The sequence below is a fragment of the Delphinapterus leucas genome, chromosome X (genome assembly GCF_059928025.1).
Source record: "Delphinapterus leucas isolate spDelLeu-1000000601 "Yukka" chromosome X, BTC_Dleu_Yukka2, whole genome shotgun sequence".
In the NCBI taxonomy this organism is placed as follows: Eukaryota; Metazoa; Chordata; class Mammalia; order Artiodactyla; family Monodontidae; genus Delphinapterus; species Delphinapterus leucas.
The window spans coordinates 38,151,674-38,287,816 of record NC_143150.1 but is presented as its reverse complement, the minus strand read 5'-3'; the positions used below and the strand labels follow the sequence as shown (position 1 = coordinate 38,287,816).

The 136,143-nt window shown below is 41.2% G+C and overlaps 2 protein-coding genes across 6 annotated transcripts; one reads left to right on the top strand and one right to left on the bottom strand.

The window, feature by feature from the left end:
- Window positions 1-15,100: 15,100 nt before the first annotated feature.
- Window positions 15,101-95,013, bottom strand: GUCY2F (guanylate cyclase 2F, retinal). Its single transcript, XM_089904899.1, has 19 exons — window positions 94,948-95,013; window positions 94,015-94,765; window positions 84,158-84,459; window positions 72,232-72,586; window positions 70,769-70,853; window positions 66,649-66,745; window positions 62,528-62,659; window positions 57,182-57,271; window positions 45,951-46,127; window positions 43,374-43,530; window positions 37,867-38,016; window positions 34,280-34,428; window positions 31,857-32,020; window positions 30,867-31,059; window positions 27,469-27,643; window positions 24,134-24,232; window positions 20,854-20,948; window positions 15,282-15,370; window positions 15,101-15,188 (listed from the first exon to the last, which is right to left on the bottom strand). The coding sequence occupies exons 1-19, from the start codon at window positions 95,011-95,013 to the stop codon at window positions 15,101-15,103; spliced, it is 3,414 nt and encodes a 1,137-aa protein (XP_089761025.1).
- A 30,439-nt stretch (window positions 95,014-125,452) lies between these two features.
- On the top strand, window positions 125,453-131,738 carry NXT2 (nuclear transport factor 2 like export factor 2). Of its 5 annotated transcripts, XM_089904189.1 has the most exons (5): window positions 125,453-125,625; window positions 125,748-125,826; window positions 126,802-126,888; window positions 128,474-128,618; window positions 129,513-131,738. In XM_089904189.1, the coding sequence occupies exons 2-5, from the start codon at window positions 125,812-125,814 to the stop codon at window positions 129,692-129,694; spliced, it is 429 nt and encodes a 142-aa protein (XP_089760315.1). In that variant the 5' UTR covers window positions 125,453-125,625; window positions 125,748-125,811; the 3' UTR covers window positions 129,695-131,738. The 5 variants fall into 5 exon arrangements, with proteins under 5 accessions (XP_089760315.1, XP_022412446.1, XP_022412449.1 ...); XM_022556738.3 differs by lacking the exon at window positions 125,453-125,625 and having other exon boundaries at window positions 125,668-125,826; XM_022556741.2 differs by lacking the exons at window positions 125,453-125,625; window positions 125,748-125,826 and adding an exon at window positions 125,966-126,093.
- Window positions 131,739-136,143: the final 4,405 nt, after the last annotated feature.

The following is a 136,143-nucleotide window of genomic DNA, read 5'->3' as shown; positions in this document are numbered from 1 at the left end:
GCCTCTCTCCCATGGGGGAGAAGAACACTGAATAAATACATTATTCACATAAGTATGATTTACTTCCTTGTAAGGTCTAAAGACTAAGTCCATTTAGAAAGTATAAGTCAGGAAATTCTTAAGAGTGCAGACTAAATAATCAAAAGTTGAGGCCTTTCCTTTCTACTGATGTGATATAACTAACCAACTGAGCTCGTCCAAAAAATAGTTTGTGTAGCTTTTTCAATCGGTGCCAAAGACGAAGGGAGAAAATGCAAGATCGTGGAGCAGGCTAGAAATGATAGTGCCATATGAAAACCTAATTAATCACTAATGATTCGTCTGCTTCATAATGGAAAGGGGTCAGAATATATTGAAGTGAAGTGCAGAAGTTATTGAGGACACTTGGTGCCTTTTCAATAGTGGATATTTCGCCGACAGCTAGTGTTTGAATTTAACAGTAACTATGCACCTGAAACAAAGAGAAAGGAAGTACTAGTCCCAGCTCTGCCACTAACCAGCTGTGCAAACTAAGAGAGGGTACTTTCTTCTCTGGGAATAGTTTACCAGTCTGTGAAATAAGAAGTTGAACTAAATGATCTTTGAGGTCCCTTCCACCTTTGAAGTTATATGAATCTATTTATTGGCACCATAAAAAAAAAAGGTATGAAAACTGAATATTGGGGGGTCTGTAGGCGAGATATTTGGGTAGATGATTAAGGATAGATATCATTTTCATCACCGTTAAGCTTGACCTGCTTTTTCATTAATACATGCCAGAGCCTTTGCTAAGTGCTTTAGACATTGTGCCAATACTGGTATGAAACCAGAATGCATATCCCATCTGGTATCAGCATCCCATGACTTACATGAAATAGCAAGGTTAGAGTGACTACTAAAGTGATTTACATTGTTAATCTGGGAAGAATCTTGAAGAAATCTACACATAGTGTATACTTCTTTACCTTTCTAAAATGTACAGAAGCTGGCGTTTCTTTAACTCTATAGCCAGTGTTTTAGAGCCATAAATGAGAGGATGAAGATGTTTTCTCCACATCTTTAAGGTGCTTTCAACTCAATTTTCTTTCTCTTAGCCAGAATCTTTACCAACAGGGAAGAATGACTGGTGCAATCAGTTACCAAAATATCTACATTTGGCTTTAGAATTTGGGGTTGGATTTTTGTTTGAAGAGGTGTTCCTAATGCTTGGGGATTTCATACCACAAGTCAAATATTGAAGCTGCACTACAAAGGGAAGACATAGGAAACACTGGGAAGTTTAGCCAACTCCTCCTTGCTCCTTCTACATGCTGAAGATGACATCTCTTAGAATGATGTATACAACCAGTCCAAGAGGAACCCCAGCCTTTCCACCAGGCTTGCTACCTTTTCTCACCTCATCCACAAGAAGGTTTTGTGATAATCAACTATTGTTTCCAAAGGTCTTTGTTTCCAACTCTTGTGGGAAAATCTATTCTATAAGTTGGAGTGAAAAACAAGAGAAATTGGGTTAATAACAAAAGAGAGTTAAAGTGAGTTATTCTGATGATCCATCTGTCCATAATGAAGAACAGACTAAATTTCCATGTCATGGTGTGATGGAGTGAAAAATTATGCATGTGTAGATGTTAACAATCTTCTGCCTCTCCCAGTGCATCAAGGAGAAGCTGAGTTGTATTTTCTCGGATTCTCGCCATTCCAACTTCTCCCTCCTATGTTTAGCAAAATTGATCTTTGGCCTTTTGCTATACACAATCAAGAAGAGAGAGCAAGAATACATGAGAGGCAGGGGGCAAGGATTTAGGCTGCATTCTAAACCAATATACATAATAAAGTGCTTGGAGAGAGGAAAATATTGAGAAAAGAGGATTGCTCTGCCTGGAGGTCCAGGGAAAGTTGGGAGTGGGGTGGATAAATTGAAGAGAAAGACACTGGAGACCTGTGGAATATGATGCAAGAAACAAACAACAACAACAAAAAAACCCACACGAGATAAAGGGGAATTTAACAAGCTGCTCTGAATCTCCTTCATGGTTTTTTATTAGCGCAAGAATTTGAATTGTTTTGAAATTACTTTTGGTTGCTAGACTGTCTTTGAATAAGACCTACTCTGATACTGGACAACGAGGGTCCTTACTCTATCAAAGCTTCATTAATTTCACAAAATCATCTTTCTGTGAGGTTGAATGCCTTGCCCCTGTCAATATGCAATGGCACTTCATAGCAGATCTCACAAATTGGCTTTTCCCAGTAGCTAACTACCAAAGCCCTGCCAGAGGCCTAGGCCCTAGTGAGATGCAGTCTGGTGGCAATAGCACTATCCCTCACCCCTGACATTTGGTTAGATATTGTAACTTTCCCCAGTGCTTCGACATCAATTTTCTCTTCTTCCATCCTCACGGCATCCCTACTGGGTAGGTAGGACCAGGATGCATATCTCTATTGTCCTTTGCCAGCAAGTAATTGGCAAAGACCACAAATCTTTAGGCTCCTAATCTCAATCCTCCTTGAGAGACCCCTCAGAGAATTCAACAATGAATTGTCTGTGATCGAAAGGATCACTTGATACAGGAGACACCTGAGAATAGATAAGGATCGTGTCAACTGTCCATTCTTCTAGGTTCTCTGTTCTGGGTCTCCATATTGAGGCAGATCAACAGAAAGCAACTTACCTTAACCATAATACCTTAGTGTTCTGACAGAAAAAGGCTCTTGCCGGCTTAAGATTTGACAGTTTACACACATCCCCTTTTTTTGAAGGGGAAGAAAAGACATTTCCATTTGAAGATTATATCTGTATCTTTTGTAAAACCACGTTGTCCATTATAATAAACACTACCTATTGTACAAGGAATTACATAATATATTCCTCTTAGAATTCAGTGGCAGGAAAAAAAATCTGGGCAGATGAACTCACAGGCATTTTTTTTTTTTCTCGACAGAGAACCATATGACTCAATTTTGTTGTTTTCTTCCATTTTTACCTTAACTGCCAAGAAACTCAGAGTAAAACTTAGTGGTCAAAGACAGTGATTTATCATAGGGCTGTCTGAACTTTCTAGTTCTACTTCCTGTAATGTTTTCTTCTGTTTTTAATTTGAATTGATCTGTTTTTATATGTTCTTAAAATTTGAAAACCACCTTAGTCTATTTTAAGTAGGCATGCTAGGGAATCATAGACCAAGAGACTCTCAAAGTAGGAAGAGATCTTCAAAGATCATTTATTGCAACCCCCCTACAAACCTAGAAATATCATCTACTCTATCCCCACCACATGGCCATTCAGCCTCTATCTGAATACCCCTAATAACAGAGAACTCACTGTCTTTGAGACCCACACATTCATTTTTGGACTGCTCTGTTTTCTAGGAAATTCTTCCTTATATTGACCTTATGTTTCTAGCTTCCATCATTTGATTCAGATTCTGTCTCCTGGGACCACCTAAAACAAAGTGAAATCCTGCTCTTCACTGTAGCCTTTCACATATATCAAGACAGCTATCATGCCCCACCCCTTAGTTCTTTAGTCTCCACTTATCTTGGCTAGGTATTATAATTCCTAAAATTGGTTCCTCTCAGTGCCTTAAGAGAAAACCATAGTAAACAATAATTGGATTCTTTTCAAAGCATGAATGGAGACCATTTTTGCTATCCAAAGACAGTGGCACCATCACCTTGATACCAAAACCAGACAAGGATGTCACAAAGAAAGAAAACTACAGGCCAATATCACTGATGAACATAGATGCAAAAATCCTCAACAAAATACTAGCAAACAGAATCCAACAGCACATTAAAAGGATCATACATCATGATCAAGTGGGGTTTATTCCAGGAATGCAAGGATTCTTCAATATACACAAATCAATCAACGTGATACACCATATTAACAAACTGACAGAGAAAAAACATATGATCATCTCAATAGATGCAGAGAAAGCTTTCGACAAAATTCAACCCCCATTTATGATAAAAACCCTGCAGAAAGTAGGCATAGAGGGAGCGTTCCTCAACATAATAAAGGCCATATATTGACAAACTCACAGCCAACATCATCCCCAATGGTGAAAAACTGAAAGCACTTCCACTAAGATCAGGAACAAGACAAGGTGGCCCACTCTCACCACTCTTATTCAACATAGTTTTGGAAGTTTTAGCCACAGCAATCAGAGAAGAAAAGGAAATAAAAGGAATCCAAATCGGAAAAGAAGAAATAAAGCTGTCACTGTTTGCAGATGACACGATACTATACATAGAGAATCCTAAAGATGCTACCAGAAAAATACTAGAACTAATCAATGAATTTGGTAAAGTATCAGGATACAAAATTAATGCACAGAAGTCTCTAGCATTCCTATACACTAATGATGAAAAATCTGAAAGGGAAATCAAGAAAACACTCCCATTAACCATTGCAACAAAAAGAATAAAATATCTAGGAATAAACCTACCTAAGGAGACAAAAGACCTGTATGCAGAAAATTATAAGACACTGATGAAAGAAATTAAAGATGATACAAATAGATGGAGAGCTATACCATGTTCTTGGATTGGAAGAATCAACATTGTGAAAATGACTCTACTACCCAAAGCAATCTACAGACTCAATGCAATCCCTATCAAACTACCACTGGCATTTTTCACAGAACTAGAACAAAAAATTTCACAATTTGTATGGAAACACAAAAGACCCCGAATAGCCAAAGCAATCTTGAGAACAAAAAACAGAGCTGGAGGAATCAGGCTCCCTGACTTCAGACTATACTACAAAGCTACAGTAATCAAGACACTATGTACTGGCACAAAAACAGAAAGATAGATCAATGGAACAGGATAGAAAGCCCAGAGATAAACCCACGCACATATGGTCACCTTATCTTTGATAAAGGAGGCAGGAATGTACAGTGGAGAAAGGACAGCCTCTTCAATAAGTGGTGCTGGGAAAACTGGACAGGTACATGTGAAAGTATGAGATTAGAACACTCCCTAACACCATACGCAAAAATAAGCTCAAAATGGATTAAAAACCTAAATGTAAGGCCAGAAACTATCAAACTCTTAGAGGAAAACATAGGCAGAACACTCTATGGCATAAATCACGGCAAGATCCTTTCTGACCCACCTCCTAGAGAAATGGAAATAAAACCAAAAATAAACAAATGGGACCTAATGAAACTTCAAAGCAAAGGAAACCATAAGAAGACCAAAATACAACCCTCAGAATGGGAGAAAATATTTGCAAATGAAGCAACTGACAAAGGATTAATCTCCAAAATTTATAAGCAGCTCATGCAGCTCAATAACAACAACAAAAAAAACCCAACCCAATCCAAAAATGGGCAGAAGACCTAAATAGACATTTCTCCAAAGAAGAGATACAGGCTGCCAACAAACACATGAAAGAATGCTCAACATCACTAATCATTAGACAAATGCAAATCAAAACTACAATGAGATATCATCTCACACCAGTCAGAATGGCCATCATCAAAAAATCTAGAAACAATAAATGCTGGAGAGGGTGTGGAGAAAAGGGAACACTCTTGCACTGCTGGTGGGAATGTAAATTGGTACAGCCACTATGGAGAACAGTATGGAGGTTCCTTAAAAAACTACAAATAGAACTACCATACGACCCAGCAATCCCACTACTGGGCATATACCCTGAGAAAACCATAATTCAAAAAGAGTAATGTACCAAAATGTTCACTGCAGCTCTATTTACGATAGTCCGCAGATGGAAACAACCTAAGTGTCCATCATCGGATGAATGGATAAAGAAGATGTGGCACATATATACAATGGAATATTACTCAGCCATAAAAAGAAATGAAATTGAGCTATTTGTAATGAGGTGGATAGACCTAGAGTCTGTCATACAGAGTGAAGTCAGAAAGAGAAAGACAAATACCGTATGCTAACACATATATATGGAATTTAAGAAAAAAAACTGTCATGAAGAACCTAAGGGTAAGACAGGAATAAAGACACAGACCTACTAGAGAATGGACTTGAGGATATGGGGAGGGGGAAGGGTAAGCTGTGACAAAGCGAGAGAGAGGCATGGACATATATACACTCCCAAATGTAAAACTGAGAGCTAGTGGGAAGCAGCCGCGTAGCACGGGGAGATCAGCTCGGTGCTTTGTGACCACCTAGAGGGGTGGGATAGGGAGGGTGGGAGGGAGGGAGACGCAAGAGGGAAGAGATATTGGAACGTATGTGTATGTATAACTGATTCACTTTGTTATAAAGCAAAAACTAACACACCATTGTAAAGCAATTATACTCCAATGAAGATGTTGAAAAAAAAAAGACAGTGGCTATCAAGATAAAAAAAGGTTAAGCAACAATGGCATAATAGAAATGTGACTTAATTTACCTCTTGGAAATTTTATGAGGGGGATATAAAAACACTACTGCTTTTCAAATGAAAAGCAAGATATTTAACCTCAACTTAATAAACACAACAAATACAAAATACATTTTTTATAATGGTTAACTAAATTATATATATATATATATAAATTTATATAGAGATACAGATAGAGAAGGGTGGTGAGAGGTAGACAGATGGATGGAAACACCGGAAAAACATTAAATAAGAAAGGAAAAGAGATGAAAATGCACAGAGGAAAGATATACAGAGAGGCATAGAAACATTCATTTATTCATTCACCAAATATTTATTGAGTGCCTTTTATATATGTCAGGCACTGTGCAGAGTACAAAGATGAATTGAACATGGTTCCTGCCATCAAGAAGCTTGTAACATTTTTTTTCTCTCTCTAGAATGAAGTATAGTAGAGACAACAAGACAAATATACAAATAGCTAGAAAACAAGTTAATATTATATAACTTTTAAAGAAGTATAGGTACAATTATTACAGGACTTCAGAAATAGGGACATATCACTAGTGGGAAAAAGGAAGGCTTTTTGGAGAAAGTGATATTTGACTAGACTTTGAAGGATTGGCCTCCTATGGTAGTATTCAGAGGGAATTTCAGGTAGAGGGAGAAGCATGAATAAAGGCATGGAATCAGAAAAGGTCAGGGGAAAGAGCAAGCGCTAGGTTTGGGCTAGAGCATAAACTGTAGAAAGAGGATAGAGAAGATTATAAGATCTGAGCTTTAATCCCAGAAAGGTACACAGAAATATAGATAGAGATATACACAGAGAGGGAAAAAATTTACTTCTCTGGAGTAACATAACCATCTTTTGACACCCTTTTGGAACACTGTCACTACAAACCATTAAAGTAGTGTTGCGCTTTATAGGCATAAATAAGGATATTTCATGTTAATATTTGTCCTTTGGGGACAAGAGACCAAGTCAACCCAAGTCTGACCTATGAGACAGGTTCTGCAGACTCACAACCATCCAAGTGAATTTAATCTGACCCTAGATTGCTCCTGGACCGAGGGATACCCAAAAGAACAAGCAGGTCTTGCTTCTTAGTCACATCAAATATGTCCCAATTAAGTTAATATACTGCCACGTATAAAGAACCTACCTCCATCAGCTAGTCCCCTAGAGGATTCTAAGCATTTGCTTGGAGCAATTGCTTTTCCTTTGATCTCTCATTCCAGAAAAGCATGGTCATGAGAAATTCACCTGGGACTACTTCCCATGCTGGGCTCAATCATCCTGAGGTAGCTGGAGCCAGTGAGTGCACGGGCAAAGTCCCTCCCTGGCCAGACTATTCCCACTGGGTACAGAACTGTACCCACAACTCAGATTTCATGGCTCTGGAGGAGAAAGGTGTTGTCAACAATAGTAATCAGAATTGGTTCTTATCTCGTTTTGAAGTTTGCAGGCTTGGTTCTCCTCTGACTTCCCTCCTCATTTACTGGAGCTCTTATTTGGATGATGGGCACAGTGAAAATGTTCCTAAGATGTCCTCTGAAGTCAGGCCTCTTCTCAGGTATTTCTGAGACCTTAATTCTATAAATAGGACTAAGACCATGTGCTTTCAACTAACAAATGAATCCATAAGGCTGGGCAGAACTGGAGGTTTGTTTTTCATCCACTCGGGCCAAATCAACTTAGGAACATGTATGGCTCTGGATGAGATCCTGTCTGCATGATAAAGGTGATATAGTGACCAAGGAATCTGCAATTTTTTTTCTCTCTCTCTCTCCCTCTGGACTGTGATGTCAATACAGTCACCTAGCTCAAAACACCCCAAACCAAAGTATTCCTGCCAAGCTTATGCCCATACGTACACTTAGGGGTCTTTCCCCAGGATCTCTAAGGAGTGTTCCTATGGGTCAAGGGTTGTCCTTGATAACTCAGATCTCTTTTTGACTTGGTAAGAGCAGTTCCTCTTTTGCTAACTAGATGGTGACTTTAGGAAGATAGCTTCTCCTCTCTGGACCCTAATATACTTTTCCACATTTCAACACGGTTGATGGTCTCCAGGGCCCTGCCAGGTCTATAACTCTATGTGCGCACGTTCATTTGCTTGGAATTGGGTCACCTTTGAAAAATCTTTAGTGGCATCTGGAGCCACTCTAATTTGCAGTGAGCCAAAGTTAGAATACAGATTAATAGTCACCTCTGCTCTCAGTGCCTCTTTGAAAGAGATCCACTATTGCTTGTCCTGCAGCAAATCCAAACTGGAAAGGAGGTAAGATAGCACAGTTTTTACAAACCACTCCAGAGAAACCCAAACAACATACAAATAACAGATGTATTGTAGGTTTTTAAAAGGTACCTTGTGTCTATGTCTGTGGTCTACCTATCAGTCATCTTGAGCTGAGAAGACGGCATGGACCAGAGAAGGGGTAAGAGAGAATCGTATTGCACAGATTCCATTATTTTAATGGGCTAGGAGAGTAACCAGCCAGGTGGGAAATGTGTTTGATTAAGTCGACTAGCTTTGGCTGAAGAGGAGGCTAAAATAAAAGGGCCAATCCATTGTGGCCTTTTGTCTAATTAATGCTTACTTGATTCAACTGAGTTTTCAAGTTACATCCAATTGTTTGATGTCACATAGATGTGACCACCCAGTGTACGAAGTATTACCATTTGGCTGTTTGCCACCTCCCACTCCTTGCAAGTTGATTCCACTTGGCTTAAGGACAAGAATGTGATGAGATGAGTAGCTTGGTAATAAAGTTGTTTATACTAAGTCTAAGACAAGGTAGGCAGAATGGGAGTCCTTGGAACAACACTTTTTGGTAGAGTAGTTTTGTGTAGTAAGCCAAGTTACAGATGAGGTAGATAGCCATCTGCTATCTCCTCCTGCTTAGCTACATCGAGTGAAATAAGGAATAAGTGGATCACTGAAAGCTGCCCACAATCTAAACAGATTCAGCCTCCGCCACCAGACATATGAGTAACACTGCCAGCAATAAAATAAAATAAAAGTAAAGTGGACTAATTTGAGAATCAGGCTGACTTCAGGTATTCTTTGGCTGGATGGATGTTATAATAACATGCAATAGTCTATGAAGTGAGCCCAAACAGGAAGGATAAAATAGAATAAATGATCTAAAGGGATTTTGAGCAATGTTAATTTCCTTTGTGCCTTTCTGTGTTTTCTACATTTTCTACAATGAACATGTATTGCTGTTGAGATCAGTAAGAAAAAAAATCTAAAGAGGTTTAAATAATCCCCCATGGGATGACCATTCTGTTACATTACATTTGTAGAGTACAGTCCAACCTCAAGTAAGCAGAACCCAACTTGAAGTTCGTCAGCATTTGGCTTTCTTTTTCCAATAATCCATTTTGAGTAGAGGCAAATCACAAGAAAACAAGCAGATATAAGGGATGTGGTGAAACTAATTTAAATAGCTATTTGAAAACCTTGTTTAAGTTGTTTCCTAAATATTTTGTTTTGCGCAAAGAATATAGTTTACTTAGGAAAACATCATTTTGAAAAAATTATTTTGGTCCCTCTTAACCACCAACTCAAGCTCCTGTGTTATTAGTGACAGATGAATAGAGAAATATAAGAATCAGGCTATACTCCACTAAATAAATCAAATGGTACATGAAAGTAGAGAGTGTTTTTCTTCTCCATAAATAATTAAAACACTAAGGCAAATTGAAGAAAGCTTAGTTTTGGTCAATGCAGAAGGCCTTAATGGAAAAGAATCCAAGAAAGGATGGATGATTTTAGATAGAGGTTCATGATAGAATCAAGCAAAGGAAGATGTGATCATGGCCAAGACAGAACTAGCAGGCTAGACAAGGTAGGCTTGGTTGGCATGCTGGACTAGAGAAATACCAAAGGGGGAACTAGAGGGTAGGATTCGATACAGAGCTAGCGATCACACTCAGTGGATCTTATGGCTCACTAAAAGACTTTGGCTAGTCAGTGCTCACTTTACAGGGCCAGCCCAGGGGCTAGACAGTCCCTGGGGCTAAAGCACTACACGATGTCTGGGAGAATCCTGATCCATGGCACCTACAGCTGCAGCCTCATTCCCCCTACCTTGCCCCCCAAAATCCTTCCATATTCATATAAGAAGGCAGTACCACCTCCTCTAGGAGAAGTAAAGTCATGTTTTAAGTTGGTACCTTTCTTTGAAACTTCCCTCAGGCTTTGCCTCTTTCTAGAAGTCTTAAAAGTTCAGCTTTTGACTGAACCTTGCCACCAGTAGAAGATGATATTTCATGTCTCCTCCTCCACTGCCATGTCTAGAAAAAGGGATTAGAAACTCAGTTCGAGGAGACTGAAAGGCAACTTGAGCCTTTTCTGCATCCTCTTGAACAGCGTTAGTACAGTAAATAGACCACCCTGAGGCTGAGAGAAGTGAGCTTCTGTGAAGAGAGTAGTAGTCCAAGGGCGCTTTGACTGAAGATTGAGGGGAAAATGCTGGGAAGAGCTTGTGACTCAGATTCAGGGTGAGCTGATAATGGAAAAATTAAATATTAGTGAGAAAGGTATCAAATTATACCTTAGGCATTTCTTTCTTTAAAAAGGCTTGTTCTAAAAGAATTAACTGCTTTACTGGCTGATATGTTTGGGTTCAGCTGTTTTAATAAAGAGATTATTTTTTATAATAAAAGAGAGGAAAAGCTTGCTTAACTATTTTAAACATGCCTGTGACTTAAGCCTTATTGCTTCGGTCCATGTGACTGTGGCAATCCACTGCCAATAACCCCTTGAAAGTAGGAAAACTAAAAGAATAAAGTAAAAGCAAATGTTCAAAGGGATTTAGTTTAAGGGCAGGGGTAGGGGCTTGAAAGGCAGGGTGGACAGGGGAAGGGAGGGAAAGTACCAAACTGTAAGGGAATTGCTCAACTCAATCTACGACCGCTATATCTTTTACCCTAACAATATCTCTTACATCTCTTCCGTCATGTTCAGAATGTGACCCTGAGGCCCAGTGAGATACTCACCTAGCAAGGACAATTCAATTGTGTTGCCTAGATTCTCCTTACTTAGACAAGAAAAGAGATCATGACAGTTTTGGAAAGATTTTGAGTAATAAGCAATCAGAAAACAAAGGAACTTCTTCTTAGCCCCCAGTTATCCAAACAACACAGTTAACCAGACTCTTCTCCCCCCCTCCTCTTCCCTATGCATTCCAGCCAACTGAGGTCACAGTGCACTGGGATTCAGATGTATGTTTGCTAGAAGATGTTTTTTCCTGGCACTAATCTCACAGTATCTGAGTTGTAAATTGTGCTCATTAAATACTTTCTAGAGATTCAAACGAAATGAAAAAGAAAACATAGTGCCTCCTACTTTTTTTCTGTGAAAACAGAGAGCTTCTTATCTTAGTCCAAGTAGGGTCTGCTCTTTTAGAATGACTAAACTTGGAGGTGGTTCTCTGCCCTTCCTTAGGGTTCACATCCATTGTAGTATACGTTGAAATGGCCTTTGGGTGATAGCTGTGTAGTGAGCGAAGCTTATTAAAGTTACTTCCCAGGGGCCCCCTTACAGTGGAATTAGGCTTGAATAACCCTAGACATTGGTCATCATCCTCAGAGGTATAGTCATTCACTAATTTCTTGCCCAGGCAGAACAATTTGTTGAACTGGAATGAGCTTTTCCATTGCCTCACCAAGAGAAGATGCCAATCTTGGAGCCATTTGCTCCTGGGTGGGAGAAAGAGAAAACAGTAAGTATACCTTCTCCATCCTAGGCCTTTCACAGGATTTCAATATGAATGATTCCAAGCTCTGCAACATCATGCTACTCCACCAGCAGTCTGCAAATTGCTAAACTTTCCTGGGTTGTTGAACAAATAAACATTATTACATTTGTCAGGATTCCATAATTACAATTGCATAATGTTGCTATTTACAAGGTTTTTACAGATTTAACAAAAAAAAAAAGAGGAGGCACATTAATACATAGGTAATTCTCAACTTCCTAATGAGATGTGTCCTAAACATTTATAAGTCAATGACTTGGAGTTTGGAATGCCTTGCTGCATAGAAACTGTGTTACATATGTGGTGGTCAGGTTTCTAGGCCAGTACACAAAGGCTGATTTAACCCACATGAAGCAGAGTTATACTAGCCCTCTGGCTGAGGTCCTAGGTCCTGAGAGCAGAAGGAAAAGCATTCTTTCTTCCCATTCTTTGGGTCCAAGGAAAACCCAAAGCAAAAGTTTTAAAGTAGAGGAATCTAAACTGACTTTTCCACCCTCATACTTGTTTCACCCTTCACACATCTCCTAGGGATCCACTGCTCGTGTCTTGTCCCAAGCCTTCCACTATAATCCTTCATTCTTCAAAACTGCCAACTTCGGGCTTCCCTGGTGGCACAGTGGTTGAGAGTCCGCCTGCCGATGCAGGGGACACGGGTTCGTGCCCTGGTCCGGGAAGATCCCACATGCCGCGGAGCGGCTGCGCCCGTGAGCCATGGCCACTGAGCCTGTGCGTCCGGAGCCTGTGCTCCACAGCGGGAGAGGCCACGGCAGGGAGAGGCCTGCGTACCGCAAAAAAAAACAAAAAAACAAAAAAAAACAAACACACCTGCCAACTTCTTCATTTCTCCTAGTCCTGATGAAAATGAAACTTCCCAGTCCTCCTGAGCATCTAGCTCAGTTCACCTTCATTATGATATTAGTGATGAATCCCCCCTTACCCTCCAAAATGTATATCTATGGTTGGAAGAGGAGGCTTATGAACCCCAGTTGGTGAAATTTAAGGGAAAGTAACAACCTCTAGGAAGTTTTAGGAAGTGGTAAATGTTGGAGGACAGGAGGAAAAAGCTATTAGGTAGGCAGCAGGGTGCAGCCTGAAAGGCAAGCCCTGCAGTCACTTCGCCAAAGCTATACCCCCTTTCACAGCATCTTTCCTTCCTCCCTGTCTGACACCACAATGCTCTCTCAAGGTTTCAAGTGTCTCCTCAATGGCTTCCATGGTAGTGGCAGTGCGTGTGAGGCATTCCTAGATCTTGTGGGTATTTTATAAGTTGAGTCTATCTCACTAAGAGTCAGCCTGAAACTTCATAGAAAGTTGGAAACATTCTGGAATAGGTGGTGTTAGTCGGTGGCATCAACATAGGACATTTAATGAAAGGTAAGTGAGATGTCTGGGAGCTCTTGGATTTAGGTCAAGCCTTCTGAAATTTGTTAAGGGGGCTCTTTTTTGAGGACTTTTGTGATTTGTACAGCCTGCCAACGCCATTGTGGTCAATTAACACGCTGGTTAAAGCACAAGTGCTGATGAGGCCAGGATCAGAGGTCAAATCAATCCACTTTGGGGCCAATTGGCTTCAATCCGTTCCACAGATGCACAGCCCACGGAATCTTGCCCTCTATCAAGGGGATCCAGATGAGTGAGTGTAAATGGCCTCAGCTACATCCATCTCCAGTGCTGGGAAAGCGCTACCAAGCACACAACCAATGATGGCGAGTCAGCTGCAGTGTGTTCTGCGGCAAACTCCAACACGTTCTTAGGAATGGATAGGTTCTTGTGCGGTACCTCCAATGCCTGTGCCACCCTGCCAGAGGGAAAACCCTTCAAGAGCTTCCAAACCCTTTCCTGCTGTGAGACAGAGACAGAGGCAGAGGCAGAGGCAGAGGCAGAGACTGACTGTGTGCTGTGTGTCTTGGGTGTTTCCTTCCCCACAGGAAAGAACAGAGCCGGGTCCCAGGTGGCAGGGGGCCACAGGGCAGCCACATGTTCAGTACAGAAGCTTTCTGAAGCATAAATGTTATGACACATAGAGGGTACCTGTGATAGTCACAGAAATGAGGATGCATTGGGTTTTCTTAGGAGAAAAGCAGTCATCGAGAGCTGACAAAGTCAACAAAGGCTAGTGGAAATATAGGAAGAATGTGGATGCCTTTGGTAGCTGCTGTTGGAATTGTGATTATTCTGGAACATGTTAAAAAGACAAGGGAGCAGGAGTGTGTGGAGATGCCCTAATGTTTACTTTAGAATCGTGTGATTTCCACGGATATGTGGAGAGAGCGATGGGTCTGAGGGTCAGTGTCTCCATGAAAGAGAGAATAAGAAAGCAAGATAAAGAAGAGAAAAGATACCGACAGGAGCCCAATAAAGCAATGGATTCCTCAGAAATAAATACATGGGGAGAATTCTTGATAATTAGGCTGTTGTTGCTGCTTCTAGTAGGGGAGGAGGGATGAGGGAAATTGTCCTGAATTCAAGCCAGGCAGTCAAGGAGTTGCCAGGCAGAAGCAATGGGGCAGGGCCTGCAGAGGAAATGGCATAAGCATCCCCTCGAAGATGATCTTGCCAATAAATCCTGGGAAAAGGGGGTCGTTGCAATATTGCTGTGTGGCTTAAATAGAGGTGAGTCTCTAAAGACCAGAGGTGGCCCACCGTGAGGCCCAAGTGCTCACAATGAGACAGATGGGTGCACCTGCCTGATAACTGGATAACAAGGCCAGCCTCATTAATATTCAATTATATTCATTAATATTCAATTAATATTGAATCAATATCAGTGAGGAGGTGAAGATGTCTCTAAGGCCGGGGCAGCTGACCTCCCTCAGATGCAGCTTGCTCTGCAATAGGCCTCCCCACAAGGTTTGTGCACAACTCAGTGGAGCTTGGAGATTCACCAACTCCATCACACTCGGCCAACAGAATGTAGGCTGAGACTGGCATCCATGCCAAAGGGAGCCCCAGCTTTGAATATCTGGCCAGTTCCTGGGCTCTGTTTTCCTGCTGGCCATTACCTTACGGCTTGTTTCTCACCAGCTGCTTTTCTGCTTTTCTTCTTTGGAAGGCTGCGATCTCCACTGGTTGCAGGCCATGGCCCACTTGCCTGCGGGGCAGGAGAGACACAGAAATAGTTAACGAAGAGAGTGTGGCAGAGAGGGGCATGGGACGATGCTAACTAAGTGTGATCTCCACTTACCCATCTTTGCCCACTGGTGGAGGCACGGGAAGGGGCTTCGTGAAGCCTTTTTTTCCAACCAGCCAGGAGGTCTCTTCTGTGCCTTTGCCCTTATTATAGAAAATACGGAAAATCTTAAACGTGCTATAACCAATTTTCCTAAAGAAGTCCTTCTGTTCAATAGGGTGCAAACATTCTGTTTGGCTCAGAAACTGCCTCTGCTTTCCCCTTATCACCACTCGCTGGAGTCTTCCTTCCTACACGGCTTCTTTGCCATATATACCTAAGGCTCAGACAAGCTCCATAGGCTGCCACAGAGGCCAGATGAAAAGCGAACAGCATTTCAAGCTGTCATCCAGATGTTTTGTCTACCCGCTGACACGCAGCTCCATCTTTGGGAATACGTGGATGTTCCGCTTCATAGCAACCAAACATCTGTACGTTCAATCAAAGATTCCGTTTGTCATATTTGCCATGATCTTTTGGAATTAGGCAACCCATTGTCTTTTGTATCTAGAGTACATACGTTCAGAGTCCACCTCCATCCCCAACACTCCACCATCCAATGGCTCTCACAAAACCCAAAAAGGGAATAGAAATGGAAAGCACACCATGCAACTTTGATCTTAAGCCCAGGGCATCCTGGCTGCTTTGAGAAGTCTGCATTTCTGCAATGTTCTTTTCTTCCTGCCAAGGGAGTCTTACAGAGAGAGACCCCAAGGAGGCCTCCACCTACAGCCCCGTTAGTTGACTGTCAAGAACCACAGGTCTGAGAAGAGGAAGGGAATGTAAACTCAAGTTCATTGCCCCAGAGCCTGAGTGATGACCTCAGAAGAGCCAAATTTTCTGCCTCTGCCCTGTCCTCCCCTCTTTCCAATCAACCCTCCTCAACAACATGGTTCTCTCTCCTCCTTTCAATTCTCTTTTCTCTGTCCTGTCATTTCCCCCAATCCGTAAGGAAAAACTGTGTTTACTAAGACTGAGAAAAGTAATGGGATGTGTTTCCAACTCATCTGAAATATGGTCTCACTCTTGGCAGACCTCATTTGGAACAGCTCTAAATAGTTTAACTTAGAGATTCCAGTTAGGTTTGCCCCCCTCTAAATATCACATCCGTTATTCTCTATTTTACATCACATGTATCCACCCCTTAACAATCACGACAACAACCATAATAATAATTAGCACATTTAACTGGAGACTCTCAAAGCGTTCGCAAATATGTGGTTCAAGGCTCTGAACGAGCCCTCCACGAGGCAAGTAGGAAGAGAATACCACAACAGCCCAACCTCCATGAACAGGCAGCCAACCCACCCTAAACCTAAACCTCAAATAATTGGACTGTTTGGGGCCACTCTGTTTTCAGAAGAAGTGAGCAACTTGAAAATATGCTCCCATCACTCATTCTTACATTTATTCCACCCTCGTTGTGTCAGGGCTGGGAATACAGAGATGGCTCTGTCCTTAAGGAGCTCACAGTGTAATTAAATAAAAACAATTATCACCGGCTTCCCTGGTGGCGCGGTGGTTGAGAGTCCGCCTGCCGATGCAGGGGACGTGGGTTCGTGCCCCGGTCTGGGAGGATCCCACATGCCGCGGAGCGGCTGGGCCCGTCAGCCATGGCTGCTGAGCCTGCGCGTCCGGAGCCTGTGCTCCACAACGGGAGAGGCCACAACAGTGAGAGGCCCGCGTACCGCAAAAACAAAAAACAAAAAAAACCCCAATTATCAGGCCATGTCTTGGGCCCTAAACAGAAGCCCAACTCTTCTGCTTCCTCAGCTCTTTATTTTCCTCACAGAACCTAGTACAGTGTCTCGTACAGAACAGGTGCTCAGTAAATAGACTGTTCCATTAACTGGCACTCTCATTCCTTGAGTACTTGGAATACTCAAGGTGTCGTTGGACCTCATTTTGGTAAAACATACTCTCAAAACTTGACCCCAACCCCCAACCACAGTTGACTGTTTTTCTTGAGCTCTAGGGGCTATCAGGACACTATGTCAATCCCCAAGGGAGATTTGCAGATGCCAGGATTGTCTAGATATTTGGGTGAGTCCTGGGACATACTGGCATGCCAAAACCAATGGTTGCAAAATAGGATGGAAGTGTTATGGACTCAGGCAAGCTTCCAAATCACAGAGTATGCTGGGGAGCTCCAGGGGCTCTCTGAGGTTTTGGAGCCCATCCAGGAGAATTCTTAGAATCCTAGCTCTCTGTTTACCCACCCTACTTTCAAAAGTCTGCTGAAGGGAGGTGGGGTGGGGGGAACAAGTATGCAACAACTGAAGCCTAAGGCGAACTCTCTGACTCAGTATCAATCCCTAGGCAGTCCCAGAGATCTCCCAAATAATAGCACCTTACTTTGGCCTGACACTTTTAAGATACTTTGGCACCTCCTGTCTTATTTAATCCTCACAAAAACTGTGGAAAGTAGGTTTATTATTAACCTCATTCTGCAAATGGGGTCCCTGAGGTTTATGGTGATAAAATGACTTGTCAATAAGCAGGCATAGCTGGGACTCGAACCCAACCCTAGTAGACTACAAATTTTATTTATTTATTTTTTACTATGACTTTGCTATATTTTATTGAGGTATAATTGACATACAACATTATATGAGTTTCATGTGTACAACATAATGATTCGATATTTGTATATATTGTGAAATGATCACAACAAGAAGTCTAGTCAACATCTTAGACTCCAAATTTTAAGTGTTCTTCCCTCTACACCATATAGCTTTTCCAACACACTGGAGTCAAGGGGCAGGTCTAGAGGCCAAAAAGCAACTGCAGGGAATTTTAAAGCTTGTGATTAATGATCTGCCTGATAATCACAGGTCAGAAGAGGCCTCCATGTTGAGAAATGGAAGCACAGAGAAGATGAAGTTACTTGTCCAATGTCACACATTGAGTCATTGATGGGACAAGAATTATGGACCAGACCTTCTGACCTTCATGACTCTGTCAATACAACCTCATTACTTCTTAGCTCAGTTGCTGGTGTGTAAATGTCCACCTCTGGCAAGGACAACAGAAACCAGCTAAGAACAACCATTTGGGGAAATCTTTTCAGAATGTAAAGCTACCTAAGAGGCCCTGGCAAATATATGTGATAAGCCTAGATATATACAAAGTCTCAGCAAGGAGCTTCAAACTTGTTGGGAAAACAGTAACTGAAACAGGACTCATTCATGTAAGAGAAGAGGTAATAAGATGACTTATCGCCAGGCCATTAGGAGAAAAATATTGAAAAAAGCAGAAATGGCCCGTTAAGCACTGATGATTCTGTGCCAGTATAGTACAAGAGGAGGTTGGAGTGGGCAGGGGAACAGATTCCCAGAGAGTATGAGCTTCTTGTCTCTAAATGTGTCCTCCTCTAAGCTTCCTCATTTTGGTCTCTTTCTTTGTACCCCCCTCCCACCCAATTACTCAACTTCTCTGTGTTCTCCTCTCTCAGCCAATCCAATCCACATCTTTGATCCCACTAAAAGAAACAACTTAAAGCGTCATCACTCCAGTGAAGGAAATGGGATGGGGGGTAGAGGGGGGAAGAGTGTTGTTGTTACTGGATCCAAGCCTTGAGCTGAAGAGAAGAGGCTCTGATGGAGGAATTTTAAGCATCAGCCAGCTGGAAGGAGAGGATGTTTTTGGCCATCAGCTTTGAAATCACACCTGGCTGGCCATCAAATGTAGTCCTTCTGACCCAGGCACTAGAGCGATTCTTGCTTTCCAGCAACACAGTGTGGATGGGGGAGGGGGGGGGCGGGTGGTGGTGGAAATGTTAAATCAGAATTTCTAAAGTGTGCTGGTGATGTCGTCTTATTGGGGATATTTGCATGCCCTCAAGGGACAAGGAATCTTCTGTCCCCAAGTCCCTACTAGGTAATAGCCAATACCTGCCTCTGGCGGGGAGGTAGAGGTACAGAGACAGAAAAGATCTCCCCTCCTCTCCCTTCCTTTCTGTGGGTCTTACTTCTTGTCCTTATCCTTCTTTTCATTGGCCCTTCCTTTCCCCTGGGGCACCCTCTTCTTCTTCTCTCTCAGTATCTCCCTCTCAATCTCTCTTCCTCAGGAGGTCTCTGCCACCCCAATAACCAAGGCCTGACATGGCCTTAGGGGAAGCCTCTCCCAGCCTCTTCCCCCAAATTCCCTGGGGTAGGGGAAACTGTGAAGTTGCAAAGGGCCCTTCTGAAGTAGTCCTGCTTTTGTACGTGAACCACCCAAAGATGTGATTGCTCCTGACTGGTATTTGGGGGGCAATAAAAACCATGGGGATGGGGGTATATTTTTCCTTTTCAGTTTCAAAAGTGGCACCTCTTCAGCTCTTAAATTCTCTCTTAAATGAGGGAATCTGTGTCTAGTAATACAGGCAGGCAAGTGCTTCAGGAAGCCAAGCCACCTTTGTCCTCTTCTGCTGAGAAATGTCCAAATATATAGAGGGATCACAAACGCCTTGGGTGATTTGATTCATTGCCTAAGTACTATCGTCCCCCACATCCTGTCTTTGCATTCTCTGCAGAGGTGGGAAAGAAACCTCTGTCCCCTAGTAAGTGACCCATCCCCCCTGCTAGAAGATATTAAGGATCTATTGGAAGGGACAATCTGGGACTAGCCATTAAGGGAATTAATTGATCAACTAGAACCAGGCCTTCCAATCTTTGACTTCTGAAATCCTCTTATATGTGAATTGCCACTATTTGGGGTAGGCATGCAAATGACAGAAACAAATTGTGCATCACTCAGTGCCCGGATTTTGCTTTGCCTAAGAATAATCACTGAGGAAATAATTTTCATGGACAATGGTATCATAGAAAGACTACTGAATGGGAAGTCAGGCTTCCTGGGTTATGGCTTGACTCTGCTATCAACTGACCATATGACCCTGATCAAATTACTTCACCTTTTTGGGCCTTGGCTCTTCATCTGAAAATGGAGTTAAATTATCAAATCTCTAGAGTCTCTTACAGTTGGGACGACCAGGGGCCCTGGGGTACCCAGAGGAAGATGAAAAGAATCCAGTGGAAATGGTGAAAAAAGAAAAAGGAATATTACTATAATCCTGAATCCCAGATCAAGTGATAGTTCTAACAGAGAAAAGGCACTATAAAATGTTTGTCTTTCATCAGAACTGACTGGTCCTTGGGGAAAGACATAAAGCCTCTCTGTAAACAGGGGGTCAATGTTGTGGATGAAAAATCAGAAAGGAGAGCCACCAAGCAGATGGACAGAAAACCCAAACTCCCCAATACTGTAGCACTGCCACATACTAAATGAAATGGAAGTTAGAAAATGTAAATAATAGTGCCGCTCACTGAAATGCCAAATTCTGGGCAATTTTTTAAGAGAGAAAAATGCAACTCCTAGTCAGAAAAATGCAGAGGGATTTTAACGATCCTTCTCACTGTAGCCATATTTTAAAGGAATGAAAGGTGAGGCAAAAAGGAACAATCTTTTGGGAACCAGAAATGGAGCTGGAAATTCTGCCCAAATTATAGTCAGACACCCAGGTAAACTCTTTCAGCAGACCATGACCTCTCCAGGAGCAGGTGTGTCCAAGTGGTTTGACTCAAAAAACAAAAGGACATTATACCTTGAGCTCTGTCCTTCCTCGAAGCTCCACTTCATAGCCTTCACTCAGGGTTCGAAGAATTGTCACCGTGCTGTGACTGACGTGAATGCGGTAAGCTGTAAAAGCAAGAGAGGCATGACTTTGGATCTTTTCAGGTAAAATCAGTGAGAAAAATATTAATGTAATAAATGCCCCCACTTCTAAATGAACTAGACCCTAAGCAAAGTCCCTGAGAGAGAGAGAGAGAGAGAGAGAGAGCGCTTTAGTTAGAGTTTCACAGGAGGAGGGGACGGAGATGGATGGCCTTTCTCACCAGGCCAAACACCAAATAAAACATTAGCTGTAGCACCTATCAGCCTCCTAGACACTATCTCAGATGAAAGACCATGCAATAGAAAGGTGTTCATTCAACTTGAGGTTTGAGATGAAGAAAAAAGCAACCACTACTTTGCTCTTAGCTGAAGCGTGACCTCCTCTGAGGGAAGTTAAGCTTCACCAGCTACTCTCACAGGCTGCTGCTGGATCTGAACCCCCAAGGTCTGCCCATCCTACTTAAGGGGCAAAAGGGTGTCTCTTCCATATACATCCATCCAACTGTCTTTCAGTATTGCTGAACTTAAAACATCAGTGAGAAATGTACCAAGACCTCTGCCAACATTCTGTGGTGACTACATCTATAGCTGTCCTTTGGGTGGGTGGCTCTAGCTGTGTACACACATGAATGGATTATTTTCCAACTAATAATCCCAAATTAGGATGAGAGCATTATATGAGGAACTATGACTAAAACTTCTTTTTAGAAATTAAGTGTAATTCTTTGGTGAAGAACAATCATTTAACTGAGGTAGGATCCTTAACTGTCCTGAAAACTGTCATCCTATGAAGTAAGACCTTGTTCAAGTTCTGTTCAATAAAAGTCCAAGACAGTCTCACACACACTTGAGAAAGTAATTCTTTTAGAATCTGAGTACAATCTGAGTAGCAAGTCACGGCTGAAAAGAACTGCAAGAAATTTATGCTGTGTTCTACAAATGACTTTCCTTCTCTTGACAGCTCAGTATTGTTTGTATCTTCCACACTACCTCATGGTCACCCAAAACCTCTGCTCCGAAAAGGTTGTCCCATCCTTAAAATTCAGCTAGTGTGTCCCGAGCCAGCCCTATGTGTGACATTCCACTAGCATCTTGTTGTGAGGGAACATTTCAGTAGAATAATCCTACTGATGGGGAGCACACAGCTCAATACAGAGAGATGGCTCATGCCAACCACCATCCAGTTGTGTGGCAAGGAAGGTCACTCCAGGGCTGGGTTACTAGTCACTTCCACTCCAGAATCAGTAGATTCAACTGAGCATAAAGGAGGTATTGATGAGATTGATTTTTTTAAAAAAATAGACCTATGACACGTCCTAGTCTCATATCCAACGTGAAGTTAGTCTACCTCTTTACAGATCTTCACTCAGGAGTGGCGCTTAACGTCCTATTTCAGTCACAGTCATTAGCTTCCAGAAAAGCACTCTAACCGGTTCCTGTAGTGCAGAGACCACATATGTATGCGTCTTTGTATCCCTCACAGTGCCTTCCTTGCATAGTCAGTGCTTAATACACACTGCTGTGCATGATTCACTCCATTTTCTCCTTCCTAGCTGATCACTGGACGAGGTGCTGCCTGAACCTGAAAATTCACTTTCTGCTCTCAACTCTGTATTTCCAACGTGAAATGTGTGGAGTGAGTTTCCCTGGTGCAGACCAGAACATGACTTCAGTGTTCTACAAGCTTACATCAGTCCAGAGTACTGTACCAAATCTGCACTGCGTTTCCATGATCAATTTCACTTCATCTTGGGTTGCACTTCCAGAGCAAAGTTATATGCGTGCGGCAGTTCCTGGATGACTCCTTCCATGGCCTCTGCCATATCTGTGGAGTTCGAAGACTTTCCCAGATGTCAGAAAATTTATTGTGACAACAGCTTCTAAGTTCCATGCTGCCTCCTTAATCATGGCTGCACAGACTAGATTGACTAAGACTGGACCCATTGTGCAAGGCTGTTTCCACACATGAGTGATGAGGAGTGGGGGTCACACAGGGCACCACCCACTGTGATATAGGCCACCATCATCAGGGACTTGTTTACGTGTATTGCTGAAGTTTGAGAAGAGCTTGTCTTGCTTAGTAGCTGCCAGAGCCAGGGCTGCTAAGGGCTTAAGTGGTTTTTTTAAAATGTAAAATCCATGAAAACTATATATAGAATCTATTGTGGTTCTTGATGCTTTTTTTATACTAGCTTGAACAAATCGCTTTGCTCAACCATAACATAGGTAAAGCACATTTTGATTCTGACATTGCCTTAATAGTAGCAGGAAATAACCAAGGAAGAGTTGCCAGCGGCGCACAAGTGACTTAATGGTTTGTACAGTTTTCTTCTCAGAGAAGTAGGGAGAAATGGTATCTTTGATACCATGCCTGTTTTGATAGAAAGAAGCTAAGAGTTTTATATACAGGCAAGTTGAAATTAATTATTTCAGAATTCCAAGCTCCTTAGATTGAGGGATTATTGCTAGCTAAATTTGAGGGCACTATTGGATGAAGCCAGAACTCCTGGGGTCGTAACGAGTTCAAAAAGAGGACTAGAGCAGCAAACAGAAGCTGGCTGAGAGACAGCTGGCTCTGGGTGTGTCTCCACAAACTAGCTGAAAAACTGAAAAATGTCAGTCCCTTACCTATTTCCTTTTTCAATATGACGCTCCCAAACCTACCGGGTTGGCCAATTTGTTCCTTTACCCAAAGGATTTTTTTGAGTTGTTTTGATCAAATTGTCTGGCTGTTTCAGCATCACCTAGCTACAGCTTCACGTCTAGAACAACATCATGTTCAATCCAACATCACCCCCTGCTGGTTTGTCATTAGAGACCAAAATAATGTGTGTTAAATCTTCCAACTTCTCAAGTTATCTTTGATTTTTCTTTGAAACAGTAAAACATCTCTCTGCTCTCTTTCCCCTCTCTTTTTTAAGAAAATATTTATTATTTTTTTTACTTGGCTGTGCCGGGTCTTAGTTGTGGCTTGGGCGGTTTTTAGTGGCGGCACGTGGGATCTTTAGTTGCGGCACGTGGGATCTTTAGTTGCGGCACGTGGGATCTAGTTTCCTGACCAGGGATCGAACCCGGGCCCCCTGCATTGGGAGCGCGGAGTCTTAATCACTGGACCACCAGGGAAGTCCCTCTTTCTCCTCTCTTGACGAAGAATCACTTTGTCAGTAGCAGGAGGTTACCATCCCATCCATCCCTCTAGAAGTACTCACGTAACCCTGTTGATTCCATCCGAGAAGCTGTGTTCACAGTGTCTCCAAATAAGCAGTATCTGGGCATGGTGAGGCCCACCACTCCAGCAGCAACCGGCCCTATAGAGTAGCAGGCAATTGGGAGTATAGTCAACAGGTATGCATCCAATGCTAATAGAGGAACACTGCCAAGGGAAGGAATGCAGCTGCATAAAAGAATAAAGTTGCCACTAAATAGCTCTGGGCATCTGAAGGAAGTCTTACAGTGAGTAATGAACTCTTTGCCCTACCAGAAAGCAAATTTATAATGATGAAGAAATGATTACCCTTCTGATTTATACCTTTGTTCCAAGTAACAGTTACACCCAAGATGCTTATATCTGTCAACAGGGACAAATAAGCATTAAACCCAATCAGAAAAGCCTGGGCAGGGATTCAGGATCCAAACGTGTTTGTTGCAAGGGAAAAAATGTGACTCTTTCTCGTGCCTTAGGGTTGGAAGGAGGGATCTCATAGGGCTGTCTCACAAATCGTGTCTATAAAGAGAATTATTGCTAAGACAGTTGGAAAATCTGAAAAGAAGTAGAGTTGACATTCAATCATTTGTGTTAGAGGCATGGAAGAGTAGTATATAAAGATAATCTGAGAATATCTTCTATTTGCCCTTAGAATGGGTTTTGTTCTTGCATTTTAGTACGATCATGTTAAGTGTCCAGAGAGTGAACATTACTTGAAAAAAATCTCAGCAACCATACTGAAAACCTAGTTCAAGATGATCTAGAAATTTCTCCACCTTCACCTTTCTGGTCTCTGTTCTGTTTCTATGTGAAAAGTGTTCAGCATTATCTTTTTGCTGTTTCCTGAATTAGAGAAAATAATTAAGTGTTTTTGCTTCAAAAAGTTCTTTCTGAACATTAATTTTTAAGAATAAAAGTTATGTTTCTCATTTTAATTCGTTTCTCACCCATTAAGCAGCATTCATTAAGCCCTGAGTTAGGCACCAAGGGGAATAAAAAAATGTAGCACATGGTCTCAGTTCTCCAGGAGTTTATAATCTAATTGAAGAAAAGAGACTACCAAACTGGAAGCAATTAAGCAACAACCCAAGACAATGTATGGCTGAGGCAAGATAAATGGCACAGGCAGAAGTGCTCTAATAGTTTAGAAAATGGGGGAGAGGTTGCTTATTAAGACCTGGTTCAGTCAAAAATGGCCCAGTGAAGAAGGCAAGGTAAGGTAAGGTTTGTGGTTGGGACTGAGCATGGAATTTTGGGAAGCTCTTAGAGAAAGCAGTCTGCTTAGTTCATGTGCCTAAGGAGAAACTAGAGACAAGGTTGGCTATTGGGTTGTACAAGATGGCAGACCTTGACTCATTAGAGAAGTTTGAGCAGGGAATTACATGATGAAAATCCTTTTTCTTTTTCTTTCTCAGGTCAGTGTATAGAATGCATCGAAAGGGGAGACAGGAAAACCAGGGAAAACCGTTAAGTGTAATAGCAGTAATTCAAGCACAAGGTTGTAAGTACTGGAAAGGAGGTGATGATGGACGGAGGGCAAAAAGGAGTGATAAAAGAGAGACACCATCAAAGGAGAAGTGTTGGCTGTCTGATTGACAACCGTGAGGAAATTGGCATGGGCTTATGAGCTTACACTGGTTTGTGGGAAAAGATGACTTGAAGCTTTAGATATGCAGAATTTGAAGTAATGGTGAATTATCCAAGAAGAGATGTGCTGAGGGGGGTTGTTGATATGAAACTGAAGCACAAATGGGAGATGAAGGCTTTTCTTTAAAAGAAAAATACTGAAAACCTGCTGTGTGCTAAGCATTCAGGATACAAAAATGAGTAAGATCTGGTTCCTGCCATCAAGGAGCTTACAGTCTAATGGAAGGACAGGCAAGCAAACACAGATGTGGTGATGACCATGAGAAGGACGGATGGAAAGAAGCAAGAGTGGAAGCAAGAAGATGCTATTGCAGTGATCCAGGCAAGAGATGCTGGCGGCCCAGACTTAAGACTTAGTAATTGGTTGAATGGTGAAGGTCAGGGTGAGGGAGGAGTCGAGGAGGATGACTCTCAAGACTAACTGGAATAACTAGGTGAATGGTGGTGACACCAACTGAAATAGAAAATAAGTACAGGAAGAGGAGGCTGTTTATGTGGGAAGAAAATCATTCTGTTTTGGATCTGTTGAGTCTGAGGTCTGTGTGGAACATTCAAGTGGAAATGTCAGTAGCAAGTCTGCTGTATAGGGCTGACGCTTAAGGGAGAAGACCGGTGCTGAAGTTGTAGAGTTGGAAGTCATCAGCACACGAGTGGTAGTTAAACTACAGACATGGATGAGATGACCCAGAAGAGCATATAAGGGGAGAGAAACAGTGGATGAAAGACAGAACCCTGAGGCATATCAATATTTAAGGGACAGATAAAGACAGAAGAGATTATCAGACAATGGTAGAAATGAAAGCCAGGTTGGAGTGGGTTGAGAAATGAATTCGAGGTCAGGACATACAGAGAGCAAGGAGATCACAGCTCAGAGCTTTGCAGAAAATGTGGGAGCAGTTAGAGAGCAGGGATTGCTAAGAGAGCCAGTAAATGAAATGGAGAAGAAGAATTCAGAGACTGAGGAGGAGGTCATAAAAGCCAATTGAGGGAGAATCGTCAAGAGTATCAAATGCTGCAGAGATAAGGGCAGACTAGGACCGGGAAAAGTGGTAGGGCTAAAGCCAGATTGCAAAGGGGTTAAAGAGGCAATGGATAGTGAAGAAATGGCATGATAAATGTCAATCATTCTTCTACAAAATTTGGTAGGAAAGGGATGAAAATGATGGGAGAAGAAAAAAAGGAACCTAGAAGAACAAAGCAAAGATAAAGAGGAGGGGAGTAAAGAGGGGAGCAAGAGGCTAGTAGGTGAGAGACCTGTGAAGATACCTATGAATGTGAAGATAGGTGGAAAGGGTACAATGAAGGGGAGTCCTGAAGGTGTTCAAGCAAGTGAAGAGGCGCGTGGGAGAAAAATACTCCAGGAGTTGAGATTTTAACGAATTAAAGCAATTATCCTAAATACCACATGTGCAGGTTGGTCTTGTATCATAGTCAAACATGGAACTGTTGGCTCTAACAGGAAAGGTAGCCTGGAAGGGTTTGGTACCTAGAACAAGGGTTGCTGCCCACTGGGGTAGGGCAGGTGCTGGGAAGAGAGTTAACTTAGAGAGACATAAAGGAATGATGTAGCACTAGACACCTGGATAATCCAGCTGCCAATAATCAGGGGAGAGCTACCCTCTTCCTCCCGTTTCTAGCCTTCCCTTGAGGTACATGGGAATGTCTTCTCTTGCTTTAGCTGCTGGTTGTTACCTGAGTGCAGGCCTATTCGAATCCGGACTGGCACCTCTGGCATGTGCCGCATCTTGAAGGTACCCACGGAGCTGAGGATATCTAGGGACATGTTTGCAATCTCGGCTGCATGCCTCATGCCATTCCTCTTTGGGAGGCCTGAGGCCACCATGTAAGCATCTCCAATGGTCTCTACCTGGAAATCAGGGGAGATAGAATTAGCAAGTAAATAATGTGTGTATGTGTGTGTGTGTGTGTGTGTGTGTGTGTGTGTGTGTGTGTGTGTGTGTTTTCACAGAGCTTAAAGGGTATGATGGAGGCCAAGTGTTCTTGTAAAGTGAGGAAGCCAGAGAGAGGCTGTCACTGCTTCACAGTCCTGCCTGTACATTAGAATCACTTAAGGAGCTTCACTTAAAAAAATACTGATGTCTAGGTCCCATACCTGTAGATTCTGCAGTTACTTCTCAGGTTCCTGTCTGACCCTAGAGAATTATCAGGCTCCAAATAATTCATCCTAGGAGAAGGTGCTTTCCCAGCAAGCATTTCTCTAGATGATTTCGGGTCAATAAGCTAGAACAGCCTTAAGGAAAGCATAGGGAAAAGGAAAGGAAGGAGGTGAAAGATTCTGTTCCTTCTGCTTTGCCTTGCTAATATGATGGAGTTAGTTTTGCAGTCTCCTTGGGTTCGTGAGAACTCAGTCTTTTCCCACCAGCTCCCTCCTCCTGTCCTACTGCCACCTCTCAAAGGAGCAGCAATAGTAGCCCTCAATTGCTTTGCAGGGGCAGTTAGAGCTGGACACCTGTAAATAAAGGCAAATGAACCCGTGCTCGTCTTCCCCACAGAAGTGTACTCACTCTTTTAGGTGATTAGTAAGGTGAGACTTTTCAGGTAAATCCGAAAGATAAGCAAGCTGAAGGGACTTCTATGAAATGTGCCTGTCAGACTCTGCTAGTACAAGTTTGGATCCAGTTAAAATCTATGTTCTCCTAGAGAACTGAACTCACAGATTGCCATAGTTAAGAGCATGAAATTCTGAAGTCACACAGCCTCGTTCAGAATTCCAGATGCACCATTTACAAACTGTGTGGCTTTAGTCACGTAATTTAACCTCTCTGCGCTTCAGTATCCTTACCTGTAAAACAGGGATAATGACAGCACCTACCTCCTAGAATTTTCTAAGTACTAAATGATATCAAAGCACTTAAAACCTGTCTGGTGGATAATAAGTGCAAGCCATTAGCACCACCGCCATCATTATCACATCATCATCGTCGTCAAACTGACGTGTCTTGAAACAAGTCACAGGATTGTGCCTATGACTCAGCTCCAGAGAAAATTTCGTAATTGGCAATAGGCCCCTCATCATGACTTCCCATGTAGCCAGTAACAGCGATCCTTTGCACCTATGGTACTTTGTACCTCAGGATGCTTCCATTCAGGGCCTCCTATACCTGGTGCAATTTGAGAAAAGGATCCCTGCTCTCAGATAAGCATGCCTGCCCGCACAGAGGAAGGCAACAGTTCAATGCAAATACTATATGGGAGGGAGAAACTCACTGGCTGGCCATCATCATTGACTGGTGGTTGACACTTCAGCTTTAATGAGTCAGTCGTCCAGGAGCCCCCAGGAATATGGATGAGAAAGTTAGAAAGGCAGGGAGCACGGGCACTGTTTGGCCTTGGTGTGAGACTGCTGTGGTGAACTGTGGGTTGCATAAACCAGCATAAGGACACAGAAAGGGAAGAGGAGGTATAGAAAGGGGTCTGGTTGAGACGGAGTGGTAGTAGGAGAACTGAAACTGAAAACAAATCACTAACTTCATAATTTTGCAGCAGCCTTCTTCCTTCCATTTCAGATTAGCAAGTGCCAGGGGAGGTGACTCCAATTTTACAGGTAAGGAAAATGAAAACACGAACGGTTTTGGTAACTCGCTGCTGGTTCAATTTTTATTTCCTTTGCACTGTGTTGTTTTTATTAAAAATGACTGAAAACTTAGATTCCATTTTTGGATTTATATAGCCCGACTCTGTCCTGAAAACAGCCCACTAGCTTCTTACTGCAGCCGTGAAGTATCAAAATACCTAACAATGTCATTCCCAAGACCCCCAACAATTGTCTGAACAGTATCAGCTGGATTGATTAAACCAGTGGCTGTGTTACTGCCCACACTGAGTCACCTCTGATTTTAGTTTCAACTGAATTAGCTTTCAGTGATTTGTTTTTCTCTTCAGGCTGCTTGAGTTCAACAAGTTAAGACAGGTAGTCTGATTCCATGGATTTTTCCTCCACCGTGGCTTCCATGTGTGCCTCTTGATTAGTTTGCAGCTCCTGCTGATTGACAGGTATGATGTCTATTTCTGAGCCCTATTTAGGCAGCTTGGCCTAGCCCCGAGGCTCTCTACTTGACCTGAAAGGGCCCTGTCTAATCTGAGATAAACACACTGCCCTGTGTGTGATTTGAGAGTTGGAACATTTCAGACTACTGTGAAGGATCCAATGAATGGAGCTACTCATTCTCCAGCTCTACCTGGGCTCCTGGGACAGAGGAGCTGTCTAAAGTGTGGGATGCCTGGGGCATCTTTCTCCATCAATAAAACAAGTAACCATGTTGCAGACGTGGAAATGTTCCTATGTAGCTATGAGATTTTTAGTCATTTTCTGCCTAGAGACAGGACCGCACATACAGTCAAGGGTAAAGAAGCATGGCACCGAAATGAGTGAATGTAGTCATCTGTTCTGCACTCATCTCCTGCAACCTTTGAAAGGAAGAGTGGAAATTGACAGGCTGGGGGGTGGGGGGAAGTGGAAGCAGTGGGTTGCAACCTCACACTTAATCACTTCCCAAGACCTCAGACCACTAGGTGGGCTTTAGGTTACCCTATAGCAATCCCAGAGAGCCTCAGGTCCAATAGCTCTTTGACATGTATAATGCCAGAGTTCCCTCCTGTATAAAAACGGTACCTAAAGGAGGAAACCAAGTTTTAACAGCACGTATTAGATGTACACAAACTTTACCAGGATGAACTCTGTCATAGTCATCAACTATGGGCCAGACACCAGTACTTTCTGTATCCCCTTCCGTGTCTGCACTGTGGGTACTTAGAAACTGAAGTGCAATTAATGCTTTTTGGCCCCAACCTCTTCTTAGTCCCAGTTCTAGAAAATAGCTCAAAAGAAATCTGACTGGCAGTCTCTTGCCGGGTTGAGATCGTTGTTTTGGAAAGTGTGAAATTCTATGCATCCTATTTGGCCTTCATTTCCAATGGGAGACCAATGGAAGTAGTGTACTATTTACATTTTAATTCCTAAATAACAGCATTCAATACAATTGCATCCTTCCTTCCATTTGGGAGTACACATAGGTGAGCCTCATATCAAAATTTCTCTCTGGAATATACTGCTCTGCTAAGTAACGTACCTTGTATACATCGTGACTGCCAATGATGGCATCAAAGAGTGTGTACAGGTCATTGAGAAGATCCACCACCTCGATGGGCTCACTCATGGCTGAGATGGTGGTGAAGCCCACAATGTCGCTGAAGTACAAGGTGACCAAGTCAAAGCCCTCAGGTTCAACCGTGCAGCCCTTTTTGAGGGATTCAGCAACTGACCTGAAAACAGACACAGCTATTCCTCAGAGGACACAGGTCTCCCTCCAGGCCACACAAAACATCTGCTAGAACACAACTTCTCCAAAAATCACCACCAAGTAAGTGATAGGGAAGAAAATGGCACCTGGATGCAAACACTCATTCTTTCATCTATTTTACAAATAGATATTGAGTGCTTACAGTGTGCCAGGCACTGTGACAGGTGCTGGGATGCAGCATTGAGCAGAGAGCCCTGATCTGTACCTTTGTGGAGTTTTTTTCAACTCTCTATCCTTCCTCAGTTCCCCCCACCCAACTCTACCCCACCTGAGGGGGAAATGTTCCCAGGCAGCTGCCTTTGCATGAGACTAGCTTCCCCAATTATCTCCTAGAAGATCACGTTACAACATGATAAGGTGCCTTGGAAAATTTGGAAATTGTAGCAACACATAAGGCTTTCACCTAAGGAAGGAAAAACATAGAGAAACAACCCTGCTACTTTCCTCTAGGAGCTAAAAAATCTGCCTCCTTTTAATTGGTCAACTTCCAGGCAAAGTCATGAAGTGACACATAGAAAAACCGAGGCATCAAAAACTTAAATGACTAGCATGATCCACAAGCAGTGGAAAATTAGGAAGTGTGCTCTGCTCCCTTGGCTTTCCAATTCTTCTTTGATTTGAAGGTGTGACTCAAAACTACTGGGAGTAGAGAGTGTACAGGACAGGGGGAGGGAGCAGTTAGTTGATGGGTAATTTTTTTCTATTTTTAATAGAACACATTGTTACAAGCATTCACACTCCTCAGGTGTTCACACATACGGTGGTAGCATCTGTGTTAGAAGCTTTTCCGTCTTCTGTTTTTCAATTTCCAGCTCTTCAGTCCGCTCCCGGATCAAATCTTCCAGGTTGCTAGAATATTGCTCCAGCATCCGAAGCATAGAGTCAATAATATTAGTCTTCTTCCCTTTATTGAAAGTTTTAAACTGGAAGTAAACAGAAAGAGGAGCCAGGGAATTCTTACTTCTTAAACTTAGAGATGATGGAACAGGACCCCCTTATCATAAACCCCTTCCTCTAAAATGAAAAGGCAGGAGAGGTGACCCCAAGTATAAATAGGAAAAGTCACTACCCACCCTTATTGTCACCCTGGCCCACTCACAGGGCTCTTTTTCCCTGAGTAGTTCTTCCCCTACCCTTCTGGTTCTTTCAAGTCTAAGCAAAGGTGCTCTCCAGGCAGGATCCTTCAGTTCTGAGATGCTAGCACATGAATAGTTAGCCATTTCAAAGGCACCAGGATTTGGTCTTGAGCTCAGGCCAGTTGTGAGTGGGGTCAGGGGAAGAGGGCAGGGAGTGTTCTTTTACTCTTCTAGATCATCAACCTATAAAATCATCCTTATCTTCTAATGCTACCATGTTGCCAGTTCTCGGACAGTGGGAGGTTCTTTGACCTCTTAAATATGACCCAAGCTCGACGTGGTAAGATCTACCCCTATTTCTTACCATGGGGTCCAAGAATAATGGTGTCTCCTAGCACTTGGCCTTCATGTCAGTCAGGGTCATGTAGAAATTCAACTGGTCTTGCCCCTGGTCCTTTAGAGGTGGCTGCATGCCACAGATTTTCAATATGCCCTCCTGGGACCCTGTTCATTTACAGAGACAAGGAGCTTGGCATAGCATTGGAATCACGAAGGGTAACCCCTCCTTATTGCTGTATTCAGCATGCAAAATGCTGGGTTGACAACAAGGGAAGACTGGTGGTAATTTTGCTCAGCGCATGCCTAGGAATCTGTCCCAACGAACCCTTTTATACAGCTGAGCCACACGTGCTCCATATAGCACTCAATGCCCCAAGGCTAACACTAGGGGTTTCCTTCTTAGCCTGGTCCAGATCTACGTGTCCACCAAGGTCCTACAGTGGCCAGCTCAGATGCTTTGGGCCCCCCCTATTGCCTAACCCAGGGAGCCTCCCTCTCTTCCTCTTCCCATTTCAGTTTTATTAGCGGCAGGGAGTTGGGAGGCTACCCTTGTCTTTCAGACAGTCCAAACTTCCACTGAAGCATTTCAGTGAGGGCAGCTCCAAGCAATCTTGTTTGAAGGTCGTATGATGTGCACTCCTTCTATCTATCACCGGCTTCTCTGCTGCCTTCTGAAATAACATCTCTAGCATCAACACCAGGGCAAATGCTTTTTCTCCTGCCTCATGGTAAGTTTTCAGAAATTTGACCTTCATGGTCCTTTGCCTTTTCCATACTATTGAATACCTGTTTGAGTGTCCTCAAAAAACTCAGCCGGGCTAATGGAGGCATTGTTACCTGGGGACACGGATGACTTCATATTCAGGGCCCCTCAGGCTTTCAATCCAAGTCTTTCTTTTTTCCGCCTCAGATACCTGCCACTCACAAAGCATCTCAGTGCTGTACCCTAGCCAGGCTCAAAAGCCTCTCCGCCAGAGCTGACACAGCACTCCCAGAGAACACCCTCAGCTTCGGTATCCTGTAGTTTGAACAAATCCCTCAACAGCATGCTCCAACAGAGGAACCACACCCTAGCAGGGCTCCCTTAGCAGGGCTCTCTCTGTCCGCTCTCCATTTCCCCCTTTTAATCCCCAACTCTAGGGAAAGCGTCAACCTCTTTAGAAACTCAGTATCTTAAGGAGAGAGCTTATCACTTTTCGTGCACTCCATTGCCTCAAGTCATTCCCTAGAAACCTAAGGAATCCCCTGCTTTTGTACTCCACATTTGCACTTCCTTCCATCTGGAACACTGTTTCAAACACCCCATATTTTCCCTGACCCTCCAAAAACAATCTGGCTTCACTTAAATGGGATACTCATCAGAGTTCTCTGGAATTTCCAAAGCAAAGGGGGCTCTACGAGGATCCCCATCTAGTCCAGGATATATCTATTCCATCTTCTGATGGTCTCAATGCCATTGTCTTGCAAGTGCCTAGTGGTTCAACTCCATCTTTGAAAGGTTAGTTAGATCGGATTGTGGATGGTCTGGAACAGAGGTTCAGATAAAGAGCACAAAAACCTATCCTTGTGCTCTTGGAGGATGTGCTGGGGATGCTCCAGCACCAAAGGCCTTCAAATAGCCAATTCCATGCTTCTTCCCCAAGACGAATGCCTTTTTCTCTTGCAAGAGGTTCCACAGTGTGATGACAACCCACGGAGTTCATTTTAGGTAGGCTGGTTTCAGTATGGCTTCTGGGCTGTGAGTGTTAAGATTCACGGAGTCCTTACCTGGTTAAATATTTCCTCGAAAGTTGGTCGCTGTTCTGCAGCCTCAGCCCAGCACTGCTTCATCAGCTGGAGACATTCAGGAGGGGCGTGCTCAGGAGGAACCACTGGTCTGTAGACAGGAGGAGGCTTCTTAAGTCTTTCTATGATTTCTGTCCAGAAGCAAGAAGAAAAAGGTCTACAGATTGTGGGGAAAGCACCAAGCTCTGGCAAAGATAATTGAGTTTTAGCCAAGAATAGGGTTGGTCGGGAGAAATTACAAAAAGGCAATGTCTTTTGCTTTCTCCTTAGGTGGCCTGAATATAAATTGTATCTGAACAAAGGCTACATCAATCAATTGAGGAAGGACTGAGAAACTAATCAATTGAGCTATTGGTATCATTTAAGCACAGCTTTATTCTGCTTCTGCTAGATACTATTTATGTTTTCATTGAAGTATAGTTGATTTACAATGTGTTAATTTCTGGTGTATGGCAAAATGATTCAGTTTATATATATATATGTATGTGTGTGTGTGTATATATATATATATACATATATACACATATATATATATTCTTTTTCATATTCTTTTTAATTATGGTTTATTACAGGATATTTAATATAGTTCCCGGTGCTATATATTAGGACCTTGTTGTTTATCCATTGTTTCAGTGATCTGGCTCCTTTCACCCACCCCCAAATCATCTAAGCCTCTCAATCTCTACAGTAGACCCAATTAGCCCCCGCTGAAGGCCCAGGCCCAGCCCAGTTCCAGGCTATGGGTCCTGCCTGGCCCCTAAGGTAAGGGAATTAAGAACTCCAGTAAAGGGACTTCCCTGGTGGTGCAGTGGTTAAGAATCCACCTGCCAACACAGGGCACATGGGTTCGATCCCTGGTCCGGGAAGATCCCACATTCCGTGGAGCAACTAAGCCCACGTGCCACAACTACTGAAGCCTGTGTGCCTAGAGTCCGTGCTCCGCAACAAGAGAAGCCACCGCAATGAGAAGCCCGCGCACCGCAACGAAGAGTAGCCCCCGCTCGCCGCAACTAGAGAAAGCCCCTGCACAGCAATGAGGACCCAACACAGCCAAAAATAAATAAATAAAAAATAAATTTAAAAAAAAAACTCCAGTAAATAGTTCAGGGCCTCAATGGGATCCTTCTGGCCGCTGGTACTTGAACCCCACTTTCAGTGGAACATTAACTGTGTATCAGACTATGGGCTGAGCACTTTGCATGGTCTCTCTGCTTCCAGCCTTGCCTTCAACAAACCATTCTGAAAACATGGATTTGGCCGTGTCACTTTTTTGCTTAACATCTCTTCGTGGATTTTTATTACCCACAGGATAAAATCCAAGCCCCGACTATCTCTTCGGCTTATTTCTTTTTTTTCTTTTTTTTTTTTTTTTTGGTTGAAGAAAGATTTTACTGCACATGGAAGTTGGAGCTTCCATTTTCAAATTTAATGTTCCACATTTCTCGGAATAGCTTTATTATTTATTATTTTTACAGGTGTATAGTTGCTTCAGCTCATTTCTTACCCCTAGTCCCCTCTCCACACCCCTGACTTTAACATCCTCATCATGAACCAAACCTTGCTTGCACCACCAGTGTGCCTTTCCCACCCCTGCCTTGGCTGTAACACTCCAACAGCACTGCTTTATACCGTTATAAGTGTCCCCTTGCCTCCATGAAAGAATTTCAGTCGTTGCCTCTGACTTCTCAGCTCCTTGTGACACCACACCTTCTGCTCTGTTAACCCAGGTTGGCCCATACCAGTAATGGTTTCCGCATCGCATCTCTCACCCTGCCCCCAGTGCAATAGATTCCATGGACGTCGACCCCTTGGAGTGCAACCGCCCCATCCAACTCTCTGGTAGACGGAGTCCCTTTCTGAGAACACCAACGAGTGAAATAGGTCACCTCTCTGCTTAGGCCCAGCATGATTTATGTCCTCGAGGAGCTCACAGTTCAATTGGGAGGACAGACAATGACCAGCAATATAAGTGCTCTAGCAGATATACGCACATGAGAGCACAGAGGGGACACCTGACCCACACTGAAAAGGTCAGAGAAGGTTTCCCAGTGGAGGTGACATGAGTTGGATGAGGCAAGGTGGGGAGAAGGTAGGGGCAACATGTGTGGAGGCACAGAGGTGGGAGGTAGTGATTTCAGGGCACTGCCAGTCACGTGGCTTAGCTGGAGTATGGGGAGTGACAGAAGATAAGCCTAGAGAAGTGGCTAGGGACCAGATTGTAAAGGGCCTTGTACCTCATGTGAGGAGACTGGGCTTCATTTAACTCGTGATGAGGAACTGTTGGGGGGTTCTAAGTAGAGGAGTGAACTAAAACTCCGAGTGGGGCAAGAGACAACTAAGTATTTTAGGTTTGGTTTGGTTTGATTTTGCAGCTTTTAAACCTTTTATTTTGAAATAAATTTAGACTTCCAGAAAAGTTGTAAAAATAGTACAATAATTGCCTATATATCCTTCACTCGGTTTCCCCCTAATGTTAGCAAATTTTTTTTTTCTTTTTTGGCCATGCCATGTGGCATGTGGGATCTTAATTCCCTGACCAGGGACTGAACCCGCGCCCCCCTGCAGTGGAAGCGTGGAGTCTTAACCACTGGACCACCAGGGATGTCCCCGAATGTTAGCAACTTATAAAACTGCAGTACAAAGGAAGTTAATATTGGTACAATACTATTACTAATCTAGAGTCTTTATTTGAATTTCATCAATTTCCCCCTAATGTCCTTTTTCTGTTTCACAATCCAATTCAAGATCCCATATCGTACTTAATTGTTATGTCTCAGTCTCCTCCAATCTGTGATGGTTCCTCATTCCTTCCCTGTCTTTCAGGACTTTGACACTTTTGATGAGTACTGGCCAGTTATTTTGCAGAATGCCTCTCAGCTGGGGTGTGTCTGATGTTTTCTCATGGTTAGATTGAGGTTATGCATTTTGCGGCAAGAATACCACGAGGGTGGTATTGAGCCCTTTTCAGTGCATCATGGCAGGGGTACATGAATGTTGATGTACCTTGATCACTTGGTTAAGGTGGTGTCTGCAGGATCCTCCGCTAATAAACTTACTCTTTTTCCATTTGTAATTAGTAAATATCTAGTGATTTCATACTTTTAGAATACGTAAACATCCTGCTTCCCCTCAAATTTTGCCTGGTAGCCGAAGATTCTGATGGGAGATAAGGATGAAAGACTATGGCATGTCACAGGGAAAGAATGGGAGGACTTTTGACATCCAGGAGCATCACTGAGGGGGCACTGAAATGTCTGGCAGGGGGTGTCTCAAAGGAGTAGTAGGGGGCTGCTAAAAAAGAGGACTAACGTAAGTCCTGTAGGCCCTTGGCTTATGTCACAGTTTGGAAAAGGACCAGCTTCTTGGGTGAGGGTTATTTCTTCCAAATGCCTAAAGCTGTCTGGCTCCAAGTCCCACCTACACACAACAAGGGCTGCTTGCAGACCAGTGGGCAGTTAGCACAAACACGGAATCGTGTTCACTCTTCTGGCAAATCGCAGCAGCCTGGGTTGGCCTGATGATCTGGGTCATGGTGGGCTCCTGGTACCCTTTTCTCACCTCCCGCTTACCTTTGGCAGGCAGATCCATCATGCAGAATGGGGCGCCCCGGACCATCACTTCTTGCATGATGATGGCAAAGCTATAGACGTCTCCTGCAAAAGAACGTAACCTGCTGCCCCTCGGGGCTCTCAACAGTTCAGGGGCCATCCACAGCAACTCTGAAAAGAAAGCATTGTGTGATGAATACAGGGCGGATTAGCTGACAGCATCTGCAGTGCCCTCGAGGGCTCCAAGGGTGCTGTTTCATTGACTGCTTTATATTGGTATTAAGACAGACTGGCATGCTAGTGCCTCCGCGCCCCCCCTCCCCCTGGAGTCTGCATTTATGAATCTAAGGAATTACTCTCAGAGAAAGCATTCTACTTTCCCCACACCAGGACCACGCAGGCAGACACAGCGGAGATGTGGGGAAGGGCAGAGAAGCTCGAAATAAAAAAACTATCTGGTGCTGACTTTCTTGCTCTCTTGAGCCTGCAAGTAGCAGTTGGCAGGCTTCCAGGGAAAGGCGAGTGCCCTGCCCGACTGGTTGCCATGGATTTGCTGTGTGCTGAGATCTATATGTGTCTGATAATTTGACTGTGCTGGGGCTCGAGGAGTCATAAGTTGCTCTCTCCAGGTCTTATCTAAGAGGATTAGAGGATCCCCAAGTCTCCTCTGTTCCTTGCAGAGCAAAAGGGTGCAGCAATTCCTTCAACTCAGTTCTGCAAATACTTATTGAGGATTTACTATGTACCAGGCACTGTGCTAGGGACAGGGGCAGTGCCAGAGATGAATTAGACCTTGCCTTTGCCCTTGCAGAGTTCACAGACCAGTGGGCAAGACACATACGTGTACCCCTAACTGCAATACAACAGAGATAGTGATGAGGGCCACTATATAGTGTAAGGAAATGAATCTATTAAAAGCCACTACTGAGAACCCACTGTGCGCTCTGCTGCATTTCAGACCCGGACAGAGAGTTATGGCAGAGACTCAGAAATTTGGGGCGAGGGCCCCTTAAGCAATATATAAAGAAATACCAGTTAATAATATAAATTGAGTAGTCAAAAAATTGGAGGGAATGCTTCATATTGAAACATATGAAATTCCATTTCTGTAGATCAAAAATGGTTCAATATTGGCAATTCCATGAGGTTCAAGCTAATAAAAAAACGGAGCTGATCAAATTAATCCAGGAAGGCTTCCCGGAAAAGTTAAAGGAGCTTGTTAAGAAGGTCAAGGATGCAGTTTCCTAGAGCCGACGACAGGGTAAGGGCTTTGCAGGGAGAAAGAACAGTATGTGCAAAAGAACAAGAGGTAGAAAGGAGCAAATTGCGGATGGGGGTGCTGGTAAGCAGATTAGCTTGGCTGAAGAGAAGGGCTCTGTTAAGGAATAATGAGAAATGAGAAATGGGGTTGATGAAGTGGGGGAGGGAGGGTGGCTGGAAGAATGAGGGCAGAAGGTGAGAGGCCCTGAGAGCCAAATGAAGGCATTTGGAGCGAATACAAAAGGCAGTAGGGGTGCTGGAGCTGGAGAGGGATTTGATGAAAGCCGTGTTCGGGAAGATTAATCTGGCAACCTGCACAAACTGGATTGAAGAAGGAGAGAGGCTGGAATCAGGGAGACCGGCTAGGAAGCTATTACAGTAAGAGCCAGAGGCGAGGTGAAAGGGGCCTGAATGGGGGCAGGGGCGACAGCAGCAGGATGGGGAACGAGATACATAGGTAGGCTACAATGGACAGGGAAGGGACAGGGCTGGGGATAGGCTCAATATGCTCTTCCGAGGGGAGAGAGGTGGAGTAAACAGCAGGTTGATGTCCAGATAGGGAGGCTGGAAAAGAGTGCCTCCTGAGGGTGAAGGTGGCATGGGGAAAGCGCTGGCTAACTTTTCATCTTGTCAAATTTGGGGTATTGGGAAGGCAGCCCAAAGGACAAGGTCCTATGAAGCAAGAAGGAGGATAAAAGGTCAGAGATGATTTTGGTTTGTTAGTGAAACCCAGGAAAGAGAAACTCGCCCTGGAAATTCTTACTTTGAGCCAACTCTGATCAAAATGGCGGAACAGGGAATTCTAGCCTCACCCCGAATCACATACTCATCTCTCTTTGCCCTCCAGGTGTCCCCAGCCTTTGTCCCCCAACTCGCCTGCCCCACCACCCCTGTGAGTCTCTGATACGCTCACTATAGTGGTTTTGCCCCTTCTATCTCCTTACCTAGGAGAACTGATATTTGCAAATAAAGCCAAAAAGACTGAATGACACTTTAGTCAAAGGAATACATTTCTGACCATGGGATTTCAGGCATACGGTTTTGGGGGGAGGGAAAATGGTATGCAGCTGCTTCTTCCTGGCATCCTCTCTCCCTGCACATTTAAAAGCACAAGAAGGAAAAAAAAGCACAAGAAGGGAAAAGAGGACATGACTCTCTGGTAAAAAGCTGGGTTATTAAATACAATCACTACCAAATAGTATTTTCAGAGAGCACTTACATGTATGTTGTTAATGGCTAAAATGAGGCTTTATCTGCACTATACTTATGTAACTGAGAGTGGGCAGTAATGAATACACTTACAACCTGCCCCCATTTCCCATTCCCACTCCAGAGCCAAGTAAGAGCCACTACCTACCATTAGACTTGAACTCTCAGGAAAAAAAAAAAAAACTAGAAAAATCACTTTGGCTTGTTTTGTGTTTGCTGGAGCTACTACTAACTCTTGAGCCCTGCTATGGTGATAAAATCAACCTTGGAGAGCCAGTGTGGTGTGGTACAAGAGAACACATGGCGGAAGTCAAGAGACCTGGGTTCACAATCTCAACCTGGTCACTAATCAGCTCACCTTTCTGAACCTCAGTTTCCCCATCCATAAAATGGAAATTGAGCCAGATGATCTCCAAGGGCCTTCCAATCATAAGATTCTATTAGCCCTGTCGTCTAAGGTAGGGAGCCTCAAATTTCTTTATTTTATTTTACTTCATCCATTCATTGATTCAACAAACATTTTCTCCACCAAGTATTGTGAAAGGCACCGAGGGAGGCAAACCTGTTTCTCACCTTCACAAAACTTACAGTTTGGGGAGGGAGAGAAGACAGCTAATTAAGCATGTAATACCAACAAAATGTGGTATTACAACAAAGTTCAAAGCCTTAAAGGATCATAAAGAGGAGAATTTAGCCAAGCCTAAGGGGTCATGGAAAGTCTCTTGAATCAGTGGTATTTAAGTTGAGCCCTGTGCGAGGAGGAGAATCTAGCCAGGCTCAGATGAGTGGGTAACAGGGTAGGAAGGGAAGAGTGTCCCAAGCAATGGGCACAGCATGTGTGAAGTTCTGGAAGTAAGAGAGAGCCTGGTGCAAATAAACAACTGGAAGGCAGTCAGCATTGCTGGAGCATAGAGACAGAGGAGGGAGTGGTTAAGCACAAGAGGTCCTCACGGCCCAGACCATGAAGGGCTTTGTAAGCCACGTAAGAGAGTTTGAACTTTATCCTGAGAGCAATGGGAAGCCATTCAATGAATTTTGGCACCGTTGTAACATGATCAGATTTGCAGTTTAGGAAACTCCCTCTGGCTGCAGTGTGCAAGGAATGGATTGAGCATCCAGATTGCCCTTGCAATTTGGAGAATGGAACGAAACGTTAAGAGGGAGAAACAGGGAAAGAGACAGACATAGTCCACCAAAAATAAAATAAAATAAAATAAAAATAAAAATAGGGCTTCCCTGGTGGCGCAGTGGTTGAGAGTCCGCCTGCCGATGCAGGGGACACGGGTTCGTGCCCCGGTCCAGGAAGATCCCACATAGCACGGAGTGGCTAGGCCCGTGAGCCATGGCCGTTGAGCCTGCACGTCCGGAGCCTGTGCTCCGCAACGGGAGAGGCCACAACAGTGAGAGGCCCACATACCGCAAAAAAATAATAATAAAAAAAATAAATAAATAAAAATAAAAAACACCCACTGCAGCTAGCTTTCCTCACTCTAAAACCAGAGTTTCTTAAGTTTGAAAGAAGCCAACCTGTGAATTCAATGGAATTCTGGGAAGCTGGACATTGTGTTTTATCTTTTATAGATGAGTAATTTTGACAGGAAGCTAAGTACTTCCCACTCTACAGCGGTCGTCCCAACATCCTAGCACTAACACCAGGCAACTACTCCAAGCTTTCAAATTGGGATTAGCCAAATAATAACCATACCACTAAGTCGTCAACAAGAACAGGCCCACAGAGAGAAACAGACGAAGAGAGAGACAGAGACAAACAGAGACACAGAGGAAGACAATAGCACATGTTGCTATTGTGATTACCAGGAGCTTCAAGTCCTTCAAAGCATGGATGGGCAGAGAAAGAGGAAATTGTTATTAAATGTTTTAATTTAGCTGGGTGTAGGAGCTAGTCTTCAGAAGATCTGAACTGAATTCCTGGAACTGCTTGCTGCTAAGTGGCTGCACGATTTGGGCAAATCTTGAGACTCAGGTGTCTCATCTGTTAAATGAGCAAGTTGGACCGGATGACTCCCTAAAATTTCGTATTCCACTAGCTTTGTAAAGCTCAAAGATGATGCCACTGATGACTGGACTGTGTCTCTATCCGTGCGTGTGTCTCTCTGTGTCCTGCATTCTTCATTTCTCCTATAAAGTCAGCAATTTTAAAGCTTATAACACCAAAGATCATTTTAAGAATATGAGTATATGTTGTCATTTTGCATCTCTCCCTCTCTGTGTCTCTCCTGGGTTGTCTGTTTCTCTGTGTTTTTGTGTCATTATTTCTCTTCTTCCCCCTTGCAATACCAGTTAAAACTTTTAATGTGCAAATTTCCTATATGTATTTAACCCTATTCATTTTCTCTCCTTACTCTTTCTCTTTCTTCCTCCCTCCCTTCCATCAATTCATTCCCTCATAGTTCTCAATCACCCACTCCCAAGCCCCATCTCAGGTTTCTATTTCTTTGATCTGTTATGACCTCTACAGGCATTGTTTGGTGTTGCCACACGTGCACTAAACAGAAGACAAAAACACAAAGTGGACATTACAGGCATGCCTACTGATTTACTAGAAGGCCATAGTTCGGTCTGAAGCCATCCCACACAACCCACAGAGCATTTACTTGCGGCCGACCCCCCCACCTTGCTTCTTTCTCTCTGACAGAGACAGTGAGGGTAGGCTCTAGTGACATCCCATTCCAGAATGGGCTTTGTGGGAGTCCAGCTACCAAATTACCTTCCATTCAATCTGACAAGTATTTATTGAGCACCTACTGTGTGCCTAGCGCTCAGCAAGTTCCTCCAGGGACACCTGGGGTCTCCACACAATATAACCTAATCCTGCCACAGCAGGAACTCAACATTATTGCACTGGCTTTGTTCAGAAGGCTTGGCTGCGCTGAGATTACAGCCTGCAGACTTCATTCAACTCCTTTGGCTTGGAAATGAGGCTGCTTTTCAACAAAAGTGGGGAGTTGAATCAGCCTGAGGCTTTAATTCAGGGCATGTTCTCATTTGAACTTTGGAGTTACCTTGTGTGCATCAGAAGGGTACAATACATCGCTTACCTTCCGCAGAAGGTTCCTCTTGGGAGAGTCTTAGCGTTTCCAAGATGTCATTAAAGCCATAATCTGTCACTTTGAGTACAAAACGCCCATCTACCACACAGTTCCGAGACTTCAGCCTCCCATGAGCAAACTCTCTGTGATGTAAGTACTTCATGCCCTGCAGATGATACAAACAGGATTTATTTAGCAACTTACTTAACTATTTGGGGCTTTTAGAGCCACTTTCTGAGACTGTTAATGGCATGAGCTATTATGATCTAGAATTCAGCCTTTTTCTCTTACACGCAGGCAAAGCAAAACTTTGACAACAAGAATCGTTTCCAGGTCCCTTCTAGCGCTAAAATTTTACGTTTTGATGAAGAATCATATCTTGTGGGCATAAAGAACCGTGTGTTATTGGAAGATTTATTGACATTTCAAACACAGATCTATACATATATAATTGCCAAGAATTTGAAGATTCTGATTTTCCCCCAAAGGGTCTAGCCAAACTCTCATCTACTACTGGCAGGAATGGAAATTGGTACAGCCTTTTGGGTGGGTAATTTGGAAATAGCTATCAAAATTGAAAGTATGCGTACCCTGTGACCTAGGGATTCTACTTCTCCAAAGAAATGCTTGCACATGTGCACATACACAAGAATGCTCCTTGCAGCTCTGCTTTATATTATATAATTGGATGTATAATAAATATCAAGAAGGGACGTCCAAATTGTGGTACATCCAACCTATGGAATATTCTGCAACAATTAAAAATAATAAGATCTTGTTATAAAGCAGAAACTAACACACCATTGTAAAGCAATTATACCCCAATAAAGATGTTTAAAAAAATTAAAAAAATAAATAAAAAATAAATAAAAAAAAATAGTAAGATCAATTTGTATGTACTGATAGGGGACCATATCTAAGCCATAAAGTAAGTGAAAAGGAGTAAGTTGCAGAACTATGTGACAGTATGTATTTTAAACAACAAACAAAATCTATAATGTATGTAAATACACGAAAAATGAATTGCAAGGCTAATCACCAAATTGTCAACAGTGATTAATTTGGGGGGAAGATATGAAGGAGGATTGAGTAATTGTCAGTATTTTCCCAATATATTTATATCACTTGATTTCTAAATTTAATTGAATGCATTATTTTTATAATTAGAAATGTCTTATTTTTATAATTTATATAAAATATATTAAAATTATATAAAATATATACAATTTATTTTTTATATATTTTTAATTAAAAATAGACAATAAAAAAGAAAGCTGAAAGCAAGAAAGCTGATACTGACTGCTACAGTTTGCTTGGTAACCTTATATGACATTCAAATGTGGTCTACCAGGACTTTACCAGATGGGTTTAATCATTCACATATAAATACATCCATTTTCTAGTGCAGTCATCTTGGGACTGTTTATGCTGAGTCCTTTTAAGTATCTGGCTCTATTTTGCCACCTGACACCCCTTTGTATTTGTATGCTTTACATCTTGCACCCTAGGAAATTCTGTAGTCCCCAGTACTTCCAAGCAGAGTCTATAGTGGGGGAGATTTCTCCCTAGGTGTCTAATGCTTGGGTTTCATTCATCACGGGTCTGAGAGGACTCATTTAGAGGACTCTCCCTTAACTCACGGGACTTTGCTTACAGAGTGAGTGGAAAGAGTATTAGAATAGGAATTAAGAGATTTAGATTCTATTATTAGCTCTGCCACTTAATAGACAGCTGGTAAATGTTTATTGAGTATCTACTATGCGTGGTAGACACTATATAACAAAAACCTCATTTAGTTTCTCTGAGCCTCTGTCAAAGGAGGATAATCACACTTCTTTTATAGAAAATTGGAATGAGATAATGTCTATAAAGCTACCTTGAAAAGAGTTAGGCCACAATACAAGGGTCAAGATTGTGATTAATATACAGGAAGCTCAATGACTATTGGCTATCCAAATCAGCCCACTACAAGTGCACACAGACACAATTTTCATATCACTCTAGGGAGTTCATAGACTCCACTGAAGCCCATCCATGGACCCATCTGTGAACCCCGTTGGCTGTAAATAGTCCTTGCCTCTGAGAATGGAGGTGCTGCCTGGTAGAACCGATGGTCTTTTGGCTTTCTGGTCATGCTGAGTTCCACATCTATACCTATAGTATAGACCTATGCAAAGACCCATCACCTAGTTCTAGACTGAACCACCTTTTAGAACGTGAAAGCCAGGAGATGGGGCTAAGCAGAACCAAAGAGCCTGGGAATGAGCACTTTCCCACATCCAGAAGGCAGAGAAATGGGATGGAAGAAAGGATTGCTTAAGGCAGAAGAGTGCTCAATAGCTATAGGAAGTAAAGACAAATCTGGCCCTCAAACAGGGGAGCAGGAGAGGAGCAAGCAAATTCTTTCTGTATCAGGACCTTATAACAGATATGGACAAAAGGGCTATGAGAAGAAGTGAGGGCAGGCACAGGGAAGGAAGGTGGAGGAGTGACAGCATCACAATGATCCAAGGAAAGTGAAACATCCGAAAATATTGAAGTTCTAATCTACAGAGAAAATCCTGGATTTTCAGTCTTTCCATTAACCTTGATGAGATCCAGCAGGAGTGATGATTTAAACATCCAATCTAGTTTCACATCCTGATTTGTCAGTATGTCTTCCAGGCTCCTTCGGGAACAGAATTCTGTCACAATGGCAAACATCCCCAAATCATAGAAGAAGCCCACTAAAGGGTTAATATTCTCATGACGTAGGTCCTTCATCTGGAAACAGAGGGAGAGAAGAGAGTCACAGCTGTTCTGTCTCAATTGGAGCTGGGGCCTTCTTCCTGATTCTTTAGGGACACTGTGGAGTGGAGCTCAGTGACCCAGGAATACTAAAGAGGTTAGTACAGTAAGAGGTGGAATAGATTGTCTTTCCGTGAATATTCATCTATGCAGCATCTATTAAAATAAATAGCTTACATAAACATCAGGCCAAAGCTTACAAAATTTGTTTCAGAAGAAACACTTCGAATTTTGACTACATTTTACCTTTGTGTCCATTCATTTTTTTCCACTAATGTGAGAAGCATTTAGTGTGTCTCAACAATGTCCAAGGCATTGGACTGCATGCTAGTGATATAGAGATAAACAAAATGAAATCAATATCCTGAAAGAGCTCACATTTAAAGAAGGGTGATAGACAAACAAACTGACAGCTGTATTTCCCTGTGAAGTGGTTTCTTATGGGAGAACGGGATGCTGGTAGAGTTCAGATGGTAAGTATCTAATTCAGTCTGGGCGATCTGGCTTCCCTGAGGAGCTAATGTCTAGACCATCATGAAGCGCAAGTAAGAGCTGACCATGTGAAGGTGACATGGTGGGAGGGGTTGAGAGTGAGAGCATGTTATGCTGAGGAAATTGCAGCAGGTTTAGGGTGGCCAGAACACAGTGCAAAGGAAAGAATATGAGACACAAGGCTGGAGAGATAGGCTTCCCTGGTGGCGCAGTGGTTAAGAATCTGCCTGCCAATGCAGGAGACAAGGGTTCGAGACCTGGTCCGGGAAGATTCCACATGCCACGGAGCAACTAAGCCCGTGAGCCACAACTACTAAGCCTGCACTCTAGAGCCCATGTACCACAACTATTGAGCCCACGTGCCACAACTACTGACACCCGTGCACCTAGAGGCTGTGCTCTGCAACAAGAGAAGCCACCACAATGAGAAGTCTGCACACCACAACAAAGAGTAGCCCCCACTCAACACAACTAAAGAAAGCCCGTGTGCGGCAACGAAGACCCAACGCAGCCAAAAATAAATAAATAAATTTATAAAAGGCTGGAGAGTTAGACAGGAGCCACATCCTGTGCAGCTTTGAGAACCGTGCTATAGAATTCGAAATTAATATTACGGTCACTCAATAATTGTTATCTATTATTATTACTTTTTAATGGGGGATGAGAGAGAAAAGGGCTCCATTATTGCTTCTAGATTTCTACTTGGATTCCTGGATAGATGGCAGTGATATACATCAATATAAGAAATTCAGGGATGTTTTAGTAGTGGATATGTTGGTGCCCCACCTATATCCCCTTTACAGTGCATCCTGTAGCTGCTGTAAATGTTGGCTGGTAACTCACAGTTGCTCCATTCTCTGGAAAATTGTCCTAGAGGCTAAGCCAAAGGGGAGCTATCTTACTTGAAAGGTTAGGGCCCACCCACAGACCTCAGCTAATGATTGACTGACTGGGAAAGGTACAAAAGTTCAACTCTCTCGCCTCAAAGTGGAACTCATGGTATAACTTGTGCTCCAGTATTTCTCCCATAAAATCATACTGAAGCTAGTCTCAAGCTGAGATCACATACTTGCTGAGCTTTTACTTCTGCCTTATCCTGCATCCTCACTCCTTTTCTCTTGAGAGCATTCTCTCAATGAGTAATTTGAACGAGAATCTCCATCTCAGGCTCAGCTTTTAGAGAATCTGACCTAAGACAGTGGGAAAGCAAATTTTGGGTGATGGGGACAGCTGATTAATTCAGTTTGAGACACATTAAGAATGAGGTGCCCGTGGAACATCAAGGTGGAACTATTCCAAGGAGATAGTGTGTTCCAGATAAATAGACTTGGGAATTGTAAACATGTAAATGGTAGATGAAATTAATGGGAGTGAATGAGATAACCCAAGGGAAGCATATAAAAGAAAAAGAAAAGCGGGGGGTGAATATCAACATTTAAAAGATGGGAAAAGGAAGAACATCCTGCATAAAGACTTAGAAATGAGGCTAGAGAAGTGGAGAAAGGCTTATTTAGAACAACATTATGAACACCACAGGAAGAGTTTCAGGGAATTGAGGTAAATGCCAGAAGGAATTTCAGGAAAATGTGATAAATACTAGAGAGGTCAGGTAAGATGAAGACAGCTACACCTAGACACATCATAATTAAACTCCTAAAATCTAAACTTATGCAGGCAGTCAGAGAATATACAAAAACCTCTTGATGATTAAAAAAAAATTCACAGAAAATCAGAAGTCAAAGGGACATGTGTGAAAAAACCTTCAGGTAACATCAAACCCAAGAGTAAAACATTAAATTCTTTTCCTCTAGAGTCAAGAGCAAGACAAGGATGTCTTCCTTCACCATTTCTACTCAATATTGTATAATAGCATCAAAACATTGATGAGAAAAGTTAAAGAAAACTTAAATAAATGAAGATCTATACTACATTAATGGACTGGAAGGTTCAGTATTGTTAAGATGTCCATTTTCCCTAAATTGATTTATAAATTCATATAACCCCCTATGAAAAATTCCAGAAGGCTTTATTGAAGTAATGAACAAGTTTATTCAAGAACTTATTGAAAATTAAAATAAACTACCCTATCCAAAACAATCTTGAAAAAGAACAATTTACAGGAGCTTATACCACTTAACTATAGGAGTTACTCTGGAGCTGTGATAATCAAGATAGTGTGATATTGGCAGTAGGGTACACTAATGAGTTAGTGAAATAGAGTACAGAGTCTAAAAATATACCCACACATATATAGTCAGTCAACTTTTCACCAAGTTGAAAAGTTAATTAAGTGGAGAAAGGAAAGGCTTTTTAAAATAATTGTTACTGGAACACTGGATATCGCTATGGAAAAAAAAAATAACCACGACCGCTATCTCAGTCCATACACAAAAACTAATTCAAAATGGATCATAATCCTAAATCTAAAATCTTGGAATTGGCAAAGATTTTCAAGCCGCAAAATAAAATCATAAATTGGATTTCCTCAAAATTAAAAATTTTGCTCATCAAAACCATTAAACAAACAATCCACAGACTGAGAAAAAATATTGTAAAACATATATCTGACCAAAGGAAGGTTATATAAAGAACGTCTACATTTCAACAATTAAAAGGCAAAACTCTCAATTTTTTTAAATGGGAAAAAATGTGAACAGACAATTCACAAAAGAAGATATACAAATGAATTATTAACACATGAAAAGATGCTCAATAACATTAGTCATCAAGAAAATGCAAATTAAAACCACAATAACATTTTATACGCCGTAGAAAGGCAAATATCAAAAAGACAAATGTTGCTGAGAATTTAAAGCAACTGGAACTTTTGTACATTTCTGACAGGAGTGTAAAATATTGTAACCAATTTGGAGACCTGTTTGGATGTTTCATATAAAGCTATACGTACATCTACTCCATGACTCAGTGTCTATTCTTAAGCATTTACCGAAGAGAAGTGAAAATATATGTTCACAAAAATATCAATACTTGGACAAAAATGTTTATAGTTGCCTATGAAGAAATACTCAACATACTAATCATCAGAGAAGTGCAAATCAAAATTACAATATGATATCATCTCCCACCCATTAGGGTGGTTACTATAAATTAAAAAAAAATAACCAGATAATAACAAGTGTTGACAAGGATGTGGAGAAATTAGAACTCTTGTGTACTGTTGGTAGGATTGTAAAATGATGCAACTGCTGTGGAAAACAGTATGGAGGTTCCTCAAAAAATTAAAAATAGAACTACAATATGATCCAGAAATTCCACTCCTGGGTATATAGCCAAAGAATTGAAAGCAGGATCTCAGAGAGATATTTGCACACCCATATTCACAGCAACCCAAATGTCCATCAAGAAATGAATGAATAACATAAAATGGAATATTGGTCAGCCTTTAAAAGGAAAGAAATCTATTCACACTTTACCACATGGATGAACCTTGAAGACATTATGCTAGGTGAAATATGCCAGTCACAAAAAGACAAATACTATATTATTCCATTTATATAAGGTGTCTAAAGTAGTCATATTCATGGAAACAGAAAGTAGAATGGTGGTTAACCCAGAATAGGGGGAGGGGGAAAAAGTGAGCTGCTATTTAATGGGTACAGAGTTTTATATTTGCAAATTGAAAAAGTTCTGGCGATGTGTTTAACAACAATGCAAGTATATTTAACACTGCTGAATTGTACATTTAAAAATAAAGATGGTAAATTTTATGTTGTGTGTTTTTTCTTAATTAAACAAATATTTATAGTTGTCTTATTCGTAACTCCAAAAAACTGGAAACCCAGCCAAATGTTCATCAACAGGAAAATTATAAACAAATTGTGATATATTCATAAAATGAAATACTACTCAGAAATTTAAAAAAATGAACTGCTACTGATACCTGCAAAAACGTGGATTTAATCTTAAAAATACTATGTTGAGAGAAGAAAGTCAGGCACAAAAGAGTATATAGTCTATCATTCCACTTATACGAAATCCAAGAACAGAAAAAATATTAATTCATGATGATAGATATCAGAACAATGATTGCCTCTGGGATAAAAGAAATGACTGAGAAGGGAAACAAGAGAACTTTCTGGGGTGATAGACATATTCTGTATCTTGTTTTGGGGAGTGGTTACACAGATATATGCAATATATGCAATTATCAAAATTCACTGAACAGATAATTCATTCATCAAATTATACGTAAATAAAAAAATGTCTTTTTGAAACACAATGAGACATTATACTATGTGAAATAAGCCAGTGACAAAAAGAGGTATCTGAAGTAGTCAAATTCATAGAAGCAGAAAATAGAATGGTGGTTATCAAGCGCTGAGGGTGAGTGGGGAAAAGGAGAGTTTTGTTTAATAGGTACAGAGTTTCAGCTTTGCAAGAGAAAAGCTGTGACAATCTGTTGCCAAAAAATGTGAATATACTCAAAACTTAGAGATGGTAATTTCTGTCATTTTATCATAATTTAAAATTTAAAAAACACAATGAGATACCCATAGAAACCCACTAGAATACTAAAACCAAAAAGACTGACAAGACTACATCATTGGTGATGATGTAAAGGGAGCTCTCATAACTTGCGTGTAGGAAATTAAACTAGGAAAGGTTTGATACTGTCTTATAAAGTTAAACATATACTATATTTCAACATAGAAATTCCACTCTTAGGTATTTACCCAAGAGAAATTAAAATATGTGTCCATAAAAAGACATAAAAAGCATATTCGTATCAGTTTTATTCACAATAGCCAAAATTGGAACCAGCCTAAATGCCCATCAGCAGGAAAATAGATAATTACATTGTGCTATATTCATGCAATTGACTACTACTCAGCAATGAAAAGAGCAAGCTATTTATACACATGATAACACGAATGAATCAGTCAGTGTGCTGTATGATTCCACTTATATGAGGTTATAGGATAAGCAAAATTAATGCAAGATAGACCCAAAACCCAGAACAGTGGTTTTCTTTGGTTGGGGGGGGGGGACGCAATAATTTACTAATGAACACAAGGGAACTTTCTTGAGAGAAAGAAATGTTTTATATCAGGGGTCAGCAATCCTCTTCTGTACCTCTAGTAAATATTTTAGGCTTTGCTGATCATGTATAGTTTCTGTTGCATAATCTTTGTTTTCTTTTTTTACAACCCTTAAAAAATGTAAAAAACATTCTTAGCTCCCAGGATGTAAAAAACAGGCCAGGATGTAAAAACTTTGCCGACCCCTATTCTATATCATAATAGAAGTCTAGATTATATGGGCATATCTCTTCATCAAAATTATATATCTATGATATGAGCATTTCAATGCATGTAATTGTACCTCAGAAACACAGAACTGCAAAATAACAACAATAATAACCAAGTTAGAGATGTGAGAAGTGGGTGGAGGTAGAGATGAAATAATAATGGTAGAATGTTGATAATTGTTGAAGTTGGGTGACGGGCATATGGAGTTTGTTTATATCATTCTGTTTATTTTGTGTGTGTTTGTTATTTTCTATAATAAAAGTTTTTTAAAAGAAAAGAAAAACTTCCAGGATGTAGCTGAAGCAGTACTTAAAGGAAGTTTTCTAGCTTTAAGTGACTGTATTGCAAACTAAGAACGGTTAAAATCAACTATAAAAACTTCCAGCTCAAAAAACTAGAAAAAGAACAACAAATTAAAAGCAAAGAAACTAGAAGGAAAGAAATAACCAGAATACAAATCAATGAAATAGAAAGCAGGCATACAATAGAGAAAAATCAACAAAGCCAAAAGTTGATTTCTGGAAAGGATTAATAAAATTGATAATCTTCCAGCAAAACTGATCAAGAAAGAGAAAACACATATTGTCATTATCAGAAGTGAAAATGGGAGCATCACTACAGATCCTAAGGCTACTTAAAAGATTGCATGAGCATATTATGTACAACCTTATGCCAGTAAGTTCGACAACATATATGGAATGGACAACTTCCTTTTAAGACATAACTTACTGAAACAGGTATAAGAAGAAATAGAAAGTTTGAATAGTCCAATATCTATTCAAGAAACTGAATCTGTAATTTAAAATCTCCACACAAAGAGAAGAACAATAGGAATCTAATTAAAGAGATTCAAGCAGAGAACTGACAAGATCAGGTTTGATTTTGATTCAGATTGCAATGTGGAGAAAAGATTTGACAATGATAAAAGTGGATATGTGTAAAGACAATTGCCAGTGGTTGCCAGGGTTTATGGGGAGGAAGGTGTGAATAGGCAGAGCACAGAGGATTTTTAGGGCATTGAAACTATTCTGTATGTTACTATAATGGTAGATACATCATTATGCATTTGTCAAAATGCATAGGATGTACTACCCTCTGAACCCTAATGTAAGCTATGGACTTTGAGTGATAATGATGTGTCAATGTGTGCTCATGGATTATAACAAATGTACCGCTCTGGGTCAGGATGTTGATAGTGGGGGAGGCTCAATTTTTCTGTGAACCTAAAACTGCTCTAAAAACTAAACTGTCTCTTTAAAAAAAAAAAAACCAAAACAGACAATTGCCGTAGCTCTTGTGGGTGATGATGGTGGCTTGGACCAGGATGGTAACAGTAAAAATAGAGGAAGAGAACATTGGACTTTTAAGGAAAATGGAGAAGCTCTGAAATACAGGTTGTAGAAAGTGAATTAACTAATGAAGTATTATAATGGACTTAAAGGATAATTTTAAGGGACATTTTAAGATGGAAACAATATACCTTGTTGCATGACTTTCTGCCATAATACTCAGCTGTTCAGATGCAGGCACAAAGAAAGTTAAGAGTTAGGGTCATCCTGAATATGAGTTTTATGTGTGTCCAAAAAGACAGAAATAAGAATGTGTTCAAACGGTCAACTATGAAATCTAAGGTGGGCATGAAAGAAGATAAAAGAAGGGCTTGTGGGATGGGAGAAAGTAGAGGTCAGTAGACAGGAAGACCCAATGTAAAATATAGGCACAGTTGAAAGAAGAGAAGGCTATAGTCAGAGAGTGTGATGTTTGAATCTATGATTTTGGAAGTGAAGCATTTTCAGTAGCAATTATAGATAACGACAAACCCCAAGGTATAATGATAGTAGTGGATGGCCAAAGTGAAATGGAAGAGAAGATGATTAGAGATTATATGGCAAGGAACTAAATAGCCAAGGTATTAGAAGGTACAAGGAGTATGCCACTCAGTTCCAGATGATGGGAAAGAACATGAGACTGGGAGATAGATACAGCCTGATTTTCCTGCATACGTCTTTGGAGAAGTTGGGACCCTAAAAGATGTTGGAAGTCATCAGTCCTTTGGCCTTCTGACTCCAGCTGTTTCCCTTTAAGGAATATCTATCCGACTGTACACGACTCCCTTCTATAGCTGGCTCACCAAGATGTGTTCTCCAGTCTGGCCCCTGATACTCAGTCCCAAAATTTTAAAATCATGAAGGCACATAGTAGTCAAAGCAGTGCTAGACTCACAGTGATAGCATCGTCAGATCCACTTCCTGCTTCATAAAAGTACTAGAAAGGAATTAGGGCCTTTCACATGGTAAATTCTGGAAAATTGGCCTTCACCCTAGAATTGAGTTACTATCTGCACCTGACATAGTAACACAAGTTAGTAAGGGGACACAAAAAGATGTCATGAGGATAATGCGAGCCAGTTTTCTAACTGTTGGAGAAAGGAGTTACAAATACGGAAAGGGAAAGGATAGAAGGAACTCTGTGGCATTCAATTACAATTGGAGGTATTAGATGGATGATTGATAGATGATAGATAGATATAACTGATAGATAATTGAATAAAATTAAAACCACTGGTATAAATGTATGAATAAATAAATAAACGGTAGAGAAGGTAAGGCTCCTTCTTACAATACAGAGCCAACAAATAAACATAGAAAGAATGCTAGAGTTAGAGAATCATCAATGGATGCTAAAATTAGTAGGTAAAAATTTGATCAAAAAAACAGGCTATTTATACAGACTCAAATTATCTCTCTACAAATTATGTATTAATTACAATGAGGAAAAAAATAACAGTAGCTCTACGGTGGCAAAATCTGGTAGACACCACCTAAACCAAGCAATAAGAGTTAATATCACTAATAATGGGACAATTAACATTATGTGTTTCCTAATACAAAGCACTGAAAAGAACACTGCATCACTTCTGTAGCATTCTGGCTGAAGATGCATAACCTAAATCTAACCATGAAGAACATGGAAAAAACCCAAATTGAGGGACCATCTACAAAATAACTCAGCTGAATTCTTCCAAAAATATCAAGATAAAGAAAAACAACAACAGCAAAAAGCTGAGACTCTGTTTCAGATTAAAGGCAACTAAAAAGACATGACAACCAACTACAATGTGTAAACTCTGATTGGAAACTGGCCCAGGGAAAAATTAGCTATAATGTATTATGACTAATGATAAAATTAAAATATGAGCAGTAGTTTAGATAATATTACTGTATCAATGCTAAATTTTCTGATTTTGATGATTATACCATAGTTATATACAAGAATGTCTTTGTTTTTAGGAAATAAACACTGAAGTATTTAGAGGTAAAATGGCATGATGTCTACACCTTACTCTCAAATGGTTGAGAAGAAAAGAATATATAGTCAACCCTCAGTGTCCACTGGGGATTGATTCCAAACCCAGGAGGATACCAAACTCCATGGACGTTGAAGTCCCTTATAAAAAATGATACAGCAGTACTTTGAATTCTGCCTTGAAGTGGTTGTAATATCTTCCTGATTCCCTTATATATTTAATGATTTAAACAAAACCTTTGACATGTATTCATTTTGTATTTGTGCGAGAATCATGATTTTATCCTTTAAAAAAATAATAGTTAACACATAATATTGGTTGTTATCAAACAATGTAATAAATACTTGTCAACTTAAAAAAAACAAAAATAAAATAAAATAGTACAGTGGGCCCTCCGTATCCGTGGGTTCTGCAGCTGCAGATTCAACCAATCTGAAGTTGGTCAAATCAAGGGGTGCAGAACACATGGACTCTGAAGGCCGACTGTACATAAATTTATAAATAGAGAATGAAAAGCACTAGGAAAAATGTAAACAATTGCTGAATCTGGGTAGGATATACAGTAGTTCCTTGAATTATTCTTGCAGCTTTGCTGCAAGTTTGAAATTATGTCAAAATTTTAAATTACCCAAAAAAAGGTATCATGGACACACTCTACCTTGGGTCTTCTTATTTCCATACTTCTAGTTTATCAGCTCCCCCAGGTTTGGCATTGTTTGGCTCCATACTTTGGATCTAGCTCTCTGTTTAGCATCCCAGATCATCAAACCAGTGTGGGACTGCTTATTCTAGCTCTGACCTTAGTCACTCCTTCTGGATTCATCTCTCATTATTTTTCCTTCAGCTCCAGGCATCAAAACCACATGTAAGGGAAATACCAAATCATAACATCTCATTCTGATCCATGAGGCACATTGGGTCCCTCATGGGCTGCACCTCTTCCATTTCCCCATTTCCCTTGTTTTCTCACTTGCACACTTGTACAGTCTGGATGTAGCAGGTGTCTCATTCAAACCTATTGGATTGATCTGAACTTGCCTGATTCATAAATGTGAAGAAATATATCATTATCTTCTAGAAATCCCACTTTCATGAGTCTGAAGGAACCAGACAGTTCCGTAAATCTTTTATGAACTCAAAGTTCAAGGAGGAGTCAATTTTAAATGGTTTGAGAGGAAGCATCATCATCTCTGCCTTATGTACAGACTGCTTCCTTAAACAAACTATCCAAGGACTTTTTTTTTTCTTTTTTTTTTGCGGTACGCGGGCCTCTCACTGTCGTGGCCTCTCCCGTTGCGGAGCACAGGCTCCGGACGCGCAGGCTCAGCAGCCATGGCTCATGGGCCCAGCCGCTCCGCGGCACGTGGGATCTTCCCAGACTGGGGCACGAACCCGTGTCCCCTCCATCGGCAGGCGGACTCTCAACCACTGCGCCACCAGGGAAGCCCCCAAGGACTTTTTCAATATAATTGGTGGGATTGGGAAATCACCATTTTTCTTATGTAAATAGAAATTACCAGATGACTTTTCCAGGCCTGGCAAACGGAGATTTTGAATGATTATGGGATATGTACTTAATAATAATCAGATACCATTTTACGAAGAAGCTATATGTCAGGAAATGTGCAAGATGCTTTACGTGTATTATCTCAGCCCTGGGAAGTAGACATTAATATACTCCTTTTACAAATAAGGAAAGTAAAGCTCAGGGAGTTTAGGTGACTTTTCCAAGTTAATATATCTCTTAAGTGGTAGAGCTGAGAAGTGAATCCTTCATGTCTTTCTGACTCCGGAGCCCATACTTTTGCCATTGCATCACACGGTCGTAATGAGTCAGTAGCTACCCTATAGTTTCCCTGCACTGATCTGTTAAAGGATCTTCCTAACAGCTGGTATTAGTTACTTTGGAGAAACGATTGGTGGTTTCAGTGGGAATATATATAAGAGAGGGTTTCTCATACCATTTCAAACATATCACTTGCACTTGATTTGATGGATTTAATGTCTCCAAAATCTCCAGAGGGGAACTTTTTCAGCCACACCCAATCACCCTAGAAAGAAAAGGTAAAGATTGTTGGTGAGCCTTAGTTGCCAGCAGCTTTAGAGCAATGTCCCTTCCACATGAAGAGTCTATAGTTAGACCATCAGCCTAAACAAGCGTTGTTCCTCCTCTCTCACCCTCCGCCCCATGGACATTCTGTATTCAGAGCTAAAAAGGAGGTCACACAGAGAAGTTAAAGTTTAAAATTCCAATTAACTAAAGCAGGGAAACAATTGCAGGGATGCAGATGTCATCAAAGGAATGATACTGCTCTCTGCAACGACTTCCTTAACTAACTGCAGAAAGTCCCGGGTCATTTCACTCATTCATAGCTAAGTGATGTAGCACCAGGTTTCCTGCGATTAATGGTGATGGTTAGTGGCTGCAATTCTCACTGCCTTGAGGCGTCTATGTCGAGAGGTGTAGGGCAGGAGATGTAGTGCAGCAAATGTTTCCTGCATTTACCTTGATCCATTTTTCTCTTGTGGGACAGGTCATTTTGGGGGCCTGTTATGCTTTAATCATAAGCTGATTGGCTTAAACATCGATTAAACATTTTTTATTTGGATGTACAAATGTACTACCATAGTAATAGAGTAATCTAGACTCTTTCAGAAGTCTATTTCTGACTTTTTAAGCACAAAACAGCTATTTCTAAGGCTGCTGTCAAGTCAAAGACAACAATTATTTTACTGTCTTCACTTTAACACCAGTGCCTGATAGATAATTTTCTTCTACGTGCATAGCCTCAAGGATTCATCAGTCACCAAGCCCTATTTAGTTTCTGTCCAGCCCAAATCTGAAAAAAGCAATACACAGATTCCTTTTTCTCTGTAATAATAATAATAATAATGCCTTACATTTGCACAGCGCTCTCTCCTCTTCAAAGTGCTTTCACATCTATTACCTATAGCCTGGAGATTCCATTTCAGGCTGCACCAATTTGTCATCAAGTAGAGATAATAAAGCAGAGAGCCCTGTACAGTCAAATTCCGAGAATAAGAGAGTGTAGCCACTCTCTTATTATGGAATATATCCAGCTGTGGCACTACATCTGGAGACCAGCCGGAGGCAAAGGCTAATAATGGGAGCTGCAGGCATCTGAGTTACTCGCCGTACTGTGTGTTAGAGGGTATCTTCTGGCCAAAGAGCTCAAAACCCTTTAACTAGGAAATGGCTTCTAGAGACCTTCAGCAGCTGAACAAAACTGTGTCAGCCAGGCTCACGCCCACAAAATTCAGACAGGTAGTCCAGGACCAGTGCCTGTCTGTAGCAGATTGGTCAAAGTACCAAAGGCAGCTTTCCTGGTCTCTTGCCCAGCAGTTCCCTGAGTGTGGCCCTAGACCAATTACATCATAGTCACTTAGGAACTGGTTAGAAAGGCCCATTGTAAGGCCCCACAAAATCTAAAGGATTTTGCCCTTTAGAGGGATCAAAGGCTGAGGTTTAATCTGAAAGTTTACAAAGTCAGCCCATGTGTGGGTTATACACTGATGTGTATATAGTAAAGCCTTCCCAGCACGTTTGCCATTATATTACATGGACCATGGTCACCGCTAGCTTCTATGGCACCTTTGTGCTAATTAGCAAAGGGTGCTTTCCCTCAAGTAAAAAAATAATGTGAGAATATTATTTTGCAGCCTGTGGCAGCCCTGTGATGTTGGGCAGCAGCCCCAGCTGTATATATCTGTGCATGTACCACACTCTCGTTGACTCATACATCCTTCAGACACCAGGGAAAACACTCCACTAGCAGCTTCAGTATTCTGCGTACCACCAAGCCCTGCCTGCCAGGTAAGGCCTCTTTGTCAGGTCCGCTACCTCATTCCAGAACTAGGCTGAGAGGCCAGAATCTCTTTGCTCACTCCTGCACCACTCTCATATACGTTACTATATGTCTACAATGTGAATAGTACCCTCTTAGAAGTGGTTCCCTTGTGCAGTGTACAGCCTGAATATCAGTGCTGGCAGCCCTGACTCTGCCTATAGCCAGTGCCTAATACCTTCTTCCTGGAGTCCACCCTATTGCAGATATGGGTCCGCTTTCTCTCTTGCTTATTAACTTTTACAAGTAGTTAAGCAGAACTTTTTTTCCTCCCAAATCACCGAATTTGAGGGCTTCATGTTTAAAGTAATTGAAGCCTGAAGAGATTAAATGACTTGCCCAAGGTCAGAAGGTTAGGTAGTAACAGAACCAAGATCTTCCATCTCCCACTTTGTTGCTCTTTCCTCCCATGGGCTTTCTTTGGTTTGGGGGATTTGTGTGTGTTTGTTTCAAGATTTAAACAATTCTCATGAACTTTATAAGCAAATGTTTATTAAGTCTGTGTGTATCCTACTTTATGAGTAATGAGGAAAAGGGAGGATATGGGCCGGTGTTATCTTTACCGTGCATGCACTATTTGTTTTGTTTTTTCTTTTAAGAGAAAGAATGATAAAATACTTCACTCATCATTCACTTTTTAATTAAGAGGAAGAAACATCAAACTCTATCTACTAAAGTTTTTAGAAGTAATTTAAAGTCCATCAGTTTTGCACTAGGGCCCTGTTGTATTAACTAAGAGTCAAGAGAATTAAGTTCTAGACCTGGCTTTGCCTCAAATTCAGGGGTGGTCTTAGGGTAGCTACCTCATTGGCCTGAGCCTCAGTTTCCTCACTGATAGAGCTGGACGACTTAGATGATTTCTAAGGTCCTTTTCAGCTTTGATGATCCAATTCTGTGATGAGAGAGAAAAGATGGTTGGTGCAAAGGAGAGGAGTGGAGAGAGAGCTATATGGGATATAGAAGGTGGGAAGATAGAAAAAAAGGCTCTGGAAAAGAGAGATGAATGGGGAGGGTGTACGGGGGAGAGACAGAAATGGGACAAAGAGAAAAACACAGGGACAGGTTGAGGGACAGAAGGAGTCAGAGAATAAAAAGGGAGGATCAGTTCAGTGGGTTCTCTCTGAGTGTGTCAGGGCTGCACTACTGCCCACCTCACCCCCTCTCCCCTAGACTGTGGCTATCAGAACAGATCCTGACACGTCCCCATTGCATCGGCCAGTCATTGCTCTTTCCCCAGCAGTCTGCTCAGCTGGCTTTCCTTTTACATCTCACAGAGTATCTCTGAGATAAGGGCTGATTTTCCTGTACAGTTCCGAAGGCTATGCATCTGTGTGTCCCATCAAAGTGTGAATCTGTGTCAGTGTATTACAATGTTATGGCATGTCCTAAAGAAGCCTGTCCTCTGTTATTAGGTATCTGCTACTCCAGGCACATTGTCTGGAACTTCCACACCTTCCAGTAAAAATTCTTATGAAAATTCGGTTTATTCTAAACAGAAACTAGATAATGAATCTTTAAAACACTCCTAATAGAGGGCTGTTTCAGAAGGCACACTGGACCTCTTTCTTTGGTCTGTTGATTCGATTGACTACCGCTCTCTCCCGGAGTCCTCTTTAGCTCTAGCTAGGCAGTTTTCTAGCTTCAACTGTCTTCCTTTACACCCTGCCATCAGCCTAATCTTGACCTCATGGTGTGGTATTATTCTCACTAACACCTTCCTTTTGTGCAGATAAAGTCCTCCTTTGGCCTACACAGTTCAGAAACACCCATGATCTGACTGACCAACAACAGGCATTATGGGAACTAACTCAACTGACTGCTTCCTTCCAAAGTGAGGAAATATCTGACAAATTCTTAAAGGCCAATTACATACAGATGTTTATTTTCTCCCTTCTTAATTCTACACTATCACCTTCCAGCTCCACCAAATAAAACATACCACAATTAAACACATAAATTCTTCCACAGAATCAGAGATTCATAGCATATCTGGGCCAGAAGAGGCCTTACTCTTAGTTCAGCAATTCTCAACCCTGGCTGCACATATAGGGGAACTTTTAAAAGAAATACCAATGCCTGGGCCCACCCCATACCAAATGAATCAGAGTTACTATGCCTGGGCATAGGTATTTTTTTAAGTTTCCCACAGAGATTCTAATGAACAGCCAAGATTAAGAATTTAGTTCAACGCCTCAATTTACAGATGAAAAACCAAGAGACTGCCATAGGTATTGAGATTTACTTCAGAATCTTAGAGATGTCAATATATTTGTAAAGCCATCAGCCCCATTCCATTTGACATCCTGAAGATTATCTTGAGATTATCTTGCCTTTGGTCTTTGAGAGAGTAGAACTGTCAATTCCCCAATACCTCAAGTTTACATTTGAATCAAATCTCCTCTTTGATTAAATTAAGTTCAAGGCAAGATCCAGAGGTTTCCTGCTCCAAATGTAAGTCAACACACTTCAGGTACAATGAGAAAATATATGCCATGCTAATCTTGGTGTTTTTATGTAGCTATAAATTATTTATCCAATGAAGGAGAGCATTCACTTGGAAAATCCAATGGTGGACAACCTAAAAACTCATTCTGGCCTGTTTTGGACTTTCTTTGTAGTTACTATTGAAGTTGAGAGTGCTTGCTGCTTTTGGGAGTATCTTCAAACAAAACAAGGAAACCATACTGGGAAGGCCTTACTTAGGAGGGACAGAAAGGCAGTCTAGTTTCCCTTTTACCCCCTGCTTAACTCTTTCCTGCTGAGAAGAAACAGTTCGTCTCTCTAACTGATGCAAGATTTGTTCTGGTTGCCAAATTCCAGTATCTTAGAACAAGGGGTTGGGGGTGGTCTCTTAAAGCATGAAAGACAGAAATTTAAGTGAAATAAAAAGGATTTCTATTTTAGACATCAGAAGGTAACCTTTTACTGCAAGAGGAAGTACAGGCTGAGGAAAGGAAAGAAATGAATAATTTTTTAAAGATTTCAGTAATATCAGAGAATAACAGGTAAAGGAAGAACAAGCAGTATTTGAAGGGAAGAGCTTGCCCCAAGCCTTACTCTATATAAGCACGTCTCTAGACATCCCATCACAAACAGTTCACTCAGGAAGTCATTTCTTCTATTATGATATCTATGTCTTCTGGAATGAGTGACATGGTTAAGTGTTTGGGCCTCACGAACTTTTTTCTGCATTCATAGTAAATACATGGTGTTGAAAGATCAATGAAGTTAGAAGTAAGTAGATTAGCTGCCGAGGAAAATCATCGTCAAAAGTGTCAACCAAACAAGTCTGTAAGGGGATAATGGACAAAAATACTTATCAAAAGGAAAGACTTACCAAAGGCCTCAATATTTTGGCACAAAGACTAAGTAAGTCCTACGTCACTGCCTCAATTTAAAACCCAAGAAGGCAGCAGATTAGATAGCTGTTGGATATCCTACCTCATAAATTGCTATGTTGGAGTTTTCATAGATAGCTGGAGTTAGACTCCCTGAAGAAAAGGAGAGCCTTGGGTACCTTCCACTTTGGACCTCCGACGTGATCTGGAAGCTTACACTGACACGACTTCCTCTCTGTGAAAGGATTAGAAAAGAAAGTTTATGAACAAAATTATCGTGATTAAGGACAGAGCATTGAGCTATGGTATAGACACTATGCTTACATGGTATTCTTTTTCTTTTTTAATTCCTAATCGAGTAACTCTATGAGTTGAGCTCTATAAACATGAGATTGATTAATTTTTCCTATCCCCAGCATTTTTTAATGCTAGGATTGGTTCTGTGCTTCACCTCCGTATACCACAATTCACCTCCATATACCACAAAAGAAAGGCAAAGCTCTGCAGATATTTCCATCTCCTAGAGAAGATTAGAGCCATGGATTTTGGGGGACAAGAAAGAACGCCTGTCATAATTTAATTTGGGACCCTCATTTTATAGACAAAAATGAGAAAAAGATGAGAATCTAACATTTTGAAAAAATCAATAGAAAACTTAGGACAGAATCCCACTGTTCTGGCTCTTAGGCCTAGCTCTTTATGTTATACCATCTTGAATGGCATCCTTTTTTGTGCAGGAAAGATTAATGGCAGAAGATATCTCAGAAAGCTATAAGATGGTAGAGAGTGAAAAGATCATCTGCCCATGATTTATAAGTCTGATGTTTAAATAGGCCAAATTTCTTATTCCTTTATTTGTTAATTAGTACACATAAGTCTGATAAGAGAGGGCTAGGAAGTGTACAGTTGAATGACAAAAGGAAGGGTTATCTCCAATCTGTGTTAACTTTTAAAATTGAACATCTTCAACTGAACTTAATATCTTCAACTGAACCAGCAGACGTACTTCATATGAAGAAATAATAAGTCAACAAGATCCTCATACCCTTTTCCACTTCTCTAAATATACCTTTCTTAAAATTATAGCAATTCAGAGTTAGCAGTTACATTTGGTATTGTCTAGGCCATTCCCCACCACCAACTCCAACACTCTCACTTTACAATGAAGAAACAGAGACCCAGAGAGGGACTTAGGGACTGGAAGAGGAACGTAGATGTTATGTTTCCAGTCTTGTGTTCTTTGTACCACATCATGCTTTGTTTCTCTCTTGCTTGCCAATAAAAATTAATCTTAAGTAGTTTCACACACTCTGCCCTTAACAGTCTTTGATAAACTGAAGATCACCAGTTGATTTAGCCCCGAGTTCAGTTCATTCTACCAAGACAAGACAATCACAAAGCTCCAAGGCAATAGTAAGCTATACTTAGCCCCTAATGTGTTGAAGTCCCAACAGCTCAAGATTCAGACAAGGTGGAAAACTTGACTCTTCACATATCCCTTGCATCAACCTGAACTCTCCTCAACAGAGCAAGGCCAGAGAGGAATCCACTTCCCTTTCATTCTTTATTTTCATATCTCAGCAGGAGCACCTAGATCTGTATATTGAGATACAAACCTCTCCATGAAGGGCAAAGGAGAAAGCAAGAGAATCTGCCAAAATCCACATATATTTGGGCTTCAGCTTCACTTTCTTCTAAAAACTTCCTTTCCTGACCTGACTTCTACTGACCTGCCAATTTTTCTAGACTGAATTAATTTTTTATGCACCAAGAGTTTACACTTTCAGACATTCCATTTGGATGGAATTCTTGCCTTGGCTTCTTGACTGATTAGACACAGCCAGCTGCACGTTTGTGACTACACAGCAGTTAAGGAAAATATATGCTCCCCTTATCTTCTTCCATAAGAACCCATGATACAAGCCAAGTGCCACAAAGGATCTGGAGGCCAACCACCTGGGCCAATATAGCAAAGAAAGAAGGAGGAGGAGAAGAAGAAAAAGAAGAAGAAGAAGAAGAAGAAGAAGAAGAAGAAGAAGCAGCCCTGTAAGGCTATCTATCCCTGTTGCTATTAATTTTTATCACTCATATGGTGAGACGTGGTGATGATTGTTTTTTTTAACTCTCATTATGTCAGAATTTATGCACAAGTAAAAGAAAAGATCTATTATCATGAACAAGATTTTACAACCTTGGGCACTTTGCTCATCTGAAGGTAGCACTATTCTGCTATTTATGGTGATTTTGTGAGAACTGGTATGAAACCCAAATATATTTTGTGTCTCAGTAGGAAAGAGAGAAGGCATAGGTGGAGGAGGTTTTATATTTACTGGACTACTGCAAGGCCTATAAAAAGGAGAGGCTAATTCAGTCCAAAATTGAGCTATGTTTATTGTTTTGACACTTTACACCCAAAACATCTAGTTATATTGAATATGACAAATCCAGACAAATTCCACCACTTGAGTTCCAGTGTCCTCTGGTGGCTTCAAAAATAGAGACTAACATCAATAAGTTTTGATGGCATAAGGGTAGAATGTAGCTTTCAGCCACAGTGATCATTTTGGCATTCAGCAATACATTTCCAGGAACATGATATCAACCTTACAAAAGGATCTGGTGATTTAAACAAGTAAGAGTTAGGGTTGTAATTGAGACTTAAAGCAAACAGCTGAACTTTTCATTTGATTCCAAATGCACAGGGTATTATCATGTAAATCCACTCTCACCCAGCCAACTAGTTAAAGCATACCTTTTAGTGTCACATTTAGGCAAGTGATCAGTTCTGTCACAGAGATAATTAATTCTCAGATCTGGTATGCTGGTGTAGCAAAAGTAAATAGCACATAAGAACAATGTGAGGTGTGGGAATCCTCTCCCTACACCCTGCCACCACCATACTAGAATTGGCAAAGACTAATGTCTTTATTTTGACCACATATACTGGGCACAAAGAGGCACAGTCTCCTACTACTAGCTGCATTGGACAAAACTCTTCCCTACACATTTTCTTTTCCAAGCTCTTGTTTGTGCTGTTTTCTCTGCCTAGGAGGCCTATAGGGGCGAGGCAGGTAATATAAATTGATGAATTAAGTTGAGTATTAAGACAATAGAGAGTGATGGGAACTGTGTCAAACTGCAGACACCGTTTTTGCAAATTCTTCCCAAAATGGCAACTACTGAAGAGTTTCAGCCAGTTGCCACAATGATGCCCAAAGTTGATAGATCTTCCAACCTATAAAGAACATCCAGAAACCCAGGTTTTTATGTATAATCTCACAATTCCAAAATTCTGGCTACAATTTTTTTTAAACCATAAATGTCAGACAGAAGTGGTTACCAGTTTGTGACCTGGGACCTAGACAAATCCTCTCCCGCCTTCTTTAAGACCCAGATTCGGTGCTGGGTCTCTAAGAAGCCTTCCTCCACTGATCTATCTCCTCTTAAGTTCTACCATATTTCTAGTGTCCTTTGTACAATATGGCATCCACCGACTCGTATGGTATGATTTGTCTCTCTGACTTGACTGTAATCTCCATGAAGGCAGGGACTACATGCCATCTCTTACAAAGCCTAGCCCAAGGCCAGGACATAGTGGCAGGCACTCAGTGAAAATAGCCAATTACGACACAATCACAATCAGAAGAGGACCCCTGGTGACGCTTAACTTTCTTTCACTAGTTGATTCATTCACCACTTTTAAGAGCACCTATTACACTATCAGCACCACATCAGGTGCTATGGGCTAACATTAAAACAAAAAAGATGTACCCCCACCATTGAGGAACTAGCAATCACATGTTGAGTCCAAATGTACAAAAAAGGGCTATATGTAGTCAAAGCTACACTATTGCCCAAAGTGCGCTGCATCACTTTCTCAAAACTAAGACAGCACTATCCAATAGAAATGTAACATGAGCCACATATGTACTTTTAAGTTTTCTAGTAGTCACATTAAAAACCCTAAAAAGAAACAGGTGAGGTTAATTTTAGTAATATATTTAACCCAATATATCTAAAGTATTATCATTTTGACATGTCATTAATATATTTTAAAATTTTAATGAGATATTTTACATTTATACTGTCTTCTAAGTCCAACGTGTATTTTACTCTTACAGCACATCTCAGTTCAGGCTAGCTACATGCCAAGCGCCCAATAGTCACTTGTGGCGTGTGGATACCAGCTTGGGCCGTGCAGTAAGAGCAAGGGATGCTCCTTACCTTACTGCCAAAGTGGGGATTGATAAACGTCACATCCTCCAAAGTCAGGAGAATTCTGTTGGGTCCTTTAATCAACTGGATTTTATTTATACGACGTCTGAAAGAAGCATACAATCAGAAGGTCACAGGGGGCTGGATGTTTTGCAAACCAGGGGTAAATTTGCCCTATGACAGAAGTTTAAAAATATACAAGATAATTGAGAGAATAACCACACATAGATGTTTACCACAGTATCCACAGCAAAGAGAGAGAACAAGCCTGGTCCTCATCACTTGCAATGTTACAAAGACCAAAAGAGAAAAGTGAAAATGCTATTAAAGAGATATCAAAAGGGAAAGCGCTGCATGGGGATGATATCTCAGACTAATAAAACAGTGATTCCACATCAAGGGTACATTCAAAACAACACCTCTGAATACTTTTAAAGAACTCAACAACTTTTCTCATATGCCATAGTATATATTCTGATAATACCAAGGCCAAGAATCATTAATCTCCATTTTATAAATACAAAAAAACACATTAAAGAAACAAAACAAAATTAAGCAAATTATGTGAGATTCCATAGCCTGAGGCAGAGCTGGGACTTGAATCCTTGGTGTCTGGCTGTGGGCCCAGATTTCTGCCCACAAGACCACTTGTCTTGCAAAGTTGCATCTGTACGTTGCCAAAGCAACAGGTTGAAAAGTGGAAAAATTCAATCAGTTGGTTGCTTTGTCTACATGATTCCAAACAAGTGGGCTGACTGAGTTTTTTTTCCTTTGACTGAATTGGTCTCTTGTTTAAAGAGTCTTGTCTCACAGTTTAAACCTGATTCTCTCCAAACATGCCCATTAATTTGCGGTGAATGCAATTATTTCTTACAAATCAATTACTAGACACGTAGGAGTTTATGATGTCTACCCACACAGCCAGGTGGGTCCTCAGTTGAGCTAACTGAGCAACCTGAGGACCTGAAGGGAACCTTGGATTAGTCCGTGTGGTTGTTTTGTTCTGTTTTGTCTTGGGGGCTCTGATAGCTACAGTTTGGCTTCACTTTTTCCATAACCCCTTAATGGTCACCCTGTGGAATGTATTAAAGCCGACAGCCAGAATGGGGAAAACAACCATTGAATGAAACTGCTTTGTCAAGTTGCTCTAAGAAGTCTACAGTGTCACTGTAGCTTTAAGTACCGGTAACCCAGACAGTTTTTCTCAGTGATTCTACTGATTTGTAAACAAACAATTAATGTGTTTCTAATTGTCTGCCAACAAATATGTCCCTTATCACTGTGGGAGCTGCTGCCCTGCAGAGAAAATTAAAAGAGCCCTGTGGTGAATTCTTGGGTAGAGCACATGAATCTTTTGGCAAAGTAAAGCATCACTCCCTAACTTATCTATTTCATATGTGCAGTGAATTGTCTTAAAACAGGCACACCTGTAAAAATAATCATGCTACAGAATACACTCTAGTAGAAAAAAAAACTGGACTCTCAATCCAGATTCTGTCATTAATTAGCCAGATTACCTTGGATAAATAATTTAACCTCTTCATGCCCCAGTGTCCTCATCTACCTCGCCAGATAATAGTCCTTGCATTACTCGCTTTATAGAGTTGTTTTGAAAATCAAATGAGATAATATATGTGAAAGTGCTCCGAAAAGCACGAAGCACTATGAAAGTATAAGAGCTCATTATTTTCATTATCATCATTAGTATTACAGAGCACGGGAGAGCTTTATAGAAAGGCGAGACAATCTGGTTCAGAGTAGGGAGAAAGGAGGAGTTCAAAGAATCCTTTGTTTTGGGGTGGTTGGGTTCTTTGCACGTCTTTCTTTCTGAAGAAAGAAAAAAACTTAAACAATCAAAACAGAGAAAAGGAAGGAACAGAGAGCCACTCTCCTGCAAGTAATCACCATCTATTACAGAAACTCATCAGCCACTCAGCTCTTCTGATTGCAGCCGCGGTGGGCAGCGAGAGGCTGGAAGGCAGCAGAGAGAGGGCACCTTTTGTGCTTTGTTAACTGAAGAACCAAGGCCCAAGTGACTCTGGGAAATGATGTGCCTCTCTCCCATCTCTGAGTTTTCTGTGACCACTTGAAGTACCAACTGTCTCACTCATTTTCCTCTCCAATCATTTTCCTCTCCAGTCTTCTTTGCCCTTCAGCCCACAAGATCCAAACAAACCCCCTCCCATGACTTTTTTTTCTTTTTTTCCTTCCCTTCCTGAGAATTGCAGGTTAGGCTCACTCTAAGCCCAAAAAACCAGTCCATTCCATGGGGAAGACCAGTGAGATCAGTCATTTGGGGGAGAGTGGGGGGGGCTGACAAATAAACAGCTAAGTGACTCCATTTTCCACCTGGCCATGGCATCTTTTGGCATTGGGGAACCAGAGCCTATTACTCTTCAAATCTCCCTAGAGGGGGAAGATTTTGATTGGAGGGCATTTATTTTCACTAAGTATCTCGTGATGTTAATTAAATACTTTATTCTTTGGCAGCAGCTAAAGACATTAAATTTCTGTTCTGAGCAGAGATATGTCACAGTCACAGAAATTGAAAGAAAAACTTCCTTTGAACTACACTATTGTCTTTATCAAGTGTGCTTTAACAATGCATAAGCTACCTACTATTTTGTGTGGCTTTATCAAGTTTCTAATACTGGGGAGATGGATAATAGTGGTTTTTCATAGCGATGCTAACATTCTAACACTAAGAGTAACACCTGTTATAGTTTCAATCCAGGATTTTGCAGACTCATTAGAACATCAGAGCTGGAAGGGCTCTTAAAGTTCATCTAATCCAATTCCTTCACTTTACAAATGAGAAAATTCTGGCCAAGAGAGATTTAGTGTCTTGTCCAAATTTACACAGCTACTGGGGCTTCCCTGGTGGCGCAGTGGTTGAGAGTCCGCCTGCCGATGCAGGGGACACGGGTTCGTGCGCCGGTCCGGGAGGATCCCACATGCGGCAGAGCAGCTGGGCCCGTGAGCCATGGCCGCTGAGCCTGCGCGTCCGGAGCCTGTGCTCCGCAACGGGAGAGGCCGCGGCAGTGAGAGGCCCGCGTACCGCAAAAAAGAAAAAAAAAATTTACACAGCTACTTAATACACTCTAGACATTTTTCTTCTTGGAATTTTCCAAAGTAGCTCCACTCCCGTTCCCTACCAAGTTCTTGTCATATTGTTGTTAGGACCACCCACAAAGAGATAACAAAGGTGTGGTTCACAGGGTGGAAAGGGTAAAGTGGGAGGGGTATGGCTGATTTCATTTTTCATTTTTCCCAAATCATCCTAATGTGGGGAGGATCCAACTGTTAAAATGCAAAGATTATAAGAAAGGGATGTCATATTAAGCCATCTTCAGCCATTTATCCCTGATCCTGAATTAGTTCCTCAGAGTAGTTGGTCATGTATTAAATGATCTGAGGGAGAAAAACAAGGACTTGATGATGTTGATGATCAGCTAGGATAGTTTTTGTCCAAGGAAGAAGGACAGTAAAAATTTGGAATATGATACCCTGGGCAAAAGAGATTACTGTCGAAGTGAGGATCCTGGGCTCCCAACAATCAGCAGGAGAGTCCCACGTGCTTGGGAAGCAGATGAGATCTACTGTTTCTTGAGCACCTACTGTGAGTCAGCTATTGTTCTAGGTACAATACTTGCTTCAGTTTATTTAATCCCCACTACAGTCCTGTGAATTAATACCATTATTCCTAAATCTTAGATTCTAGCCAAAGTCTGCCTAATTCTTGGAACTTGTTAAAATATCCCAGTCCATACCTACCAGTCCATACCATTTGAGGAAGGAAGTGGTTATAGGAGACTCTGCCAGTGGAAAAGGGAGCACAGCTAGGGAGTAGGCAGGCCCTAAAGTACTAGTTCCCTTATTTCACGATAGTGTTGACAGCCAGATCTACTCACAGGCGACAACACTGACAACACAGCTGAGGAAGTTATTCTTGGCATCATGAAAACACTTCACTCTAAATGGGCCGGTAGGGATGGTAAATCACTACGGAAAAAAGAAAATCAGTGGGTCATGTAATGAGGCAATTATACTGAAACATGACTTCCCAGAAATCAATATTAACAAGGCTATAATGGGCTTGTGTTTTTACCTACTAAAAGAAAAAACGTACCTTATAAAGTAAGCAAATCCATTAATAGATAGCAGGGCTATAAGCAAGGCAAGGCAGACCATCACAGCAAAGGCAGGGTCGATGCCTGCAGAGAGGAAGAGGAAGAGGGAGAATGGTATCAGAAAGAGGCTGTAAATAAAGGGCACCACTGAGCGACTCCTCGTGCTTTCTGGTGACTCTAAAATCAAGCTACATCTACCTAACTTAATTCTATTTTTCTCCGGCACAGTCTGTCTTGTTGACTTTATGGACACAGAAAGCAATTTCACTGTTCTGAAGCAAAACCACTCACCACTCTGACAATAACAAATCACATGAATTAAGGCTGACCCGGGTGTTTCTTTGGAGAAAAAAAGTCCACGAATGGAAAACTTTGAGTACTTTAAGTTGGACAGCAATAGAGTTCTTGAGAATAAATATATTATCTCACCTGCGAAGGGTATTATGTTGGCTTCATAAAATAAAAGACCTTTTTAATTCACCTGAGCCCATAGACCTCGTGAGTTATAGATGAAAAACGTAACACTTGTCCTTCAAGGGTAAGTCTGTTTTTGATAATTAGTGTTTTCACTAGGATGTAAATTATCCTCTGTAAAATCTAAGTATTTGGATAGATTACTAAGATTTCAGAGGGAAATATATGATGAGGCAAGTAAAGAGGTAGCTGGGTATGTCATGCTAAAACAAAATAGAAGTTGAAGTCTATTTCAAATAGATGCATTTGGTTTTAGAAGGGTGTGGGGTACACTTGCATAGGAATAGTATAGATCCTTCCAAATTTCCCCTCTGGCTCTCAGAGACTAGATGGAGTTTCCCCTCTTCCACAAACTAGAGGAGTTCCATCAGTCAATCAAATGCAAGTATTCATGGGATGCCAACTGTGTTGGGTGGTTGGAGGGTATAAGAATTATTAGCTCTGGTCCCTGCCCTCAAGAAGCAGTCCATTTGGGAGGAAGAGACACAATCAATACACAAGAAACAACTGAAAAGCAATTTTGTGCTAAGCTGTGAGGTACAGACTTTTAGTTCAACGAGAGTTCAGAGAGGAGAGGGTGGAAAATGGTATTTCTGTGGTGGAACCTGATTGAAAGGATTTGGATACATCAAGGGAAGGACAGGTGAATTTTCTAGCAGGGGGAACAGTCACAGCTCACAGCCTACAAAAGACCAAGAAAAAGCATCATGCCTTCCTCTTATTAGAAAAACCTCTTTGGGAGTGGGATCCTTTTAAAAACAGGTAGGGGGGGCTTTTAAATTGTGGATGGTTATTTAAGGCTGCAAAGTACCTATCATTGTCCTTATTATTTTAAATTAACTGTGTAGAGTGCCAAGATGTTTATGTCACCTAAATGCAAATGATTGATTCTATGAGTGTCCCAATATTAAAATATGCCTTCTCCTAAAGAGGTTCCCTATAACCCAAGCTGAGCCAAATTGACTACCATTGATTTTCCATTCCTTACCTCCTTGGCAGATCTTCCCTTCTGCAAACCAGCATTTTGCATCTGCTTGAGGGGGCCTGCCACCAGGGAAGTGAATTGGGGTCTCTCTGAATCGTAGGAGCTCTGTTTCCATGTCCACAGTGTAAGTACTGTGGAGTTCCCATTCTTTCCAGTTGGTGTCCAGGATTACATATTCTGAAATTCCATTTCCATTTGAATCTGTCCTTATCAACTGGTTGAATCCATAGAACTGCATGTTTCTGGAATGCTGAACCAGGCTGGCAGCGCTAGCCCGTCCATTTTCTTTCATAGCATTATTCATGGCTTGTGCAATAAAGTAAATTGAATTGTAGATGGTTCCAAACAACGGTGAAACCTATTTTTAAAAATTACAATTATCTTGAGCCCTAGTCACCCTAGAGCAATCTCAGAGTGTATTCCAAGCCTGTGTTCATTATTAAGGGCTGCACGTCTGAGTGGAGGTGAGCTCTGAAGACCCAGAGGAAAAAAAAAAACAATTGTTTCTCAGGACTTGCTTGGTTTCTCCCCTGAATTTTTTCTGGTTTTCTCCCCCAGGCCTTCACATCTTTAAATATATCAAATATGACAATTTTATGAGCAAACCAAGTCATACACAATATATTTTTATGCTCCTAAACTAAGATAGTGATTTAGAGTTATAAAGGGCGCTAAAAAAATAAGTATGAAATAGACAAGAGGCACGCAAAGGAAATTGACCAGGTTAATTACTAGCGCATTATGCACGGTAAAATCTTTTTTTAGACAAGAGGCACGCAAAGGAAATTGACCAGGTTAATTACTAGTGCATTATGCACGGTAAAATCTTTTTTTTTTTTTTTTTTTTTTTGCGCGGTACGCGGGCCTCTCACTATGGTGGCTTCTCCCGTTGTGGAGCAACAGGCTCTGGACGCACAGGCTGAGCGTCCGTGGCTCACGGGCCTAGCCGTTCCGCAGCATGTGGGATTCTCCCGGACAGGGACACGAACCTGTGTTCCCTGCATCGGCAGGCGGACTCTCAACCACTGCGCCACCAGGGAAGCCCAGTAAAATCATTTGGTTGGCACTACTAGAGTGGTAGGTGTATGTGGTAAGACTATAAATAATGTGTCTCCACAGTCCAGGTCTGTGTCCCGACTTAGTTCAAAATGGCTATTCTCGGGCTTCCCTGGGGGCGCAGTGGTTGAGAGTCTGCCTGCCGATGCAGGGGACACGGGTTCGTGCCCCGGTCCGGGAAGATCCCACATGCCGCGGAGCAGCTGGGTCCGTGAGGCATGGCCGCTGAGCCTGCGCGTCCGGAGCCTGTGCTCCGCAACGGGAGAGGCCACCACAGTGACAGGCCGGCGTACCGCCAAAAAAAAAAAAAAAAAAAAAAAGGGTATTCTCCTAGACACATGCTCCCCAGAGAAAGTGAACACTAGAATACAGTTTTAAACATATACCCCAACTCATACACATGCAGACATGCACACTGACACACACACACCCACAAATACAGAGCCAAATGTTGTGTATAGAGAAAGTAGGTTTTAATCAAGAAATCCCATATCCTATTGCTGTGCAAAGTGGCAAAGCTTTGGTGAGAAGCCACTGTAAAGCAACAAGGCTGCTACAATGGACAGCATGACTCTTCCTCTCATATAAATATGGTAAAAGCAACAGCATTTGTGTCCTGTGTCTGATACCCTGGCTCATTAACCTGGTAAGTTTATTTTTGGAACAAACCTTGTATTCTTTTTCCAAAAAGGTGGGGAAGAAGAGCAAATGATCCCTCCATGCTTCCTCCCACACTGGCCATGGCTTCGTGGCTTTTCACAACATTTCACTTCTGGGATGGAGTTCAAGAAAGCTATGGTCATGCCATTTTACTGAGCTTCAGGGAAAGCTGATACTTGCTAGTTTGGTTTCATAAGGTCTAGAAAGCTATCCTCCTGTAACAATCTGCATCTGAATAAAAGGGTTTAAAATTGAGTGAATCATTTTTGTGTTAGAAATACAAGTCAAGATGCAGAGTGGTGTAGCAGCTAGCAAAACACTGCCATGCCTTGTAAATGTAGAGCAGAGGGTTTTCAACCCTGGCTGCACATTAGAATTACCTGAGGAATGTCAAAAATACTAATGCCAAACACAACCCAGCCAACAAAATGAGACACTTTAGGTTAGGAACCCAGTAATCAGTATTATGAAAAGCTCCCCAGGGATTCTAATATTCATACAGGGTTCAAGACCAACAGTATAGAAGAAGACACACTGGCCTGAGGTCTTTTCCTAATGCCAGTATGTTGGGCGAGTTACTTATTCCCTCTCTCTGGACTTCAGTTTCTTCCTCTCTAAAATGAGGATATAGAATCATGAATGTCTAAACCTTGGGAGTCATCTGGTCTAGCGATCTTACTTCCTAGATATGAAAGAGAGACCCAGAGAAGTTAAGTGATTTGTCAAGGTCGATTAGCAAACACTTAGTCCTGTCCAAAATAGTCATAAGATTTTGGTCCATGCCAAAACGTCCTTGAGATTTGGTCATATTTAGTCCTATCCAAAATGTCCATAAGACATTTGGTCCACACCAAAAGGTCCTGGAAATTTGGTCCTACCCAAAATGTCCATGAGCATATTTGGTCCATGCCAAATGGTTTTGGAGAGGACCAAATATCAAGGACCTTTTGGCATGGACCAAATGTCTTATGGACCAAATGTTGATGGAAGTTTTGGTCAAGACCAAATATCAAGGACTTTTTGGTGTGGACCAAATGTCTTATGGATATTTGGGACAGGATCAGATGTCCTGCAGTGGTCATGGTCACTCACCTAGGCATAAAATCAGGACTAGAACCCAAGTCTCTTGGTTCTTAGTTTATTTTAGCATTCTTGGTTGAAATAGATGTTCTCCGTGGTCTCTTCTAGTTCTAAACTCCTGTGAAACTTCCCAAATCTTGATCTAGTCCAGGGAGCAAATTTAGCTTGCAGACTTTTTTGTTTGGTTTGTTTATAGTTTCTTCTTAATTTCTCTGATCTTTTAACATTGGCGTGCCGCACAGCTCAGTCCTTGGTCCTCCTCTCTATCTACACTCACTCCCTTGGTGATCTCTTCTGCTCTCATGGCTTTAAATACCACTCTATGCCATAAATGTCAGGTTTACACTTCCAGTTATGACCTGTTTCCTAAATTCCAGTCATATAGTCAACTGCTTACTTGGTATCTCTACTTAAATATTAAGTTTCAGTGTACCCAGAATCAAACTCCTGATCTTTACCCCAAATCTTCGTGCTCCATTTATGAGTTTTTCCCATTTTTGTTAAAAGCTACTCCATTTTTCCAGTTGTTCAGGCCAAAGACCTTGCCCCAGTAACAGAGCATCTAATAGCAGAGTAGAAATCAACATCTCAGTCTCCTGAGTTTTATTCCAATGATCTCCCTTCACCACCCTGCTTTAACACACACTATAGATATAGGCATGGTGAATGGATGACATGTGCTGCCACCAAGGCACCCACACTTAGTTGCCTAGCACACACTGAGGTCCCTTCAGGGGTTTTTACTAACTCCCCTTCCTGACGTTCTCAGATGATCCATTTAATTGTATTTAGGATTGCTGGAAGAGTCTGCCTGTTTACTGGGGCTTTGGTAGGTTATGACGATAAGTGAAGGCTGGAAGGTAGAGTATAAAATCAATACTAGTAAAACAAATGAGTAAAAAACCACAGGGCAGCAAGACCCTGAGAGCAGGGAGAATGCTAGTATTCTGTTTTGAAAGGCACAGAGCCTTCTGGGAAAGGGACTGCATCTAACCTACAACAAAAAGCAAAGATTAAAACGCTTAAAAACATCATCCTCACCTCTGAGCTGACCCATCGCACAGAGTTTTCAGCTGGCCATCTCGGATTGACCCCTGCTAGAGCTGACTGACAGCAACTCCCCAAGATGAATGAAACCTGAAGCTTGTTCTTCAGGATTCTCCAGCCTCCACCACATACCACACACATGCATGTGTACACACACACACGCGCGTGCGCACGCGCGCAGAGCCACAGAAGTATGGTAGGGGGACTTGAAGCTAGGAAAGAACATAGCTGTAGCAACAGCATTTGGTTGCAAAAGAGGGGCTGTCACCATGCCCCACTCTTGCTATGAGGCCTTAGATTTGTGTTCTAGCTGGTTTGTGTTGCCATTTTACCTGCTGTGCCTTTCAGCAATGGTAATTGCCCCTTCCCATAAGCCAAAGGCATACTCTGTTAGCGTTGGTAACAAAAGCTCTGTAGTTGCAACTGCTGCAAATAATGAGAAAAAGAGATAGAGGATTGGACAAGGAAAGTAAGGACACTCTTTACAACCCTCTGTCTTGGTTTCTGACTAGGTTCTAAAGAAGCAAGACAGGATTGGCAAGACCTTCTGTCGGGCAGATGGCCTTGTTATATCACAGGCCAGAATGGTGAAACCACTGATGACTCAGTCTATTGGTTTGGAGTGCTGTATAGACCTGAGCCTGAATGAACAAATGAATTGTGAATAAATGAATGATAATGGAAACTTATCTTTCATTATTATTCAGTGACTTTAGCTAGCTCTACCCTAGGCATTTTTGGAGCCTGTATCCAAGAGAACAAGGTCTGGGTCAGCAGCAGTGATATTTGAATTTGTTCCGTTTAATGGCTCACGGTGTCATCAAGCTGACTATCATCAGTTCAGATTTACTGTGCTTAAAGGACACAAAACGGATTTCCAAAGAACTTTGTCCTTGGAAGTGTACATTAAAACACCTGGCTTGGAAAGCACCACTTGAAGGACAAAATGGCAACATCACCTTTGAACAAAAAGCCAGGTGCATACAGAGACCAAGAAGCCAAAGGGTAATTGAATTCTTGTTATTAAAGGTGGTACCTCCAATAATGCATGATCTCAACCCTTGGACTTAGCCAAAAAATGTCTAATAGCCTAATCTGTTTGATATGATGATACTCATGAAGATAACACTCTTATTTTACATAGAATGCAGTACAAAGACAATTGTAGCCACTGTGAGCTGCAGGCAAGCTTTTCTGACAACCTGTCTAGTGGGCCCCATCCTGGAATGTTCCAGTCCTAACCACATCACCTTTGGCCTAGCATCCCCCTGCCAAGCACCCATATTTATGGTAATGGAAAACAATAGGTGTAGGAGCTTAAGGTCCCCCGGGCTGGCTGAGAAATCCAGAGGATTTCTTTTGCTTAGCCAACTAAGGCCACATTTGGAAAAAATATCCAAAATGTGTGTTCTAGCAATACGCATTTGTAGCCAATAGAATTTCATTGAAAACAAGCATTGGGAATACAATGAAAGAGAAGAATGCAGGAACTAAAATCTTATTTCAGAAGTCTTTTTGTGCCAAAATATAAAGGTACAAAGTGATAATCCTTGCCCAATCATGCTGAGGCCAAATTAGGAAGTTTTTCACTGACGTCCCACCCCCGCAATCTCTCCATTCTGATTTATTTTTCTCTTTTCACGGGTCCTCATAAAGCCCTATCACCTCCTATATCAGAGGAAAACAATCCATTCAAATCAAATACCCATTCAAATCAAATACCCATTCAAATCAAAGTATTAGTCACTTAGCAATGTTACTTTGAGTAAAGCACTAGACATGGGACACGATGTAATTTTTTTTTAAGCCTAATGTGTGGTTAAATGGTCAGGTTGTATTACTTCAGGTAGTAGGCTTAGGTTGGAATTCCAGCTCTGCCACTTGCCAGCTGTATGACCTTGGACAAGTTACCTTGAGCCTCAGTTTCATCATCCATAAAATGGAGTTGATAATACCTAATTTGTAGGCTTGGTCTGAGGATTCAATGGAATCATTTACGTAAACTACCTGGTGCAGAATAATCACTGACTACATGATAGCTGCTATTGTTTGCATTTAAGAAGAGGAACACAGGGCTCTGGTAATATCATCATGGAAGTTAGTGTTCAAGACCCTTGTCTCAGTCTTGAATTTGTCACAAATATGTAATAGAGTGCCAGTTTTGGACCCAGTGTCCTTAGCACCCTGAAATGGTAAAACTGTTCCCCTTCACTGGAGGAAAGATCTTGCTTCTATTTTGTTTTCCATTATATCACCAGCAGAGTGCCAAGGCCATCATAATAATAAAAATAACAACATTAACAATAATAATGAAAAACATCATATTGATGTTAGGTGCCAGGTAAGCTCTTTATGTGTATTAACTTATTTAATCCAAAAATAATGAAAAGAAGATACAGAGAGCTTAAGTAAGTTTACAGCAGTCTGCCTTCAGAGCCCATGCTCTTAACTACCATGTTATATCTGAGCTTAATAAATAAATAAATGCTAAGTTAATTCATGGACTGTCATTAAACCCACCAATAAAAGAATATCATATATACCTTTTGTAACTTCTTTTTTTCCTTTCATGACTTCCCGATTAAAGATAGCAAAATCAAGATTTTTTTCCTTCACTCTCTTCCTCCTCTCAAACATCACTCCCAAACAACAAGGAGAACAAGAAACAGAAACAATAAACCACCATATCTAATGGCACTAGAAGATAAGTGGCACTAGACCACAGAATATGAAGATAGAAGGCTGCTACAGGAGTGGTAACTGATTTAGCAGAGTGGAGAGTGATTAAATCTAAGTATCTGAAGAGGGGAATATTGGTAAGCAGCAAGCAGATTTGCTCCCTGTGAATCCTGGAAAGGCTTAGGAATTAGAGGCACTATGTACAGAAGTGGAGGTTAGGCAGAGCACGAAAGAGGGATGGCTTTGGATGTCTGTGTAAGGAGCAGTTAGACTTCTGCCATCCCACTTGTACTAAGGAGAACCAGATCTCTGCAGGAAACAGGTTAAACTGATTCAGAGCAGCTCTAGAGCTGGGACACTTGACCCAAATGACGGTGAGAGTGAGGTGGGCCATAAAAAAAGAGTGATGAAGTTAAAGTCTTCATACTTAATGATGAGAATCCCAGTCTACTTCCCCCAACATGGCTCCTAGAAGAGTGACAACCAGGATTACAACTCCCAGGAAGGAGATTGAAACATTCTTCTCTGAAGAAAGTGACTGGCTCAAGAGGCAAGATCTACAGGTATTGGGAAAAAACAAACAAACAAAAAAAAACAGCTGGCAAGCCAATTGCCCTATACTGAAGCCTACAGGTCAACATAACCACCATGTACATACACTTTCAAATTCTCCTTTTAAAGCTTCACTCTTAAAAACATACAGATAGCCAGGATCATCAGACATTTAAGGAAAGCTTCCAAGATTAAATAGAAAGACCAAAACAAAGAAGCATGAAAAATTAGGAACTGAGGGAAACACAAAGAGCAGAAGAAAACTTCAAAGAAATTATAATGAATATCTTCAGAGAAATATGAGAAAATACCATATTCAAAAACAGGATGCTATAAAAATAGAATAATCAAACAACTAGAATCAATTATTGGAACTTAAAAACATGATAGCAAAAAATTTTTTTTAATCAGTAAAAGAGTCAGAACACAAACTTAAGGAATTCTTCAAGGAAGAAAAGCTTAAAACAAAGATATGGGTGATACAAGAGAACTAATAATACAATTAAAAAATCAACCCAGGCAATCTTCTACCCAACTAATAATATTTTCAGAAAGAGCAAAGACAATGTTGTTGAGGAAATTATAAAAAAAAAATAACATAAGAAAATTTTCTAGGCAGAATGAGCTTCTAGATTGAAAGGTCCCACCAAATATACAGCATAATACATGTCAAAGACCCAAACATAATCATGAAATTTCATTACTTCAGGAATAAAGAGTTAACCTTAAAAGTTTCCAAGGGAGATAAGGAGGAGTGAAAACAGGTTGCTTCAAAGGATCAGGAATAAGAATGACGTTGGAGTTCTCAATACCTACGGTGGAAATAAGAAGACAATGTGCCATGTCTTCAAAGTGCTAATAGAAAATAATTTTTAACCTAGATTTATATATTTAATCAAACTATCAATCAATAATGAAGCTAGAATAAAGACTCTCAGTGCAAAATTTCAAAAGTTTACCTCCTGTATACCTTTTTCAGAAGCTACTAAAGGATGCACTCAACGAAAATGAGAGAGTAAACAAGAAAATGGGAGTCATGAGAGTCATGAATAGTGAATCCGGCACAGAAAAAAGAGAAAGCAAATTCCAGGGTGATGAAAAGAGAGATACTACCATAACAGCTGTACAGCAGCCTTAGGGAACAACAAGTTTAGATTGGAATAGGAGGACAGAGAGCCTCAGGAAAAACAAATGAAATTGATAAGGGATTTAACAGATTTTACTGTGTATAAAATTGTTTTTATGTTTTTGTTTTTTGTGTTTTTTTGTTTTTTTTTTTGCGGTATGCGGGCCTCTCACTGTTGTGGCCTCTCCCATTGCGGAGCACAGGCTCCGGACGCGCAGGCTTAGCGGCCATGGCTCACGGGCCCAGCCACTCGGCGGCATGTGGTATCTTCCCGGACCAGGGCACGAACCCGTGTCCCCTGCAGCGGCAGGCGGACTCTCAACCAGTACGCCACCAGGGAAGCCCTAGTTTTTTGTTTTTTATAATTTTTGAATGGGCAAGTGTATAAACTAAAAGAGGATGCAAACCACTTCTATAAGCAATATAGCCTATATATAGAAATTTCAATTCCACTGGAAGTTATTGGGCAAAGGAGAAATATAGCCATCTTTCTCATACATTTGTTTACTCATTTACAATCTCTCTTTCATTAGAATTTAAGCCCCATAAGAGCAGGAACAAGTGATATGCTAGTAAATGTTGGCAACAGCTCTATGAAAAGGGAAAAAACTCACTACTGACAAAAATCCTGTCTTGTTTACTGTTCTATCTGAAGTTCAGCATAGTACATGGCACATGGCAGGTGCTTAATAAATAGTTGTTGATCTGTTGACTGAATAGGAAAAATCAACAGGAGCCAAGGGATAAGCAAACATTGAGCTACGTAATTTGATCTGAGAAAATACCATTTGGAATTCTGAAAGTGAGATAATTTTGAAAGCTGGAACTATTGAGCGATTCTGTGCCAGTAATCATAAAACTTCAAGAGAGCAGGAAGTTGAGGTCAGACTGTAACTTAGATGCTAGGTCACCATCAACCAATAAGGTCATCCTGGCCCCCAAAAGAAAAGGTGGAAAGGAAGTAGCTATAAGCCAGGCACTCTGCTAGTCACTTCACACGTATTACTTTGTTTAATCTTCACAAAAATCCTAGAAGCTGTAGATCACTAACCCACTTTACAGATGGTAAAATTGAGACTCAAAAGTCTAAGTAACTTGCCCGAGGACACGCAGCTAGTAAGAGTGAGAGCTGAGATTTAAACCCGAGTTTGTCTAACTCCTTATCATATATTCTTTCTGCTATACTAGCTCCCTTCAAAAATACCTTTTAGCAAGGTAATTTAGGAAAAAAGGGGGTTTTGTTTATCAGAGATGTGAAAATAATTGTCTCACTCTTCTATCATTCTTTGGTTATGAAAGTAAAGCCAAGGCACGTGCAAAGTGGGGGTGGAAATGTATCCAAAAAAGCTTTTTTTTTTTAATAAGCTTTAGAGTCTTTGTTTTCACTTTCTCTATTTCTTTGTCTAAAGTAGCGTACAGGCTGCCTAGCAACCACACTAATGGCGTCTTTTTTTACCTTAATTACCTTATGTTTTCCACAAGCTCAAAGAGATTGGATCAAACATTAAGAGTAGAAGGTCTGAATTTTTTTTATCAAAATATCTGCTCATACATATGATACACACACACACACACACACACACCTTTCTATTTCCCTCAATCCTGTGATTAAAGTAAAAAGATGACTTAGTCTTGTATCTATGTGATGCGATATCATTGGATAAAAAGTACAAAAATTCACCATATGATTGCTTGCCTATAAATACACCAAACAACTGGTTTGAGCAATCATTCTTAGCAGTTTGAGGGATTCTTGCCTTTCTTGACCAAATCAATGAACTGTTTTCAATTAAACATGTGTGTGTCTCCTAAAAGAAAGATTTATTACAAACATATCTGTGGCAATAAAGTTTAAATCCAACACTGTTAATATCTCTGCTGGTCACTTTTTTTATTAGAACAAGAATCTGCAAAATCTTTGTTATCAATACTCAGGACAGAAAGAGATAAGAAAACCTAAGTTTCATCTGAATCATTTATTCAGATAGAGAGGCAGTGCACAGGATAAAGGAATAAATAGTATACAAAAAGGAGAAGATCATGGAGAATGTGAGTGTTGGGCACAACCACCAGCCTACCTGATAGCCTTCTTCCTTGCTAATGGAATTTCAATTTTTTGCACACTTTTCCAGCAGCCATAAGAGTCAGTCACGATGGTCTCATTCCTCTTTCTAAATTATTAGTTTGGGTATGGGTATGGGACACAATTGTGACCAGGAAAATGTGGGGAGAAGTCTGCTTGAGGAGCATTTGGGCAAGATTTCGTCACTCTTAAAAAGAGACACAAGAGAGGGACATTCCCCATTTTTGTCTGTAGACAGTTGCACTTGGACATGATGTCTGGAACTGTAGCAGTCGTCTTGGGACCAGAAGACCCAGATCATGAGGGCAATCTAGCATGCTATTATAAAGTGGAAAGATGAAAAGAACCTGGTTCACTGATAACATCACTGAGCAGCTGAATTAACTGACCCTAAAGCCCCCATATCTTCCAGTTTTGAACCAAAAACAACTACTTGGGCCATTTTGTGTTGAGCTGTCTCTTAGTTACAGCCAGAGCATTATAACTAATACATTATAACTAATGTATTAGTTATAACAGAGCATTATAACTAATACAATATGTTAGCAAATGCTAGAATTTTTAAACTTATTGATGGGCCATTCTGAAAATGACTGCCTTCTACATCTGGCCTCTAACCTATAAAAACCCCCTCTGTATTTTTTCTAATCTAACTATCTTTGGCCTTCCCCTCTTCCTCTCATATTCCTTGTCTCTTTTGTATTTTTCCCTCTTTTTGTCTTTTGTCCATTTTACTCTTGTCCATTCATTTCCTTGCCTTCATCCTGTCCCCACTGCTTTTCCTTCCACTAGCCCTCAAATGGCTGTGACTTGATCTGAAATACGTTTATACATATATTCATCTATACATACACAAATATTATTTCTTGTATATTATTAGGGAGGAATTCTTCCCCATTCCAAATGATTCCTTTCATATACAGATAGCTCTACTAACAAAAAACACCTGACCTCTTCAACCCTTTACTCATTCCTTCCCACAAAGGAGTGACTTAATCTGACTGGTTAGTTTGGAAGGAGAACTAAACATGTGTAGCCCAAGCCTTCCTAACTTCTTTCTCTTGGGAGCAAGCTCCACTATGCTCTTTCAGGCTGGACGTTTTACAAAAGGCATGTCCTCACGGGGCAGAAATATAGGGGTCCAGCAATGCTGGTAACTAGATGGAGAAGTCTGATCAACCCCTAGATTCAATACTGGGAAACTCAAATGCATATAGACAGAAGCCGCATTCTCCAGCACCAGCTTTATCAATAATAATGGTAATATCTTCCTATATACCAGCTCTCCTATTGTTGAATTGGTTCCAAACTCGAGTGAGAAACAAGATTTCTTTTTACTAGGCCCCCTTGAACGGCACTAGTATATATTAAAGTTTTGTTTCCCTGTTCTGAAACACATTTTATTTCTTCTTCATGGCTGTATATGTTATCATTGCAGGTTGCTTGAAGATTTAAAAAAGAAACCTCCAATAATGTATCTTTGTTTTATAAATGTTTTCTGCAAACAAAAGGTGTTTTTAATTTGTGTGTGGTTGCCTGCTGTTGACTGAGTTTCCTATGGAATAGAGGCACTTGATAGGAAAAATATTTACCTTCCTGATTTTTGAGGTTTTCTGTTCATGATTAACTTGTGAATCTGCACTTACTTGATCTGACTCCAGCTTCTCAGGAATTTCACCTCTACCTGCTGCCTCCTTAAAGGCTTGATAGAAGGTCTTTTCTTGGGACTCCACTGTAATGGTCAACACAGCATCATAGGCTTCCCGGAGTTTTGGATTGTTCCTTAGAACCTGGTAGGGGGTATGCTTATAAGGTAAACTGTAGAGCAGGGCGTCATAGGGAACAAAGACATAGGTTCCATCAGTCATTTTCAGATCGTGAGCCCATTCCAAGAGATGCGTCTGAGTCTCTCCCCCAATCAAGGTCGAATGCATACACATGATGATTACTGAAACCGACAAAGCAGGGAGGTTATGGTGGCAATATGTTAGTAAAATATAGTACCAAAAACTACAGACTGGGAGAAACAAATAATTGTATTATAACCAATTTGTAAATGATATCTATCTTATGTCTTTAAGATGAACAAGATGTTGAAACCCTGAGTTGAGGCTGAGGTATTTCAGGGACTCTAATTAGGCAATAGGGAAAAATCAGACACGTCTACAGGCTGCAGAGACTGGTACTAGACTGAAATAAACAAACATAGCAAGTGGGAGGTAGCATAATTAAGAGGCTTTGGAGTTGGAAAACCTAGGTTTATATCCTAACATCACCAGTTACTAGCTGTATACCCTTAGGTAAATTACTTAACCTCTCTCTGCCTCATTCATAAAATGGAGATAGTAAATATGTACTTCGTGGGGTGGTAGTGATGACTGAAGGGGGAATACATACAATGGGCTTAGCACACAGCGCTCAATAAATGGTAGCTATTATTATACCTAAGAATAAGAAGGCTAGAGGGAGAAGATGGGTGATATTCCCATAGCCACTGTTGCTTTTTATTGCCTACCTCCTACAGACATACATTCTAACAGATGTTGACCAACTGTTCCCACCCTTACCAAGGCCATTATAGACAATGAATGGTACTAACTCACACTCTGCTATAAATGCTACTAATATTACGGGTGATATGTTCAATTTTAAAAAATCCAACTTCCCTATAATAGGAATTACTTTGCACTCACTTTAATTCTTCCTAGACTTATGAAACTATGTTGTTTGGCAAGGCTATGCTAGATTAGAGTGGATTAGTGGAGGCCACAGTTGAAGAATGACAGCTAGATCATGAGACTGAAAGTCTTGTATCCAATTTCGCCCTTGGCATGTTAAATGAGTTTAGTTTAAGCCCACTTGTGCTTCACTGCCCACATCTTTAAAATGTAGATGCCAATGCATTTCACAGGTACATTGAGTAGTTTAATTAGATAATGCCTGGCAAGTATTCTGAGCTCCTTGAAGAAAGGCAAAGACCCTACTGCCTTTGGTAACTATTAATTATACATGCTTACATGGAACCTTTAATCTCAGGAACTGAGTATGCTTAAACTACGTTCAATGACTGGTCTTTGGTATTTACGTATTGCCTCATCTATTTTCAAAAACCTTCTTTGCACTTGTTAGATACCCTCAGAAAATTTCCCCTTTGAGCCAGAGATGGTACCCTTTATTTTTTAAGGTGTACCTAGTAAGTTATGAAGTTGATTTAGATACCAAACACACACACCATAACTTGAATTTTCAAAATGACCATTAACTCCTTCAATATAATTACCCTGAGAGGTTCTACACGTATTCTGATGCGCAAACCTTCCTTTGAATACTCTAGGGATATCTTTGGAGCTAGTTCTTGAGCCACACAAGGAATTCAGCCTCCCTTGTTCATAATCACACATTGTATGATGGGAAAATGGAGTGACAGAGAGGTCCAACGAGGCAATGATTGGATTTAGAAAGAGAAACTAGAACCGAAGGCCCCTAACTCCCTAAGTTTGGCTACACCATTAAACATGAATCACTTTGGTCAAATTAATTCAGTAACATGTCCATTGAGGGGAAAAACTGAGTTTAGTCAGGTGCTTCGGGTAGCTGGTCAGTTCTTCCAACAGCATCCTTGGCAAGCGGGTCAGTATTGGGATCTTCTACAAAAACAGAGATTAGATTATGAGACCAAGGTTACCCAATAGAGATAAAATTCATTTAATTAACTTAAAGGAATATTAAAATTACTCCCCTGGATGGGAAATGTTAAATAGAACTAAGTGCTTTGTGTTGGTTGAAATACAGCAAATATTTTAACATATACTATGTGTATTGGGCGCTGCGGTGTGCCAGTCAGATGCAACCCTCAGGAATGAAGCATTCATTCTCCTAGCTGCTGGGAATGTTTGGAGATAATAGCTGATACCTCTCAGGGAATTGCCCTCAGCTGAGGAGAACCACCATAGTGTGTTGGGAGCTGGCTTGTGCTGGTTCATAAAAGACTATGGTTAAATTTTCAGGGATATTATGAACTAGTTAATGTCATGTTGGTAGCTTGAAATTGGCCATGGTGGGTGTTATAACACCATGGAAATTAGCAAATGCTACAGATCAGGGCTTTCCCCTCCTCCCCCGATAAACTGGCTATTAAACAATTATTATCACATTGCACCCCTTTCTCTGTATCTGCCTGTACCCAATGACTGGTCAATATGGAGGCATAGAGGCCAACACTCCTTAATTCTGGACAACACTGAAGGGCCACCCCAGCTCCAGAGCTCCCACAGGGACTGGCTGGGACCTTTGTTGTGACTGCATGACAGTTTAATTTTTCCAATCCTACTGCTGCCTCTCCTTCACAGGTGTTATCCTTGAAAGCATTCCCCCAATAAGCTTCCTGCACACAGATCTCCATCTGCCATTCTTTTTACTAGGGTACCAACTTGTGACACTGGTTTAGAGCCCCACTGTACCCTGAACTGACTTCTGTCATGGCAGTTACAAGATTCATTGCCTTATTTATGTCAGCCTCTACTATGAAACCATGAGTTCCTTGAAGTCAAAAACTGTATTTTATTTCTGTATCCTGGTACACATTATATACCCAATGAACAATGAATGTTTGAAACAATTTCAGAAAGAGAAGTTTTGTATCTGGGTATCTTTTGTGGGTTCCTTGAGATGCGAGACATGGGCATTTTGAATTGCTAGTATGGAGGAACAATTCGAAGGGATATTTGCTGGGCAGGTAGATAATAACATGCCTGTGTTTAATGTTTAGTGTCATTAACTGTGCTCAAGACCTTACCCTCCCGTTAATTTTCCTTTCATTGGCCCACACAGAGGACATTTTAGGCAGAGTCAGAATTTTTATTACTGTAAAGACCCTTTGAGACCATCTAGCCTGTCTTACTCCCCCATTATTTTACAGATGATGAAATGGAAGCCTCAAGAGGGAATGATCACAAGCTACTCTATTTTTTGCAAGGTAAGACTTTTCCATCGAACACGATTAAAACAGAAAGCATAAATACTGAATTCAAACAGCACCATCTTAATTTAATAGATTGAGTGCTTTGTCAATAGGGATTTGTAGATGCATCTGTTCTACATGATTATTTTACTAAATAGCTTTATTATCTCAAAATGACATTCATTAAAATGGGATTTTACCTGTAAGTTGTCAGGAAAGGATTAGTGGACAGAAACCGTAAATCCTTGACAAGAGCTGGGTCAACAGGTGATCACTGAGTAACATTAATTTGTAAGTTTCCATCCTGATTGTTAACAGTCAAGCCACTCTATAGCCTAAACAAGGACCAGGAGATACATCCTCCTGAGATCCCATCTCACTAGGATATGACATTAGCGCTTTCTCTGAGCCACCTGAGCCCCAACTGAGTTGTCTAGTAGCTATGTCTTCATACTGTGGTACCCACTATGGCAGGCTGCTCAGGACCCTCTCTTTCACCCTCAATGCTAGCAGCAGGAAATGTCTAACTCTAGGAGAAGCCAATTCCCAAGTCACTCAATTCCTACCTCTCTTCCTATATTGAAATACTCTATCCAATACTTCCTCGAGGTGGAGGAACTATGTTTCTCCAAAAGCAAATTTTATTTCTCCCAGATTACTGGCTATGGAGTGCTTGGTGGAGGAACCTGAGCCCAGTCTCACACCTTGTGAGATGAAAATGGTTTCACTAGCTATTGCTGAAGAAGTTCTTAGGAGTCATATTCATATTGTGAGCCCACAATGCTGCTCCCAATCCACAGAAACCCCCCATTCTATTGTCCTTAATTTTCATTTTAATCCTTTTGTGACATTTCCTACCACTAACCTTCATTTTAACCTATTTTGTGTTAACAAGTGTTGAGAGATGGGAGAGTAAGCAGGTCAGAGGAGGAGGGGGGCATACAGTGTGGTTTATCCCAGGTCTCACATTCCCCCAGGATTCAGCCCCATCTGGCCACACTCTGAAACAAGTAGAGTCACACCTTCCTCCCCTCAGTTCTCCCCCATGCACTCTATAAAATGGATACATAAAAAGAGGGTGGGAGGCTCTGGAATCTGCATGTTTCCCAACCACTGCCCAAAGTGTGATTCAGTGCAGGAGGCCCTCAAACCACACTTTAAGAACACTGTAGTACACGATGTGTGGCTATTTCTATTGACTGAGGACCCTGCACACATTTTTGGCCTTAAGTCCTGAGACCACCACTTAACTTACCTGCCACCAGTGTCAAACTGGTCCAAGTAGCTCAGCATGCTGTCAGACACATATTACATTCAATGGCCATTCTGTCTGCATCAGATCGTGTTTTTTCTTACCCAGTAAAACTGTTATTACAAGTACTTTTATTGCCTTCACATTGCTGCCCAGCTTACGTTTCTAATATTTCTCCATACTTTGCAACGTATGTTTTCTTCAGCTTTTCCTAAACTGCTATGCAGGTAAGGCCTCCTAAATGCAGGAAGCCTAGATGTTTAGAGATTTCCTCCTGGGCTGGGTCTTCAATAAATATATCATTACTGATAGTGGACCCATTCAAGAGAGCAAGTTGTCCTTTCACCATTTACATTTACTTACACTTATCTATACCAAACTGTATACCAAATTCCCTATCAGCACTAAGGCTCTTGGCCATAGTATTACAGTATCACTATTCTTACTACTGTAGGAAAACTGGGGCGATACTTGTTACCTTGAGGCACTTAAAAGAATTTCATCAGTGGGCCCAAAAGTTAAGAGAGAAAAATGGAAGGGCTAAATTATACACCATGGAACACAGGGTGTCAAGTGAGTAAGCTTTAGGGGCATCCCTCAAGTGGACAGGAGGCAGGAGAGCATGTCTTTCATTAAACCAGTGATTCTCAAAGTATGATCCCTGGACCAGCAACATCAGCACCACCTTGAACTGGTTAGAAACGCAGATTCTGGTACCCTATCCCAGCCCTCCTGAGTCAGAAACTCTGGAGGAGGGACGCAAGCCCCCCAGGGGATTCCGGTCACACTTAGGTTTGAGAGGCACTGCTTTAGATCAACCTGAATACATATCCTAGTTTTCCCACTCACTAGCTGTGTGACATTAAGCAAGTTATTTAACCTCTCTCAGCCTCCAAAGTCTCATTCGTGAAGTGCATTAAATAGTAATTGGCCTTACTTTATAGGGAGGTTGCAAGAATTGAATGAGATGGTCCATATAAAACCCTTGCAAAATGACTAGCATATAATAAATTCTCAATAAATATTAGCTATTATCATTGCTATTATTATTATTGGTTTTTTTTTTTTATGTCAAGAATCTTCAATAGATGGAAGAGGCCAGCCAGGTCCCTGACAATGAGGTAGTAATAAAGTATCTGACTTTGGAAGAACAAGAGGGAAGAGATATGGGAACATATGTATATGTATAACTGATTCACTTGGTTAAAAGCAGAAACTAACACTCCATTGTAAAGCAATTATACTCCAATAAAGATGTTTAAAACAAAAAAAAAAAAAAAGAGAAGGACATTCTGACTGTGTCCTAGTTACCGAACATCATACTGTAATGAAGCATTCCCAATTTGGAAGGATTTAAAGAAATCCCCAAATGGTTCAACAACCTTGTAAACCCAAATTGAAAGGATTTTACAATCAGCCAAGCATTGATAGGCAAAAAGGTGAGGAGAAGGGAGGAGGGCTCGAAATAGCCATTTGAAAAGTTCTCTAAAGAGCTTTTTAGTGGGGCCTCCTGCTAGTCTTTGTTGAGAATTAGCAAAAGAACTTCTGGGTAATTGCAATCCCTCAGGTGCTCTGCCTGGTGAGTGATGCTCTTTTGTGCCATTGGATCAAAATCTCCAACAGGACTCATGGTTTAAGGAGCGGAGAGTGAACTGAATTTTGGCCCTCATGTCCACTCAGCTAGATTCCCTTGGGCAGGGAAAGCCACACACAGCAGCCCTGCCTGTAAGCTGAGTCCTTTGTCCTTGATTAATATCTCTCCTATATGACTTTGTCAGACACAAAGTTAATTGGTAATTGCCTCTGAAGCTTAAAAGAAGTGAGCTGACAATCTGGGAGAGGCTGAATCCTGAATCCCCCCTTCTCTGGGACTTCATTTACCCCATTCTTTGGTGTTAATAATGCATACACCTACCTACTTGTTGTGTGAGATTCACAGCTGTTGTAAAACTTGGAAGAAAATACCTTGCTCCTGGAAAACCCTGAGGATTAAATGACATTATCTATATGCAAATACCTTGTAAACTGTAGAGAGCTTTTCACATGTAAAGTGGTATTATGGTTGCTTTCATTGTCTCAATGGCAGCCTCTAGTAACACCCCTGCTGTTTCCCTTCCCAAGAGCCCACAACCATTATTATTGTTATGATCATCTTTACTATTAAATTTTATCATTGTCCTGCTGTTGTGTAAGCAAAATTTAGACCAGTTTCTGAGAAAGACATTCCTTCTGACTCCAGTAATGTGCCAGTGATAATTGGAAACATACATTTACAAGGAAGAGAAGTGGCATAGCAGCTCTACCCTCCCTCCCCACCACTATCTCTCACTGCCGCCACCACTGCCACTGCCACATGGGGCTTTGGTCACTGTTATAGTGAGTAGGTCAGACAAAACCAGTCTTCCAGCTATTTCCATTACTTCCAAATATTGCCAGTCCTCTCCAAAGGAAGGGATCCCTTTCCACTATATTTTCTACATCACAAAAGGTCCTTCTCTGAAGGTTTACTTGGCGGTCCACAGTGTTAAGAAGTAGTCTCATACCCAGCAAAATAAGGAAGAGGCCAGGCACTGCCTTCCTCAGCCCTTCTCAGCTGAGGTCCCCACAAAAACCTCAGTGCTCTTTCAGTCCCAATAGTCAACAGCTAGGAATACTTCCACAGGCTCATTCCTACCAGTTGAAAGGGGCTAGAAGATCAGCTAGAGATTTGATCTAGTAGATGCTGGATATGGTGTATTGTAACCGTCCTTACTGCTCAGTTGGCCCAATCCATACTCATTAACTTCTAGCTCAGTTTCTCACCAGATCTCCCATTCTCTGATTGGACTGGAGATGTGCCCTGAACCCTAGGCCTCGTGGCTAAAGTCCCGATACTCTATTTATATTCATACTCTGAATCATACTCCTATTGGCTGAGGCACTAGTCTCAATGGATGATCAAGTGGACAACAAGCTTACCTTAAGACTCACTCCCCTTCTGCAAGTCCTCCTGTCATATCGCACCCATCACTTGGAGTGCCCTCAGATACCAAAAACTAGCTGTGCCAAGTGTGAGTACTACGCACGCTTTTGGACAGTGCACACTCAGGTGCCCGAGGTCCTACTCAGGCCGCAGCTCAGCCAATGGCTCAGTTTCCCTGCATCCGCCCCAACCTACCCACGTTCTGATTCATAACGCTGAGCTCCCAGCACACTTCACCTGAGTCTGCCTATGTTTCGTCAGAAACCCGGGGCAAAGTCTTGGAGAGCAGAGCTTTGTCTTCACTCCCTTTTATCTCCCTGAGTCCCTACTGCGCTTTCTGCTGCTTTTCTCCCTACCCAGGGTCTTTCTTTGCTGCATAACCACATACCTCCCTCTCTAGGCTTCCAGCCTCCTACCCCCTTACCCCCATCTTAAAATTTTCATTCTCTTAGTGAGCTGATCCACACTGCTATACAGAAAGCAATCTGATTAAACAAAGTCATATTAAGACAAAAATTTGTCTGGTTACTTCAAGTAGAGAACATTTATTTGCATTTTCTTGAACTTGAAGCAGTGGTTCTTGACTCTGGCTACATTTTACAAGCACCTGGGAAGCTCTTTAAAATACCTTTGCTGGGGCCTCACCACAGACCATCAGAATGTCTGGAGGTGGTACTCTGGCCCCAATCATTTTGAAAAGATATCCAGGTATTTCCAGTGTGCGGCCAGAGTAAGAACCATTGACCTAGAGGAATGCATCTCTAATAGTACGGTGATAATATGTACATTTGCTACCTCCCTGCCTCAAAAGAATTGTGGGTGGTAAACACTCAATCCTAACTTCTCTCAGTCTGACAACCCGAAGAGCTTCGGGGCCTGGATTTATTTAACATTTCATGGTAGAGGCCAAAATGTCATTTCAAAGAGTATACTATTTAGAATGGGTGGGATGTGAAACACTCATGGAATGTAAACTTGCAGGAGACACTGGGCTTCATGAAGATTTGTAACATATTATAAAGTTATGATATTAAGTATGTTAGCCTGTTTCTGGCATGATTCCTCCCTGGAAATGGTTGTATATCTTTAAAAATAATTCTGTGCTCTGCTTTGAAAGAATCAAGCTCTATTATGAAGTAATCAGAGCCACACTGATTGCTTAACATTTATAGGATCTTGTAGACTGGAGCTGGAAGCAGACTACTATAGTTCCTGGAACTAAAAATTCTTGCCCTCATCCTCCCATAATGATCATAATTAAGGTCCAATACTGGAGACACCTGAAACTTAAAATGGGCTCCTGGGTATAGGCCAGCCCTAAGCTGGACCATTCTCTAACAAGTCCATTGCTGTGTTAAGGAAATGACTGGGACCAGGACTAATCCTAGAAGTAATCAGTTTGACAAGTAGTTTCTGAGCTATCTGTCCTAAAGCGATGGAGTGACTGCAAGAGAGGATGAGCAGTGTTCCCACAAATCACTGCTACTTTCCAGAAAAAAGGTAAAGTGGAGATTAAAAAATTCAAATAGAAAAAAAATCAAAACCAAGTGTCACAAAGGCTTGCAGTATGTATATGTAAAAGACTTCCATCTGATTTAAGAGGACCAGGAAGAGCCCTCCCCTTTCCCAAAATGCACCCAACTCGCCCTGGGTCAGTGGGTCAGTCCTTTGCTTTACACTTGGTCCATGATCTCTGCAAGAATCATCTTTGTTTGTGTTTTTTTTTTTAAGAATCATCTTTGAACATAAAACTTCTCTTGGGAGGGGAAAGGTTACAATTTAGGCAGGCTTCTCATTTTAATATGCTTTTATGTATCAGCTAGCTCCCTCCATATCGGCTTGTTGTGTGCTGCAGAGAGAGAAGCCCTGCTTTCAGGGAGTGGAAAGTGAGAAGGGGTGGGTGTGCATTTTTGAGTCCAGAGAAGACAGGTTCTAAGTGAGATGTGATGACACAAGGGCACTGAGCACCTATGAGGGAAAGTACCCAGAAGAGAATCAACGGTAAATCTCCCTTCAGTGACTAGACCAGACAAAAATAGAGCTACAAGAACACCGCTTCTTGGTTGATCTGAAACTGCTGGGGTCCTAAGGGCATGGAGGGTGTGTGACCACAGTTGCTCTTGATGCTAATCTTCCACACCCAGGTGCTGAGATAGGCTCTGTTGAAGCAGGATAGTCTTGGGGCCCGAGTGTGATTGAAAGGGAGCAAATGCATAAAGAACTGGAGAGTGATGTGCTATCCTAGGGTGTGAGGATAGGAAAATTTTGGACATTGTCATATCCTTTCACTGAAGCCACATTTAAAGCTGAGCCAGGAGAAGGCACTCACTGAGAATTCTGTCTGCCTGGCGAATCCGCTGTAGAGCTTTCTGGATGCTTTGGCTGTCTTGTCCTGTGGTCAGGACGACCCCTACAGGTAGGCCGCAACTCCGAAGAGCACTTGCAACTCGATGGGCTGTATGCACCCAAATGTCTTCATCTGAGGAAATGACTCCAGCGTGAGCCCACTGGAAATATTTCATGACGGTTACCAGCACCCGGATGGGAGAAGGGAGTGTCCGAGAAAAGGTCGGGTGGCTATTTTTATTGTCTAATTCATAATTCACACAGGCCCAAGAGAAAATCCCTTTGTCCCAGCTGTTTCCCAGGAGTGAGGCTGCCTCGCAGTAGCCAGGGTTGGCAGGGCCAATAAATCCTGAGGCCATCTGGTGGTGGGAAATGAAACTGGATAGAGCCCTGGAAGCCTGGCAGTCTTCGTTGAGGATCACATATTCAAAAGAGTAACCCAGGTCAAACGATGGGTTCTTGTTGATCCGCTCAATGGCTAACCGAGCGGCAACCTCGGGCAGGGCCTTTGAGAACAACGGATCACAAGTCCAAGGGCCCACCACCCCTATCTTGTAGGGGGGTGCCCATATCCGCTGTGGGAGGGATGTAAGGGCCAGGAGGCACAAACACCACAGGAGCTTGAAGGATGCAAGGCCATGGTGCCCTCGCTGTCTTCCGGGAGCCGCAAACCAGAGCATAAGGTGAGAGAAAGGCCAGGGTCCCAAGAACAGAGCTCTCCTGCTTCCAGCAGGCTAATGAAGAAATACTGGAAGGTGAGTCTGCTGTCCCGAGATGGACACTGTTGTTTCCAAATGCCTGTCAATCAGAAGAAAAGGTATGTTACTCACATTATTCCTGAAACTTCTGGAAATAACAGTTATGAAAGAATGGCAAAGGAATGGCAGTCCCTACACTAGAAGATTCTCTCCCCTACCCTGACCAAAAGTCCTCCTCTTCCTCTACTTCCTGTAATCCTTATCTCAGGAGATGGTGCCTCCATCTACCCTTCACCTACTTGCTCCAGTCAGAAACCTGGTAGTCAGCTGAGACTCTTCCTTCTTCTCTGCCCCTCATTCAATCCATCACCAAGTACTGTTGATTCAACTTCAGTAATAGTTGCTCATCTCACAGTGTTGTAAGGATTACATGGATTAACATACAGCAAACACTTTTAACAGGGTTTGGCAGGTCATTAACTTTATATTAGTGATATTTTTATCATTATTATAGTTTCAAATATGTCCATGTTTCTCCACCACACTGCCCTCTTGGGGACAGACACAGATGTAAATAGATAATGGCAAAGCAGAGTAAGAAGTGCTATGACTGAGGTAGCCCAGACAGAGGAAAACAGAGAGGATCACCCAAACCCAAATTTCAGGGGAGGAGAAGAGGGAGGGGGGAAGGACGTCTCTCTGAGTTAAGTATTGAAAGAAAAGTTAGCCAGGTGAGTGGGGTTGCAAGGGGTCGTTGCTAAGAGCCTTCTAGGCAGAAGGAACAATATACAGTAAGGCCCAGAGGTTGAAAAAGGAAAAAGATATACATTTGTTCTGCTCAGGTCTGTGATGTCAACCAAGGCAGGGGCCAGGTCACCAACAGTCCTATATGCCATTCATAAGTTTTTAGATTTAATCCTGTAGATAATAGTTTTAAGCAGAGAAATGATGTAATAAGATTTTCATTTTCTAAAGATTACTCAAGTAGCAGTGTGGAGAATGGGTCGGAAGGGGGCAAGACTGGAGGCAGGGAGACCAGTTTGGAGGCTGTTGTAGTAATCCGTATGAGAAATGATGGCAGACCAAGAAAGTGGTAGTAAAGACGTAGAGGAATGGAGATGAATTCCACCAAGATTAAAAACATCAAAGAGATTAAGAAGGTAAAGCCAATAATAACTTAGTGACTGACAAGATGTAGAAGGTAAGGGGGAAAAAGGAGGACTCCAAGATGATTTTGGGCTAGGCAACTGGTTAGAAAATGATATAAGTCTCTGAGATAGGGAACACTAAAGGAAGGGTTGGGAAATATAATGTATTCTATCAGACACGTTGAACTGATGATGCCTGTAGAATATCCAAGTAGCAAGATCCAGTTGGCGATTTGACATACTGGATCTTGTAACAGAAAGCTGGGCCAGAGATATAAATTTGAATGTAATCAATTGATAGAGGGTAACTGAAGACATGGCAGTGTATAAGATCAACAAAAGAGAGTTGCAAAGTAGAGAAAGAAGTCAGAGGACAAAATCCTGAAAACCCACAAAATTAAAGGTCAGGCAGAGAGAAAGGAGGTTATAATGAAAACTTCCATGAAAAGTCCAGAGAAACAGCAAAATCCAGGAGACAGTGATATCTTACAATACAAGGAAGATGACACTTTGAGGATGAAGATTGTTTATCACATTTCACACTCTGTTGAGAAGTCAGGTGAGCTACATATAGAAAGGTCTCTGTCCATTAGATTTGGATTCAGAGAGTAAGGCTGCAAGTGGAAGGACCCACAATGAGTCAAAAATAAATGGGGATGGGCTTCCCTGGTGGCGCAGTGGTTGAGAGTCCGCCTGCCGATGCAGGGGACACGGGTTCGTGACCCGGTCCGGGAAGATCCCACATGCTGCGGAGTGGCTGGGCCCGTGAGCCATGGCCGCTGAGCCTGCACGTCCGGAGCCTGTGCTCCACAACGGGAGAGGCCCGCGTACCGCAAAAAAAAAAAAAAAGAATGGGGATGAATGAAGTGGAGTCAGTAAATGTGGAGAGTTCTTTCAAGATGATGCATGCAAAGCCTTTCTCCACTTGGCCCTTGTCTTTCCCTATACCCCCCCATCTCCCTGTTCTCTCCTGATGCTATAGTAAATTTTTTGCAGTTCTATAGACATATGTCACATAGTCTGCCAAGCATAGGATTTGGAAAATGCCATTCCTTCTGCCTGAAATGTCCTCCTCCTTCCTCCCATACTTCACTTCCAGATTCTCCTGATGAACTCTACCTTCGAGACCCAAATAAAGTGTTCCCTCCTCTGTGCAGCCTTAATTAACACCCCCAGGTTGAGTTCATTGTTTTTCCACCTGTGCCTTATACCCATTAGGAAAGGCGTTCCTCTGATTTATAAACTGTCCCTGTTTCTGGTCTGTGTTGTGACAGAGCTACCGAACTGTTTGCTATCTCTGTATTTACAGGACCTCATACTTTCAACTACAAGGGGTAGGCAACGAGGGCAACTCTCTATGGGGAACAGAGCCCACTGTACTGGGATTTCCTAAGGATCTTCTTCATCGCACTAATGCCTAGCCAACACATAGTAGGTACCAGATAAATGTTTGTGAAATGAATTAATAAAACACTAAAGTTGCTCCAAGGCCAAGAATAACCTCACTAGATATAAAAAGAAGAATTAACTGCTTGGGGGAGATAGTAATGAGGAAAATCCTTAGTGAATTTTTAATTCCAACCAAAGATCAAAATAATGGCATGGCTCTCTTCAGGGTTAATAATTGGCTCTTGTGTGACTGGGCTTGCCAGCAATAATTCTGTCTGGGCCGGGTCTGTTGCTTATCACCTTGACTTTCACCCCTAATTTTATGAGAAAGCCTGACTCTTCAAGAAACCAGTCAGTGGCACATCTGCTGGATCTTACAGACGTACCACAATAGTATGCCCCATCATTTGTACACAGGTTAAAATGGAGCACTACTCAGCCATAAAAGAAGAACAAAATAATGCCATCTGCAGCAACGTGGATGCAACTAGAGGTTGTCATACGAAGCCAAGTTAAGTCAGAAAGAAAAAGACAAATACCATGTGATATCACTTACATGTGAAATCTAAAATATGGCACAAATGAACCTATCTGCAAAACAGAAACAGACTCACAGACATAGAGAAGAGACTTGTGGTTGCCGAGGGGGAGGGGGATGGGGGAGGGAAGGACTGGGAGTTTGGGATTAGTAGATGAAAGCTATTATATGTAGGATGGATAAACAACAAGGTCCTACTGTCTAGCACAGGGAACTATATTCAGTCTCCTATGGTAAACCATAATGGAAAAGAATATAAAAAAAGAATATGTGTATAACTGAGTCACTTTGCTGTACAGCAGAGATTGGTACAACACTGTAAACCAACTATACTTCAATAAAAAAGAAAAGAAAAGCAACTAATGATAGTAATGGCTAAGTAAAATAAATAAATAAAATCTACTCGTCGCAGCCCTTTGAGGTAGATACTATTATTACCCTCATTTACAGATGATGAAACTGAGGCTCAGAAAGGGCAAGTAATTTGCCTGAGGGCACATGGTAGCAGGATGGGGATTTGTATCCCAGTTGATCAAGCACTGCCTGCCAACAGCCCCTAATCTATGAAGTCACTGAGACAGTCCTTATTATACCTTCTATGCTACCCAGATAGAGCTCGAATGATTCGTTGGTGGTTTTTTAAAAATCCCTTTGTTCCCTATGAAATAATAAATTAAGTAATGAGGGGGAGGGATGGAGTAAACTAGGAGGAACAAACAGAAATTTATTATCCAACTAGAAGAAATTTGCCACCAGTGTTCCAGCCAAACCTGGGGACCCCTCACTGAGGGTGCAGTATTGCACAACTGGGGGTGCGGGCCTCCAATCACATTGTACTCTATGTGAAGCTAATCCTAGTCTTTGAGAACAGAAGTCTTGGGAGTACGACCTTTGGCACGTTAGTTCTGTTTCTTAACTGCTTCATCTACAAGATGGAGGCAAATTTAATTGAACGCTTTTGAGGTAAGGGATTAAATAAGATAGAATGCTGAGCACGCAGTTGTCCTTCAGTAAATACTAGTTCTTCCTTGCTGTTTGGAAAGAGGACTGCTTTGGGAATCGGAAGGCCTGGATCTTGAACCCAGATCTGCCACTGACTCACCATGTGACACTGAAGATATTGTTCCCCCTTCTAGGTCTCTCTTTTTTCTCCCTCAGCTGAACTAGAGGATCTTCAAGTCCCTTTCTTCTCTGATGTACATTGATCCTGGGATTCTGTACTTCTTCCAAGCAGTGACTTTTCTAAACCTCTGCACTATGAAACTGCTTTCTGAATTCATTCAACATTCCCTAGGCTCTGCTGTTCTAATTAGATTTTGCTGGAGTGGTTTGCACTTACTCCCATCTGGCAGATCTAGTTCCTGATCATTTTAAATTTTGGTCTAGAATCCTCTATCAAGTACCTACAATGTGAAGTGCCACCCCCATGCTGTAGTTATACTATACTGAAAATCTGGATTCCTAAAACCATTCACTATCTTATCACTATGAGCAAGGATACATTGAGAACCTGTTCTGTGCTAGGCCTGTAGCTACAAAATAAAAAGTGGGGGACTATAGGGCCTGGCCAAGAAATCTTACCAGGAAAAGAAACTATGTACATCAGGAGGAAGAGAGCAATAATATCCACCAACATGGCTCATGTGTAAAAGGTCAAATTTGTAAGTTCCCTGCTTGCTTTTGCTCACCATGGTATCTCCAGGGCCCTGCACAGGGCCTGAAACATAATAGGTACTCAGCAAGTGTTTGTTGAATAAATAGTGAAGAGGAGACATGGAGCACAAGTGAAAGGTTTTATTACCATGTTCTTGAACAGGCTTTTGTTTCAGGCCTTGCAAACTCTTAATGGGAATGTAACATGGTGTAGCAGCTATGGAAAACAGTATGGACATTCCTCGAAACATTAAGAATAGAACTACCATATAATCTAGTAATCCAACTTCTGGATATACATATCTAAAAGAATTGAAATCAGGCTCTCAAAGAGATATCTGCACTCCCATATTCATTGCAGCATTATTCACGATAGCCAAGATATGGAAACAACATAAATGTCCGTCGATGGATGAATGGAAAAGAAAATGTGGTAAATACATAAAATGGAATATTATTAAGCCTTTGAAAAGAAGAAAATCCTGCCATATGCAATTACATGGATGAACCTGGAGGATATTATGCTAAATGAAAAAGCCAGGACAAATACTGTGTAATTCTGCTTATGTGAGATGTCTAACGTAGTCAAATGCATTGAAGCAGAGAACAGAATAGTGGCTGCTGAGGGCTATGGAGAGAGGGAAATGGCAAGTTCAATGAGCAGAGAGTTTTAGTTCAGCAAGCTGAAAAAGATCTAGAGATTTACTGTACAACATAGTGCCTATAGTTAACAATATTGTATTTTGCACTTAAAAATTTGTTAAGAGGGCAAATCTCATGTTAAGTGTTCTTATCATAATAAAAAATTCAAATTTTGCTCCTTTTGTGTAGCATTTTTCAAGTTTACACATTTACAACATGGGTCCTTCCTCAAGCCACACACACGTCAGAGAGTACCTCTTGCTATTTGTCTACGTTGTTGTTGCCCTTTGTTAAACAACTCCCAAGCTGAAGATTTGTCTCTCCGTTCTTCCTGGGCTCTATTTCATGCATTGGGTGGTGTTTCTAGCTCTGCTAGCACTCCCTTGAGAACCAGAAAGTTCTGTGTTGCTCTAGAATGTAGTCTTGATCCCTGATCCCAGGATTCTGCAGAAGGAAACTTAGCCTGAAAAAAAAAAGTAAGGAGACAGAGAAGAGAGGAAGATGAAGGGAGGAAGGGAGGGAGGGAGGGAGGGAGGAAAGAATGAAGGGAAAAAGGAAGGGAGAGGGAGGGAGGGAGGGGGGAGAGAGGATGCCCTAAGCCTTCTTTTTTCCTGCTGATTTGGGTTTAAAAACAAAATTATAAAGCTCTTGTGTAAAAGACACTGTCTTCGCAACAAGCCTGCTGAAGCCTTCTTTGGGATTAATGGGAAATGTGGACATAACCAGAAGTTTGAAGGTATGAAATTTTGAAAATAGAATACTACTGACCCACAGCTCTTCTGGGGCCGTTGCCTAGGTAACTCAGGTTTGAACACCTGCATGGAATCGGGCTTCCATGGAAAGGAGCATAGGGATGCATCATTTTATTTCAGGTAGCTTTCACAATGTGATGCAAAGCCTGATTTCAAAAGGGAAATGACTGTTCTTTAAACATGTACAAAGAAAGACTATGACAAATAGCTCTGAGGAAAATGGTTCCTCATCCTAGCTTGTCAAGCTGGGGACTTCTATGGATGATAGATCTTCGCAGTTACAGCCTGAATCAAGTTAACAGCTTGTGTAAGACAACATCAGGATGAAATAAAAAAGAATCACGAGAAACTAAATGAAAGCTTGGATGAGAGCCTTTGAGCCCAAATCTTTATTTAAAGTGTCTTGAAAGCTCTTTTTCCCCCTCTCTCTCATTCTTTCTTTCTCTCTTTCATTTTTTATTTTCTTTTTTCCCGCCACACATTGCAGTAAAACTGATATATCTCAGTCAGAAGATTGAGCTCCCAAGTGGGCTATGTTTTTTCCCCACTACAATATTTCTAATAAACAAGAGCTGTCAACTACTCACCATGTAATTCACCACTCAAAAGTCTTCAATTTACCATCTGCGCATGCAAATCTCTGGCTACCCCGTGTGTCCATTTCAGGGCATCCTCTATGCGTTCACAATCCTGCCAAGGACTCCAGTCTGTTGATAAATTCCATTAATGGGGAAATAATTGAGAGGGAGAATAAACCTTTTTTTAAATCACTCTTCAGCATCCCCAGCCCAAGACCAGGATTAGGATTTAGAGAGACACTTCTAATCCTTTAAATTGATCCCACCTGTAGCAGAGTTAGTGCTGACCTAAATGCATTGACCCAGAGATTAACAGAGTCCTCTGGATAAATGCATCCTCCACGGACTACTGCCTACTTCTACCTTTCAAAGTTGGACTCACATACCCTCGGATTTTGCCTCTGTGTTCTTCCTTTTTCTCTTCTGTCCAATAATCACACATGATGTCCTTTTTCCAGGATGGCTTTAAATGCCAGAACATTCATCAGTTGTGATTCCAGTCCAGGATATGAAAGATGATCCAGGCTGACTCCCTGCAAAATTCGAAGTAGGTGAAGTTTGTCTCCTGTCCTCCTTAAATGCCTCACTGCCTTTCCTTCCAAGAGAGACCCCCCAACTCCCTCTCCCCCAACTCTGCACACACGCCCATACTTTAAATCTATCCCCTTCCCCTTAGCAATCCTCTTTGTCGCGAGCATCACTCATTCAGGGACCTGTTCTGTATTCCTAAGGTAAGAGCTGAGGGGTTGGTGGCTAAAAATGATTTCTGTTAAATTATGGTTACCATATGGCAGACATTTAAAAAGCTAACAGCTTTATTGAGACATAATTCACATACCATAAAATTCACTCTTTTAAAGTGTACAATTTGGCGGGTTTTGATATATGTAATCGCAAGGTTGTATAACCATCGCTACTATCCAATTCCAGAGCATTTCTATGACCTGCCACAAAGAAATCCTGTATCCATTTAGCTGTCATTCCCTATTCTTCCCCTCCTCCCAGCCCTTGTCACCCACCAATCTACTTTCTGTCTCTATGGATTTGCCTATTCTGGACATTTCATATAAATGCCCATGTACAATATGTAGTCATCTGTGACTTAGCACAATGTTTTCAAAGGTCATGTATCTTGTAGCATGCATCACTACTTCATTCCTTTTTATGGCTGAATAATTTTCTGCTTTATTGCATATATCACATTTTGTTCACTCATTTATGAATGGATAGACATTTGGGTAATTTCCACTTTTTAGCTATTATGAATAATGCTTCTATGAACATTGTGTACAAGTTTTTGTGTGGACATATGTTTTCAATTCTTTGGGGTATATACCTAAACGTGGAATTGCTGGGACGTGATAACTCTATGTTTAGCTTTTTGAGGAATTGTCAAACTGTTTTTCAAAGAGGCTGTACCATTTTACATTCCCACCATCAATATACGAGAGTTCTTGTTTCTCCACCTGTTCTTGCCAATGGTCATTATTTGGCTGCCGGTTTTTAGTATGGTAAGCATTTTTACATGTACATTATCTCATTTTATATTCACAACAACCATGAAAGTAGCTATTATTCCCCCCATTTTGTAAATGAGGATACCAAGACTCAGATAAGTTAGGCAATAATAATAGTTATTGAGTACTGATGATATGGTAGGCATTCTTGGAATCCCTATATCTCCCTTAATCTGCACAATGATCCCATAAGATAGGTACTGTTTGAATTGCAGAAGTAAAGAGAGGTTAAAGTGACTGACCCAAAGTCACACAGCCACTAGTCAGTGGAGCCAGAATTTAAGCCCAGACAGTCGGATTCTGAATAAGTGGTGGACTCCGAATTCAAACCCAAGGCCATTTGGCTCCAACAAAGCCCATTCTTATCCTTGCCGCATTCCACTAATGCATCTCTTGTGCTATACGTCCAAGGCTGCTTGCATTTTAACAGGGGGTCCAGGAAATCCTGGTGACTACCCAAAGGAAACAATCCCCAGTTGTGGAATGTTAGGTGACGTGATAGAAATATTCATGCAAGTGAGGGCCCTCTAGCCTTCTCTACCTACGGGGACAGCAGATTCTTCACAGGAGAGTTCTGATAAGGGCTAGGATGCTCAAGGGGCCACATTCAAGGAATGCTCCAAAATCCTGAATAGGCATGAGATTCCAAATTTATAGGTAGGAGTAGCTGGGAATTAACATATAAATAAAACTTCTAAAGCGATATTTTTTTATTGAGTTCCACAAACACTTGTCTCTATGTTAATAATTATAGCTAACAGTTATTGAAGGCTCACTATGTGTTAGTCACTGCTCTATGGGCTTTACATATACTAAATTGTTGAATCATCACAATAGTCCTATAGGGTTTGTATTATTATCATCCACGTTTTATAGATGAGGAAACGGAGGCAGAGAAAAGTCAAGTAACTTGCCCAAGGATACACAACTAGTATGTGGTGGAGCCAGACTGTGAAAACAAGTGGTCTAGTTTTAGACTCAAGGTCCTTAACGACTGCCTCTTAAAAGAAACTGTAGGGCTTCCCCGGTGGTGGTGGTTGAGAATCTGCCTGCCAATGCCGGGGACACGGGTTCAAGCCCTGCTCCGGGAGGATCCCACATGCTGCGGAGCAACTAAGCCCATGCACAACTACTAAGCCTGTGCTCTAGAGCCCGCAAGCCACAACTACTGGGCCCAAGTGCTGCAACTGCTGAAGCCTGTGTGCCTGGAGCCCGTGCTCCGAGGCAGGAGAGGCCACCGCGGTGAGGGGCCCACGCACCACGGCTAGGAGTGGCCCCCGCTCACCGCAACTAGAGAGGGCCCGCGCGCAGCAATGAAGACCCAATGCAGCCAAACATTAATTAATTAATTAATTTAAAAAAAAAGAAATTGTAGGGTAGGGCCATTGGATTTATCCATAGGCTCAAAAATACTCATTGGATCTCTAGACCTCAGTGACAGTGTAATTAATGATGATAAATGATAATGATTCAAAACCACCAGGGTTCCTTGTGAGTCTAAATTTTTACAAAAACCTTAAGTTAATTCACGAGTACAATCTTAGGGGTCATTCCTATGGACCTTTTAGAATCGCTGTGTCAGAAACATCAGCTACACTGTCTGGTTAAATATTGTCCCTCAGGGGTCTTGTTGGAGAATATTAGTGGGATTCTACTGGATTTTATTGAAACTTATATCAGTTCCCATTCTATGTTCCCTATACCGAAGCCTAACAATTTATAGAATTCAAGCATCTCTGGATGATCTTTACTTCCTAAGGAGCCATGGAACAAGGATCCAAAATGGCACCCTCTCTCCCCACAAGACTGATTGTGAAGCCAGACACATGTGTCCAGGTTCCCTCTTAACTTTAGCTGCAAAGACAGAAACACAGCCCTTTAATATTTAATATTTTTTTTCACTACTAAACACTACAGGAAACCCCCAATTATATACATCATGGGAAAGTGGGAAAGGATTTCCATGACATTAGCCTGGGATCTATGTATTCTTTTTGAGACTGAGGCACAGGATGAATAATTCTGCAGGGCTGGGGCCTGGGCTATAAAAATAAGTCCAGAATGGTGTGTTCCTAGTTAATCTCCCACTCTCTGTCATCTTCCCCCACCTCCCTTGCTCCCTAGGTTCTCACGTGACTTCCTGACTGCAAATGTCCACATTTTGCCACAAGGGCTGCCATGTCACATATAACCCTGCTGAAGATAAGGAGGAAAATAAAATTTAACAGTTGCTGTGAGCTCTACATGCCAGTCACTGTGCTACAAGCATGAAAGGTGCTCTCTCGTTTCAATCATCACAAAAACTCTATGACACATGTAATTATTTTCTCCATCTTTGACAAACGAGGCTTAGACAGAGCAGGTACCTTGCAGGCTTAAGCCAGATTCAAAGCCAGATCTGCCTGATTTCAGTGCAAGCTCTGAAGTGCAATTTTCCACCTCTCTTTAAATGTTTCATATAAACCCTAACCCACTGAAAGTTCTTTTGCGAATTCAGTAGCAATAACAAAGTTCTCTCTGGTTATGATGCTCAACAAGATACATATTGGTTCTTAAAGGAAGAATAGCTTTGGGTAGCAGGCAATATAATAATTACCAATTATTAAGCACCCCCCAACTAACACTATAAGTGTATTATTTTATTTCTCTCAGAACCCTAAGATGTGGGAGACAATTCTTATCCTCACTTCAGAGATGGAGATAAAGATAAGTCCAGAGAAGTTGTGTGACTTGGCCAAGATCACATAGCTAGGAAATGGTGGAGTCAGGCCTCAAATTCAGGTAGCATGGCTCCAGGGCTGCGAGCTTAGTAACTTTGCTATATTGCTTCAGGATACAGAGAAGCTATTAGAGGGTGTTTCATTTATCTATTTATTTATCCATCTATCTATTCTATTTCTTTATGAGTCAGTGGCAGCTCTGCTTCTTTTTTTTTTTTTTTTTGCGGTACACGGGCCTCTCACTGCTGTGGCCTCTCCCGTTGCGGAGCACAGGCTCCAGACGTGCAGGCTCAGCGGCCATGGCTCACGGGCCCAGCCACTCCATGGCATGTGGGCTCTTCCCAGACCAGGGCACAAACCTGTGTCCCCTGCATCGGCAGGCGGACTCTCAACCACTGCGCCACCAGGGAAGCCCAGCTCCGCTTCTTGTGGTCTTCTCTCCAGGACCCAGCTGGTGGAGCGGCCTGTCTGGAATATGCCAGATAAAGGCATTAGTGACCTTTTTCCTAATGTGGATTCCTGGCAATTTTGTGAAGCTTACAGACCCTTCCCAGAATAATATTTTTAAATATAATACAATTACATTGAACTATATTTAAGTACAATTGCCAAAAAATGACATTATAAATGGGTTTATTTTTCTCCAGTTTTGAGAGGAAAGGTAGAATCCTGACCTAGTTTTCGGCCACATTCAGCCCAGGAATCTTGACCAGCATGAAGCTCAGTGCTGCCTTCTAGTAGTCAGGTCCCAAACTGAAATTAAAACTGAGACTGTAATGAACCCACACATAGCCACAGGATGTCACTATTATACAAGTATTCTCAAACTCCTCAATTTTTTTTTTTTTAATTAAAGTGTTGCATGACTTGTAAACATATTTTAGAAAATGCAGAGCAGTAAAAATCAGAAAAATTTTGTTTTTAATGAATACTGTATTTTTTTCTAAAAATCACAATCAAACTACATATACAATTTTGTAAGCTCCTTTTAAAAAAAAATTGATACCATAACATACATAAATTTAAGGGCTCAGGATTTGGATTCAAGCCAACCCGTCTTCAAATTCCAGCTCTGACTTTCCTAGCCATGTGACCTTGGGCTACTTGCATAAGTTCCCTAAAGCCTAGGTTTCCTCCTATGAAAGAAACGATGATTAAACAGAGCTACAACCCAGCACTGCTGTGGGGATTAAAGATGATGCATATAAAGTGCCCGGAACACAGTAGGTACTCAAAACATGGCATTTCTTAGGCAGAGCATTTTAAGACCATGCTAAACCCCATGTACTCTTGCTTTAGGTGGCCTCACCCAAATCTCTCCATTTATACTTTAACATGTACCCACATCCTACATTAAATATATTTTTTGCTAAATTGAAGTAATTTTTAAAAATTTTGCTTTTGAAATGTATTAGTTATGACTTCTTAGCAGAGATTATATATACTCAGGAACTCTTACAAACTGATTCAATCTAACCAACAATTTTTCCAATGTACTGAAATGTTTCTGAGTACAAAAAGAAGTAATTCATAAAATCGATGTGTTACATTTTTTGACATTTACTTAAACATTTATTGACTTTAATTTTGCAATTACTTACATATTTTGAAGCCAATAATATTCATCACGTGTCAAACACCTTTGCAGGTCTTATAAAAGTTCATAGATCTTAGACATTGTGCCTATAGTGCTTGATGGATTAAAATAAAAGTTTCTGGCTAACATTATTATCATTACACTTATGCATTATTTTATGGCTGTGGAATACTTAATTTTGTGTACGATCCAAAATTCACTCAACCATTCCCCTATTATTATATATTTAGGCTGTTTCCAATTTTTTTCTATTATAAGTGATGTTATAACAAATATCTTATAATATAAACTTCTCTTCAGTATATTAGCATTACTACCTTAGAATAGATTCCCGGAAGTGAAATTACTGGGTCAGAGTATATGAATATCAGTAATGATTTTTGACATGTATGGTATTCATTTTCCAAAATATTTGGGCCAATTTATGCTCTTTCTAACAGTGAATAAAATAAAAGTGTCCTTTTTATCGCTCTGTCATCAGCTCCAGCTTGTCTCAAATTTGTATTTGTTAATTCCACAGGCCAAAAAAGAAAAATCTAGCTTTAATATGCATTTTTGGATTACTGGTGAGTTGTTTAAACATTCTTTTGCCATAATTTTATAAGTCATATGCATTTCCTGTTTTGTAGAGTGTCTCTTTGTATCTTCCCCCACTTCTAAGGTCCAGTGGTAGACAAAGAATAGCCCAAATTGGTGTCTTGCCCAGCATTATGCAGAATTGGGTAGTTAGTAATGCTATATAATAACTACAGACTGTGGCTAACAGTGTGCATTGGTTTACTCCACTTGCATTCCACCCCAGAGTCCCATCCAGCTAGGGCTTTGCATGTGAATTAGATATCACCCAGTAGATGCACTTATGTGAAAGTCTGGCAGACGGAAATCGGCTGACAAGCTAGAAATTGCAGTCCTGCCTGTAGAAATGATTTTCTGCAGTGTTTCTTCTCCAGCTTCCCGGGTATCAAGAGGAACAGAGGGGTTACCCCCAGCAAAGGCAGTAACAGCAGTTTCTTGATGTGGTTTCTAATCCCTGGAGCGCAGTTATGGATGCTCTTCGTCTAGCTCCCTGGGTATTCAGAGAAAGCTGCAGAGGTGACAATGGCAGGTCCTTGATTCTGGCAGGGGTCTAGAGGTGACATCAGAAGTAAGAGCTCCCTTGAGGTTTCAGTTCAGTATTTTTTTGTAACTATTCTTTTAAATCCAGCCTACACCCCACTCCTTTAGACCTTCCAGCAATTCTGTAAGTACTCAATTCTCTGTTTTAAATTCGTTGCTGTAAATTGTTATGAACTTTCTGGAATGTAGTTTAACTATCTATTATGGTTTTAAAATATTTGTACCCTTTGACCCAGCAGTCTTATTTGGAAAATTCTATTGTACAGAAATAAGAGCATCAGGGTCCATTGCCACAAAGACATTTATTGCAGTGTTATTTTTAGTGGCAAAAAAAAAAATCCTGGTGACAACCTGAATTTCCATCAATAGGGGACTGGCTAAATTCATACAGTACATCTCACTATGAGATATTTTAGACCAAACTGAAAAAAATGTGGTGTGTGTACTGACATGTGTATGTATGTCATGATATATGATGTATTCAATACAACAGGTTGTATAATTCTATTTTTGTAATAAAGAGGTAGGGACATCTCTTCCTGCTTAAACTTCTTAGAGTGGCTTCTGTTTCCTGCACTAAAATCTGACTGATACACACACTGTAACATTGTCACCATCATTAAACATTACATATTTAAGGCGTTGTAAACATCTGGTTTCCAATTCAGTTATGGGCCAGATAAATGAGGTAAATATATAAGAAATTTCTTGGAGGCCCAATACTTATTAAAATATTGTACCATACAAGGGACTTCTGCTTCAAGATGGAGTAACTTGTAGCAGACCAATGTTGTTGCTGAGAATAACTAGAAAAATCAGGTAAAATTCCAAAAAACAAAATCCTTTTCGAAAATATCAGAGAACCAGGACTTGAGAAGGGAGATTCCAGAAAGAAGGGAAATTCATCAAAGCAAGCCCAACTTCCTACATGTTGTTTTTTCCCTTAGGATATTTGTCAATTCGTGGCCCAGACACCGGGTAGAGGGTGACTCTGAAGAGGCAGAGAGGCCACCAGAGCTTTAGGTAATATCACAGGACTGAAGCGACAAAAATTGGGGTTTAAGTTCTGCCAAAGCCAACTAGGATTTGAGTGGCCACAATCTGGAGGGAGGAGAAGCACAGAAAAGTGAGCAAGACACTCAGCCCAGGTTTTTCCTTTCAGGAAATTGCCAATTAAGTTGCACAGGGCAAAATATTAGAAGTCAAGCAGAGTGGCCAAAAAGTAGAGTGGAGTTTGGGGAAGTTTCAGAGAGCTGAGGAAATAAAGGTCGGAGTCCAGGACTTCTCGCAGAGGAAGGTCCCTAGGAAACATCCAGCCCCTGGCTCTCATTTGGGACCCCGTAAAGAGCTATATCCTTGGAATGGGGCAAACTAGAGGTAGGCTGAGTCTGGCAAACTAGAGGTAGGCTGAGTCTAGCAAGCGCTGTAAAACAGCCTCAAGTCACTTCAGTGGCTGATTGGATTAAGGTAATTTGCCCTTCTGCTGCCTCGCAGAAAATGGGGGGAAACCTCTTTGGAGGGACACACGATCATCTAGAGCCTGTATACCTTTGCAGGCACAAAGTCTTGCAGTCAGTAAAAAGTTAACTGACATACCAAGAAATGAGTCCAAGAAGAGAAAAAAAAACCAAGCAATTGAAACAGACTCATAGTGATCCAGTTATTGCAGTTGTATGACAGGGACTATAAATACTCAAGAAAATAAACGACAACATAGTGAATTTCACCTGAAAGCTAGAATCTATAAAAAATAATCAAGTGAAAAATCTGAAATTGAAAAATACAATAAATGAAATTAAGAATTCTCCATGGACCACATAAAGACTAATGTTTACTGCTACTTTTCAGGACATTACAAGCGCCAGCTGTGTTATTCCCTTTGGAAGACTCCCTTCCCCCATTGTGTGTAGCATTTGAAGGACGGCCAACCAATATATCCTGCGCTTCTCTGGTCAAGAGGCGGGCATGAGGTCCAAGCCAAATCAACTGGATCCTCTTAGGAATTTAAATTTTGAGCTGAGCAATGCAAAGATGGGAAAGAGTTGGAGCTGATTCATAGTGCCAGTGTGCCTAGAAAAGTGGTCCATTAGTTCCCTCTATCTAGATCCTGCAAGATGCCTTGTTTCTGAGACCTGGTTGTTTACTTTTTCCTTCTGCGAGCTAAATCATTGCCTTCCAGGTGTATTCCTTGATTAGCCAGTATATTCATTTGGGTAAATAATAAACAAACTCCTAAATCTTTGTGGCTTAAAAAAATGTCTATTTCTTATTCATGTCCAATCCAAAGTGGGTTAGCAGGAGGACTATTCTCCATGCTACTCAGGGACCTAGGCTCCTTCCATTCTTTGGTTCTGCTCTCCTCTAGGTCTTAGGAGTTGCTATGACTGAATTGTTGTGTCTCCCCCAAAAATCATGTGTTGAAGCCCTAATCCTCAATGTGATGGTATTTGGAGTTGGGGCCTTTGGGAGGTAACTAGATCATGAAGGCGGAACCCTCATGAATGGGATTAGTGCCCTTATAAGAAGTGACACAAAAGAGATGATCTCTCTCCACCATGTGAGAATACAGCAAGAAGGTGGCCATCTGAAGACCAGGAAGAGGGACCTCACCAGGAACTGAATCAGCCAGCACCTTGATCTTGGACTTCCCAGCTCCAGAACTGTGAGAAAGAAATTTCTGTTGTTTACATCACTCAGTTTATGGTATTTTGTTATAGCAGCTTGAGTTGACTAAAATAGGCATCCTCTGCATTCAGCTGGCAGGATCAAATGTGGGAGGATTTTATGGAAAATAGCACATGTCAATTCTGTTCATATTCCGTTGGCCAGAACTCAGTTACATGGCCACACTTCACTGCAAGGTGGGCTGGGAAATGTAATCTAGATGGGCATCCAGAAAGAAAAGAACACTGATATTGATGAGCACCTGCAGTCTATACCACAGCCAAAGTTAGTTCTAATGCTTGCAAAGGACCCTAATCAATACAGATACATAGGACTTTAACAGACAGAGCTTGAAGAGGGGGGCAATTAAGCTAGAGGAACTAGTGTAAACAAAGAGAACAGAGCATCATCTGGTTTGGCTGGAGTATTAAATGGATGATTGGTGTTGGAGGAGGTCATGGAGAGGATGTGACTACCAGTTGACCTGCAAGCTGGACTCGGGCAACTGGAAGCTCCTCACCCCCGCCCTTATCTTTGGAATGTGCATTCTGCTTGCTTTCCCCACGCTACAAGCTATCCCAAGGACACAGCCTTGAGATAATAATGTGTTGAGACCATCTGGAGCACATACGTGACCAAACCCAGTTAAGGCCTGTATATAAACTTGTAAGATTCTGGAGAATGGATGCAGAGATCTACTCATCTTGCGGACGCCCCCCCCCACCCGCCCCAAAGATAAGCCTAGTATGTAAGTTCCCTTGCTCATTAAATCTGTCACCTACCAATGTGGAGTGCTCTGCCGCTTTTTTGATGTCTTTTTGCCCTCTGTGTACAGGGGTCAGTCTGTGAACCAACAATTGAGAGCAAGTGGGAACCAACAACTGAGAGCAAGTGGGAGGCAAGGTTGAAAGAGGCAGGTAGGGACCTGAATGCCAAATTGATTCTGTAGGCCAAGGGTTGACAAACTCTGGCCTGTGGGCCAAATCTAGCCCTCCCCAGGCTTGGCTTTATAAGTAAAGTTTTATTGGAACACATCCACTCACATTGTATTATGTACTTTCTATGAATGCTTTCACTATACAATGGCAGGGATAAGTAGTGGCAATGGAGAACGCATAGCCCACAAAGTCTAAGAATACTTACTATCTGGCCTTTTACATAAAACATTATTAGCCTACCCCTGCTGTAAGTCCAAATACAAGTTTTACCATTTGCTTTCTATATGACCTTGGGCAAGTTACTTAACTTCTCTGTGCCTCAGTTTGCTTTTTAGTAAAATGACGGTGATATCAAAATGATACCCTCTAGGGTTCTGGCAAGGATTGAATGGATTACTGTACATAATGCACTTAGGACAGTGCCTGGCATTTAGTAAAGACCATAAACACATTTGCTCTTCGTTTTGCAAACCTCCAAATCTTGGCATGCCCCAGAGCTTAGTCCAAGAGCCTCTTCTCTTTTCTAGCCACACTTCCCTTATGACTCTAAGATTTCTTCCTCCTATGACACTTATTTTCCATTACCCTGTTTTGTTTTCATCAGGGTACAATCTGAAATTATCTTTTTTATTGTTTTGTTCATGTATTTATAATCTGCCTCCCACAATGGAATGTAAGCTTCAGGAAAGCAGGAGTTAGTCTTGTTCATTGCTGAATCCCTAGGGGCTAGAACAGTACCTGGCACAAAGTCGATGCTCAGTAAATATTTACTGAATGAGGGCTTCCCTGGTGGCGCAGTGGTTGAGAGTCCGCCTGCCGATGCAGGGGACACGGGTTCGTGCCCTGGTCCGGGAAGATCCCACATGCCATGGAGCGACTGGGCCTGTGAGCCATGGCCGCTGAGCCTGTGCGTCCGGAGCCTGTGCTCCGCAATGGGAGAGGCCACAATAGTGAGAGGCCCGCGTACTGCAAAAAAAAAAAAAAAAAAAAAAAAATTACTGAATGAGGGAATGAACTCATCCAAGAAAGTGGCAGATATAGAATTCAAACCCAGGTCTGACTGAGGCCAATGTCCATGCTCTTCATCACCATGCTGCACACTATAATAGCCAGGAGACTAGAGAGGGGAGAGTGGATGGAAGAAACATTTAAGAAGTAAAACAGACGTAACAGCAACTGATTTGGTAGCAGTGGAAGCAGGAGCGGGACAGAGTTGTGAGTCAGATATGACTTTGAGATTGAGGCCTGGATGACACTGAGCTGTAGATGTGGGTGTCATCTGCTTATAGGAAATAGCTGAAATTATAGTAAATACCTACAATTAAGGGAATTGGAGAAGGAAAAGGACAAGACAGAGGGGGAGGAAACAAGGAGAAGGGACATATTAGGGTTCCAATACAAAATGGATGACACACTCAAAATAGGAAAATTCAAGGAGGGTTTAATAAAGGGATTGTTTACAAAGATATAGGCAAGGGTGTGGCAAAACCACAAGGGATAACATTATATGTTGGAGCTGTTAAAACCCCTAGATTGGAAGGAATGAGGGAAGTGATTACCAGAACTCAAAAAGATTCCTGTAGCAGGACCACTCTGAAAAGAATTGTGACCTTTGGTAGATTGAAAGAACCTGCTCTAGGTGATCCTACAGGAAGGAGCTGGGAGTAATAAATAGCCTAACCTCACTCCTCCATCTCTTTATGATATCCTGCCATGGACTTCCAATGGACATATCTAACTAGAAATTAACTAAAGGACAGGGATCCTGTTGATGTAATCCATAAAGGTCAGCCTCCCAGGGATTAGAGCAGAGTGAAGAAAAGTAGAGGAGTGCATCTGGAGGAGCAAGTGGAAGCTATCCAACACAGTCCACTCCTCATGCCCCCGCAGTATCCACTCATCATCCTTCATCTAGGTGAAGGTTTTGTTTCACAAGCACAGGATCAAAGTCCCACCAGCTACTGTATGACCACAGGGTGATGTGAATCCAGTCAAATTTCCACCTGAAACCTAAAACAGTGGTCACCACTACTGCTTTTTACATAGGGTGGTGGGGATCAAAATAGGGTTAAAAAAATAACATAAAACATAGCAGCTGCAATCTCTGGTTTTTGTACTTTGCTTAAGATAATAATCAAAGCTGCCTTCTTCCACCACCCATTCTATATTCCCCTTTCCCTCTGCCAGCATCCAGGCTAGACCAGGTTCTTAAATTCACGGGAAAACCAAGTTCTTTATGTCTATAGGATATGAGTTCGTTATGGTATTATCTATATTATTGGATTGCTTCAGTTTCCATTTGTCCAATATAATTAGGCAAAGGAGTGTAATAAAAACTCAGTGAATCATCTGGGTTCCAAAAATAGTCCTCCTTTCTCCCACTGTGTGTCAGTCTCAAGTACTTGAGTCCCATCACATTCAATCCTGAATCCTGGGAGAGTACACCTCTGTCAATGTATTTGCCTTGACCAAACTTACATTTCCTTCCCTTTGATCTAATAAATTTAGAAAGTGGTAAATATATGAGTAAGCCAAAATAAACAGTGAATGCATAAAACAATGTCTAATTTATGGGGTCAAAATATAGAACAAAAACTCTGGTCAATAAATACCTATAAGTCAGAACAGGGCAATCTGAGTTAAAGTGTTCTGTGGTCCTTGCATTGTTTGGGAGAATGGCAAATACATTGATTTACTTTAAACTTTTTTTTTTTTGCTGTACGCGGGCCTCTCACTGTTGTGGCCTCTCCCGTTGCGGAGCACAGGCTGTGGACGCGCAGGCTCAGTGGCCATGGCTCACGGGCCCAGCCACTCCGCAGCATGTGGGATCTTCCCGGACTGGGGCACGAACCCGTGTCCCCTGCATCGGCAGGCAGATTTTCAACCACTGCGCCACCAGGGAAGCCCTACTTTAAACTTTATTAAATATGCTTGTTAACATTTCTAGGTAACCACTAAAAGAATAAAAACATAGCATATAACTTCCAAATAGAAAAAGTAGTTGAGATAAACAGACACATTTTAAAATATCAATCCAAATGGAAGCAAGAAGTAAGGTAGCGGAAGAGAAACGAGTAGCAGGACAATGAGAAATATCAAAGTAAGAGGTTAGAATGTATAATTTAATCCAAATATACCAGTAGCCATAATAAACATAATAAACTAACCTCTTCAGTTGAAGTCAAAAGCTGGATGGGAAAAAAGACTTCCAATTACAGCAGTAAGGGAGTAGCTTTTAGCAGACTAACTTTCCCACTGGAAACAATTATAAAAATTACACAAAATACATATTTTTAAAAGTGCTTGGAGATGTTGACAAGCAAACAATACAAGCAGGACCTTATATGCTACACTCCTTAAATACGGGATGCATATATGGTTGAAACAAAACATACCAAAACTTATGGGATGCAGCAAAAGCAGAGCTACAACATGGATGAGCCTCAAAAACATTATACTGAGTGAAAGAAGTCAGACACAAAAAGTCCTGTATAATATTATATGATTTTATTTATACGAAATATCCAGAATAGGTAAATCCATAGAGACAGAAAGCAGATTGGTGGTTACTTGGGGCTAGGAACAGGGGGAAATTAGGAGTAACTACTTAATGGGTACAAGGTTTCTTTTGGGAGTGATGAAAATGTTTTGAAATCTGACAGAAGTGGTGGTTGCACAACATCGTGTATATACTAAATGCCACTGAATTGTTCACTTTTCCCCTCAGCTTTATTGAGATATATTGACATATTACATTGCATAAGTTTACGGTGTACAATGTGATGACTCGATACAGGTGTATATTGTGAAATGTTTACCACAATAAGGTTAGCTAACACATCGTTTACTTCATGTAATTACTTTTTGTGTGTGTGTGTGTGTGTAATTACTATTTTGTTGTGGTGGTGCTGGTGGTGAAAACATTAAAGCTCTCCTCTCATAGCAACTTTTAAGAATATAATACAGTATTGTTAACACTAGTGACCGTACTGCTCACTTTTAAATGGTTAATTTTGTGTTAAAAGAATTTCACCTCGGGCTTCCCTGGTGGCGCAGTGGTTGAGAGTCCGCCTGCCGATGCAGGGGACACGGGTTTGTGCCCCAGTCTGGGAAGACCCCACATGCCGCGGAGCGGCTGGGCCCGTGAGCCATGGCCGCTGAGCCTGCGCGTCTGGAGCCTGTGCTCCACAACGGGAGAGGCCACAACAGTGAGAGGCCCGCGTACCGCAAAAAAAAAAAAGAAAAAAAAAAGAATTTCACCTCAATAAACAAGAGAGATTTTCAAATAAAAGTTGATTTTTTGCCAGCAGATGCACACTACAAGAAATATGAAAGTAGACACTTCAGGTGGAACGAAAATGATCACAGGTGGAAGCATGAAACTTCAGGGAGGCGCAAAGAGCACAAACTGTTTAAAACAATGATAATGTCTTGTAGGGAGTTTTGTATTGTGATAAAATATACATAACGTAAAAATTAACTCGCATAGAGTTTTTACATACATAGAAATGAAATATATAACAAAGATAGCACAAAGGATGAGAGGTCAATAAATGGAGTGAAACTGTTATATGGTTCTTACGTGTTCAGCAGATGGTAAAAATACTAATTTAAGATGGACTGGAATAAGTCAAGGATGCATATTATAATCCGCAGGGTAACCACGAAAGGAATTATAAAAGAATATACAACTAAAAAGTAATAAAGGATAAAATAGAGTAATAAAAATATTTTAATAATAAAAAGGCAAGAAAGAAAAACTAAATAAAGAATAGACAGAACAAATAAAAAACAAATAGCATGATGGTAGCTATAAGCCCAACTATCTTCAATAATTACTTTAAATGCAAATAGACTAAACACTTCAATTAAAATACAAAGATTATCAGACTTTTTCTTTTATAGAAAAAATGCAACTACATGCTGCTTAAAAGAGACTCAGATTAAATAACAGATACAGAAAAGTTAAAAGTATAAAGGGTGGGAATATATACAATGCAAACACCAAAAGAGAAAGCCAAAGCAATTGTATTTAATGAGGCCAGCAGAACACTGTTACCAAAACCTAACAAGGACACAACAAGAAATGAAAAATGCAGGCCAATATCTGTCATGAAGATAGATGAAAAAATCCTAAACAAAATATTAACAAAAGGAATCCCGCAATGTATGAAATGAATCATGACTAAGTGAGGTGTATCTCAATAATGAATCTTGCTTAAGTATTTGAAAGTCAACCAATGCGATTTATTATATTAGCTGAATAAAGGAGAAAGCTGCCAATACTTGCAGGACAGGTATTTGATAAAACTCAACACCTGATCATTATTTTAAGAAAAAAAAACATACACACCAAACTAAGAATAGAAAGGGACTTCTCTAAATCAGGGGCATTTTTTAAAAGCTAGCGTATTATTTAATGATGAAATATTGAACTCTTTTCCCCTCAGATCAGTTTACTTGTCCATTCTCCCATTGACTGACATTTGTGTTGTTTCCATATTGAAGCTCTTATAAATAACGAATGAACTACCGCTAAAATGCAAGAACTTGGATGCTCTCACACTAATGTTGAGTGAAAGAAGCCAGATGTTAAAGAGTACATGCTATATAAATCAATTTATATGAAGTTAAATAACTGAAAAAATTATCTATAATCATAAAAGTCATTACAGTGGTTACCTTTGGGGAATATTGACTGAGAGGGGACCGAAAGGAGCCTTCTGGGACACTGGAAATATTCTGTTTTGATGTAGTTAGTGGTTAGTTATATGGGTGGATACTTTTGTAAAATCCATTAAGCAGTACACTTAAACTTTATGAACATTACTGTAGGTAAATTATACATTTTATTTTTTTTTGTTTGTTTGTAGATTTTTAACATCTTTACTGGAGTATAATTGCTTTACAATGGTGTGTTAGTTTCTGCTTTATAACAAAGTGAATCAGTTATACATATACATATGTTCCCATATCTCTTCCCTCTTGCGTCTCCCTCCCTCCCACCCTCCCTATCCCACCCCTCTAGGTGGACACAAAGCACCGAGCTGATCTCCCTGTGCTATGCGGCTACTTCCCACTAGCTAGCTATTTTACGTTTGGTAGTGGACTTGAGGATATGGGGAGGAGGAAGGGTAAGCTGTGACAAAGTGAGAGAGTGGCATGGACATATATATCATTTTAAAAGACAGATTATCAAGCCAAAAACAATACAGCTATATGCAATTTACAAAAGACACACCTCAACATAAGGACTCAAAAGGTTGAAAAGAAAATGAGAAAAAGTTTTGTCAAGCAAATACTAACAAAAAATTTTGTAGATCTATGTTGATATCAGGAAAACATATACTTAAAGGTAAAAAGAATAGAGAACAATTGAGTGACTGCATTAAGCCCCTAGCAACATTTTCTTTCCTTTCCTTTTTTCTGTGGCAGGGGGAGAACTTTTTGTTTTGTTTATTTTTACTGAATACATGGGAGCAGAAAAAAGGTTGGAACTAGATGGCAGGGAGAAGGTAAGAAAAAAAACATAGGTGTTTAGTATGAAGGAGACTTCTCAGATAGAGCCAAGTAAGATAAGAAAACTTGCAGATCTTAGTTTCTCATCTTGTTAATTAAATGCATGCCCCTGTCTGAAGCTTACATTATGATGTCTTGACAATGATAATTCACATTTTTCTAAGAAATTTTCAGACTGTTTGAGCCAGAATGATAGTGGGACTTCCCAAAACCTGAGAGCTCAACCAATACAAAAGCCTTATTGTATGTTTTGCTTCCAAAAATAATTACTTGAAGAAAAAGTTTCCAGCAGAGTTGAAAGACTTGTTCTCTCCTGAAGATAAGACTTGTGAATATCCCATAAAGGAGGCAACTGAAAAGTAATGAGGTGAAAATGGATTATTCTCTCACTTCTATCATGACAGGAAGAAAAAGTTCCCTTTATAAGAAATTAGGTCACATCTTCACTTCCTTCACAATGGATTCAGAATGGGGATAATAAAAAAGGATGAAATTTCATTTGGTCATTCACTTTTTACCACCTACTCCATGTAAGGTTTTTACTCAGTACCTGTGGTATGAGTGAGTGTTTAATGTATGAAAAACACATAAGGTTAGCCACAGGAACTTAAAACCTTGTAAAGAATATAAATATATAAATAATAAAAGGCAGGCTTTTGTTATTTATTTTTTATTATTAATGTCTTCAAAAAGATATGCATAAGGGCTATCTAGGCTATCTAGGCAGGGTTTCTGGAATGCCAGTGTGAGGACCTCTGTAAATCCACCCCTCCATAAAAGCAATAAAAACACTAGCAAAAATTGTCAAAATTAATGTTTCAGAGCTCTAGAAATTAAGCAAACACTTGCAAAATCTGAGGAATACTTATTCAAGAAAACCTGCTGAACATCCATAAAGACAGCAGGGTTTGTAGTGTTATAACTTGACCTACTCACCTATTCCCATACCCCTCTCTACAGCTCCACAGTAGTGAAAAGACAATCCACAGAATGAGAAAAAAGGTTTGCAAGTCATATATATGATCAGGGACTTGGATCTAGAATATATAAAGATATTTAAAACTCAATAATAAAAAGACAAATAACCTAATTTTTAAAATAGACAAAGGATCTGAATGTACAGATTCCAAAGAAGATATGCTAATGACCAATAAGCTCATGAAAAGATGCTCAGCATCATTAGGCATCAGGGAGATGCAAATCAAAACCACAGTGAGATACCACTTTGAACTCACTAGGATGTCTATAATTAAAAAGATAGACAATAACAAGTGTTGGTGAGGATGTGGAGAAATTGGAACCCTCATGTGTTGCTGGCGGGAGTGTAAAGTGATTCAGCCACTGTGGAAAACAATCTGGCAGTTCCTTAAAAGTTAAACATATGTTTAAAAATGAGACAACAGCACCAAAATGGAGTTACTTATGCTAAGCCTCATGTCACCAGACCAAGACTTAATTACAGTTTGGGGTCTCCCAAAAATGGAATATTAAACCAATCAATCAAGAATCACCTGATCATCACTAGTTAGGTAATCTGCCTGATAGACCTCTACCATCCCCTAAAGGAAACTAACCTTGCAATAACCAACTCGTTTTTTTACCTAGTATAACTTCCTTATTCCTGCTCCCTTCCGACTATAAAAGTCTTACATTTCATATAGCTCTTCGGAATTTGTTTCTGTCTGCTAGATTAGATGCTGCACAATTCATGAATTGTTGAATAAAGCCAGCAAGATCTTCAAAATTTTACTCAGTTGAATTTAGTTTTCTAACATATAAATTACAATATGATCCAGAAAGTCCATTCCTAGGTATATACCCAAGAGAACTGAAAACATGTCCACACAAAATGTTTATGGAAGAATTATTCATAATATCCAAAAAATGGAAACCACCCAAATGCCCATCAATGGATTAATGAATAAATAAAATATGTTATAGCCAAACAGTGGAATATTATTCTGCAATTAAAAGGAATGGAGTACTGATACATGCTACAACATGGATGAACTTTGAAAACATTATGCTGAGACACAAAGAACCACATATTGTATGATTCCATTTATACAAAATGTCCAGAATAGGCAAATCTATTGAAGTAAAAAGTACATTGGTGGTGCCAGGAGCTAGGGTGAAAGAGGAATGGGAAATGACTGCTAATGGGAAAGTGATTTCTTTTCAGGGCATTGAAAATGTTCTAAAATTTCATGGCGATGCTTGTACAATTCTGTGAATATACTAAAAACCACCAAATTCTACACCTTAAATGGTCGATATGCATTGTATCTCGATAAAGTTGTTTTTAAAAGCACTACTTAATGTGAACAGGCCAAAGGTACCTGGCTAACTTAGCCGGTAGAGCAGGAGACTTAATGTGAACAGTCTGGTTGCCAGTTAGAGACCTGAGAAGAAGAGACTGACTGCTCAGATCACTTCCCTGATTGGTCTAGACTAGTCCTTCTCAAGTCAAGAGCAAGGCGAAGGTTGAGATAGGAATATTGGTAACTCCAAAGAGGTTTATTTCCATTAGGTCTACACTTGACCAGGAGAAATGGCTGCACAGAATAGACACAGCAATCCTAATCAACCCAATTTATTGCTCCTACAGTCTGCTCTTCCAGACCCCCCAACCATCTCCTGAACTGTACTGATGCCTCTCAACACACCAAAATTTATCTAATCTGTCCCAACTTCGTACTCTCAAATAGGGGGCTGGCTGCATAATCTCTGCCATGGGTAGGAAAATAATATTCCTCAAGCAGGGACTGTACACCAGGCACTGACTCATCTAATTCTCACAACAATGTTATGAAATATGTATTAATATTATTATTTCCATTTTATAGATTGGGAGACTGAGGTTAAGTAATTTGGCCAAGGTCACAGAGCTGCTCAGTGGCATGGCCAGGATCTAAACCCAACTGGTGCCAACAACAATTTATTTAACCAAGATGCCATTCTATGTTCCAAGAAAAGCCCTTTCACACCCTTCCTAATCACTCTCCCCACTTTTTGCACATGTGCAGTTATTTAGTGAAGACCAATTCTGTGTTTTATTCACCTGGTTCCCATTTGTCCCCCCAAACATAGTTTTCATATGGTTTAAATTCATTGCTCTGACCAACCAGAGCCCAACAGTGCGTTTTGTGTTTGTTACCAAACCAAACATGGGTCCATTTGCCCGACATGCAGCAAAGTCAATCTACTGACACCAGGTTGTGGTGAAGGAAAGTACAGTGTTTACTGCAGGGTCAAGCAGGAATGGGTAGCTCATGCTCAAAAGGCCCAAACTGCCAGATAGCTTTCAGGGAAGGGTTTTTAAAGGCAAGGTAAGGGAGAGGGTCTCAGGGTGCCTGATCAGCTCATGGACGTTCTTCTGATTGGTTGGTGGTGAGGTAACTCGGTGGTATTTTGGAAGTCAACACCAACATCATCAAACTTCTGGTTCCAACTGGTCTGGGGTCTACATGTTGGTGGTCAGCAGTTAACTTCTTCTACCTGATGGGGGTTTTAGTATCTGCAAAACAACTCAGGATATTATCTATAGCCCCTAAGGAGGAACTAAAGGTCTTTGACTTTGTTTTATGGCTACATTCTTATTATTTTGTCTTACCTGACTGTTTTCCTTTGTTTCTTTATTTCTCTGATTAAATTTGTTCTTTAGAACACAGGGAAGGGGGACTTCCCGGTGGTCCAGTGGTAAAGAATCCGCCTTCCAATGCAGGGGACGCAGATTCGATCCCTGGTCGGGGAACGAAGATCCACATGCTGCAGGGCAACTAAGCCCATGCGCTACAAATAGTGAGCTCGCACACCTCGGCGAGAGAGCCTGCCTACCGCAAACTACAGAGCCCATGCGCTCTGGAGCCCATGTGCCACAACTACAGAGCCCACATGCCCTGGAGCCCTCACGCCACAACTAGAGTGAGAAAACCCACATGCCACAACTAGAGAGAAGCCCACGTGTCGCAACTAAGACCCGATGTGGCCAAATAAATATTAAAAAAAAAATAACTCAGGGAAGGCCTAGGATGCTAAAGCTTTTCTACAAACAAGAGGCAGGGAGACATAGGATGTTTTGTCCCCAGGAAAGCCCCTCAGGGTCCTGCTTGGTTTCATGTTATCAGTTTACCCAACCTCCCATCCTTGTAGCACATCAATAAAAGTGCACAAAATTCTGTGCAAACATTCAGTGCAAAACTCTAAGCCTTCCCTTTACCTCTAGCTCAGTTGTCCCTTTTCAGTGTTCCAAATGCTCCTCTAGCTCCCAGCACTATTGCCCCACACCAACAGCCACTCCTCATAGCCAAAGGACAGGTCACATCTTCTGGGGTTCGGGGGACATGAAATGAGGGATGGCTTCATGGAGGAGGCTGTACCTGCCCTGGTCCCTGAAAAGCAGTTGTAAATGGAAGGAATAAACATTCCAAAATAAACATAGTATAAGCAAATGCATGAATAGCAAAGTGTATAAGAACAGAGATTCTGGGATCAGACAGCTGTGAGTTAAAATCCCAGCTCCACTAGCTGCGTCACCTTGGCCAACTTACTTAACCTCTGTGAACTTCAGTTTAAATTCTTAAAAATGTAGATAATATTTCCCTCTCCAGGGGTTGTGAGGATTGAATGAAATCATAATAAATCCAGACACATTCTAAGCTCTCAATCAAGAAAGGCAATTACCTATAAAGCAATAAACATGAGTCACTTTTGGTAAACAGCAGTTTAACAGCAGTTAACTTTGCCAATGTTGGTGAATAATGGGAGAGAAGTCTGGAAGGGTAAACTCAGACCAGACCAAGATAGGTCTTTAGAAGATTAGGAGAATTTTGGAAAAATCAGGATAGAGCAATCAAAGTCAAAGTTTGTGTACAGAGGAGAGAGAGAAAGAGGGGAGTGAGAGAGAGAATTTCTTGAGAGAATGGGCAGAGGGCTTCCCTGGTGGCGCAGTGGTTGACAGTCCGCCTGCCAATGCAGGGGACACGGGTTCATGCCCCGGTCCCAGAGGATCCCACGTGCCGCGGAGCGGCTGGGCCCGTGAGCCATGGCCGCTGAGCCTGCGCGTCCGGAGCCTGTGCTCTGCAATGGGAGGGGCCGCAACAGTGAGAGGCCCGCGTACCGCAAAAAAAAATAAATAAATAAGAATGGGCAGAGGGCTTACCTGGTGACGCAGCGGTTGAGAGTCCGCCTGCCAACGCAGGGGACACGGGTTCATGCCCCGGTCCCAGAGGATCCCACGTGCCGCGGAGCGGCTGGGCCCGTGAGCCATGGCCGCTGAGCCTGCGCGTCCGGAGCCTGTGCTCTGCAACGGGAGGGGCCACAACAGTGAGAGGCCCGCGTACCGCAAAAAAAAATAAATAAATAAGAATGGGCAGAGGGCTTACCTGGTGACGCAGCAGTTGAGAGTCCGCCTGCCAATGCAGGGGACACGGGTTCATGCCCCGGTCCCAGAGGATCCCACGTGCCGCGGAGCGGCTGGGCCCGTGAGCCATGGCCGCTGAGCCTGCGCGTCAGGAGCCTGTGCTCTGCAACGGGAGGGGCCCCAACAGTGAGAGGCCCGCGTACCGCAAAAAAAAAAAAAAAAAAAAGAATGGGCAGAATTGGGCAAGTAACTTGGAACTCCTCTGTAGTTCATTGTTTTGTTTTTTGTCTATGACTCCCAATTACATTGTGAGCTTCATGAGGGTACAGATCATGTCTATTTTGCTCACCACTGTATATCCAGAACCTTGCACAATGCCTGACCCATAGTGTGCGTTCAATAAGTATTTGTTGAATGAAGGAATGAATTATGGTGATGGCGGGGGAAGACACCAAAAAAAATATTCCAAGAATTCAAGCATAGATGACTGAAAGAATACAGAAGATTAGAAGCGCAGAGGAAATAATGCGTTTAAATTTTGGACTCCCCGAGTTTGAGAAGCCTGTAGTGCGTTCCGGTGTTCATGCTTAGGGAAATTCAACACTTCGAATTGGAGCCCAGAGAGGAGGTTGAGGGCGGTGCTGGCGATGTATTGAGACTCAGTAGCAAACAAGTAACGATTGAGACCACCTCAGAGGAGTGCGGTTTCAAGCGGAAGTCGCCACCGGAAGTGACGCAATAAACGGGGCTCAGAGCGGGGCGCAGGGCATGCTGGGAAGTTGCAGCCGTTAGAGCCTGAGGAAACTGAGGAGAGGCCGACGCGGAAAATTCAGGTTCAAGTATGAGAAGGTCCAGCAGTAACTCGTCTCAAGGAGACAGAGGAAGACACCAAGGAGGCAGTGGTGATAATGCTTATGAGCAGCCACACACCAGCCATGGGCGGTAAGACTGTCGAGATATCGGGTTTGTTGGGGACTTTGAGATGAGCGGTTTTGAAGGACGCTGGGGAGTCGAGTCCGGTTGAAGTGGTAAATTGCTTGAGCTTGAATCCCAGTGAGTTTGTGACCCTAAGCAGGTTGCTTAATCACTGTGTCTTAATTGTATAACAGAGATGATTACCTCATAGCGTTATTGTAAGAAGTGAATATGGGGTTCAAATGCTTAGAAAAGTACCTTGCTTGCGGTCACCACTCGGTAACATTTTAAATATTTTTAGAGGGTGCGTTGTGGAAGGTGGTGAATGGCCCTAGAGACTAATCTTCATTTGAGGTCTGCAAGACCTTTCAGAATAGAACTAAACGAACCTTTTCCACAGAATAGTGCCAAATCAAAATAGTGAATGATTTTAGGACTACTACTGAGACGCTGGGGTTTAATTCGGTGAAGATTGATTTTTCCAGAAGGCTCCAGAACTCTAAGCAGTTTGTCTACCAGGCATGTGCAGTACGGTTGCACGCTTTTCCCCAAGCTTCACCCTTTTTTCCGGTTAGCTACAGGTCAGGCAGGTCTCCTAGCGTTCCTCGCTGGTGTTCACCTAGCCCTGGCCCCACCTCCTGGAGCAAAGAAGTCTCCCCATTGGACGCCTTAAATAGGTCTTTTTTTTTGCTGTCCTTGGGCATGTTGGAGAAATGGATACTTTTGTTAAAATTGTCCAGCTGCAAAAGCAGAGTGTTTTTTTCTTCCAAACGAAGTTAATATCAAACGAGTGAATACATAAGGCGGATGGCAGGGTATGGTCGGAACTGAACAGAATTGAACTTAAGGTTGGTACATCGGGGTGCTTTTAACAGCGGACCGAGTTGCTTCCGGGAGAGAATGGGCGGGCAGAGAATTCTGTGGGTTTGGCGGGTTTCTCTGTCTTCCTAAGTATTTGATCATCCCGCAGGCAAGAGAGCAGGACACGACGGGACTCAGAGAATCCGGCGGAACAGGCTGCTGGCACCACCCCGATGGCCAGGCCCATGGTGAGTGCCCCGGCCGCGGCAGGGTGCCCGGGCGCGGGCGGCTGAGGGGAGGGGTTCTGGGGCGGGCTGGCTGCTTGTCACGTGGTCAAGCGGCGAATCAGGGTCCAGCCCGCCAGGCGCCGGGGGCGGGGCCCGCTCTCTGCAGCCCCCACTATCCCCCCGACCGCCCACCTCCAGGGCCGTGCAGTCGCTTTTCCGATCCTGGAAAGGACCCTGAGATGGGAAATAGCGAGAGTCCGGAATGTTGGGGTCTGCTGCTTATGGCTTGTAATCTTTTCTCGATCTAAATAACTTTAAGTTGCCTGAGACAGAAACGAAACTAGTTCTTAATTCAGATAATAGGCTGGGCTGGTAAATGGCTGGGGAAGAAAGTACTTAATCTTCCTGAAGGAGAAAACCGCAACAGCATTTATTTGCTTCGGTTTTAAAATCCTTTACAAACGCCGGTGAATTTTTACATAATGTGAGGACGTTTCCTAGGTACCTAGCTTTTCAAACAAGTTCATTGAACTTGTTCTATTTTTTTTCCCACTCAACTACTTTTGAATAACTTCTCGCTTGTTTCCTAATTTATTCAATGGCAATCCGCGCCCGCCCCCCGCCCGCCCCGTCTCTCTCTTTTTTTTTTTTAAGGTTCAGACCGCATAATTTTTATTAAGGTAAATGTTTTGTAAAATACTGGGAGCCTAAAGTACCAGTTGCCAAGCAAAGATTATAAATTTATATTTAAAGTAAGAAAAAAAGTGAAATTGACTAATCAAGGATGAATATTTCCTAAAGATACATTCTTAAAAATAATGAAAATTGGAAACTTGAGCCCTAACGTTAAAAATGTCCAAATTTATGTGGAAAAATGTGGACTGTGTATGGAGCTACAAAGTGATTGAAATAAATCATCAGCTTTTGTTGGTGATTTTGTGTTTGTGAGGGGTTGGAGGGGTGGTAATGTACACTTAAATGAAATTTTTCTTGTAGGATTTTAAAATTTATGTAGATCAGGCATGCAAAGCTGCTGAGGAATTTGTCAATATTTACTATGAGACAATGGACAAGAGAAGACAGGTGAGTGTTATAGACTACTACTCTTTATTAAATACCAGTTCTTTCTTTCTTCTTTTTTTTTTTTCTGATCCAGCCATTCATCTGACTTGCATAAGTGATAGCTGTGTTCTTTAAAAGCACATTGCTTAAGGAAGGGTTGGTATGGCATTATGGAAGTGTGGACTCTGGAATCATACCCCAGCTTTGTGTTTGCCAAGCTCTGTGACGTTGGGCAAGTTGCTAACCTCTCTTAACCTCATTTTATTTTTAGGGTGGTAAATGGGAATTAACTTATCGTGGGACCCAATGTATATTTACTTAAATATGTTACATTTTGTTTCTTCCATTATATAACCAATATGGTTAAAATAGTATTCATGCTAGTGAAGGGGGTCTGCATTACAGGGACTGTTCCCTGATTTGCCCCTTTAAATTCATATACTAATTGATAATTTTCAATTAAAGCTCACAGCTATAGCTGGCACTCACAAACAGAATCTGCATGGCTTGGATACTTTTAGTCTTCAGCAGAGCAAGTTCTGACTTCATCAGCTTTTTTCATTGTGATTTATCCCTGAGCCACATCTTCTAAGTAACTATTTCAGTATGTGCTGGAGAGTCTTGCCTAGGTCTCTTATCGGAATAGAACTATGATTTAGAGAACTTTGTCTATGCTGTAGGTACAGAAGTTAGTATCTCTAAAAACTATTTTGTTAAGGCAGAAGATTAAAAAGTTCTTGATACTGAAGTTTGATGACAAGGGACAGGGGCAAGTGATGTAACAATGGACGCTTATTGTGCCTTGGTGCCTTCAAAGACAAAGTAGCCCCCCCCAAAAGGAAACATAGTTCATTTCCAGAGTCCAGATGTGTGTTGGCCCTTTAAATTAATCAAAGTTAAATTTTAGAGCTAAGCAAATGTGTCCTGTGACACACTAAATTCCTGTGACTGACTCCTGGGACTAAAAAGTTAACTCTTGAATTCTGCCTTATTTGAGCTTTAACTTACTTGACTTATCAAAGACTCTGCTTTAGCAAGTACTCCTGATTCTTTTGAACTAAATGAGCTATTTCCATAGTGGTAAAAGGAACGAATGCTTCCTAACACATACAACATGAAATGGTTCAAACATTAAATAACTCACATGTATATAAACACTAGGATTGAAGTGTACAGGTAGGGCCTGATTGACAAGTTTGTTAATTCACAGAATTAGAAAAGGGAGGGAGATTAAAACTGGTTCGGGGCTGCATGGGCTTGAAACCTGTGATCATTTAATTTATTTTAATACAGAGAGCAAAATTTAAAAAAAAGACTCTTCCAGTTTGATACACAGTTTTCTCAGTGTGGCTAAAGTGAAATATGAAAAAAAAAGTATTTAGCTAGCTGCCTAGTTTATTAAAAGCAGGGTAATGTCTATTTAAAGCCAACGTTATAAGGCACATACCTTGTTGACACGGTCTTCCCATGAGAGGGGGCAAGGGAAGGAGAGATGGAGGAAGAACAATAAAAATGTTTAGATATTACCTGTAACCTTTCAATCCATTTCTATAAAATACCCAGAAACAAAAAACTTTCCCTTTTTTTCTTTTTTCTTTCTTTTTAGGCACTAAGCAGGCTGTATCTGGACAAGGCCACTTTAGTGTGGAATGGAAATGTTGTAACAGGGCTGGAAGCCCTAACTAAGTTTTTTGACGTGTTGCCTTCTAGTGAGTTTCAGGTCAATATGCTAGATTGCCAGCCAGTTCATGGTAAGATCATGGTCTTTTAAGATACTTCCTTTGTTTTCCTTTAGTGAGCAGTGAACTTTAACACCAAAAGCAGCTAGCGACTTTCAGTGGTAGAAATAACTACTTTTTTGAGCAAATTAAATATGAAGAATTTAGCTGTCAAATCAAACTTTTGGTCTTCCTTTAGATGTATCTCTCTCCAGAGGACCACTAGTAGGTTTTGGTGGATTGAGTGATTATGGCTTAGTAAAAGTCATGTGACAAATTGAGCCTTAATATGATTTTTGTTAATGGAGAGGAACGACTATTTTCCCTAAATAAATTGTTGCCTTCTGTACCTTGAAATGTCTCCAGAGAAAAATTATACCTTATCTCTGATTAATGTGTTTTATTATCTTACAACCTATTAAAATTTCACAGAAATTCACTCTGTTATGTGAAAGGATGACTTTTGGCAAGACAGAATTTGATTCAAGGTAGTAGATTGATGCAGTTTATAAGATTCACCTCTAGGTGGGGTCCTAAGCATCTTAAGTAGTAGTTGAGTGTGATTTTTTTATTCCTTTATGGTTCTTGAAAAGAAAGCTTAAGAAGCAAAATACGACAAAACTCTTTTAGAAACCCAATGAAATATTAATAGATACAGCAACCAAATGGTCCTATTCTAGATATAAGCTTTTTATTTTTAAACTTTAGAGCACCCAAAATCTTTCTGGACTGAAAATAATGTTAATATCTTTGAAATGATTATTGAGTTTTCTGGCTTTGGGTGCACATGCTCAAGATAATGTGCAAAGTAAAGAAAGTTTCTGAAACTTTTTTTAGTGTTAAATTTTAGGCAGTGTAGTTTAAACCTGAAAATCTGCTTACTTAGAGAGAGAATCCAATCTCTTCTCTTTTTCTGTGTGGGTGAAGAGCAAGCTACTCAGGCCCAGGCTACAGTTCTTGTGGTGACCAGTGGAACTGTGAAGTTTGATGGAAACAGACAACACTACTTCAACCAGAACTTCCTGCTGACTGCTCAGTCTACTGCTGACAATATCGTGTGGAAGATTGCAAGCGACTGCTTCCGTTTTCAAGATTGGGAAAGTAGTTAAAGGGGGCAAAAGTCCATTCTCTTTTGGTCCATTAGTTCCAGCAGTAGAAACTTATAAGTAGTAGTTCATTGCATTGTGGAAACATTAAAAACTAGTATGTGCTGAAATTCAATTTCTTTAATATTTTTTATTCCTAGCGGCACCTTTTCTAGCAGCTGCCAGTTTAGATCATTGCCCTTAAGAGCTTTAATGTTAGTTTTCTACATGCCTTATATATGTTTCACTAATGACATTCTTACAGTAACATTAAACCCATGGTCTCTGTACTAATATACTCACTGTGAGCCCAGTGTATTGCAAAAATGAAATCCCTTTATAGTACTGTCTATGGGATATCAGCACAATGTAACTCTCTGGGAGGAAGTGGTGTGTTTTTTTTTTTTTGTTATTAGGCTAATTTTGTAGTACAACATGTACCTATTTTTGGTAAACACTGGTAATGCAGTTTAAATATGAGGCTTTTTCAAATCAGTTCAATGAACACATTACTAATTTAGGTTTACATAAGTACTCTGACATACTAGAATGGCATGTAGAGATGTTTAGTAGTCTTTTTATGTTAAGTAATGTAGGTGTTTTTTTTTATGTTGGCATGTTTTCTTAAGTGAATTAATCTACTAGAGAGGTGTAAAATGTTCTCGATTGATACCTGAGTGTTAGATACACTCAGTGGCTTAAAAGCAAAACTTCTTAAGAAAGCTTTTTCTTGGCAGCTCCAGGTCTATAACTTTAGATGGTGAATCGTAGTAGTACTAAGAGCTTTAATGGGAGAATGAGAAGTGAGAAGTGTAGAGATCCGAGGTTGGGCAAAAGCAAGGCGGGGTGGCCAAGTGGTACACTTTTGGTACTTGTTTCTACCTCCTAAAAATGTAGCCTAATTTTAGGATTTAAGTCATTAATAAGTATCCTAACCAAATGGTCATGAAGGCCACTTTTGTTCTAAGAATTATTTTTAAAGATTCTTCCAGTTCACCTCATACTTATCACTAGTATATGTCTCAGTTTGTTCAAGAACTTATGGGGGTAAAATGTCAGCAATAAGCCTGACCCTCCAACAGGGTCTGACAGGAAAGTTGGAAACAAAGCCATCACTCCCTCTTTGGGACCCTTAACTTCTAAGTCTTCCATGTGAACTTCAGGCCAAAAGTCTCCTATGTACTACCCACCCCCAAAGTGAGTGATTTGTTCTCTGTGTTTATACACTGTCAACTGCATGGTCTTTTTACTACTTAAAGTTAAAATTATTTAATCTCATGATTTGTTCTTCCATATGGCATTGAGCAAATAGATCTGTTATAAAACATGTTCCTATTATGTGGCTAACACTTTGTCTTTTTAGAGAAAACAGAACAGCAGATCTTCATAAGCCCATAAACTTCAAAAGAACCAGTTGATTCATTTTATGTCTCAACATCTAAAGAGAAAGAAATCTAGCTTTGGTTTTTGGTTAAGCTTTAAATGTTTCTCCATTCTTGAATTTATTGTTTTCATGTTTTTACACTAGGTGTGCCAGCTTTGTTTCTATATTGCAACTCAAAGTTAATGCTTCTTGTCATTTAATTTGAAAAGTGGTGATTCATTTACTCGTCGCAAACTACACATTGCATTTCTGATATATTAGCAAAATAGAATTAAGTAGAAGGGGATGGAAGTGAAATTTAGACCACACCTTCCTACCTTCTTGTAGTACTGACTAAACTTTACACATTATATTCTACTCAAAGTAAGTTTACTCTAATTTTGGATTGGCTTTTTAAAACCACAGCTTTAGCAGCAACAATCAGATTGCCCAAATATTGCCCTTTCCCTTAAGAGGAAGAGTTTCAAGTAAAAGCTGCGTATAACAAGCAATAACTGAAATGAGTGGTTGTGTACTGTTTATGAACTCAGTGTTTTAAGACTTGTATATTAACTGCTTTTTCCAAATTCTGTATAACTTTTAAATGGCTGGAACTACTCTTATATGGACTAGACTGTATTTTTGACATGGACATATTTTTATAACTTGAAAAAAATAAAATTTGCCTTGTTAGAGTTTTCTCAAGCCTGGTTTAAGGTCTCTTGATTTTTTTAAGGCTCCAGAACAGTTGGTTGTTGCTTTTTACAATATAGCGTTTTTAAAAAAATTTTAAGTTAGAATGTTGAAAACAATGGTTGACAACTTGGACTTTGTCTTTTCTCTAGTCTACCTCATTCTTCCTCTTTTCCTACCAAATATTCACATTCCTGAGATCACCTGTTTGAAGTAACGGTGACGTTTTTGGCAAAATGTTGGAAATTTCAACCTTGAAAAACTAGCCAAAATACTATATCCAGAAGGCAGTGAAACCAAAAGTTCATTTTCAGGAAAAAAAATGGTCCCATTAACTTTAATTCTACATTAAAAATATGTCAACAGACACTTGAGGAGTGAGAAGAGGCAACAGCCTTTAAAATCAGCTCCTGTATTTCATCTCTTCAGTGAGGCACGTATAAAAATGGTTAGGAATCTACTTCCGTGTAAATTTGTAGGCATTAGTGGAAGGAAAAGACTAAGCTTAAGAGGCTAATGACTCATGACAAACTCTGTCACCAAGTTATTTGCATTTCATGTGTAGCTCATAAGGCTGGAAGAGCTGCAGACCTTATTTAAGCATGTAAGTGCTTTGGTGAATTGGAATCAGCATTTTCCTAGTTTTTGGAAATTTCCTAGTAATGTATGTAGTGTGTCTAAAAAGATACTCCCAATGAGGTTAAAGGGTAAATGCAGTGTTTGGTCAAGGAGCAAGAAGTCAAATAAAGCCAAGAAGGTACCCTGAGTTCTTTTATTCTGGAACGTTGCTGGATTGACTTGCCCGAAATTACTAATGTAGGAAATTTGTTAGCAGGGGACTTCATTTGCTGATTTTTGTTATAATTTGATTTAATATAGGATAGAAAAGATAAGCATGGATGTGCTTTAACATAATCTTACATATTTAGGGGGAGATAGTAGGGCATATTTAGCTTTTTTATTTAACAGTTGTCTCTACAATAAAAATATTTCATCAAAACACTTGCTACCAAAAACAAAGCAAAACAAAAAAAAACACTTGCTACCAAACTCTGCTGTATTAAATATTTGCCCTTCTTTGTCAAATGCATCTTTCTATACAAAAAATTGCTCGGTGACTATCAGTGGGCTCTATACATCAGTCTTGCTTCCTAGAGGAGCACTAAAAGGGAACTGTAGAATATTGTTGGAATAATGTGTCAGATGGAGGATCTTAGGATACAGACTACCTCTGGGGTTGAAGTATATATACCCTCTAGATCCGTGGTTTTCAAAGTTTTGCTCTAACCCACAGTAAGAAGCGTAAAATGTCACAATCCAGTATATAAAACTCATGCTTACTATTTGCAATGTGTTTCTACCATTTTCTACTTCATTTTATTAATTTTTAAAAATGCTGTTCATAGCCTGCCGAATTGATTTTTACAACTTCCTAATAGATTGTACCAGCAGTTTGGAAAGCATGAAAATAGAGGAAGCATAATATTTTCACCACCACTTTCTAGTGGGTGGGGTGGGTAGGGTCAGCTTCTGAAAAGCAGTGTCGTGTCAGTGATGTCACCTTGGCTTAGAAAAGATCAAAAACTTCCTCTCAGGTATGTTGTATTTGTGGAGGACCATGAAGGGCAGCCCTGTTTTCCTCCCATTCCTTATCTTGTACCCAAAGTTCAAAGCTAAGAAAGCAACTGTTTAGGCTAGTCTTTAGGCAGAATCTGGGAATAGGATGTGTGGCAATGAAGTTGAAACAGGAAGGAGGCTGCCCTGTTTCAGATGTGGAAGCAGAGAACTGAGAAGGCATTCCAGCAGAACCATTTTTGAACATGGTTTCATACCACATGCACTGTATTTTAGCCTATTTTAAGTGAATTTCATATGTTTTTTCTCTTTCCCTCCCTCCTTGGACACCCCAGACATCTGCATTCAACCCTCCCGGTTGGGAATCCCCTGGCGGTCCAGTGGTTAGGACTCCGAGCTTTCACTGCCGAGGGCGTGGGTTCAATCCCTGGTCGGGGAACTAAGCTTCAGCAAGCTGCACAGCGTGGCCAAAAAAAAAAAAAAACAAAACTATGGTGGGCTCTAAGGTGTAAATCCTGGTCCCGGTCCCAAAGGAGACCTGTATTCTAAGGCTGTTGTGTCCCTGATGTTGCTTTGTGACCCTAGGTGAGTCACGCACTCTGGGCCTCTGTCTTCTGCTGTTGAATGGAGATTTGCCCAATCTGGCCCACCAGGAGGTTGTGAGGATCAAATAAGACAACAAATGGGAGAATATTTTGAAAAGTGCTAAGCACTATACAAATACAATGGTTCTTTTTTCTTTTTTTCTTTTTTTTTTTGCTTGGCTATTGGCTTCTCCCTCTCCCCAAATTCTGTTTCTTTTAGGTTAAAATCAATTGATCCAGACTGCTGTCCACAACCAGACACTCATTTTAAATCTTGCCACTGCCTTTGCAGGACTTAACCAGCGCCACAAAAAGCCTAAGATTAGATTGATACAGATAGAGATGGCTTTAAAAAAAAAAACAACTGTAAAAGGAGATTCAGGGCATTTTAAAAAAAAAGATAGCAATTCACAGATGTATTTTTGAGAGGTCTTTCTGTAAAGGGAAAAAAAATGGGCCTGAACATTATTGATTCCAGTTCTCTTACTCAAGGGCAAGATATCAGCAACAGGAGTCTGCAACATTTACCAAGTGCAGGTGCTGCAGTCCACCTTGGAGCCCCGAGCTGCCTGACGTGGCCAGCCTGCTCTTTTCCCCAGCATTTTGTGTCAATTCTGAAAGTGCCTTTGGGAACGATTTCTCTAATAAGCTCATCTGTCCATCAGTGGCACCCAGGATTCCCAGTGGTCCAGGTCCAATCTCATTCACTGGCTCTGGATGTGGCTTGTGCAAAAGGCAAGCCTGGGAGAAGGGACCAGAAGAGAAATTAGCTGGGGGGAGGCGGAGGGGCAGTTGGGTAATTTTGCCTTCCAAACAACTGAAAATAAAAGGGGAGGAAGTGGGAGAGAGAAACCAGAAAATTTAGCCTCCCTTGGATAGGAAATTTATAATCACTGCACGGCAGTTAAGGAAGCCCTTACATCATAGAATGAGAACTGCAGCTAAAATATACATATATACATATGTGTGTGTGTGTGTGTGTGTGTATATATATATATATATATACACACACACACACACACACACACACACACACATATATACTTACAAATCCCTGGGAGACCAGTGGCAAAACTACTAATGGGGGCCTCCTTCTTCCATGTGCCCCTTTCTCCCAACCTTCTGGGGCCCTACGTTGTTATGCTTCCCAAGATCCCCGCAGTTTCAAACTCTGGCCCTATCCTGCCATCCCCTCAAATCCCCCTTCCCATCCCATCCAAACTACTTGCCCTAAGAACCATTCTCTCAGTCTCCACCCTCCGCTTTCAAGTTAAGTTGGTTAACTTATAAACTCACCATGGAGATGTTTGGCTTTTGTCTCTTGGGGTTGTATTTTGTCTGGAAGCAGCTGGAACAATACCATAACTCAAAGGAATGGCTTACTAATCTTGACTCTTCAGACATATATTTTGTGTGTGAGGGATGGGAGAAGTTTGATTTGAAGATCAAAGGGACTTTTGGTGCCCCTCAAACTATACTTTGCAGAAGGCGAACTGATATATATCATTTATCATGGAATATAAATTAGCCCAGCATACAACCACCCAAATAGCCTACTGATTATATGTTTTTTTGACTCCTGTTCACTGTGATAAATGGTTTTCATTCCACTACTGCTCTCTCACCTAGTTGTCAGTGAGCTGAGAACACTCCCAAACCCCATTTCTGCCCCATGCTGCTTATGAGCCTGCAGAGGCCCTTTGGCAGTAGCCAAAGAAAACTCTAGAAGGTAGTTTGGTGTGAGCTAATGGGTCTGGACTCTAGAGTCAAAGAGACCTGGAGGTGAATTACAGACTTGCCAATTGCTAGTTGTGTGATCCTTCAGCAAGTGTCTAATCCTCCACCAGAGCCTCCACTTCCTCATCTATAAAAGGGAGATAATAATACTTACATTGCAAGGTTATTGTGAGACCCGAATTAGATACAGCTGTACCGTGCCTGGTACACAGTAATAATATAGCTGACCATCATTAAGCACTTACATCTGTCCAGCTATGCTGAGCACCTCACATGCATTATTATCTCATTTGACCTCAAATTAGCCTTATGAGATAAGTATTATTGTCATGACCATTTCGCAAATGAGGAAATTGAAGCTTGGAGAGATAGTCACTTGTCCAAGGCCACTCATTGACAAAGACAGATTCACAACCAGGCCTTTATGATCTTAACCATCATGATATCAGAATTACAGGCACTTCACCAACGGTAGCGATTGCTATAATTGCTGTGTTGTACATTCTCAGAGCCAAGCCTGC

Excerpts from the sequence above, each read along its gene's own strand:
- NXT2 (XM_089904189.1), top strand. Across the intron at positions 126,889-128,473 it reads CAATGGACAAGAGAAGACAG|GCACTAAGCAGGCTGTATCT; the intron begins GTGAGTGTTATA and ends CTTTCTTTTTAG. Across the intron at positions 128,619-129,512 it reads AGATTGCCAGCCAGTTCATG|AGCAAGCTACTCAGGCCCAG; the intron begins GTAAGATCATGG and ends GTGTGGGTGAAG.
- GUCY2F (XM_089904899.1), bottom strand. The coding sequence starts at position 95,013 with ATGGAGGCACCATCTCCTGAGATAAGGATTACAGGAAGTAGAGGAAGA. Across the intron at positions 32,021-34,279 it reads TCGAGGAAATATTTAACCAG|TTTAAAACTTTCAATAAAGG; the intron begins GTAAGGACTCCG and ends GTTTACTTCCAG. Across the intron at positions 31,060-31,856 it reads CTAACACAGATGCTACCACC|GTCAGTTGCTGAATCCCTCA; the intron begins GTATGTGTGAAC and ends GTCTGTTTTCAG.